The 112,855-nt window shown below is 39.2% G+C and overlaps 1 protein-coding gene across 2 annotated transcripts; it reads right to left on the bottom strand.

The window, feature by feature from the left end:
- Positions 1-51,669: 51,669 nt before the first annotated feature.
- On the bottom strand, positions 51,670-104,257 carry MYZAP (myocardial zonula adherens protein). Of its 2 annotated transcripts, XM_058846555.1 has the most exons (15): positions 104,089-104,256; positions 98,211-98,300; positions 89,140-89,298; positions 86,845-86,937; positions 84,372-84,485; positions 83,355-83,507; positions 81,028-81,153; positions 80,035-80,163; positions 78,210-78,295; positions 75,978-76,083; positions 65,529-65,612; positions 65,006-65,106; positions 56,495-57,190; positions 55,601-55,823; positions 51,670-54,906 (listed from the first exon to the last, which is right to left on the bottom strand). In XM_058846555.1, the coding sequence occupies exons 1-15, from the start codon at positions 104,170-104,172 to the stop codon at positions 54,769-54,771; spliced, it is 2,382 nt and encodes a 793-aa protein (XP_058702538.1). In that variant the 5' UTR covers positions 104,173-104,256; the 3' UTR covers positions 51,670-54,768. The 2 variants fall into 2 exon arrangements, with proteins under 2 accessions (XP_058702538.1, XP_058702537.1); XM_058846554.1 differs by lacking the exons at positions 51,670-54,906; positions 55,601-55,823; positions 56,495-57,190 and adding an exon at positions 60,876-63,557 and having other exon boundaries at positions 104,089-104,257.
- Between the last annotated feature and the right edge of the window lie 8,598 nt (positions 104,258-112,855).

The raw sequence follows: 112,855 nt of genomic DNA, 5'->3' as shown, positions 1-112,855 counted from the left end.
TTGTTTGTATTTGTATGTCAGTACGTATTATAGCAATTTATATCAGGGATATGATATATGCTTGACCAAAAAAGAATTAGCATCAATTCTGAGGACTCCTTGTAGTCACTTTTAAAATCATGACTTTTTCTCACAAGTTATTTATATCAAATTGAAATGTAATTGAGAGTTAAGTTTCTCTCAGGAGAACCCAGATACTGACGAAGTAAAATCATTAATAAAAAAAATTTCTTCCTTACTGCAATATACATGGGGTTTCAATTTAAGGAAGTGAATATTTTTGTATAGATTCCATTATGCTATTTGATGTTTGTACCATTTAGTGCAACTATGATTTTCATAAAAGGAAGGATCATGGTGTTAACATGAATATCAATGCTAATAATAATGTTGAGAAATGTTACTGGGCATGAAAGACAGAGCAGGATTTCTGTTCTCTCAGAAATCCTTGTCCCAGCCAATCTCGCCTTACCAAGTGACTGAACCCCCCCTTGGGACCTTTTCCTGGCAGTGCCCCCAAGATGTTGGCCTGCTCATCTTCCCTTCTCTCAAACTCTTTGTAGGGCATGAACTGCAGATTATCACTGTTTGCTGCCAGCTATCCTCATGTGAGCAGCACCTTATCCCACCCCAAGCCTTCAAAACAGAGTGTCGCTGTTGGACACGAAATAAGTCACACAGACGCAGCTCAAGGTATGATGAAGGAAAGAGAAACTTTATTTCTTCTCTCACAATTTATAGGTTTCTGACCACAGCCAGGGATTGGATAGCCAGGATAACACTTTCCCAACCGCACTGGCCGTGTGAGATGTCCATCAAAAGACGTGTCTCAGAAAGAATGCATACATATCTATGTTTACAGTTACTGTGCAGGGGAAGTGTTTAGAAACTATGTCAACAAGCTCAAAAAGCTGAGTTTTCAGGGTGACAACAGAGGAATGCACAGGATCAGTAGAAGAGGGGAAAAGGGGACAGAATCTATTTCCCCCTTCTACCATCTTCCCATTGTCAGAACATGGAGCCATAATCTCTTGGGCAGAGACAGCAGAGACACAAAGGAGCTTCACTTTGCTGAGCATCACCAGTCCAGGGCCTCACAGACACAGCACCTGGCTGGGCACAACACAAATATTGCAGAATCAGCACCAAGTAACACTTTTCCTTGGTTCTGCTTCTGTCAGGAATCACTACATTACCTGTGTGTCAGACTCAGCCATCATTTCTGCACTAGGAGCCAAAAGACAATGTTAACAATTTGCTGCTCAGAGAAATGATTTACAGGAAGATTGCAGTGACATAGAACACAAAGCTGCCAAAGTGTCAAACTGTCTCTAAGGTGCCATTACCATTGTCTGCATTTACAACCAGTGTAATGAAGTTTCTGCTTTTTATGAGAGACAACTGTATGCTACCATGTCCCTCCCAAATTACTGTTATTATTTACTTTGAAAATAAAAACATTGGTGTACTCCATTCAGTAGTTTAAAGCATTTCCTGTTTCATATCATGTTAGGGAAGCTTTTTCGATTTCTTGATTTCAGTATTTCCTACAACATATAATAATCCTTTTATTATGACAGAACTTATTGTACACAACTTGATTTCTTCCTAATAAATGTCACCTCTCCAGCTATACAGTCTCAGCTTCTAATTTCTCCCTGGTGTTTACCACATGCTCCTCCAGCTACCAACTGTCCACTGTCAAAACTGTCAGGGCATTGCTACAGGCTAGAGATCTTCCAACAGAGTTTCCTCAGAGCCAGATATCACCCCTAGCAAAATAAATTAAAGTACAATAAAATCTCACACAAACAATCTCTCTATTGTTTTAGTAAAACACAAACCCTAGCATAGTCCAACTGACTACTACATCACAACTTTACTTTTGGAGACATCTCCAGCAGCTCTTTTCCCTTCCTACCTAACAATTGTGAAGAAAAGTTACTGTTTTCTTTTTGATTATAAGTTACTTTTCCTATAACCTAGAAGTGAATAGAAGTGAGAGTCAGCGTATCTAATTCTGCTATAATGAAAATTTTACTCCACTTATTACCCATCTGATATCATACAACACCAACAACTAAATGTGGTGTTGTTCTTTTTTCCATTTCTTGTTTGTTTTGTAGCTAAACACTGATCTTTTCATCAAAATAGGCCATATAGAAATCTATTTAAAAGGTACACCCCAATTCCAGAGAGCACCTTAACCTTAAATAAAACCCAGTTTACGTGGATGTTAAGGTGCTTCTATTCAACAAGCTCCTTTCTAGAATGGAGGCTAAAATTTGAAGGCATAACTCATGCTCTAATAAACTTATCCAAAGGACTCATTCATTACTGCTACGTATAGAAATAATAGAAAATTATATGAAGAATTTCAACATGGTTAGTAGAACTAGAAACAGTGCATCCCAGAAATTTCTGTACAGAATACGTTTGCTGTAATACAAGTGATAAAACTTCTACCAACAGCCAAGTTTCCTTCCAACTTTTCATTTCTGAGTAATTTCTGCAATGAAGACAGAAGTGTAATAGACATGAAGGAATGTGGCAATCCATTTGTTTTATTTCTATGAAATTATTGCTGATTGCAGGTTTGGAGGATGTGTGGGTGAAGTTTGCTGATTTATTTCAGTTTGGTCAGGAATGCTTTTTTAAAACACCTTTAACCTTTTTCTTCCAAACAGTTAATTCGGGTCACTACTTTTGCACTGAAGCTTTGATTGTTAGAGGAAATACTTCTGCATACTTTTGCTCTGCTGTAAGAGAGGCAATATATTTTGGGCCATATGCCAACAGATTTTAACCACAAACTTAGGGAAAGGAGACAGATTAGGTTGTGGTGGTCTCATAATCAGGGTTTCTCTGTACTCTTTTCTTGCTAAGAGAAAGTATTCACCATTAAAGTGGTTCTATGTCATACAGATGGCATATCCATAGTAATAGGGCAAACTAAACCCACTCAGCTGCATTCCTCTAGCCTCTGATAACCATAGTTCTATAGTAATTTTATCACAGAACTTCTTTAAAGTGTCCAGCCAAATAATATACTTCAAGCTCTTCAGTGAATTCACAACTATTTTTCAGCATGCAAGAATCTTATCCAATAAAGGAAGGTATCAAAGACCTAGAGGTTTATGATAAGGAAAAGCCCAATTTCTATTCAAACATTTACAGACACTGTTCCTTTTAAAAGCTGGTGGTCAAGCAAAGAAAGAGAAAGATCTATTTGGTCACAGCATCTTTCAGCCTGCCATTCTACGTTTGCCTCCAGTAGCAAACTTTCTAATTGTTTGGGCAATCCAGACACATCAAATAGATGCCTCACCAGCCTTCTAGGGAGACTACTCAACTATTTAATAATTCTCCCTGATACTACAGTTTAAAGTCCTCCCTTTCTTAAAGCCTTCCTTTTCTGTGAAACAGTCAGTGATTGTGCGCTTTTAAGCTCTTGGTTCTTTTATTCCACATTTACTCCTGAGAAGCTGCTGGTGCCAGAGCAGGATGAGTTGATGTGGTGACACTCCCAGTTTGCACCTGGTCCAGTTCTGAGTGTGTGAATGCCCTAGTCAAGAAAATGTAGTAACATGGTGAATGTCTCAGGGAGTGGAAAATGAAAGGTAAGCTGGTGGTGGACACTCCAGAGGTTTTAAAATATGCAGCAGGTAAACCATATGCTGAGTTTTTGTGATAGAGCAGCTGGGGAGGGACATTTCTCTCCTATGTTGACACTATGACACAAACATACTGCAAACCTTGACTGCTCCGTATTCCATCTTTACTTGAAACACAAATGTGCAAGTGAAAACACAGACTCCTGTCACACTGCTGCAGTCAAGTGCAAAGCAAATTATTTCTTGGGCAATGCAATAGCCCACAGATGGAACATGGTCCCACAAAACTACTTTTAAAGAGACTTGGGTTTGTAATTTTTAATTGTTTAGAGGATCATAATGGAATGCACAGAAGCAGCAGCAGGCCAAAGGCTTTAATATTGAAATGAAACCTGGGCTCATGTCCATGTTTTCCAAATCCATGGTAGTGCAATGCTGGGCTTACACTAAAAATCTCTAAATTAAGCCTGAAACTGATTTGCAGAACAGGAACCCATGCAAAGTATTTTTTTATCTCAGATCTCATAAGCTCTTCAGTGCCTCTGCTGTGTAGAAGCCTTGTTATAAAGGGAAACTGCAGAAAGAACCTCTTCCTCCTGAAGAGCAATGATGAGCACCTACATGAGACAGTAACTTCAACTTTTGTTTAACATGCCTATAACAAATGCATACAGGACTGACTGAGGAGGCAGCTTGTGGCAGGGGGAGGCAGGAGGGAAGTGCAGAGCTAGCAAGACAAATAATTTAAATCAGCTTCCCACCTTAAAAAAAACCCCATCAAGCCACAATTGAAGTTTCTATGTGAAAAGCAGCCCTGTAAAGCTGCCACATGAAAAAGGTTGGTTGGAGAGTTTTGTCCTGCAAATGAAGTAATTTTCTACCCAATTCATAATCACAAGGGTAACCTCATGAACAGAAGAAAAGCAATGGCAGTTTCTTGTCCCAGGTATGAAGTTCTGAGAGGCAGTTCTCTTTCTCTAATAACTCCCATTCACATACCCTCATTTGATAATACAAATATATATAATACAAATGGGCATAGAAGTAATTCAAGTATAAATAAGCAGTCTCAAACTAATGAACGCAGTAGTAAATTAAAAGCATAGTCTCCTAAGAGCTACTACCATCACTAATGCATTTAGGTTGGCTTTAAGTATATGGAACTCAACTGAACACACTGCATCCCACAGGAAAAGGAAATCCCAGAGATCATCTTCCAATAGGATCAGACAAACTGCTTCACATTTAAATATTTCTATCCTGCCTTTGTTTACCTATCCTGGAAGTCACCCTTACATAGATTCTCTTCAGGAGAGGACACATGATGGAGAGACATCTCACCAAGGATTAAAGTAGAATTGTTACTCAGCTTTAAAAAGGTGGGAGATCAATCTGAATAGCTACAGATTAACAAGCCTTTCTTTATACTGAGCAAGGAATTTGACACTCTAAGAGGCAACAGAATGATACGGACAGATAAAAATTATAGAAAGGAGAACAAGCTGACTCTTGTAAATAGAAACCAAACCAAGAACTTTTCACAAGGCACTAGAAAATCCTCCTCAGGACTCTTGGCTGCCATGTAAAAAGAAAAGGGATCCTTTCTTTTAAAAAGGGAGAAAGCAAAAAGTACATATTAAAATGGTCATTTTGCACCACAAATTGCAGCAGAAGTTGGCCCCAAAGAGCTGGGACCATTGCATTCAACCTGCTCCCAAATGGAGCAGAGAAGGGCAAGAATATGCAGAATTCCACCTAAACAAAATGAAAAATAACTATGAAAACCTGTAAAAACCATTTTTAACATTACACTGAATTAAGAAAAAAAATAACAGAAGAAATTCAGTGTGGGTAAGTGCAAGGCAATGCAGAAAAACTAAACCCAACCTTAATTACACATGTAAATCAATAGCATCCATAATAGTTACTGCCTCTCTGTCACTCTGCCTCTCTACTGTCACAGTTTTTCAAAACCTGTTCATATCAAATCAATACTCAGCAAGAAATGGCTGAGAAGAAAGAAAGAAAAATGAGAGAAAGAAATGGATTGGTTATCAGGAACAAAAGAGAGTAAAAGAAGGATCAGTCATACCTCAGAAGATATTACATGTGTAGCCTAAATGGACAACCTTGGGAACAGTTATTAGTTACAGAGATTAGGGTAAAAACGTGCATTAACTTATTCTTATGAATATAACAGAGTATGACAGAAAAGACATAACTGGTCTGTAATAATGGAAATTATTCATGCTGGCAAAACAGCAGCTCTGACTGTTCTAGCACTTTCTCCTTTTAGGCACAACACTGTAACTTGTGGCAAACACAGTCCCTGCAAAGTTTAGAGTAACACTTTCACCCCAAATGAGAACTACTGCACAAACTTCTAAGCTTATTAAACCACTCAGAGCTAGATGTAATATGAAAAAAAAAAAAAAAATTGGTAAAACTACTGGATTCATTGTACTGAGTTCCAAAACAGGATAATTCCCATAATGATTTCAATGCAAAAATGAAGAACAATTTCTCTAGCCATTCTTGTCTGCTTATTTTACTGAACTGTGGTAGAGATATTAGAAAGTGTTAGTGGGGATGTGCTTTTCTGCAGTCATCACTATTTTGAATCTCCTACCCCTTAAGCAAAGATATAAATATATTTTCAGTTTCTTATTCCTTCCATCCCTTCCACAGATAATTTTTCCCTTGACAAAGCTTTACTGTGGACAAATGGTGCCTTTACAGACCTCCTCAGAACAGCAGTCTAAGTGAGTGTATTTTGCTATCAGTGTTTAGCATATTGATTAACTTGTTTTTAGATAAAAGCTGTGAAGGCGAAGATGCTTCTTTCTTCTGTTCCTCAGCAGGGATCTCAGCAGTTTCTCATCACCTCCAGACTACATGCTGAATAGAGGTGTGGGGCCAAGTTGTCTTCAAACAGCAACAGCTGTGTTTGGTGTAGCCAGCAGCCCAAGCACATGTCATCTCAGCACTGCCCTCCAGGTATGCTATTTACTTGAAGTGGGATAAACATCAGAAAAAAAGAAGCTTGTGGGAGAAGTTCTATACAACACAGTAGGAAATCTTACTGTATTCATTCACTGCTCTTCAGCTATCCTGTGAACTTGATACTAGTAATATTCCACCTAGATTATCCACCAAAAAGCATACAAAACCTACAAGGAGAAATGAGGTTTGACTTGTCATTCTTTGGTATGTGTGTAGGTTTTCAAGAGCCTTTTTAGAGAAATGCATAAATTTTACTCCTACCCTATTCTAAAGGCTCCTCAGAAAGAAATGGGAAATTCAGGATTCAGAATTATTCAAGATATCAGTCATGAATAGCATTTTCTAGTTTAATTTCTCATTTTGGTGATAGACATGGCCCTGCTTTCCAGTCTTTACCACAATTACAGTTCTGGTAACTATTCTTCGGCATCAAGCACTCACAATATTTTTCAAGCACTTTTAAAGTAAGACCTGAAAAAATCCTTTTTATCTGTGGAAAGACTCTCTACCCTGTTATTCACAAAAATCTTTGAAACAGTTTTGCAGAGTCATTTATTAGCTATGTGTGAGGTCAAAGAGCACACAGGTATTCACACAGCCACTGCTGGACCTCAAGATCACTCTGGATTCCTCTCCATCCTGTCCCAACCATGCCATGTCTGCCTTGCAGCGTGTGCCTTACAGCAGCGTGGGACTGCAGGCTGCAGAAACTTGCCAAGAGGAGCTCACATCAAACCAGTCTGGCACATCAGCAGGGAAAGCATGAGGAGACAGCCAGCAGCTTGGTGCTAGCTGGGGGCCCAGAGCATTGCACAAGCTTTCTCAGACTGGGCTGGAATTTTCATAGAGCTTCAGTTCATGCTATTGGCTATGACAGATCGTATCTTCTTGGGGGAAGATTGCAATGACAGGGGAAGATATACCAAAGAATGAATTACAGAAACTGCTGCTGATCGCTGCATTGTAAAAGCTCTCCTGCTGGCACTACAGCTACTATTGCTCACAGCTGGGAGCAAAGTGTTTCCAAACCCAGCTCTCCAGCTCTTCCCTGACACACTGAGATATGGCACTGTACAGTCTAATTGCATTATAAGAAGTAACGCAACAAAGCCAATCTTAGTTGTCTCCCCCAGTTCAAAGCCAGTGTTCATTTCATAACAGGATGCAAAACCAGAAGCACAGAGCTCTTTTTAAAGCTATGGTGTAGCTGAGCAGCACTTTCAGTGAAACTCAGGCTCTGTGGGAACAGTGCCATGAAGTACGGGATGCCAATCAATATGGCCTAACACTTTCATTTCTTCTCATGAAATAAGTTCCTTTTTAAATGGCATTAGAATAATGAACAATACTTTCAATTGCAGCATTGACAACTTCTCTTCAGCATCATGCTGCTTCTAAGTTAACATCTTTAGAAGAAATGCTGGCATAGTCATGTCCTCGACAGGCACATGAAAGAACATCACCAGAGACCCAGAAGTTCACTAGCGAAACACATGGTTCAGACACTGACCATTTGCTTGCAAGCATATGTAACATTTGTTTAAATTCCCATGCTATTGAGATGATTAACAAATAGCTTATTCACCCTGGGTTTTTTCCCATGTCCTAATAGCTCAGGTAATACATAATATTTTAAAAATTTTAACAAAAAAAATCCCCCAAGTATAAAGAAATCTTATAAAGAAAGAAATAAATCCAGGTAATTGGAGACTACTAATCTGCAGGGCATCATATCTAAACAGGAAAAGATGTATTCAATACAGTTACCTAAAAGGTGTAGGCCCAGCTATTTTGCAAACTAGTTCACATTTTTCTTCAGCTTTTTACATTGGGTGTCATAACGAAAATTTTTAAAAATCGACTCCATGTTGCCAGTCCTGAATGTAGTCAAGCAACATAGGAACAAAGAAAATGTCATCCAACCACACATTAGTAAAAGTTAAAACCAAATGTCTTGGTCTTCTAGTTTCCTCATATCCATTTTATCCGTGTTAACCATTGGAAAATACTGATGTACAATTTTTTCTCTTTGTCATTTCATATTCATAAATATTTTTGCAGTGTAGAAATGCAATCTACTAGAGATTCTTCCTCATTTGTCCATCAAAATACTAGTTCCATTATGTAGGAGAAGAAATCTATTACCATTACCATTTTAACAAAAATAAAAGAAACCCATGAAAACTGCAGCTGGCATCTGCACTCCAACCTGCTGCAGGCAAAACAGCAGTGTTTACCTACCCTCTATTTCAATTTTGCCTGTGTACATGCACCTGCATGAATTCTATCCATATTTACTAAGTTCTTTTTATGAAACTTTTGTTTCTCTTTTGCATTCTCTGTATGATCCAATCCAGATCATTCTGTCCCCAGAAATAACCTCAATGCTATTAATGAGGGTGTATCAGAATATTGGTGCTACAAGCAGGTTTTACAGCTATCAGTGCTCGGGGAAAGTGTGTTGTCTTTGGATCTGCCAGTGATCTGCTAAACCACAATAACCTTTAATCAAAAATATGAGAGGGAAAAGGCCTTCAAATGAAGTTGTTATTTTCCTTTGTCATTTAAGTGGCTTGTAAGTGGAATGTATGGATTAACTTGAGGCATTTCAAGTATACTAAGAAGCAACATCAATAAAGCTCCAGTAGGAGGAGTTCATGTTTTGATCAAAACCTATGTTCAGGTCAAGTTTTCAACCATAATCACAAAACCAAATCAGATTCTTAGGAAACATGCATTATACATTTTCTAAAAAGTAAGACCCTGCAAGATACTTTGAAATAGTCACTCAAGATCTGAAGCAGAGAAAGCCATAATAATTTCTGGAAGGCCTGACTGTGTGTTATCCCATCTGATGTGGAATCATAGGAGGACACAGAATAATTTGACATTCATTCTGGTCCCACGGAGCTTGAAAAGGTTTTAAAGGACATATCTAAAGACCAGTTAAAAAATGGATGAAAAAAATCCACAAAAAATATTTCAAATGGATTTTGAAATTTTCAAAATTATTGTGGTGTTAAAGAAAATAATTTCTTTTTAACAATTAATTTAAAATTTGTATTAAAAATATTCTGACATTTGGGGTTTTTACTCCTATTTCTCTTTCCTTTTTCTTCTCACTTTGGAAGAGAAAAGCAGAGAGGACAAAATGTAGAAAATGCTTTTCCCTGTTGGTATTGTTCTAATGCAGAGAAAATGCCTACATGGAATTCACTGAAAAAGAAAGTGAGAGAGGTGTGTATGCACACACCTGTCCTAACACTTTAAGTGTTTAAGTACTCTAAGTGTCCAGTTATCTGAGGATGGAAAATCTTTAGCCAAAACACTTGTACCTTATATTAGCTATGCAAATACTAATCCCATGTGATGAATGTATCTATTTATCTGTTGACTGAATCATAACCTTGCATTAGCATGCAATTAGAGGATGGGTATGGTACTTTGTGAAGGCAACAGCTTATGCAATTTACTTTCTGAAACATGAAACTATGTAGTACCCACATGTAATCTTAATATTGCTTGAGAAATTCTTATTCCCAAAGTAATTTATACTGATATCTCACTTCCTGTTAGAATGAGGAAGTACATAAAGGCAATTGTGGCTCTATACAATTTATGATCATCAGCATTGCTATGTCATTGCCAAAAGAAATTGTATGTTGAATAACACTTAAACATTACAGTCCCTTCATAAAAGTGCTCCTCATAACACTTCAAGCCTTTGAATTGTCCCAATAGCACTACTTGATCTCTCATGAGATTTTTTGTCTAGGAATAACTCTGCATTATATTTTTTTATGTGTCACAAGAAAACAGTTTCCTTAGGCTTATTTTTCTCATCAGTAATTTGGACCTTATCTTTCAAAGTCTTCCTCAGATATAGAAAACAGAGCAGATTCTGTCCAGAGAGACACTTGTCAACAGGGAATACTTGTGAGTAAAAGACCCCAACTCTTATTAAAGTCACCCAATTGAACACTTGATAGCTCAAGCACCAACCATATTTCATGTTTGAAATAAAAATCTGAAGGACAAAGGCACCTCTTTCTCAATAGTAACAGATTCTATCATCAGACAGGTCTGCTTGTGAAGAAACTGCAGAACCCAGCTCATGCCTTGCTGTCTAAGCCATTTGTTTTGTTAACTACCTGTCAATGTTGCAAAGTGATAACCTGGCTGAGGTACACAGATTCACAGCTTTCTTGAGTAAACACTGTACTTTCCCACCCTGAACTTCTAAAGACAGAGTTCAAAAGAGAAAGTCATGTTCATTTTCATATGCTGAAACAGGCAGAAACTAACAACACTTAGTTAAACAGAATAGGGCTTATTCCTTACTTGTCAGTTTACTTGTCAATATATTTGAGCAACTAAAAATATGAACTGATGTGTTGGTCCATAATACTAAATCTGAAACTCCACATTTAAACAGATGTTATGACTTTAAGCAGTATGTGGTGTGAAACACATTTCACCCCCACAATTTCTATTTTCCAAAGTGTTATTCAAAAAGGAAAGGTGTATCTACATACCAAAGAGCTAAGTTATTATAGTGGAGAACACAATCAATAAACCCAGTGTTTTGCTGAACCTTTAACAGATATTCTCATTTTATGCACTACTGTGGCACATTAACTAAGTCAAACAGCAGACTTTTCCTCCTTACTAGGTCTTGAGAAAGTAAAAGCATAACATCCTTGCATCAGCAAACCTGAGCCCAGAGGTAATGATCATTGTATCAAGCCTTCCAGCAGGCTCCTGGGAAATAGGATAATTTATAAATAGGATAATTTATAAATGCTTGCCTTTGCAAGCAGGCACAGTTTCTGTGATAAGATTGCCCAAGAACTAACACAAATTACTCCCAAAGTACTTTTCTGAGGCATATGTACTATCTTCTGGAATACTGCAGCCAGCAAGAAATATCTTGCAACCCCATCAAATTAGATACTATTTCAAACATTTCTGCTAACTGTGGTGAACAAGGCAACACTCCTGGAATGAAGTGATACCCTTTATCAGATGGGGTGATACAGCTGGGAAGGACAGACAAGATTTCAAGCATGAAGGTCAGTCTATTGATGTGGTATCTGACTGCCTCACTGATATTTTTCTGCAGAGTGCTAGTGGAACTAAATATCCCTTTTAGCTACAGAAAAGATGGTTCAAGAAATTTTCTATTTTTCCAAAAAGGGATGTCAAAAGCAAATATTTGAAACAAGATTAAGTTTTAACTTCTTGGTAAAGTGCATGCCATTTAGGTTCCTTGTCTGTCAGACAATTCTGACAGACAGAATTGCAATTCTGTTACTTTCTATATGATTAACCACTCTTTTCTCACTTCTCCATTTTTTCCCTCACATATCTTCACTGACCTATGTGGCAACTTCTTAGCATGAATACTATTCCTCATGTAGCCCCTTAAGGAATCAGAACTGTAGGCAATAACATTGCTTGCTGCTCCCAGCAAGGCAAAGCAAGTGTAGAAATGCAGTTTTAGGAGTAAGAATGCTATTCTTTACTCAAATGGCCTTGCAGGACATTTTGTATCTGATCTCACAGACATGATGAACAGGATGAGAGTTCAAGGGTGCAAAAAGTCAACATAAGTGCTATTATTCCAGTGCCAAGAGATACAGAAGTCAGCAGTCTTGTTCTGGCTACAGCTGATTCAAGTGAAGAGGTTACTGGTACCAGCTGCTTCACAGCTTATCCAAGATCACCGCACCACTACGTGTTTCTTAACCTAGTCCAGTTAAATGACTAGGTTAGATTAAACTCTTTAACAATATATGCATAATTGTTTTCTCAGACAGCCTACAGAACACACAATTATTGTGGCAGATCTCTAGAGAGTGGGAAAAGAAACAGAAGAGAGCCCTTGGGCAGTAACCTGTTCACCCTGCAAAGCTGCAGCCCGAAGACAATGTGTGACTTTATTGTATCTTCACATTATGGTTCCCTAGACAGAACTGAGTATTGTTTCCTTTATCCATAGAAACAATGGCATGCATAACTCCCCATGAAAAAGTTATTTGCAGAAATTGTCTGACAGTACCGTATTTATCTGACAGAGTTGGGGGTAGCAATTAAATTGTGGAAACAACAGAAAAGCACAATGGCTGCATGCAATGTACATAATGAAGAAAGTGGATATGACAGACAGATAAGGTCCAGTTGTAGTAGGTACCAAAGAACACCAGAGGCATTGTAATGGAGATTCTTCAGAGAGAACTGAGCTGGCATGACTCTGGCAACAGCTGGCAATTCCTTAAGAGAAGAACCTTGTGCAAGTCCACAAAGCTGGTGGGTCCTCTGGAAAGATGCACTTCTTGTAATCAGGAGGTTCACCACAATAGATATTTGGTTGATGCCACCAACATCTGCTTTCTGGATTAGATGGAATATGTTGAGAGAGAACGAAGACTATTTGTAGATAAAACAGCCTCTTGTTCAAAGAAATGTGGGAATAAAGAAACTGCAAAGCCTAAACACATAAATAAAGCTGAGGAAGAATTTAGGGAGCACTTTTCAGTGCAATAGTTCAAGTATTGAAGATCCTGCATCATTTGCACTGTATAAGTGATATCATCCATCCACATGCCAAGGGATGACAGTATCTGGTCTAGAAAGGGGCAGTGCTGTCATTCTGCCAAAGTGTTTCTGCTGTTAAAATTAGGAGTCTAAAGAAACCCTAGATTAAGTTCCTCTGTATAGTCAATACTGTGAAGTAAAACTTTAAAGCCCAAAAGACTACCTGCTGGGCAGTGCAAGACAGGTCTGCTGGAGAGGGCTCATACAGCAGAGCCTTTATTGAATCATCCTGGCCAGCACTACCTGTAGCAGTCCAGGATAAAAGATGCTCTGGAGGAAAGCTTTCTGTTCCAGTCTGCTGCCAGCTGATTAAAGAATCCATCATGACTGCTTTGAGCCCTCCTTTTTTTTTTTTTTCTGCTGTCCTCATTAGTAATTTCCCTTGAAAAGTAACAAATACTTTTTCTCCCCTTTTAAATTAAGAACAAAATAAAACAGCATACGAAAGTTAGAAATAAATTCTGACTTATTCTGTGACTGTAACCATACAAACTCTCTGTGGGATATTTAGTTACACAATAGCCTCAATCAACAAAAAATAACTTAGAGGCATTACATCATCTGATCAGACCCAAAGGCAACAGCATTGTTACCTAACAGCTTCAGACAGCTGATTAACCACTTTTTTGTAGGGTGTCAATTACACCACACCCTGCTTGTTCAGAACTATGCTGTTGACAGTACAACACAGAAAGAGAAAAGCAAACTGCCCCCCACATACACACCCCATGTACACACACTAACGCTACTGCCAGAATGACGTTCGTCATGAACTCAGCTACAAGTACTTAGAAACCTTCAGTAAATAAATAAAATAAAGAGGCACAGTCACATAATGGCAGATCTGAGCTTGTTACAAGATGGTATAGTGAAATTTTAAATTTCTTTATGTTATGCCATGTTTTCAGGGAGAGGGTTTTAGAGAAGGAGTAATGAAGGCCTTTAAGAAGGCAAGCATTCACCCTTGACAGTGCCAGTCTGAGAGTGAAAATCTCACTGTGGAAAAGGGTTTTTTCTTAAAAAAATAAAACCCAAACCAAAACTTGTTTTATTAAATTTCCTTCACATTCTTTCTGCTCATTTTTATGATACATTTCATCATTATGTACATTATGGGTGCTAAAGAAAATAAAGTCATCTTTTCAGTTGGACATGGAATGGATAATGCATACTTTCCTTATAACCGCTCCTTTCCATGTGCCTGCTGGAAATTGTTTTTCATTGTTCGTAAATCCAAGGTGTGTTTACACTGGAATACAGGAAAAGCTAAAGCAAAATGCTCGTGTGTAAGCCATAGTGGCTTTTTTTTTGGCTTTTGCTGTGAAGTGATAAATGATTCTTGGTCCCCCATGGGTTAGAGGGCACCAAACTTCAAATAACTACAACATCCGATAACAAAGTTTTTCTCCATCATTTGCAATCAAAACACCAAGAACACAGCCCTCTGGACCTCTCATCCTTCATGTTCAATTGTAAATCCTGATTAAATAGCTTGCAGGTGTCAGGATTAGAGTATATTCATTGGGAGCCTAAACACAGCACCAGCTGGGTTCCTCATTTGCCAGTTGTAGTTGCTTCTTTGTTTTGAAACTGTTGACAGTACAACTAAAAATATTCCTTTGGGTAGAGACGGCGTTAAATAACAAGCAGGATGAGTAAGAGAACAGCTGTAGATATTTTTCTGTGTTTAACATACCTGCCTTGTTGATTTATAGTAAGCCTTCCATATAATGTACATTCTGTGTAATCCAAAACATTTAACCTTTCGAGCTGGGGCTGTGATAAAGCTATCAAACACAGGAAAGGCTCTTGACAAGTCCTGTATTACCAGCTTTTTACTCAAAGGAAAAGTGAAATATAGTTTCACCTCCCTTTTAATATACAACAACAAACATTATTATGCTTTATCAGTTGCTACCAACTAAACTGTATGCCAGACATCCACATGAGCATCAGTGTGGAGATGGGAGAAGAAAACATGTAACTTCAGCAAGTTCTCAATATCTTCCTCTGGTGAAGGTCCAGTTGGTTTGAGCACGGCTTCCTTGAAGGGAAGCTCAGGTCTTCCTTTAAAAACAGAACCAAAGTAAGTGAGCTCCTCAAGAACAGAGAGGCCACTTTCACCATTAGTCCTTTGCACAAAAGCAAGCAGAATCTGCCAGCATTCAAGACCATCAGTTCAAATAAATCCCTTTTATTATGATTTTATAGTACATGGGTACTCCACCACCAATACTGTTGTTTTAAGATCTAACACTGGGGTTGCAGCTCATTTCTATCATTAAATAATTTGTTTTGTTTCTGCTATTTTGTCCAAAGCTGTGTTCTCTTTGGAATTAAGTTCTGGCTACTTAAAAATCCCTGAAGTTTTCAAATACTTATTCACTTTGACTTCCTGTCCCAAACTCTTGTGTAAAACATTACTGTGTTTTAATCCCAAAGGCCACTTCTTCTCAATGGGCAGTGAACCAAATCATACAGCGCAGATATAAAGAGACACACATATGTGTATGAAAGACATTATTACTTTCCCTGTAAAAGAACAGAGGGAAAAATCTGAAAAATTTAATAGTCTTTTTATTACATGGTACTGAAGCAAAAAAAAATTTGAGGTTTTCAGATAATCAGTCCAAGATAAGCTTAAACAAAATATTCACTACTTTACACATCTGCATTTATGGGGGGGAGGATCATGAGTAGACATGAGCCAAATGGTCCCAAAGCAATTTGCACAGTAGTGAGGCACTCACCTCACTCATGACTAATTGAACTCACTTTTCCCAACATCAGGTCTCAGGAGAAATTCAAAGCACACTATAGCATTTAATACTGAGATTTTAACAAGTTAGTTTGAAATGCTACTAGAGTTTTAAAGGCAAGTTCTTCCCAATAAATAATATAATGAGAAAACATCAGCACTTAAGAGGATGCCACAGGGTTAATACCAGGTTTTAAAAGACTTCAGAATGGATTTTACCCAGTTCACATGTCAGGAGGCACAGCACGGAATCAATTTACAGCAGGAGCCAAAGATCACAAATTTTAGGGGAGCCTGGGGACTGATTCCCCCAATCAGTGCCGTGGGGTGCACAGATGAAAGAGCAAACTTGTTTTTTTTCTTTAATGGTGACAGCGTATTCTGAAATTACGCACAGCAGGCAGGAGAAACCTGCATAGATTTCAAAAGATACTGCAGGTTTGTATACTGAAGCACACATTTAAGGTCCTAGTTAATGTGCTAGCCTTTCACCTCTGGAGGCCTGGGCTCAGATTTATCTGAGGTAAAATGAAGGAGAATTTGGGACTTCTATCTTCTTAACCCTTATTGGCCTTTCATCCACACCACACAAGTACAAACCAGTTACCAAACTTTGGATCAAACTCTACTTACTTTTATTACTCTTAAGTCAGCCTCAAGCAATTCTCCTAAACACTAATAGCAGCACAGTTTAGGGTTTCCACCAATTGAAACTTGATTGAAAAGCCAAATTCTGTTCTCATTTATATCAATGAAAACCTACACCTGTATCAGTATTCAAGGAATCCATGCAGAGAGAATTAAACATAAGACATGAGAGAACAAGACCCTACCAAGACTGGAAAGCAGGCTTTTTTCAGCTCCAGAGTATTTGCTCAGAGCCTATTTGAAAGATGTTCTGTTTTCTATATTTGGATTTTACTAATGCCGTTCTAGATATTCTCTATTAAAAAAAAACAAAAAAAACAAAAAAAAACCCTCTTTAAAACTTTAAACCCTTCAATGTCTCCAGCTTGGCAGAAAGAACTATGAATGATTGTTTTTAAAAAAATATCAAAATAGTTTCATTGAAACTGATCAGAGGGAAAGGGAAAATCTGAATTTCCTCTGCAACCATTATGGTTCAAGTCTCTCTGAAGTTTAAGCAATATATTTAACATTAAGTCTAAAAATACCTCAACAATATTCTTTCCACCTTGGCTGTAGGAATATTTTGTAGGAAAACATGGTAATCACAATTTCTGTTACACATCAGAGATGTTCCTCTTTTCCATGAAGAACATTAAAATAAATTCTGTTGATAATGAACTTCTGAGGCCCTCAGCAGGTTGAGAGAACATTGTTCGAATCAGAAGCCAAAAAACTTGCTGCATATACTCACTGTATCTTCCCTTCCCCCTTCACTCTTTCCAAGTTCATTCAGTAATCACAGGTCTAAACAAGCCTAGCACACACAGCTGTTTCAGTACTGCTGGCTAGCCAGTCTGACACAAATATACAAGTCTGAAGGCTGGCAGTCGTTTGCGTTGCACGCGTTGAACGATGTTTTGTCTGTACTTAGGTGACAAACTGGTTTCAGAAACAGGTTTAATGTGACAATACCAAGAGCAATGAAAAGGGACACTTCAGTAAGGTAAATGTCATACACATTATCAGATCTCACAGAAAAAAAGTCAAAACAGAATAATTAGACAATGGAAAGGAGTCAGTTATGCCAAATCACTTGTGCTAGTAGGAAAGGTGTGATACAATCACATAGAAGGAAACGTAACTGCAAAATATGACACATTACAAGTGGACACAGTAGACAAGCCTGTAATACAAAGAAATGAGTAGAAGCAAGTATACAAAAGGGCTGAACACAAAATGACAAATTACACCTTTGTGCTGGGAGAGGCAGTCATAAAGATTTATTTTGCTAAAATTCTTTCTTGCTCTGGCTCATTTTCATCATTAGATAAAAATATAGAAAAGTCTGTATCATCTCCTCTGAGATCTTCAAGTTTTTTCAAAACAGAACAGGTGAGTGAAGCAAGGAAAACAGCACAAACTTCCAGAGCTACAGCTTAGAAGGGGAGAGCCTGAGCCACACTGCATGGCAAATAGTGTGGTCAGAACACAAGGAAAACAGGTCTAGGGATGACCAACCAAATACCTGAATGTGATCCCCAGTGATCAGATACAATATATGCTCATTCATTCCCACAAAACTCAAGTGATGTATGTGAGGTGCTACTTTGTAAGCAGGGTGAAATAACCACAAGTTTTTCTCTATACAGTTTATATATATTCATGTATATTCATGTATATATATAAAGAAATACATTTCCCTGAATGGCAATATTGTCGTTTTGTTCTAATCCAATAACTGAGAATAGAAATGATGTGAAAATTATGAGTAAATCCCAAACATGTTTTAATTTTTCTTTTTGACATAGATTAAGTGTATTACATACACTTATATATAATACTTGCCTTGAAAGACAAGTAATCTGATCAGTTCTAATTGAACTGCATGAACTGCACAATATGTATACATGCAAGCTGTGAGTGTATATGTGTAAAAAGATATAAATTTTAAAATCGTATATGTTTTATAAGCAATTGGTTAAACATATTATTTACTGATTAGAAGTTTAGGTTTCATAACTAAAATACTGTCAATATCATGAAAGTCATTTCAGGCGGGTTAAATATCTTGGACAGTCTTGTGTCCAGAAATGTCAGGATTTTGTTTGTTACAAGTAACTTGGAATACATTATGATCAATCTATAGAGATAAGAACAGTGGTGTTCCAAGATAAATTATGGAACAGCCTTCCACTCAATTTATTTTAAAGGGAACATCCTTTGTTTCTAGCAGAGATTAGCCTGAAGCAAAATCACTGCAGCAGAGCATAAAGGCATCAACTTTAATACTTGAATCGGGCTTTTGAGATTCCTAATCAACCTGCTGCTCCCTTTCTACTGTTCATTTGGAAGATGCATTCATTTCTTTCATGAATGGCACTCTTAACATCAGTGACAGTATGTGAGCTCTACCACATGAGGTGTTAAAGCTGCATAGGGCACTGAGCAAGGTGCACCCTGCATTCCATGGCCCACACTTTGCACCTCACTTCAGTACCCAAACCCAACAGAGCTGCTTGCTGGAACTTAAGAATTATAGCAGGAAACAGCATCAACTAAAAAATACATCATAAAGTGGCCTGTATAGATACTGCCTGTAACTGTTAAGTTATCACTGATTTCTCTTGCCAGCTAAAGCAAAGAAACTGGAAAACTGAGAATTAGTTGATCATGGCAACCAGCACTCAACAGAGATCAAAATGTCTACTCAACAAGCATCTAAAAAAAGCTACCAGAAATTCCGATTTATACATTTTAGAAAATATTTGGCATGGCACAAACTGTTGTTTAATACTAACAAAACCACCATGTGGCATAAAAAGACTTTTCAGCATGCATTTTCTCAGAGCACATGAATTCCATAAACTTCAGCTCATTAGGTAAGTAAATTTGAGATTGATGCATGTAGGTTGAAATTAATACAACTACCTTTGTTACACAGTTTAGTGTTTTGTCTTAAATGGGAAAATTATGCCCAACCAGTACAGATAATTATTTTCTGAATGAGTTACTGATGTATGTTCTACAAATTCTCTTTCAGTACTTCTAAACATTGCCTAAAAGATGGATGGACTACTGCAAAGTCATCCTAGTTTTAAAAAAACAAACTTTCTATACAATCTCAAATATTTAAACCAGCAAGAGCTAATGGAATGATGCTTCACAGAACTTTATGCCTTATTATTATGTATTTTCATCAAATATGATTGCTAATTTTACTGTAAGTAATAAAAAAGCTCTTTCATGTAGTATAATTTAAAGTGACCATATTTTTCAGCAAATGAAATGACATGTCAATGAAATTTAAGCAACCTCAGGAGTACCATAGAGTTTTGACTAAATAATGATCAGATGAAAAATTAGTTGGTAAAGTCTTACCAAGGATGTCCACACATTAGAGTTAAAGTCTGCACTGAAATGCTACATAAACATATACTTCTTTAGGGTTTCTTTTTTTTGTTGTTTCTTTTTCTTTTTTTTTTTTTTTTTTGCAAAGTGAGTGTTTTTCATTTAGAGATTATATCATGAACAGATGTAGGATAATGTTAATAGTCCCTTCTGGAAACATTAATCACAAGGTTTTACTTATTATTTGGTGTCAGCATTTAAAAGTTAAAGCATTTCCAGAACTGTCACCATTGAAATATTCCTTTTGCTTAAAGCTAAATTACAAAACAGTAATTTATTTTACAGTCCCAGCATCTTTTTAAAAACATATATAAGAGGGAAAATGGCAGGCAATGCCTTGTTCTCATGGCAACAGTGTAGACTGACAGTAGTAAGTCTGTTTCTACTTTAGGAAGAGGACTGAAAATGCAACTCTACCAACTTTTTAAATGTTTGAGCAATTTTAAATCTCCACAGAAGAGATTTCAGTTGTCAGCATGATACTAACACGATGTTTTCAGAAGTGAACTTACCATTCCCAGCTCACTGAGCAAATATTAACCAGAATCAAAATAAAAGCAGGCTAAGGCCTTTTTACTGAAGAGATCTTAACCTCTCTTTCATACATATTCTCACACGTAGAATATTGGACAGGTGAAGCAAACTGCTACTACTTCAAAGTATTTGTCAATGTATCTGCAGAAATGTTCCACTAACTATATCCAAAACACTAAAGAAAGTAATCAAAACAAGTCCATATCCTTCTGTATTCCCAGGAGAGGATCTTACTGGTTACCTCAATGTCCTGGAACTCAGGAACTCTGCAGCATCTTCCAGTTCAAGATTTGTCTCCACCCTGGACAGATTCAGCAGAGCTTATATACACCTTCATATTTGGGCTGTTGTGGGGGGAAAAAAGTATAAATACAAGTCTGTCCTTAAAGCATCAGTGAAATTTAATGAAACAAAGCAGCACAGTCTCAACATCCCCCAAATCATCCTCCATTCACATCTGACCAAGGTAAAAGTTAATTGCTTCACATGAGATTTACCTGAGACTTTAAAGCAGATAAAAGACTATTCTCTTGTTTAATCAGTGCTATATTTAACATCCTTCATCACCTCTTGCCTTTTGGAATGGATGAATATCCAACAAACTCCTTGAAGATGCTCATCTCTCTCCACTAGCTCTAAAATTGAACCAGCTTCAACAAAGGACCAAGTTTTTGAAGTGTCCTAGGGATATGAATTGAATCCTAAAGACCATTCAGGTATTCTCACACCTTTAATTCTGAAATTTCAGTCTTAATCCTCCTCTATCTGTCTTAACTGGTACATTAGATCTTGGTTGGTATCTCTGGAGACCAACAGCAGAGGGCTAAAATAAAGATGGGAGTGCTTTGGCCTCTATGTTTACTAAGAGGCCGCATCTTGCAGTCAGTACTGAAAAGTGGCTTAAACCTGCTCCCTGGCAAACTGATTCTCTAGTTTCCACGGTATAATTTTCAAAAATGTCCATGTGAAAATGCAAGCACGTGCACTAAGGATTATTTTGACACATGGTATCCATCATTTGGATTTACTCATTTTCCAAAATAAACTGTTTTGTCAGTTTTCCTGTGCATGTGAATTTTTGAGTAAAGGCAATGTGTAATGTTACAAGACACATTCATGTGCTGACCTTTCACAAAACCAAAATTTGCATAAAGCTAGGGTGGTGGGAAGTGCTGCATTTTCATTTTGGCCACAGGACCAAGACACAAAGATTTGAAAAGAGAAGCTGAATGGTCCTAGCTTGTGGCATAATTCTGCTTCCTCACATGAACGATCTGATTGAGGATGTAGCATCAACAAAAGTTCCTTGCACGAAAAACGTTTATATAAATAGATCCTTTCAGAAAATTTATCTGCATATGACATGCACAAAACAGGCCTCTGCAAGTAACAGCAGCTACAATAACTGTAACTACAATAACTACTGGTTATTTCCAGAGGCTATACCTTCCTTTAGTTTGTCATGTGTATTTTGGCAGTACACAGTCACTGAACCAAGTTTTGTGTATTCCCTCTTATTCCTATAATCACAGTTAAACCCCTACTTTTACAAAACATCACTTAATACTTCCCATAATCAGGGTACTTACACATGCTCAGTTCTTCTTTACTTGATGAGATTTTTTATTTTAATGTTTTATATTTCCAGTTAAATGCTGGATTTGACTGTATTTAGGAACTAAAATTCCAGCCTTTATAGATAACGACCCAACATCTATGGAACTCTGTGCAACCTGGCCAGGAAAAGACAAGTTACCAACAGAAGTACCCTAAAGCTGCAGCTCCACTACCAAGCAGCAGAACAATGTAGCTACAATTCCTCATTTTCTTGAGTCTTCCTTCTGGAAAAGGTTTATATCACTGCAGTCTTCTTCAAGTGAATTTATATGGGATCAGTGTGGAAGCATCCTGGTTTGACCAAACCATGCTCATATTCTCACACTTTTCAGCACTAATGCATGTCATCTCATAAACTGACCTGTATTTGAAAGTGCTCACAAAACAGTCACAGTGAGTGAGCAGCCTTGAAAAAAGAATCTTACAGTCCTTGTGGCACAGCCTGGAGCTGCACTCATCCTCTCCTAGGAACCACTGTGGCTGCATGACCAGAGCTGTGCAGGGCCAGTACTGCTGGATATTTTCACTAATTCCATGCCTTCTTGCAGCTTCCAACTCCAATTATTTTGGAAGGTGTGAAGGAATACTTCTCCTTCCTGACTCACTTCTTGCAATAGCCCTATATAAAATTCCACATATTCAAAATCATAAAACAGTACACTTTTCATCCCCTTGAAGCACTGCTCCTACCTTGAAGAATATCCCCTAAAATCACTTCTGTAAAGGGGAATATCTGTTTATCTTCTGTAAGTATCTGCATAGAAAAATACTGAAACAATCCTTAAACTGTATAACCAGCCAGAAAGAAGTTAATTCTGGAAGGGCACAGAACTTCCCACCCACACAGCCCCAGAGTGTGCCCGTCAAGGCCCTCTGACTTTGTACCTATTGTGTTACATGAGGCAGGGATGGGGGTTAGTGTTTGCAATCTGCAGTTTCTGGCAGAATCCCCAAAGTAATTTTGAATTTAAAGGTTAAATGCTGGTACTTGTCAAATGTAAAGACATACAGTGCTATACCAATACAAAATAGCTTCCTACAATTAAACTAATATCATCAGGCATTTAAATAGGTGTTGCAAATATTATACCTTTGGGTAACTTGAAGAAATACCTAAATGAAGTGCAATCATTTCCTGTCATGACTATGTCTCAATACAAGAATACAAGCCTGGCTTTCAAATCCTTTGAACTGAATTATTCAAATACATGTAGGTCCAACAAATATTCATATATTTTTGTTTCCATTAATAAACATGGTTTTGTTAAATTAGCCATGTTGTTACAAAAATTAAGTTTTTCATTTCACTAGCATGTTATTTCCCTCTAAATATGTAAACTTGTGATAAATGAAGAAACCGTAATGCTTCCAGATAATCACAAAAAAAATAAATTACTGACTAAAAAGAGACAGTACTAAATAAATGACACCGTCTTAGCTTAACCTCCCACTAATCAAACTGTTAAATAGTATAACTATTTCTCTTTTTTAGGTCCATAGAAATAGAACACACCTGACACAAGGAAAACACAGTAAGTTACATATGACTTCTGGGAACTGAAGGCTCACTCTTAGCCACCAGAAACTCAAGACATCCATAAGCTTCAAGAATATATGACTGAGCCTCTAATTCTTATATCTAATTTGGTTGAGGAATGAGAATTATGAAAAATACAACAGTATATTTAGCTAGAATTTCAAAGCAGCCTGGACCTCCAGCTATGGCTCTGACCTGGATTCAGAGGATGAACTAACAAGACTTCCCTAAGTTTCCTTAGTTCTAATACTCTTGCTAGCACCTCCACATGTTTCCTTTTTCTCTGGTGTAAAGGGACAACAATGATGCTTACCCTAATTTGAAATGTTAGACTGCTGTTGAAAACAATTCACAGCTACTTTTAATTTAATTAATTTTCAAATCTGTTAAGTAAAATAATATTTTCAAATGCTGCTCCTGATACATTAGGAGGCCAGTGCAAAGATCCTGTGCCCGGATCATTGTCTGAAGTGTTGTGGGATTTTAAAAAATATATGCGATTAAAGCTTTGACTCATCAAAGTCATACAAATTAACACTTACAAATTATGTATATAATGGTCTTATCCTTGTGCTTAAAATTATGCATGTACACAACTTATGTGTTTAAATGCTTAAGTTCAGCTTGGCTGCAAGAAACATACTACACACAAAAACAATACAAGAATAAATCTTAATTTTCCTGTGCAGATGTAGGTGGCACTCCCTCCCCCCAGCCTTGTAACTTGTCCTTCATTCATCAGATGGTGTGTTTATTTTTGCTATATGTGATGTGACTAGCAGAACTTAGGCAATGAAAACTTCTTAATCAAGTGAAGATCTTTTGAAGAAAAAAGAGGACCTGCTCCACTTTTCAGAATGCAAGGTCAAGAGTTATATACACACAGTTAGAGTCCAGTTTCATTTAGGTAAGTTTACAACTAAGAAAAGGAAACATTTCCTCATACAACTTGTGAGTGAGAGTTACTGATATAAATAATGTTTTGGCAGTAACAGAAAGAGAACTAGATAAGTATATTACCATTAATAATCTACGTCCTTATGCAAATTATAGCTTTGTATCAGATCACACATCCCACATGAATAAATCAGAGAGAACTTAATTCCAGCTGCTGCACTGCTGGAATTCCAGCACTACTCTTACCCCAGAACAAAGCACTGCAGAAATGTGTCTGTATGCACTTGCCTACCACCAAGGTTTTCAACCAGTAGATATATGGGCAGCCCTATAGTCTATATTTCAGTACATTGAATATAGAATCTGAAATATCAGTTGTCCCTCCAGCTGCGCCCTGTAACACAGGGGTGCAGTAAAGACTAACAATAGCTTGGAGTGAAACACATCCATTGCGATGGTGAGAGGTGGAAAGGTAGCAGAGATTTTTTTTGAAGTTTTAGCTCAGTTCACCTCAATTTTATCAACTCAGCAAAGGGCATTATCTTACATTTGTTGCAGAAAAAAGAGGCAAGACTGAAGAGCCCTACCTCTGCAGAACACTTCCCTTGGGATATAGCCTTCTCAAAATCTCAGAGTTCTTTGTTTGTCCTCCCAGAAATCCCCCTGAGGAACCATGGGATATGTGGTCTTGACTTCAAAGTGCTATCAGCATTTATTAGTGGTGGAAATGAGAAGTTATTCTGCACACTAAAGAATAAATAGGAAAATATGGAGAAAGGAAAACCTACATTTTTGTTCCGTATTTGTTATCTATTTCTTTATTTCCCTTTAATTTTCTCTATAGAGGCAGAATGTTATTTGTTTTCCATTTTTTAGGCTTGGCTAAAGAAAGATAATCGGTTTACCTGTGGCTTTGAAGACAAACAAGTCATGGGAGAAGGAAGGAATGAAGCTCATGTCAGCAGAGGAGATGATACCTGAAACCTGAAGGAGACAGGGCAGAGAAACTGCCCGCATAAGTTCATCAGTGCAAGGCACAGCTGTAGACCAAACATGCTCTGTCTTTAAAATTATGAAAGGGAACAAGTCACACCTATAGGCAGCCTTTTCCATTCTGCCTCTATTACCTCCTACCTATGCCCAAGAATACTTTTTCCTTTTCTTAAGCAAAACCAAAAATCACAGCTAGGTTTGCTTCTCCCTTCCGCTGGAACATCTTGCATCTCCCCACTACCCTCGCTACACAACCAGTGCCTCTGCTTCCTTCTAGCCTCAAAATTCCTTGCAGGATGATGACTCTGTGTCAGCCATGGGCACATCCTTCAGCACTTGCCCAGGGAGGGCACTCTCTACATTGCTGCAGTTTGGCAGCCAGAGGTGGATTACAAAGTCGGTCAAACAGAAAGGTCCTGCATTGCTCACAGACTGCCATGTCAGCTGGAGCGACACATACCTCTCCTGTGTCTGTCACTCCACAGTAACTACTCCTGCAGGTGCTCCTACACATCACTGACTGCCTGACTTAACTTGGCCTTCACTTCTCTACCTGCAGCTGCATCACCAAGTTCCTCTTGCAGCACAGCCTGAGCAGTGACAAAGGTAGTTAATTCTGCATACATTACAGACTGTGTGTTCCCTTTGATTTGTACCTTATTTTTTACCCAGCTGTGAAGAACACCAGCAGTTGCCAAACTGAAGATAAAGCTATGTTTTCTTATATTGTTTTGTAAGACCATTCCATAACCAGAGAGAACACCACCTATGTCTGGAGAAAAGGCTAGGAAAAGAAGAAAGTAAATATGAGAAAATGAGGAAAAGTGGAAAAATAGGAACTGTTATAATCTCTGGGCATTGGGAGGTTGGGTCTGAGGAGAAAGAGAGGTGGGGGGGGGGGGGGGGAGAGAGAAAGAGAAGCTGAAACTTAGAAAAGTATGACCAGTTTAGCAACTGACATTTGTTAATTTGCAATATTTGACAAGACCAAAAACAAGACAGGGGAAAAAACACAAACCACCCCAAAAAGAGAAGGACTCAGTGAGGCAGTCTTTTGAGCTTAGTCAGGTAACTCAGAATTCTATGGATCAGATTTAGAGTTTTTGGATTAAAATAGTTTTATTGGAGTTCAGAGCAGAGTCAGCTTTTTAGCTCAGAAGGAAATTTTCAACCAGGAAATTTGTAATTGCGACCTTCAGTATCAGTCACGAGGAGGAGCTGGGATTGTTTTCATGTTTTCTAAATTGCACGGGAAGTCAGCAGAAGGAAGGGCTGACTGCTCCACCTGGGTAAAACTAGTGGAACCAGCAACACAGAAGACACAGGTAATGATGAGGTTCAAAACTGCTACATTCTTTATCACCTTTTTCTGTCATAGGATTACTGCACTAGAAAAGTAATTTTATGAGCTAGCCTGCAATTGCTTTATCAAGCCATGACAAATAATCCAGTTATTTCCAGGTTTCATATAGATGGCTGCAGCTTTCTTATTAAGATACAATCAACTTCTGTTAATTTAAAAAATAGTTTTAAAGTTATAGCCAGTTTTATCAAACCCTCTCTCTATTTTCACTTTATAGATTCCACTCACCTATTTTGTCAGGATCAGAAAATTTAGTTCCATATCCAGTCAAACTTGATTCGTTCTGAGAAGGCTAAGCAACTATATATTTAGCTCTCTGGTTTTATTTTGTCAGCACCTATGCTACTTACTTTTAATCCTTGTACTGCACTGTCCATTTTCCTAGAGAACTGAAATTCAGTGATTTTACCATTACCTTTAAGCACCAAAGGAAAAATGCTATTAAGCCCAAAAGAGGATGAAATACAGCCTTAGGGAAATCAGCAATATCAGATTTTAACTCAGCATGAGAAATTATATGGGTTCTGGTCTTTGCACCTTGACAAATAAATAGTAGAAATAGAGGATGTAGAGACAGAGCAGCTAATAGCTTGCAGCAGTTGACTTGCAAGCAGAGACCAAAAAGTCTAGGACTTACCTATCTGGACAGAAGATCAAGGGGGAAATACAATCAGGGTTCCCAAAATTATGGAAGAACTATGAAAAATGAACGTAGAAATTCTTTCACAAAACCCCTGCAATTTTCAGGACATTAGGAGGCACTAAATGAACGCAAATGAACACAAATGAAACACAAAACAAATAAAGTACTTAGCAGGCAGTACAATTCCTGACCTTGTCACCACACGAGATGGCAAGGTCAGAGCATAGGCTCAGAAAGGGATTATACACAGATAGTTCACAGACAAATGCATAGGTTTGCAAGTGGTTACTATCCAACAATTACTGGTAGGCTGCACACCAATATCCAAATATAACAAATGGAGGCGTGGGAGAGCGTAAGGAGAACGCATCACTGCAAATGTCTTGGCTCCTGTGCACTCACTATAGGGTGCCTCCTGTGGCAAGGGCTGGAGCCACAGAGCTCCTGTGATCCAGTAAGGCATTTCTGCTTATTTGGATGACCTTAAGAAGGAGTCATTTGATGTAACTATTCACTTAGGAAATGTTATATGACCTGTATGCCAAAAACTTCAAGACAGCTCCACAAAGGTCAGATTATTTGTGAAACATGCAGTCATATTAAGATGGTAGAGGAGAGATGTGTGAAAATATCTGAATGCATTAACCTGCATTTCATATAGAGTAGAAGCAGATAAATTTAAAACTCCCAGTGTTTATGGGATTATTATTATTGTTGTATGGGATATATATATGTTTATTATGGAATGTTCCATTTCATTTGGAAGAAGTGATCAACAGTGTTACTCATTTATCTGGATTACAGTCCAGTTAGCGTTGGTACATGAGCAGAGAGTTTTTTGCAGTTCAGGAATTCCTCCAGCTGCAGAAGTCATTGAAAAGAAGTGCTTCATATAGAAAGGCATTACTGTGTCAAAACAAGATGCAAACTTTGAGATCGAGGATTCTATGATATTATTTTTTTTTAGTCATAAACATTGAGAAAACCATCACCATCCTTCCAGTGAGTAATGAGCTTAGCAAGTTCCCTGTACAAAAGCCCTTCTTTCAAGAAAGGGTCTCCTAAAACCACAAGGAGCATAGCATCTAAAGTACTGCATCTTGAACTTTTCAAGATATATTACAAACACAGCTGCACAAACGCTAGTGCATGAAAAAGAATTTTACCCATTTAGCACACAAATAATCATTTAAAAGCCCCTTTGGTGTAATTTTTTGTTTCAGTCAGAACTTAAATTTCAGTTGCAACTACTCAGATACCTATTTTATGGCAATCCACTTTTCAAAGTTTGAATCTACTTTACTTCCATTGAAAAAGATGTTTTTAAAATGAAACATCTGGCTAAAAGAGGAGAAGTTTTGGCATTCCTGGGCTTTAAAAACCTTACATATATAAACCTATGGTGACACACACATCAAGAGAAAAAAAGAGGTAAGGAGAGAACTGTCATGGGCTTAATCCTGCCAGGGGGACAATTGTTTTTCTTCTGAAATAGAAGTATTACAGCAGCTTTTAGAAGCTTTCAAAGGTACAACTTGATCAGAGAACATAAAACCCTGATTGACATCTACATGAATTTCCATGCAGTGTATTTATTTTCCATACACTGCTGCATTCTATTGTTATGAATGGGAAATACTTACGAAAGATTCTTCTTTGAATACTATGTCGTTCTGATTAGACCATGAATATGTTGACAAGTTTATCAACAAGATTTTGTCTGTGTAAAAGTAAAGAGAGTTTTTTTCATGCACAGAAAATTACTCAGGTTTCATGATATCTTCTGTCCTTGGGTTCTCAGAGATAGAAGTAGAGAAGGGCCTTTAACAAAGGTACTTTAAGTAAGTTACAAACACAAGTTAAACTGGGAATTTAAAATATTTTCTTTATTGGAAAGTACAAACCTCTTGTCAATCTAAATGTGTTACGTGGAATAAGTATGCCATTTGTACTAATAATTGGTGTGAAAATGAGTGTTCTAGAAAGATAAATTATGACAATGAAATTTGGAATACATTATGACACTGTAAAGCAGCTTCAAGCTCTGCACACTGATTCACTAGTCTTCCAGCGGGATAATGACAGATGACTTTTAATGCAGCTTTAATGCCTTCACTTGCAAAACTATAAGGATTGGTAAATTTTGTGGCTTTCCAGAAAGGGTAGTTTTCCCTACAGCATGAAAATTCAACCTACTACAGTGAAAATATGTTAAGGCATCACCAATTTAATCACAATAAAAAATAAAATCTGCTGCAATTTCTACACACTCCTTACAAAACTGCCATTCAAGCACTGATCAAACAAGAATAACTTAGGATCAAGTAAAAAATTATGAAGCTTCTCCATAAGCTTCATTTGGGTCATACCATCAGCTTCAGCCACAGTAAAGTGAACTAATCCTCTACTAAAGGGATGGTGATCCATAGTAACACCTGTTAGTTGTTCTTGTTCCATGTCACTATTTGTTTCAGAATCTGGCTCTTCTGCTAGTTAGAAACCTAAACTGCAGCTCATATTTCCTCAAGAACAGTTTATATCAATTTGTTTGTCTTCAACTGTTGTCTTTTAAATAGCGCTGCTTTTCTGATATTTTCTCCCATGGATATAAATCACAGCTCAAATTTCATTTTGCTAGGCTAAATAAACTATGGCCAATTTAGTTTCCTCTTATAGAAAAGCTTATCATTCCCATGATCCCAGCAACTCTTTTGTGGACTTGTTGAATCTTAATTTCCCCTTTTTTCAACAAGGAAAATTGGAGTTATACATGGAATTCAGATACAGCTTCATCATGTCTTGTCAGGCAAAAATACTTACTGACTTCAGCTGGGAAGACCTGATCAATCACAAATTCCATTTGCCTTTTGTGCCTGAAACATAGTGCTGGCTACCAGCTATCCAGTGAACCCCTAATACTTAGGTATGTCCCTTCTTCCACTGTTTCCAACCACAAGCTCCTGTTTATATCAGAGCTTATCAGAGATCCCAAAGTGCATGATCTTGCACTTCAGTCCATGAACTTTCAGCCTGCTTCTATTAGTCCAAACTTTGAGGTCATTCATTTCCTCCTGTAATTCCTGCCCATTCTGCATCAGCAAAATCAGGTACCAACTGGATATCAAGAATAAATTTCCTCAATATCGTCTTTTTATGCCAAAGTCACTAATAAAAGTCTAAAATATATCTGGCACCCTGACTGATCACGACAGAGCTTTGTAACCTGCCTGCCCAGTAAATTCCCTCTCAACAGCACCCACTCTCCCCTTTGAGACACTTCCTTACCCACAGTGCCTGGATGAATCCCCACCTCCTGCAGCCTAACGCTGGGAGTCCCCTGTTGATCCTGACCAAATGTTTTGCTGCAAAATATCTAGAACAGAAATTCTTTTTCTAGATACATTATTGTTTTAAATATCACTTTACTAGGCTGTGATCTAACTTTGGTAAGCATATCTCACATGTCACTTTTTAAAATCTCAATCTATAATTATATTTTGTCTTGAACACTTGTTCTAAAGCCTTGAAAGCACATTATATCCAGTCATGGCTTTTTTTGTCAATGGAGTGGGGACAGAGTGCATTACACAGAGATTGTTTGGTACTTTCTAGTTGTAGATAATTTGTTTGATTGAAATCTTTCTAGAAAGAGATGAGAGATGTGAAAAAGTTTCTATGCAGTGAAAAATAATAAAATAACATTTTTCTCCCAAAATCAAGGAATGGTTTTGGCTTCTTTGCTGAGATCATTTTGTGTCTACATAGATAATAAATAAATACATTGTAATCACTGTGGATTTATAAGGTAACTAAAGTTATTTGGGCTTTTACAGAAAGCAAGTCTGGGAAAATAAGCTGGCAATTTTTTGATGTGTCACATTCCCAACTAAAACAAGCTTAAATATAATTTTCCTTATTCAGCGACACTTGGGGAGAGGAAAAAAAAGCACCAACCACAGCTGGCATTTAACCCATAGTCTGTGGGTAGCTATATTACATGCTCACTTTGCAGGCTTCAGACAGAGCACTCACAGGCTGGTTACAACAATGGCAAAGTAAATCCTACACCCTTGGCATTCAATTCTCTTCCTGCTTATTTTTCTGTCTTAAATTAATGTTCTAAATCCTACACCACTAGCAACAATTTGCTGATTTTGTGTCATATTTGTGAACACAATAAAATCATCAGAGAGTTTTTCCAGATGAGGCACCACAGAAATAAATCTCACATTTTATTTTGCTCAGTTTTTCCTGAAGAGAAAGGTTCTTGATGTGGCATCTTAATTTAGGTATCTATTGACTAGTGCAGCAAATGGTCTCTAATCCAAGATCCCAGCTATTTCCTCTATAGATATAAAAACTTTTCGGAGCTTCTAAAGAAAAAAACTAAAGTTCAAAATCTTAGGAAATAATACCATTATATTTCCTTGCATGGATCTTATGAGGTCAATTCAACCCTGGCACATCACCTTAAGAATGCTGTGTTTTACTGAAGTGATTTTAAAACTCCTGTTAAATTAAGTGTTGGTTTTTTTCCTCATCAAGGCTTTTCCCACCACAAGAACAGACTACTGTTCTACTAATGCTGTGAATTTAGTCCTAAGTCCGCACTTATCTACAGCTTTGGCTATAACAGAACAGAGGGACGTGTTTTAGGGCTCCTAGCAACTTACTATACAAAAAATATGTACCTCAGGCTTCATGCCATTTTATTGTCAGTGTTTTGTCATTTCATCTGTACATTTATTTAGGTAGACTTACTTGAATGAAATAGATACAATGTGTTCCTTTTCTATTTTTAAGTTCTCCAAAGGATGCTAGATCTCATCTTTGTACCTAAGCTATGCAGAGATAGAGGCACAAGGGAAGGAGACACAAGGAACCCCAGCCATTTCAGTTATGAATTCACAGCTTTTAAGTGTTCAATACATTAAATTTTACCTTCCTCCAAATATAACCTACTGAAAACAGCCAGACCTTTCACTTACAGTGAAAATAAATTTTTGGCTGACTTAGCAGGAAAAACTCAACAAATGGAGTGAGCAGAATAAAAACTTTTGTAACAATATTGGCAGCCTACACATTCAAAGCTGACAAAAAGATATTCTTAAGAGAGAAAAATTTTTCTATCTTCTGTAGGGATGGTAATACATTTTTAAGGGTAGCCAGGAACAGGGCCCAAAAAAGTAATCCTTATTTGCTTGCTGAACACAGCATTTCCCTGTTACTAATGTTACAATCAGAGATATCAGTTTGCTTAATAGACTTTAAATTATCTGAGTAATATAACTGAATAGAAGAACTACCACTTGAGGCCCACATGGGAGTAAGGATGTGGATCTTAATGTCTGAAGACCAAACAAGACAGGAGTCCTTCCTCCATGTACTGGCAAAGCCTGTGTGCACTGAAGCACTTCAGGTGACACTACAGGCAAAGGAAGGTAACACACAAATAAAAAGAAAGAGCAGCACAAGACCACTGCCAGTCCTAGTACTTCTACATTCTGTGTTTCAGTTCCATGGGTAAGGCAGCATGTCACTACCAGGAGCTTAGCAGATTTAGTGAACATGTGCTGCCTTTCATTTCCCATGCTTGCTAGGCAGAAGATGCAGAGCACTTAAAAATGCCCATTTGCCCAGCTATGAGATTTTGCAAGGTTTTAAGAGTCAGGAACAATATTGCGCAACAAGGACTACTCTGTGAAGCTCCCTGAAGTCTACAGCAAAATTCCCATTGACTCAAGCAGAGCCAAGACTTCCTATCAATTCCCCAGAGGTCAGCTGAGTTCTCAGTGTTGAGAACTGTGAACTGTGTGGACTGCAGACCAAGTAACACCAACCTTACAGCTTGCACTCGCTCTTCTTGTGATGGTTTTTGCATGTGGTGGTTTCAGCTTTGTATGCATTAGAGATCAAGAAACTACCACAGCATTCTGGGTTTGTTGTATTTATTTCATGTAATAACAAAGCATGGTTACTTTGTGTTTTCTAACCAAAAGTGCTGCAGGGGTGGAAATTAGATAAAACTTCATCATTTATCTGGTTTTCCATCACCTAGCTCTTTTTAAATACCCCTTTATTGCAGACCAGTTACTAAAACTTCCCTGCTTCAAAACAGGTTTCAAACCTTGTCTCTCTAGCTTCAGTTACACATTATCCACAGAGCTTAAACTATTCTTGCCTTTCTAGTACATGAATAGAATCTGAAGACAAACCTGGATTTGGATTAATTGTTGTCCCCATGGGGACAGTAGCTTACCATGGAAAGACACTGCAGTTCTTTGACAGTGCTGCTCCTGACAGCACCCACCATGAGAGCCTCCACAGCCACATGACAAAGAGGACACTAAAACAATTTTCATAAACAGAGACAGCCTGAGCTATGGGAAAGTTTGCAAGTTTGGTTTGTTCAGGTTCTTGTGAATTTTTCCTGCAATTTGCCTGTATTCTATGTGTGCTTTTACAACTCCTAAATTTCACTTTGAGTTTCAGGTTCAAACAACAATGTTAAAAGCTCAAATTGAAACACACTTGAAACCATCAGGTTTCACTTGCCAAACTGTAAGTGGGCTTCAACATTTCAAAGGTGCAAATTAAGGAATTCATGTGAAAATTGCAGCTGACAGCTTTATAGCTGAATGAAAGTAGTCAAGCTTTGCTTAGCTCTGTAAGAAACATTCCACGTAGCAGTATGCTGGGTTTTACTCTTACTGTATGGGCCCTTTACACTCACCTAAGATGTTGCAATACTTTAATATGCCAAATGACTTTTTCTTTAAACTGCTACTTAAAATCTCTCCTCCTTACTTTCTCTGGAGCTGAACCAGCCCCAAGACCTTTGGGCAATGAACTTTTATAATAATTCCCCCAAAATACCTTTCCCTGTTTCAGGACTAAGGGGATCCTTGCTCATGGTTATGCACCATCTGTCATTATCAACAAGGACTAAAATGCCAAGGATGGCCTTTGGCTGTCAGCTCTGCCCCTCTGAACAGGGTGTTACAGGATGTCTCGTTCAGCATTTGCAGTCACAGGAGAGGGGAGATTCTTTCGTTCAGAGCAGGGAATAGCCTCCACAGCTGCAGAGCACAGGAGACCCAGGGAACTTCCTAAGACCAGCAGCTGTGGAAGCAAATTTTGGCTGGATTGGTCCATTATTGTTGATGCACATAAGGCCTCAAAATCAGTGTCAGGAAATTGTGCACACGCAGAAAGGTCTTATTTTTCATGTTTGGTATGCAACTGTGTAATAGTTAAACCTTGCTTTGATGTTAAGTTCAGCATTGTTAGTATTAAAAAATTATGTGGGCTCTTCCAGTTAAGTCATATTTAAATAAAAACTCAGCCCCACCTCCCTTTTCATCTACCAGTCCACCAGTGCAGCAATCATGACTTGAAAAAGTTGTTACAAGCACGACGTTAAACTAAGTCAGCATCTCTTCTTTTATACTGCACTATTTATGAAGTTAGAAACATTCATTTTTTACTCGGTGACTTAAACACCAATTCTGTACAATCCCAAAATGCCCAGCAGTATCGCTGTGTGCCCAGTCCTTTTGCAAAAGTTCATTTCTTAGAAGTTTCCTAGGAGACCTACATGAAGACAATGAAAACTAACCCAGTGTTCAGCACTACACTTTATTTAGTACTTCTGGCTCTGTCATTATGCACAACCCTGAAGATGGGGAGATTTCCTGTCACTCAGCTGCCAAATTGCTTGAGCCTTTCTGTAAACTCTGAGATAACTCATATTATTTTTGTACCTTGACTTAAATCCCTGTAACACAGAGACAACTCTTGCCTAACTTTGCACAAGTGTGTGTTTAGTTCATGGCCCTGTGATATTCTCAGGTGCAAATTCACAACATAATTAACAATACAGTAACCCCAGCAAGGGCTAGGAAGACATTTTTGCATATCATTCACACAGACAATAGACACGATTTTTCTGTTTTCTTCCAGTTTCAATCTGAGGTGAAGTGGCAAAGGCTGACTCTCCAAATCTAATGTTCTCAAAGCAGCAGCAGCAGATTCAGCATTCCCTACTTCATGCCCTGCAGAGCAAGCCAAAGCCTAAGAAACAGACTTGCTCAACAGCTGAACAACGGAGGCAGAAACAGATCCATTCAGCAAGGAGAGCCAAAGGAGTCAGAGAGAGAGCCAAAGCCACCAGCTTCCTCCTGCTGGCTATGCAACTAAGAAAGAGCCCCAGAACAATGGAGAGAGCAGAACAGCATTACACTGGGGTCATTTGGTTTAGTTCCCAAATCGCTGCTAACAGATGCCTTGAGGGAAATTTCTGTGCATTGCTGCTGCCTCATCACCCTGGAGCCATGTACCCTATGCTCAGTTTGGCAAACTGCTTCTCCTTGTCTGCTTCATCTACCCAGGCTGAGATCCAGACATCAATGGGCCCACGTGGGGGGCCAAAACTCCACTGGCTCCCCTGTGTTTTGGATCCATCCCTAGAACTAGTAATTATTCCTTTGGCAGTGCTGGCCTGCCAGAGAGCATCTCCCAGCCCACTCCAGTGAGGTCATGAAAAAAGTGCAGTTATGAAAATGTTTGATACAGAATGGATCAACTGACAAGCAGAAAATTATCAAAGTCCACTTGATAAGGCCAGGAATGGAAGGTTGTGAGGTGGGAGAGGTCATTAAAGAAAAGAACACCAAAAGGAACAGATCATGGGAAAGGACAGATAGTTTGGGGAACAATATAAAGGAAACAGTATAATATAGTGGCCTCCAACCTACAGATTGAAGGCAATGCACAGTAAAGCTGCATGTGACAGAGGAAATGAAAAGTTTCTGAAGATGGTTTGGAAAACAAATTACCATGTTGCTAAGAGTGTGGTAATTGCAAGTGTTGTTGACAATAACCCAGATTGGGGAGCACAGCTCTTTATCTCCCTTTACGAAATTAAAATCACTCCACCTGATTCCCCTCCAAATTTGGTGGTGTGGAAATAAGTATCTCTGGTTAGAGAAGTTTGGCTCTGGAGTTGGCCAGCTCTAGCTGGGTACAGCATATGTGGGCACATCCTGCAGTCTAGATAAAACAGTCACAGCCTATTTTCCTAGAGACAAGCAAATGCCACACAAAATGTCCCCAGCACTGCTTGTGACTGAATTGGCCTCTAATTCTTAGTGCTGCTCATTTTGGTGCTCTTACAAATAAGATGGTGACAGACATGGGAAAGTGGCCAATGCCACTTTCTGGGCTGATCCTGTCTCAGAGTATGATCTTCCAAAAGTACAATTCTGCCACACTTGACAAGTACCCAGTATACCACAAAAAACCTTAAAGATTCCTGCTGGAGATCAGATGAAAGAAAATACCCCTCCTGTGAAAATCAGAAGATAATGAAATTTCTTCATTTCTAACCAAATAAACACTGGATTGTTTATCTTCTTGTCCCCATTTCATGTACATGGCGATTTTGAAATATTTCTGTTTATTTTATAATATGCAGCAAAATGAACGTTCCTTATACATTGAAATAAACAACCCTTTTCTCTGTCTGCCACACACACACACAAAATTCTACATACAAAAAACTTCCTTCCACATCCTTCCTTTGTGGTTGTGAACTCCTCTGGGGCTGACAACTCCCAGCAGATCCAACAGAACACTTGCCATTGCTTTCAGTCAGAATATGATTGCACCCTTTTCTTATAGCAGGCAGAGAGTTAATTGAACAGAGTTGAAGATGTATTGTAGGAGACAGGAGTAAATCAAATTATATGAAAACATTCCCACGGTTTTGATTTACTTCACAGAAAGAAGCAAAATATTAGACATCTTATATTTCTTCACATTTGCCTGGAGGGCAAATGTGAGGTAAATGTTCAGAAAATTCTAAAAATGTAGCAATAAGCCCCTTCTAAGTTGTCTATATATACATATATATATATATATACTGAAAATACATTATTATTCTAAGATGCTAAACAGAAGTCTCTAAACCCAATTCAGAGGGCAACAGTTTCCACTGGTTTAGATGGGATATTCCTTTGAATCCTTTGAATCTGAAATTGTGAACTAATAAAAATTGTAAACAGAAGGGCTCTCAAAGCCGTGAACTGGGCAAGTTTGTAGTGCTGCTGACATCTACTGAGAGAAAGACAAATTGCACATTTTGCACAGGGATGAGCCTCCCTTGGCCCTTATTTGTTGTTTGCTCTTCTAGTTTTCAGACGCATTTCATGCCTGCTTGCATATTTATTAATAATCTTGAATCAATACTCACTTGCTTCATTTAAGGTCAGTGAGTTAACAGATATATTTTAGGAAATGCCAGGGAGGAAATCAAAGGGGCCTTCAGGAGATGGCTGTATCCCTTATATAAATGCTGCAGATTCGTTCTTCTAGTTGCAAATCTGAAGGCTCAGATTGACACACAGAGTCTGGTGCATCAGGATGCACGTCTAGCTCATACTGACGGCACGTAAAGCCCTCACACTGGGGCAGCTGAAGCCAAAATCCACACAGTACAAAACACCGGATTTAAGACACCATGCTCCAAAAGTAATATTGAAAATATAGTATATTTTTTTTCCTATAGGAAGTGAATCATTTATCTAAACTATGGCAGGAATAAAAATATCACCACTATGAGAACTGTACTCAAAAAACCAAGTCAGAAATACTTTCTGATGTGTGTGTCTGTGTCACAGTGACATATGGCAGTGACACTATTCAGCCAATTCAAGAAAAAATTTTGCCGGTATCTTATGGATTATAAAGCATATTCTTCCCCCCTGCTGAACAAAGAATTCATAGCCATCCATAGAGCCAGAGGACAATAACCATTATTACAGGTCTCATGTCTAGAGAATCCCTTCTACAACAGGAAAGGTATGTCTATCTCAGCTTGGGTAACAGCAGTTTGGGGGTTGGGGGGGAAGAAACAACATAAAATTCAAATAAAGTTATTAGAGTGAGTCAAGGTGATAATAACTGAGGGTATGTGTTTATCCACTTCTGGGGCAATTTTCTCATCACTGATGTTACATTGAACTTACAGGATTATAAATACAAACTAATTTGGCAAATAAATATCTGTAACACAGGGCAACATGATAAAGCAGCATAATTAATTTTACTTCTACAAGAGAAACCTCCACAGTCAAAATTAAATATCACATTACAAGATTTGATCTAACTTGTTGTAAAATACTCCTGTGACCTTGACAGGGCCAGGATTTCAGTGTCTGCAAGAGCTTTTCACAGTTGTTTTCTGCAGATTCTGAAACAGATATAAACATGAGACCTTTGGTTCGTGTATCTATTGTATAAAATATCTCCATCACTAATTTTTGGTCACACGGGACTAAATTCCAACTTTTTTAGGTGAGTAGGTTCAATGGATAAAGCTGCTACATGCTCAGCTCCAACTTAGGTTCTACTCTGAAAATCACACATAGGTTAAAAACTGCAGCACAGGGTTGAAAACCCTTTCCTGACTGTTCTCTCACTGAAGGATCTAATGCTTCCGTTATCACCTTGAATTTTTCTTCATACCTAAAGCTTGGCTTCTACATACATTCTGACATGTCACATGGGAGGGCTATAGAGCCCAGCCCAGGATTCCTGCAGTCATCACTAGTGTCTGATCCAGAATACATTCCTATTGCTCACACCGGCCTCCTCAGAAAATGTACCTGCAGCCTTGTCTGTCTTCCTAGAGCAGGAAAAGGTGAGTTACACTGCTTCTCCACCAAAGTAATGCTTTCAAGAGCAACTGGAACCTGATCTTTCTCTTCAACGTGTCAGATAGGTTTGAACGCTGAGGTTTGCTAGAGTGGGTAACAGCTTTCCCTGAGGACATCAGCCTACGCCAGTACAGAACAGTTTGTGGGCCCCTGGCTAATGAATTTTTCCAAGACATTCAATGAACAGACTTGAAGGGAACGGGCTCTGCAATAACAGGATTTAATCCCAGCTGAATTCTACAGACACCTAATCATTTGATGGTGTGATTTCAGAGAAATGACAGTCACTTAGCTTCTGAAAATAAATACCCAAGAACCTTATTTCTTGTAAGACTGCTAATCCAGAGCACCCGAAGGTACTTCCTTACTATTTCTCCTTTTGCCTTCTGGTGTGACCTGGACTTTACACAGAACGTTCAGAGGGGCTTCTCACATATTTTATAAGAAGCCCTGGCACTCAAGTCATGGCTGTGCCTTTCACTCTGTACTCAGAACTCTAAAAACTGCACAGCATAGTGCTCAACACTGTTACCTCTTGAGTCTCAGAAAACCCCTTAATGAAATGCCATTTATACACTCATATCAATGCTCTTACAATGACCATTTAGTAGGGTTAAGGATCTAGTGAAGCAAAATCCCACAGCTTGGTACTTGGATGGAGTTCTAACACACCGTTATGCTTAAAAATACACAGATCAGAAATAAAGATGAGGGAGCAGACATATTTGAACAACTGTTCCTGAACAGAAATAATTCCCTTATTCTATTACAAATCTATTTCTGATTACCTAAAAAGAATGTTGAAATACATGACTTTCTAGAAAGCACTTGGTTCCAAAGATGAGTCTCTGAAAAGGCTCATTCTGGCTTGCACTCATCGAAAACCAAGGCACTCAATATCAACATTTTGGCAATTCTAATAACAAAGACTGCCAAAAATATGTTGTCTATCAAACATACATGGAAGAAAGATGTTAGAATATTAAGAACAGATGTCACAGATATCTTTGCAAATACTCATGCTCCCCACGTACTCTGCAAGGCAATATGTACAAAACCACATTGAAAGATTAAATTAATGCATCTTGTTCAAATGCTTCCAAGTGTCATATATGTATGTAAACTTATGTATGTAAACTTATAAAATATGTACCTTTAAAGATGTTAGAAAGGAGGATTGTGTTATAATTTGATAATGGCCTTGTATCTTAAAACTTGAGCTTTAACAATTCAATAATGAAGTAAAAACTACTTTTTTATAGGATCTTATTTTAAAAAATTTTGTTGTGTGTGCATAAAGTATTCCAGTTATTGAATATTCATTTATTTACATTTTCATTATTATTCTACTGACAAATAAAATTTATCAAGAAATTCCTTTTAGAAAAATATCTAAACAACTTAATGAAAATAATCTTTATATAAGAATAGCTTGTTGTTTAAAATTAAAAGGCCACTTAGAAAACAAAAATATATTAAAAGTTCATTTGAGCAGGCACAGAACATGTTTTCTTCTGCTGTATTTATTTTCAGTCTTAACAATTCTAAACAGTAAAAACTAAGCAAATTTCCAAACAGAAAATAATGGGAATTGGCTGATTTATTTATTTATTTGTAAACATAGAAAGCATTGGATTCTTTATAACTGACAGAATTAAGAAAATATTTTACCTTTAGGGCTGATGTTCCAGATTTCAGGCATAGAAACTCACCTCATACAACTGAAGCCAAGATTTTCATGTATGATTGTTTCAGGTGATAGAGTATTAAAGAAAAACAACAACAACAACAACAAAACAAACAAAAATGCCCCCAAACGCCACTGAATATTTTGATGTTCACAATAAACTAATGGGCAGTGACACCATTGTGCTTCTAACAGGATGACATTTTCAAGTAACAGCCAAGAAAGCAGAACATCAGTTTGAACTAATGATTCTGACGTTCTAAATTTTCCTACTGAAATGAGAATTTCAGTAGGAAGAAGTGGATCATGGCTCTCCAAGACAGGCCACCACAGACTGGCACTCGTGAGCGCACGCAGAGCCAAACCAGGCTTGTCTTAAGTTTAAACCTGCCTCCATGTTAAACTCAACTGAAGATTTTGTGAGGTAAAAGATTTGTTATTTGTCTTAAAATTACTGTACTGAATTCAGAGATGTCATGTTGTGCATAAGAGTAACATAATAATGTTCTAGGAAGACAATACACTCTTAAAATGCAATAGTAGCAACAGCACTGTCGCTTGCTGTCTTTTAAATTTTTTAAAATAGGGCTCATTTCTTCACACTGTACATTGCAGACGGGATAACAGCAGCTCAGCGCTGAGAATACAATAACGCTTTCCCGGCCAAGGGCGGGCCGGGCTCCCTCAGCGCTCGCAGGGCCGGGCTGCGGAGCCCAGGCCGCGGGGGCCAGGCCGGCGCTGCTCCCGCAGCACGGCCCGGAACTCCCGCCGTCTTTCCATGGCCACCGGCTTGTGTGAGGCCTTCATGGAACACAGGCGCAGTTAACCCTCTTTTCCAGAGCACACAGTCACAGCCTTTGCCGAACCAGGCTCTAAAACACGATTTCTTTTTTAAAATCACTCCCTTACAATTAACAGATGTGCAGGCAAACTTGGCGTGTACAGATGGCTTAATTTTTTTTTTCCCTTTGACTAACCTGGTTATATCCAGTTTCCGCAGCAATTGTAAGAGTGTTTACATTGCGGGTTTGGTTTTTTTTGTTTTGTTTTTTTTTCATTTCCCCCTTTTAATAATAGAAAGCAGACGCGGCTGCCCGGTGCCCTCGGGAGGCCGCGCAGAGGAGGGCGCTGCCGGCTCCGCGCGGCCGCTCCGCGCGTGAGGGGCGCTGCGCGGGGTTATTTATTTTGTTCCGATCTGCAGAGCCCTTAGGGCCCCATTCCGCCCTCCCTGGCTGCGCTCCAGGCCCAGGCTGTCGGCCAGGGAGAGTACAATACCTCCAGGCTATGGCCCATTTAAAGTTTTTCCTCAGCTCTCACAGAACTGCTCGCAGCTCAGCGGAGGCCACGCCATCCCCTCCCGCCTGGAGCGCTCCGGTTCCCCTCAGCCCGGCTGGGCCGCCCCTCACAAACACAATCCCCGAGCTCGGCTGCTCTCCACAGCCCAGGGCAGGCCCGCAAAGCGCAGCCCTCCCACTTTGTGTGTTTCCCCTCTTCTGAAGCTCTTTAAGGAGGTCTGCTGTTTAATTAAAGTATCATGAAAAAAACTAGATCCTTATTACATGATTATATAAGCTTGAATGAACATCATAAATCCACAGAAAATTGTGTTAGATTTGGAGTTAGGCCGTTAGTCAGAAGCTATAAACAGGCCAGCTATATTCCTCAAGCAATGGGAACAGAAATAGGATCAGGCAAGGTTGCAGATACCTGTATTTTCAATAAAATATAAAAAGATATTTTCAAACCCTCTTAATATCCAAACTTTATCATGGTTGGTTACTCTACTGACATGAGGTTACTCTACCTAGCACAACATTGTTCATTAGCAAGGCTTCATTAACCCAGGCAGAGTTTGGTTCTAATGAGATTCCATTGCTTCCATCGCCCTGTAGAGCCAGGCCGGGTTCTGGGGTGCTGCCTGGTGCCACACGGCATTATACTAGGAGTGCATTAATTATACAAAACACTAGTTACAATTTTCAAATCCTCAAACAAGTCCCATACAAGGCCATTTATGTGGGGAGAAAAAAATATTTGTTTCTTCTCTACCTTAGGTTTTAAAATTACTGTGGCAGCCTTGAAACATTGGCACAATGACAAAAGCCACAAAATGCCTTGTACGGCACAGCTCTGCAGTGGGGAACAGGGTGATCACAGAGGGGACATCGAATCTTCAGACAGAAGCATAAATTGGGACTTTCCTGAGGACATGGCTCAATTAGACATCACCTGGGTTTAAGCACCTAGTCTTAACCAAGAGAAACAAATAGCAACACTGATTCAGACTGATCACATGAATTTCAGTTGCTTCAGCTGTTCTGAAAAACACTCTTCCCCTGGCAGGCTGTGTGCCAGATGAAGTATTGTCCTTACACAGCTGGCAAAGAATCATAAAGGCAGCATAACCATCACTCTGGGACTGCTCCAGCTAAATAGAAAACAGGAGTAAGCTGTGTATCCACATAGCATCCTGGTTTAACTAGTACTGTTGGGTGATCCTGTACTATACAGCACCAGCATTAATAACAGTAATACCATAACCTGGGAAAAAACATTTCCTGCTGCAGTGGCAGGCTGTAAGTGGGTGTCCTGGTTCTCCATGGGCTAGACATGGCCCCGTGGTCCTTGATCAAAGCCCATGTACAATGTATTTAAATGCTGTTTGATCCAGGGCAGCCCTGTAACATATAGCACTCCTACAAATATCCTCTTACATTACTACCACAGATATCCATCTCACTGCACTGTCCAGGCAACAAAGTATGGATTTCATATCAAGTTCTGTGATAAAGTGTAATCTGACTCTCATGTCTCCTCTACTCCACCAGTAAAGCTATTTACTTAGACATCAATTTAGCAGGGAACATAAGTATAGGCTAGGTTCAAGAATGAGTGTCATGCTGTCCTTCCTTACACATCTGGAAAAGGCGTACTGGGTTTACATCCTAATCTCTACATCACTGATTCTTAGAGCTTCCAAATATTTTGGAACTATCCTTTCTTACATACTAAAGCACAAAAAAGAGCACACCAAATCCTCTGGAGCACTTCCCTCCAAAGCTGTGGCAGAGAGTTATGGACCACATACACAAGTTAGACAGATGGGACACAGACTGAAATACAAACTGCTGCTCCTCCAGACCTATGAAACCTTATCTCTCATCTCCCTGTTTTTAAAAGATAGGAAGAGTGCAGTTTGGGTGACTCCCACAGACTCATTCCACTAGTAAAAGCACAGTCTGATCTCTGTGGAGAGAAGAGGGAGCACCTATTTTAGGAAAAAGTGTGTGATACTTCATAAGACAGGCATAATGGATGAAATATTACATAGTACTTTGCCAGTTACCTTTATGCTAAAAGCCAAATGCAATTGATAACCCTGAGAACTGCTTGCAAGATAGAGAACAGAGCTCTTCTCAACATCTGTCTAATATACCTGTCTGTCTAATATACCTGACCAGTACTTTTTTCTGCAGGAGTATTCTGATAACCTAATAACAATTATATGCTCTTTGCTAGGTTGCTTTTGGTTTCAGTCGTGGGGTTTGGTTGGGGTTTTTTTGATTGTTCGTTTGTTTTAACAAAGTGCTATTTATAAGGAAAGTGAAAGCTTTACCATCTAATGAAATATTTACTTGATTAACATTTTTTTTTCTAGATCTTGCTCTTTTAATTTTTCAGTTTTCTCTGCATATAAGTATGTGGCACATGAGCACAAAAGTCAGCTTGTAATGTATGTACTACCTAGAAGTTTTTATCTTTGGATCTCTACAAAACTTAATAATCATTTAGGAAATGAAAGTACCAAAATAGAGAAATGAGTTAACAATTTAAATGTACATATGTCAAGTGTCTCAACAGCCATTAAGTACAAACCCATAAACTTCATTTCCGCTCTACTGTGTGGTAATTTGAGTCAAATGAAGGGTCAAGACAGACCTTGAGCTCTTTTGCCTTTAGACAAAGCAAAAAAGAACACATAAAGAGAATTTTCATCTGCTACAAATGATTTGACACTAATTTTATTACTGTTTTTTATCAGCATTTTTCCATCTTGAAAAAAAAGTTATGTTGGAATGGGGCAGAGCTGATAAGCAAAGCATTTACCCATACTGCCCCATCCTTTCAGCAAGATCAGAAAACAAAACTGCAGGAGGAAATCAGAACTGTCAATGTATTTCAGATTCAAGATCTGATGAGCAATTTCCCTTAAATCCCATGAGAGTTAAGGTATCCAAACCACACCCACAGGTTTTAACCACGAATACAACTGGAAAGGCTGCCCTGTAATAGAGGGGAATGCTGCATTCACGGCAGGAGCAGCACATACAAAGCAACATCCCCACATCCCGATTATCCATTTACCTCTTCAGTGCAGAGCTGTTCTCTGCAGTCAGTGCTCTGTGAGCACCTGCAATGAGAACTGAACACTTTCCCATGGGGGATCATTCAACAGATAATTCCTCTGTTACAAGAGCTGCTTAATATTCACAGCCTACATTTTCCCCTTAGATTTATCCATTCTGCTTTACTCTCTGTCTTTCCTCAAGTGCACCTCTCTGAGTAATAAACCTCTGAATAATTTGTCTTCCTCCTCTGTGTTCCTATAACAATGAATAAATTGCACTGCCTGAACTATAACACTACAAATTTCCGGTGCATAGTTTTAGCAATAAAGAATTAGGTATTCTAATAAATACAAGGATAAAACTAAGGAAAATTAATTACTAAGCTACAGATCAATGGACAAGAGGTGAAACTGCCAAAGAGATGCTCTTATTAGATTATCAAACTCAAGGCTGATTTATAGCTTTCACTGTGCTTCCTTATCCATCATTTTTATAGTATGTAGAAAGGGTTACAAAGCACAAATTGCCTTGTTTTAATTAACAGTGAAGTTTTGGATAGCATGGCTATCCTGATCTGAATCTAGGTTGCTTTTTTGTTTCAAAATATGAAAGCAGAAAACATACTTTATTAATCTGAGAGAGCTGTGACAGAACTGAATCCAATACACTTGTCAGCCTACAACATCCTGACAAGCTTGCCTATGATTTGCCCAGAAATGACAAGCCATAAGGAGCAGCCCTGCAGACAAAGCCTTGAGGGTCTTGATAAAGAGCAAGCTGCTTGAGCCAGCAGTGTACCTGTTCAGCTTGGAGAAGCGGAGACCTCAGGGGGATTGAACAGCATCCTCCAGAACCTATAAGGGCATCATCAAAAGACAGAGCCAGGCATAAGCTGAAACAAGAGAGGCTTCATCCCTGGCCTCACAGGAGGACAGTCATACTTGGGAACAGGTTACCCTGAGAGGTTGTATGGTCTCCTTCCTTGGAGGTTTCCAAGAGCAGTCTGGATTAAGGCCCTAAGCAATGTCACCTGGCCTCAGAACTGACTGCTTTGTGCAGGAGCCTGGCCAGGAGCTGTCCTGAGGTCCCTTCAAACCCCAACTGCCACATGAGCCCAGCCTGATGCAGGAACAACTTTGTCAGGCAGCGCAAGAGACTTTCTGAATTGTACTCAGCTCGTGTCTACCTCTCCCACCTCTGAAAGGATGATGACCTGTAGGCCAGACTAACACAGCAGTCCCCCAAAACTTTCTTAATGCCAGTGGTATAGCACAATTCAGCCAGTGACTCAGTAACATTGGCAGCCAGTTTACACTTGTGCTCCTGCCAGTGACAGCCAGGGTAGGGAACTGCAGAAATGTGCTGATGTTGACAGGCTGGGCTGTGGGGAAGCATAAATTAAACTGAAAGTGGGAACTGAAGATTACTAAATCCTGAGTACACTTCAGAAGAATTCTTCATTTTTTGTTGTGGCCCCCAGCAACAAAGATACAGATCATCCTAGAATAGTAAAAGTAGTAATAATAATAGTAATAATAAATAGAGTAATTTTAATATAATGTGGAAATAACTCTTCAACCTCAGAGGCATGATTCATTCCTCCTGAAATAAGTGGAATTTTGCAGTTAGAGCCCACAGTAGAGGCTTCTCTAAAGAATAGAGAGAAAACCCAAAAATTTAGCTTGCTTTTGCTAGCCATTGGCTCCTCACAGTTGTAATACAAGATCAGATCTGGGCTGCAACCAGTATTTCATTCAGCCTTGTAGCTTCATTACTACCTTTTTAAAATACCTTGGTAGATATAAACATCTCTTCGCTGTTTGTAAGGGATACCACATTCTTAGCACTATCACATTACCAAAAGTAAAAAAGATAAAGAAAGTATCTTCTAAATATTGAGAATAACTTTTAAAAACGGATTATTTATAATTTTCTTTTCAGCACAATTTAAGTGGTTACCATAGCTGGAATGAAGTAGAGTGCACTGCCAGGAATTTCAGAAAAGGCCCTTCCAGCCCAGGAAAAGTTCAGTTGCATTCTACTTTAATGGCTTCTGGCAAGCTTGCATTATTGTTTTTGTACAAACAGAAGTAAGTTTGATACAAATAAAAAATGGAGCTTTACGTGAATGAAGCAAACATCAAATTCCTTAATCTTCAAAAGAAACTGTATCCCTGAATAATTAACTATGATATATTTATAAAACTAGAATAATTGAAAACAGAAATCTAAGTTGATTCATGTGGACTGCGCTGAAATATTTATTATTGCAAGTCCAGAAGATCTGTCTGGGTTTTGTCACTGGAAATGTCTAAACTCAGTGTCCAGATGTTTATTTAAGTTGCTCCCACATAGTTCTAATGTCAATTACCAGGGGTTATCAGAGAGCATCACTGTGTATCTTCCTTGACTAATATTCTCATTTCTTCTGCATCTTTGATGTTTTCTTTCATTAAAATTCCTGGCTCACAGCCACAAAAATCTGCTGTGCAGGCAAAAAAACTGGTCTGCAGACATGACACATGATGATGCCCAATGTCTGTGCACGGATAATATTTATCATCAACTATCATTTAAGCAGTACTGTAATCAGTACAATGCCAACTTAAAGCAGTTCTGAGAAAGACACGTGAAGCCAAGGATTAGGAACTTCTAATCAATATGAAATAACCTGGGTCAGTAAAGAAAATAATATTACATATAAGAAAGGTTTTGTGAATCTATGTGGCTTGGGTTTGGTGTTTTTTCCCCCCCTAAGGAAAAAAACAGGGAGAAAGTAAATGAAAAATAATATCACACATAATTACAAATGGAATTGATGGATCTGTAGCTCTGGAAACCAGAATTACACCAAGACTTTTATAGTAACCAGGAGACAACACAGACCACTTGTAACAGTGACTTAAACAGAAAGGGCTTATCTCACAGTCTCTAAAGGTTTCTTACATTGAAATACAAATAATAGCCAGATAACCCAGCTCATGTTTATATATTTATATACATATATATATATATTTATATATATTAGCTGTTACCCAAAATCAGGGGGTTAATTTCATTTTAGGCAAGTTCTGGAAGATTAATTTTTAAAGATTTCTAAGTAAACAGAAGAAAATCAATGTTAATTCAATATAAGTGGAACTATAGCTATAAGATGGCTGAAGAAAAGAATGCCAATGCCATTTCATATTTTCAAGTTAGTACCCAGGTACTAATACCAGGTTCCTCTCCTGAGGAATTTTAGTTCTCTTTGATCTATAAGAGACAGGCACCTTGCAACTTCAATGGAAAACTGCTTAAATGACTTGGGAATGTAAATCTCATTGACTGTGTGATTTACTCTCCCTACAGTGTCAGATTGGGAGGGTGTATTCACCTACCAGGGAAGGCCCTAAGAGCTGAGCACTCAGCCTTGCAGATTCATTCTCCCTCACCAACATCTCCTACAAATGGTGTCTTTGCACCTCCAGATTCAGTTGTGATTCTGCAGCACAAGGTTTGTCACAGTATTTGGGCCCAGTGCAGCACAGGTCAGGCAGTGCTGAAAACAGCTTCAACTCAGAAATGTGTGCTGGAGATCCTGTGCTGCTACAGCCAGAGCTGCAGCACTCCCACCACTGTCTGACTACTCTCTGAGTAAATGTAATGTGTATGTTACTGTCATGAAGTAACAATTGAGAAAACATTTTTTCAGGAATAAAAAAAGAAAGAAAAAATGTACAGAAATTTTACAATTGAAATTTCTATTCAGAAGTGTGTAGAGAATATCTCCTATCAAGTACTCAGCTTCAGACTCAGCAAACCTTGGACTGCAACCACTTGCCACATTATATCACTGTCTTGATCTAATAAGCAAGTACATTAATACCAGCTGTGTGGAGAGAGGGAGGAAATAGGAATATGTTCATTAAGCATTATGGCTCCACTTATATCCCTCATGAATTCAGTGGAGATCTGCCAATTCATGCATGACACAATTATGGTCCCCATATAAACCTGAAAGAAAAGCATTGAGAGTGTCAATACAAATTCTTACAAATTTTCCTGTCAAGAAACCCGTCTTAAACTTACTGCTGGAAGACACATTCACTCATATTTAGGTGATAGAAATTAGGTGATTAGATATGCTTAGTTCAATGATTCTAGCAAGTTGGAAATCAATTTGCTTCCCACACGCATTTCACTGGGCTCATTTGTGTCTCCTCACATCCAGTAACTGGTTCACAACTCTTATTCACAAATTGCCTTGCACATAGAGATTAAACAAAACACAGAGCAAATATCCCAGTTCAACAGAGCACTTGCACATAAATGTTCCTAGAGGAATCAAGCTTTTACTTCAATTCAGTATTACAGTGAAGCTTTCATGCTTCACCAAATCAAGGGGCAATTTAGAAAAAGCTTAATAACCAAGTGATCAGAACACTTGTTTTAAACAAGAGATGAACAAATGCTTCTAAAACTTTGCATACATAATAATAATAATAATAATAATTACAGTATGAATTTACAAAGGAGTCAAATGTAATTGTGCATCCATATCCCATGAAAAGCCAGTGTGTTGGAAAATGTTTGGAAAATGTTTGGGCTGCAGTCAGCTAACATTTGCCCACCACAGTGGCAGCAGTGACATAGCACTGCAGAGAATGAGAAGAAAATACAATCATTAGCTGACTGAGAAACAAACAATACCACAACAAAATAAATGTTTTTGCACAGCTGTCTTTTCTACTTCCTTTTCCCTCCCAGAACGTGGGAGTTCACAACCTAAACACAAACATTAGGAGACCAGGAAATCTCAATGGTGATCTCCACACATACCACCCTAAAAGCAGTGAATTTGCAAAAAAACATGTAAACCACAAACTAAGGGAAAAATACAGGTCAGTTAGCACCTCCCTGGAACCTACATCCTGAAAAATGTGCCCTTCCAAAATACTTTGGAGAAATTATGCTTCTTTCTTATCCTGTTCTGAAAAAGCAGGGCTGGGAAAGCTGAGAAAGCTGAGAAAAGCTGCCTTTCCCTACAGTAGAGGCCAAAGGGTAGGACACAGCTTCTTCCAACACAGTACCCCCTCAGCTTGTCCTCTTTATGCCATTCATTTCCATTTGTAATAAAAGGCCAGTTGCAATTCCCCTGGCCCAAGTACACTCCTTGAAGGCACTAACTTGCTAAAGGCAGAGGATGCTCCAGACACCAACCGTGCCAGACCTGGGTGCTACTACAGGTCATTTTCACTGGCAAACCCCAGCATGCACATGACTGAGGTTCCAGCTCCTGGGTGCAGGCAGCTGGCTCTGCAATGGAGCTGCACAAAGGAACAGACCAGCTGCCACATCCACACCTACAGTTCAGGCTGCTCAGCTCCGAGGCCAGGAGGCTGCTAAAGGCTGCCAGCTTGTGGTGTGTCTGCGAGCTCCACACACAAACCCCCAAAACTACTGCCTGGGGCTGCTCATGGACCACGAGCAGCTTTTGCTGTGGCTTCCCACTCAGCTTTTGATTCATCCATCAGTAGTGTCTTGGTATTGTTTTCCCTGACTCCTGATACTGTGGCAGGTTCAGAAATTCCACGGCACAGAGCCACGGTTTCCAAGTTCTCTCAATTTACCAGCCCCATTTCCTCCACACAGGAGCTCACAGCTCACTGTCACTGACTTTTTTTCATCACGTAGCCCTTAGAAGTAGTTCACAAGCCAGACAGAACACTATCAACAGAACTCTATAAAACATGAAAAGCAGCTGTGTCTTTTCTACCCTTAGTTATTCTCGAAGTCTGCCAAAAATAAAGTCCAGCAGCACTTAGGTTTTTCTTCAGATGTTATTTCCTAAATACTTTGAATAAATTTTTAGATGGCTAAATCCTCCAGATGATGTTATCACCATAGCAGGCAAACCAGATTACACGTTCTCTCCCTCAGGAAAGGCTAAAGCTGCTGCACAGACAATCTGCTACAAGGCTTTTCTTCTGAGCAGTTTGGGAATCAGGTACTCCCAGCAATGCAGAAATCAGGTGAGTACAGCTGGTGCTGCACAGATCCCTGCCTCACATGCTACAGCTCTCTGGCTCACAGGTCACATTTAAGCTGTGTCTCTGTGTCGTCTCTCAGACCTGCAGGATTGGACAGCTTTAGGTCTCACAGGTCTTTTCTCATCCATTTGCATTCCTATATAGTGTTCCTGTTTTCCTATATAGCAATCATTTCCTAGCTCCATCTCCATATTTTCCTTGTAAAGCACTAAAGCAAAACAGTTGCAATTCTATTCTAAATTTTACATGGTCAAAACAAAACATTATTCACATGAACGACTTCAAAAATATATTATCCATTCTTTATTTTTACTGTGTTAACAGCCCCTTCAGTCATTCTTAAAACAGAGAACAAGCTCCTCAGCTCCCAATATACATTTTGAAATGATCTGGAACTGGCAAACAATGAAATACATAACAGCAATACCATACTCAATCAGAAATATTTTTCAATGTGACTAAACCATTTATTCATCCTTTTATTATCCAACAAATCCTTTCATGATCCTCTTGTACTCTAACCCTTCACAGACTTCAAGATTGCGCATCCTCTCTTAAAACAGGACTCTTTTTAAACCTGATTTTGCTTTCTTATCATTCACAGAATCTTAATGCAAAGTGCACACCTCTGCTCAGAAGCAACAGCGCCAAGGAAAGCTTCTAGGTTTTACAAAATTTTAAAATAATAACTTAAAATTCCTATCTTTAACTTGGTTTTGTATTCACACAAAACTCTCCTCCACAAGAGCTCCCCAAAACTGCACTGAACAGCTATAAATTGTTTAACAAATACATAATGCTCTTTACCTGTTACCACAGTGATTTCCACCCCATGCTACCTCCTCTTAAGGGTGAAGTTTGACCATTCAGGAATCATTTTGGGAAAGGCCCAACATGTTGAATGCTATCAAGATAAAGATCAAGAAAATTGCCTATGCTTTTCAAAGTTTAGAGAGCAAAAGTAAGTGTTAATTGCACAAGGAAAAGAGTTGGTTTAGTTGGCAGAAGTGTGTGGTCAGCAGAAGCCTAGGTAGAGGTAAATTTCAGTACTCTAGAAAACAAGTGCCTGTGTAGCTTTGTGTGAATTCCTTTAGCACAGAAAAGCCAGCACAGAGAAAAACACAGCCAGCATCTTACAGAGGTGTGACAGCACAGTCAGTACAGGACAAGGGCAATGATGCTAACCAGGGGAAGAGATGCAAACAGCCTGGAAGCGGTAATTTATGCTTCATGAAACAGCAAAGGGAAAGCCAATACAATTCTGAGGCTGCTTGTCCTTGAGCAGTAGAGACTGCAATAATGGAAGGGCTGATGACAAGATGCAGCTGGACAAGCAGGTGGCAGCATGGAAAGCATTGATCTGAGAGATGAGCTGCATCCACAGGAGAAGATCACTCCTCTGGCCCGTGAGTCAGAGCCACGTGCTGGACAGAAATAGATACAACTGAGATCCACTGGGTCATCAACACGGATGCTGAGGGATGAATGTGAATTGCTGAAAACAAGCCAAAGAATTGTGCTGACAAGTGATGGTGAGAGGCTGGGAGGATGAAGAAGGAGCACAGACAAGAGAGGAGGGAAAACCCAAGTATGAAAAGAAGGAAGAAAGGTGAGAAGACCTGGAAATGACAAACACCTGCAGAGTCTGAAACCAAAACAGGAAATAAGGAAAGCCTCAGGAGAGCAGTCATGGGGAAAACACAAAGATATTGAGGTCTCTGTGAGGTATTCGAGGGACTGAGGCATGTAGGAGGTGCCAGGTAGACAGCTGGTATTTAGATGGAGTTCCAGAAAGCAAGATAAGATAGCAGTGGCAGGAGGAGGCATGACACATGGCAGGAGTCAAACACAGACACACGCAGCAGTATGTCACAGGAAAGGAATGGGTGGTGCAGGGATGCAGAATATGGATTGGGCTTAGTGGCAGCAGGTAAGCCTAATGAGAAAAAGGGAAGAGCAGCTGAGGAGAAGGCAATGATCATTGAGAACAAGAAGGTTGCAAGAGGAAAGGGTTCAGGAAAGAGCAGGAGATGATCTAGTCAAAAAATATCACAATTCACTTAGCAGCAGTTCCATCTGTCCAACTGCAGTGCCAGGGTATGGACTCTGCCACAGGGACTGACTGCCCAGGAGGGCTTGTGGAGCACTTGGGAGAGATTTACTGCCTGCTAGGAAAGCGCTGTCTGCGCTCAAGGAGTGGCTGACACCTTCCTCCCACATTTTCATCCTGAGCTTTTTAAGTGACTTGCAGCTGGAGCAGCCTTGGTTTCCACATTCAGGGACAGCCCTGCACACACAGCTGTGGCAACATCTTGGAAAACAAGTGTTGCCAGGCTATACAAGGAATTTCTGAGGTTTGCTTTTAAGAACTGAACTCAAACTAGGCTCAGAAAAATCTTAATCCACAGTTAAAATACCATTGTGAGATACTTGTCAGGTATGTTCCTTATATTTCAAAATTCAAATTATTATTTATGGTCTTGTAAGGAAGGTTGTTTTTTGTCTTCAAATAAGAACCAAAACTTAAAAATACACACAACACTTTATCCAAGTAATCCAGAGAGTTGACCTCTTAATTTAAAGTATTGGACTATGAAAAAATAGTACCTCCAAAGTATGAAAGCAGTCTACAAAAATACAGAAAAACATAAAAATCTTTAATAAAAATAGTAAAGTCTTCGGATTAACTTGATCTCTTGATGTGCTTTGCCATAATAACCAAAAATCAAACTGCAGAGTCCCTTAAAGCCCAAACAGAATCTGAGTTACAAAATAACTTTCAATTCTTACCAATTTGCAACATGAGGGCAAGTGTTATTTTTTAAGGTGCAGGCACAGAAACAAGTTCTCATGTGATAAGAAGTTACCTTCCAGCCTAAAGATCAGGTATTTATTGCAAGTCTTTGGGCAGGCATTTTCACCCTACCATAAAAACAAGGCAATATTAAATAGGTAAAAGAAGCAGCTCACATTTATATGAGACAAGAGCTTCCATATATGTGAGCAGTTCACAGGCACCTCAGCTTCCTTTGTGGACATGCTTCATGCCAAAGCCCTTTGCAATCACATTTGAAGAAACCTTCTCTTGTAGCTGACCCATCATAGATTGCAAAATTGTATTAGAGAGTTCACTTTGCAAAAGCTGAGAACTGTGGGACATTCCACAAGGATTAATTGCCACAAGTGCTCAAAACACAGTCCCCAAAGAAGACTGAGTAATTGAACCATGCACATTTATGATGCCTATGCTGAACCTTTCCTGGAGGTGTCAGTGAAAATTTTAAGAAAAAACTGACTAGATGAAGCATTCTCAATATTCAGGTTTGGGTTTTAAGAAGTACTGCATAAAGTTACATGGCTCATCCACAGACATCCTTTAATGTAATTTTTCAGTCTTCTCCTGAAAAATAATCTTCATCTCTCACTTCTCTGTACTGCATTGAGGCCTCCCCCTCTGGTTCAAACCTGAGCATTTTTATATTCAGTCTCTCTGCAAGCTTCTGTGCTGCAAGCTTGGCTTGCATTTCCTATGTCAGAAAAAAAAAAAGGACACAGATTAGAAAATGTGTTCATTTGTCATTCTCATTAATAAATGAATACACTAAAGTATAAAACTAACATCATGGTATCAGTAATTCCAGTGTGGGCTTAATTATAGTAACTAGCAAAGAAATTTCAGTTTTCTTTTCACACTTATACATAACTATGCTATTAATATTTGACTCTTTTTAATAAGGGTTTAAATTCTCCATCTGGCAGCCCCCACCTGTGATAGAGTAATGCCAGTTTTAAAAAAACACTTCTACAATAGTGTCTAATTTAAACATTAGCCTAACATTACCTGGAAAGTCAAAATCCATTATAACAGAATTTGAAGAACTTCAGAACCTGGATTCTTCAGGCACAGCATAAATAAAGGCAAATGTAGAACTTGGATATTTTAACAATAACAAATACTGCTAGGCCTTTATTTATGCAAGGGACAAAAACTCTTTCATGAAGAGTAAATAAGTGCAATAAGGTCAGCATGTCAACACACAGAGGTTGTGTTTAACGTAGGACTAATGCTTTCAGAGGCCAATATATTATTGAAAGAACAAGACAAAGTGCCTTTCCTCAAAATCTGCCCATCTCAATTCACCATCATGAAAAGATCCCTTTACTTCTTTTTTGGGAGTGATCCTGATTACATAGTTTTCAGACCAAATTGTAAATTCATACCTCATAAGCTTCTTTTTGCTGTATCTGAATTGCTATGGATTCCTCTATGGATAACAGCTTAGCAGGGGAGTGGTGAAGTGGTGGCAGTCGAGCTGCTGTGATGTCATCCAAATGTTTCTTATCTCTGAGTCGTCTCTCTTCTGGAGGAACTGGGGAGCCAAATCCCCCGGGTGATCGACTGGATGAGGAACCATGAGATGATCCACTCTGCTCTCCTGATAGTCTGGAAGACACAAAACACCTATGCTGTGACCCAAATTTGCATCACAAGGTTGAACAACTCCAGTTTCAAAACTTATTTTTAATATGTAAGAGCTGAAAATAAATCTGAAGTACTATGAAAACACAGACAAATAAAAAATTAAACATCACTCAGAAAAAACAGAACTACTTCTCCACAGAGAGACAATATCACAAGTTACTCCTGACTGAACCAAACTGGTTTCCTGATTTATTAGCAAACTGAAATAGCAATGTTTTGGGAGTCACACAAGGTACAGACTACTACCAGAACAGACAACATAAACTGTAATTTTCCTAAAAGTGCAGAAAAAGCAAAAGGCTTCAAGCTATTAAAGCTCTAGATGTTCTAGAACTGGCCCAAAAGTTTTGCCAATTCTTTAGTAGTTTTGCACCTTATGCTATGAAATTCTATGATGATTCATGACAATTGTTTCAAACAGGTAGAATTAAACCACTGCTTTGATTAAACCAGTACTGAGATTCTGTGGCATTTAAAGCTAAAGAGCCAATACATGAACCTTGTGTGTCATGAGACTTTACATCTCTTTAACCATCACTAGAAAATAAAGCCATCATGCTTGTTTGGTACCATTTGCAATTTTATGCACATCAAGCATCTCACAAAAGGTTTTTCTGTGTCATGATACTTACGCATTTGTTTTAAATTTGGGTTTTTTTATGACTGGATTCTTGGCTCTGGCCTCTAGAACTTCAATATAATGTGGTGTCTTGGGATGCTGGCTTCCAAATACATTGCCCTTATGTTTTGCCACATCCTGCTCTTTTTCCGATATTTTTTCACTATTTTCCCCATCTGCAATTGTAACTCTTTGAAAGGCATCAACCAAGGCTTCTTTACTATTGTCCAAAGCAGCTGTACTTTCTGTACCACCCTCAGTATTGCTCTGGGAGACTTGGTGATCATTGTCCAGGTGATTGCTTGTGGCTGACTTGGAGACAACTTCACAGAAACTATTCTGATCCTTTGTAGCAGTCTTTACTTTATTATTTTTCCTCTGAGTCCTTTGATTTTCCAAAGCTGTATTTGTGGCATCTTCTTCAATACATTCTGCCTCCTGCCTTTCAGCAGAAATGTCAGAAATGTCTTTAATATCAGAGTTTTCATTAAGGACTGAGGAATCTGTACTGTTCACTGCATTCTCAGTTAGGACAACTTCCTGTTTGCTTGCATTAATCTCCTCCTGTTTTGCCTGAAACTCCAACCTGACAGCAGATAACAGCTCAGTTGTCCTGGCTACCTCTTCTTCTTGGAAAATGGCAAGCTTCAGCTTTTCAGCAAAATCAGAGATCTTCTTACCCTTATCTGGAAGCCTAGCAATGAACTTCCTAAAACAAACAAAGAAACAAACAAAGATTATTATTATAAGCAATCCTATTTCAACCTGAGATACAGAAGTTTTATTAGAACAGGTAACGGGACAGGTTTCACACTGCAACATCAGCTGCCTATTTACATACTAAACTTCTCAAACACGGTGAGATGCAAAGCGCTTGCAGCACAGCACTAACTGCGTGCTGCCAGTGAAATATACGAGTCATTGAATGGCTCGAGTGGCAACTGACCTTAGAGATCACCTCGTTCCAGCCCCTGCCACGGGCGGGGCCGCCTTGCTGAGCCCCATCCAACCCTGAGCACTGCCAGGCATGGGGCAGCCACAGCTTCTGTCCCAGCGCCTCACCACCCTCACAGGGAACAATTTCTTCTTTCTGTATCTAATCTAAACCCACCCTTTTTCACTTTGAACCCGTTCCCTCCTCGTCCGTCACTGCATACTCTTGCAAATACTTTTGCCCCACCGTTCCTGTAAGTTCCCCTCAGGTTCTGGAAGGCCACAGTTAGGTTACCCCAAACCCTCCTCTGTTCCAGGCTGAACAATCCCAATTCTCTCACGCTTTCCTCACAGGACGGGTGTCCATCCCTGTGCCCGAGGCAGCAGAGCCACACGGACACGTACAGCCCGAGCGCTGTCCCGCATCCCCGGCCGCTGGAGCCCGGGGGGACCCGCGCCCTCGCCGGCCCCGCAGGCGCTGAACGGGAGCGAGCGGTTCGTCCTCAGCCGCCTGCGCGGGGACGGGCGAAGCCAGCAGGAAGCCCGGCCCGCTCCTCGGCACCCGCGCTCCTCACCGGTCGGCCAGCAGCCGCTCCTGCCGCCTCAGCATCTCGCGGAGCTCGGGCAGCGCCCGCCCGCGCAGCCCCGGAGCCGCCGCCATGGGCACCCGGCAGCGCCCCGCGCGCCGCCATCTTGCCGGAAGCGACGGCGCGGCGGCTGGGCCCGACTTGCTCAAATGGCGAACGGCGGCGCGGATCCCACACGGATCGGCGGCGGGACGGCCCTGAGGGACACAGGGCTGCGGGACGGGGCCCGCTCAGCCCCGCGCTGGGGACTCGCCTTCATCGTACGAGAATTGCAACAACAGCTGGGAAAGCTGCGGCTTGTGCCCTGTACGGCACCCGCGACACGTGTGGAGCAGCGCTGAACGGCTGTGGGTTTGAAATTTGACGCCTTGTAGCAATTTTTTGGGTCAGCTCTTCAGCATACTCTGACTTTTCCCCCTCCCCAGATACCAATCTAGTATTCTGTCTAAGTTTTTCGACATCTTTTGTCTGTAGAAATTATTAAGCAAAGTCTGAAAACCATTTTTTTCCCTCAAAATTCAGGGATTTTCTGCTATCATTTTTGGCCAATGCATAACTTCAAAATCCAGGGGTTCATCTTTTCTTGCCTATGGTTATAGTTTCCTATATATAGTTTCCTTTCCTGTAGTTATGCTACATTTACTATACTTTATTTTAAAATCCAAGTTCTCTTTCTTGTGAAATACGAATGTTTCAATGGATATGCTCCAGCCACATTCTTTTAAGTGAACAATCAGGAAAATTTCACTGCAGGGTCCCAGGTGCCTGACGCGGTGCGCGGGCGGGCCGGGCTGCGGGAGGCTCCCGGGAGGCCGCGGCCTGCCAGAAACAATTGCAAAGTGCCCAGGGCTGAGGGACAGCGCTGACTCCAGAGCTCCTGAGCTGCACACGCACCCGCAGGGAACCTCTCCGGGCAGCAGCAGTGGGTCGTTAGTGAATGGCGATTCCCAGGTGGCAGCTTTTTTAAGCTGATCCCGGTGGAGGTTTGTGGATCCGAGCAGAAGTGAGAGGCAGTTTGTCAGGGACTGTTAAAGGCGTTGTTCTACGAGCAGGACGAAGGCAGGGCCGAGCCGGAGGAACTGGAGAAGGAAGCGCTCTGAAATATCCGCCTGCCTTTGTTTGCGCAGCTGGAAGGCCGAGGGAAAGGCTGAGGGCCGGGGGAAATGAGATTAATCAAGTAGGCAGCTACGCATGGAAAAAATACCACAGTCAGGGTGAGAAAACCCGTCCAGTGACTACTTGAAGAGACCATTTCGCTGTCTGTTATGCACTACCTGGATCATGTATGGAAAATCCCTTGGGGGAGTTTTGCCGAAGAATTCAGGGAAATCAGTTGAGTTGTTTTTTTTTGCCGGGAGATCCCCGCTGTTACAGGACACAAGTTCTTTGAATTGCTGCCTCTTTTATGCAGGCGTAAGTCATGCATTTATGTCACATTTCCACATCTTGCAAGGAGGAACACTTGGTCCTGCAGATAGGAGTGGGAGCACTGGACATGGAAACCACTGCTGCCAGCAGGGAAATGAGAATCTATAAAGAATAATACCATGTTCTCACAGAATGTTCAGCTGCTTTATGACGTGTACAGAAAAGCAATGCCAGTATTTACAGTGGGTTTAATTTATGTGTTAAACTGCATAAACACAGAAAAAAGTAGAGCAAAAAATGAAGAGAATGGCTTCTGAGAATCACAATTGATCATTCTGTACCTTGGAATACTGTTCACTAGGTCTGTATCTGTCCAAGTTCACTGGGAAGGAATATTGGGAATGTTAAATTTTGGAGTAACATTGTCTGTTTACAGGTAACCCACAGTCCCGGAATGATGAACATAGAACTGAAATTTGGAAGGTGATGGAACAAATATATTCTTGGTTATGAACTGGTGGGCAGCATCTAGATACAATGCAACTGAGCATCAACTTTGGTACAAATTTGAAGAAGGAAATATAGATTTAGTAATTTAGTATTATTTCTGTAAGAAAAGTTGTTTTCTGCTTTCTTAAACTTTATATAATGTTACTTCTTTTCACTAGGAAAAGGAGCAAAAGAAACTAATTTAGATTGTAGGGTTTTTTTGGGGGGGGGAACTACCTTTACAGTTTCTCTGCTCAGAAATACTGAGGAGCAGGAGTAGAGGAAACAAGCTACACATACAATGTAAATCACCCCCAAAATAACAAGAAAAAATTGTATGATTATTTGGAATTGAAGAACTTTTATTTCATTTAGGAAAAAAACTGCTTTCTTACCAGCATAATGCGCCTTTGTAATAGTCAATTTTATTTTCCTTATAGAAACAACTCCTCTCCTTAACCTTATTTCTCAAAAAAAAAAGCCCTAAACACTTTAAAAGCCAATCTGTATGTATTTATACCTATCATGACAAACCAGTGACACTGTGATTGTCATGTCTGCATGACCTCTTCTTAGTTGACACATAGATTGCTTTATTTGTATGGTCTTAAAAATAAATCTCTATTTGATTTTTAGTAAACTTTTATAGTAAGTGGATATAAACTGTAAATAAAGATGGGCCACAGCTATCCCAGTCTCATCCCGCTGAAGCCTGGAGAGCATCGTCCCAGATGGATTCAGATGTTATCTGGAGGATCTGAAGCTGTTGGGGTTTTTTCCAAGAGTTGTGCTGCCCAGTTTTTGTTTATCCTGTGCAAGTCAATAGTTTTTTATTTCATGAAAGAGTTCATCTACTTTTGTGACTTGGCTTTGAGAAAGTCTTTAGCCAGGGAGTGCCTTCCTGTTCTCAAGAGCCCGTCTGCCAAAGGAAACACCGACGAGAACATCGAGGCACTGCAGGAGCTGCTTCCCATTCCCACATGTTTGGAACAAACAAGGTTATGAACAGCAAGAGTCTGCAACGTTTTAAGGTAGGTTTATTTCTAAAAGACTGTTGACACAACAGAACAACAAGTTTAAATACAGTGTTTATTGCAATTTATCCTTTTCATGTCCTGCATACCGGATGTATTAAAAGCATACAATGTAATACATTATTTGTACAGCATATATGAAAAGTGTATCCCAAAATACTTTCCAGAGTATCTGGAATAAATCACAAAAGAATACTTATCATGGTACAAATGTAGTCATACAATTGACTTACATTTAGTGTACTTTCAGGGACCTTCCTATATGGCTTTTATTGCTGTTTACAGAAATTTTACTAGTTTCTAATGTGATAGTACTAATTAACTTAGTCTCAAATTGAGAAAATTTATACAGAAGTGTTACAGTCTGTTCAGTCAGGTTTGTTATTATCTATGCTAATTTACATTACTGCTCATTTGACTGGAAAGCTCTACATTTTCATGTAACACAATGATATAAATACAGTTCCTCTCCTGTTCTTTACAGTTACCACATTTAGACCAGTAGTCCAATTAAGTGATGGTCACCAGCTCACTGCATGTCCAAATGCTCTTAAAATACAGCTTCAACTCCAGTCCTTACTTGGTTTAGAAAAAAATACTGTATTTCATCAAACATTCAAGACAAAATTTACACAAAACACCCTTACAGTAAAAACTTAAGGCCTTGCTGCATTCCTGGTAAAGTCTTGAGCAGATTATCATCATGTTGCAAGTCTCAGAGTTAAAACAGCTTGCAGCATTTTCAGGAGATCCTCAGGACTATATTAAAAGTAGAATGAACTTCCTTTGAGTCTGTGTCAAAACAGCATTTTGATACTTACCCTACCCTCTACTACCATTCATTGAGCACCTCACAGTCATCAGGTTCTGTTTTCTGAATTCTGACCAAAATCAGAGGGGTAAAGGATTTTCACTTTTTGAAACTTGCCAGTTAATGTCTTTTACAACAACATGCATTTCCTTTTATCTAAAAATACCACCTTCATCCCATTCATCTTAAGTTTGAAGGTGATTTTCAGAAACCATGGCTCAGAATTCAAGTCCTGAATTACAAAGGGACTGTTTGGGCACAGAAATACTAAAAGACATCCTGTATGACCTAAAGCTGCATCTCTAATGGACATTAATATACCTGCTGGGATTGGTTTTTAGTGTCTTTCTGTTCAAAAACAGACACTGTCCAAATATTTGCTGTTATCAGCCACTAGATGGAGATAAGATTTCACAGGTACAAAGCTTATCCCTGAAATCAGTTATCACTCATCTTCTTGTGCATCCAATATGAGGTCAGCATTATTATTTTAAATACAACTTTAGTAAGTGTACTTGATTTGAATAGACTGGACTGAATTGCATTAGGCTGGAGATAAAAGCAATCCCTTTTTGAAGCTCTGTGGCAAGGTGAGCACCTCCTGGGATTGACATTGCATACAAGAACAATATTGATCATACAGAACCTAAGGTGTTTGTTTTCTGTTGCAGCTACTGTAATTAAAAAAAGTCCTTCATTCATGTTAATAGAATTAAAATAAAATACTTCTAATTAATTTTAAATTCACTGAGAGTGGAAGATCAAAACAAGATGTAAAGAATACCCTATATATATATAAATATATATATTTAAATTAGTTCAGTACTAGATACAGTCATTCCTGCTGCTACTTTGAAGCCAAAGGTAAGATTTTAAGTGCTTTGGAGAAAAAATAATAGTACTCAAAACCCCAAATCCTGATTCAGGATTGCTATTGCTGTTGGAATTCCAAGGACTGCTGCAGGTTGCAGTAAGCAAAATTTTGTTTAATGAAAACTCCTTCCTCAAATGGAAAAATAAATAAATAAAGTGTCAGAGATTTTCCTACACAATTGCTACTGAATGTGTCAACCATGGTCACTCCGTCTCATGACTGAGGAAGTGCAAACCAGTGCCTCAGCCCAACAAATTCCATTATAAGCTGCTCTATCCTTTACTGTTCTGAGCAGCAAACACAATATTCATCTGCCATGTGTTGAGGGAATTGTTTTCAACAGCCAGGTTCAGCTCTCCCTCCCAGACCAAGAGTGCTGGGTACAAGAGCTGCTCACAGGTGAAGAGAGCCCTCAACTGCACCAGGTCTCTGGGACAGGTGTGAGCCACCCTCAGTTTGGGCAGATTCGGAGCTTCCACACTAATTCCCTCTGCCAGCACAGCTCTGGTAGTATTGACAACAGAATATATTAGAGCTTCATCACACAAACAGAATTACAAAACAGTTGAAGAAAAAAACCAACTGTACAGCTATAAAAGTCCCTCTACAGGCATTTGAAATGACACATTGCACTAGACAGCTTCTAAAGAAGCAATATTGCCTAAATGCTTCTTCACTCACCCCTGCTTCCCTATCCCCTCACAGTTAACATCAGTAGTAACTTCAGGTATAAAGTTACTGAAGAACTGCTTTCAGGATAAATTTAGCAAGACTCCATGCTGCTGCTCTTCTCTATGAATTGATAAAAATTTATCTAACGAAGCTGCAAAGGCGCAAGATATCTGCTCATATTTAGAAAGCTTGATGAGTTGAATGCTCAGGATGTACTGCTCTTTGTGCTAAATTCCAGCACTCTCTTGAACGGGGTGTACGTCCTCACCGGCCTCGGACTTTCAGGAGATCTGTTCTCAGTGCTTGTGCTGTTCAGGAGACAAGAGAAAGCTTAAAGAGTTAAGGTCAGATTATCACACAGCTGGGCTTGTAATGCCATGGCAATGAACTTGTGCCCTTGTGTTTGTATTGACAGGCTAAAATAAAACTTATCAGTGCATTTGCTATGTTCCATATTTCTTTCCTATAATGCCACAGAGAATATTTGATAAAAACCGTGGCAGATACTGACATGTTTACAGACCAGCATTTGCTGGTGCTCACAGTGGAATGCCCAGCAATAAAATTATTAGGACTGAGAGTCCCGCAACAAAAAAAGATAGCAATATTGCATTTAAGAACACAATTAATCATTAGGAGTAATTCCATGAAATCTAAACTGCACAGAGGTGCATTCCTGCATAGAGATAAATCTCAAAAGGAGGAAAAATATCAGATAAGTAGGGGCTGTGCTTACATACAGAGAGGCCCAAGAGAGGGCAATAAAGATAGGTTTCTGTTGAGAACCTGAGTGAAAAAACATGGTATTTAAGGTTCCAGAACACATGCCATTAAAATATGCTCCAGGCTGAACTGCAAAACGAGTGTATTTTCAAATTATGAAGGAAATTTTAGCTTGCTTGCTGATTTTGTATGCTAATTCACATTCCTCAAACTAAACCATTCAGTTTGCAAGGTGGTTACAATGACTAAATTTACTTGTTGGTAATAAAAGTAATGCAAAATGATCCTCCTTATTTTACTGGTTTGTTTCCTGTTTTGCCCTTCCCTATGGAGACTTGTAGGGAAAACTGAAGTGCAAGTGCAGAGCCCTGCTCCCAGGGCTCAGTGCCCTGCTGCAGGCTCAGGGCAGAGAAAGGAGGGGAGAAGGGGAGGCACTACACCCGAGCTTCCCAAAGCCAGGCTCCAGAGCCACTGGCACCACACCCCAGCTTCCCAAAGCCAGGCTCCAGAGCCACTGGCACCACAGAGCAGCAGCAGTGTGTCACAGCACTGCTTACCTGGCAGTCCTCCAGCTCTGGGCCAGGAGATGTCCAGAATTACTGCAGGCCTCCCCCGTTGGTGTTATCTGCTCTCCAGTGGTTCTGCTCACGCCTCAGGCACAGAGGGTGAATGTGCCCGAAGCCAGCACTGAGCATCCTTGGGCAGATCTGTCCTGTGTCTGTTGTGCTGCCAGCAGCCACTCTGCACCAGAACTTCCCACACCTCACAGTCCCCTCTCTGACTTCTCGACTTAAACTGCAGTATTGGCAGTAACTACTCCCCAAGAGTTTGCTCTATTTTTGCATCTTCAAGAAAAGAATAAATCCTAAACCATTGAACAAAATCATTGAAGTAAACTGCACCTAGGAGTGAAGTGCTCTTTTAAACTCCACAGTCCACTCAAACTGTTCATTAGCAAAATGGTTTACTAATACAGCACTGATAAGGGACATTATGAAGAATTTTCCTACAAACAAGCAGAAAAAGTAAATACCTGTATGGAAGATCACATTCTACACCAGTATCCTTGGTTTCTATATTGGTCTTTGGTTGGTTTTCCATTAAGTAGTCCAGTTTATCTTGTAATTCTTTATTCTGGGAAACAGTAATTTTCATCACAAATTTATTTTATTCATGGTAATTAAACAAGGAAATAGAACTGCACAATGCCCTCTCCCTACAAGAAGCAGTGTAAAAATGTTTACTGAGAAAATAAAGAAATCCTTAATTCTGGAAAGAATATGAATTAAACCAACAGTATTATTCAGAAGCTTCTGGTTTAAGTCATTATTAAACCATTATAAAATTGTAGGTTAAGAAACTTAGTGTGAATATTGAGACTTTATTTCATACATTCCTGACTGTATGATTGGTGTCATAAGTTTCATTTCCATTTGAAGAACAGCAAATACATATAGCAGTTATACATCCAGATAGCACTGGATGACATTGGTTCAAATTTAATTTGGTTTCATAAAATAATCACAATAATGTAAACTCAGAAGGTAATGCCTTACCTCACATTCTAAGAAAGAGATTTTGTCTAAAAGCTGTATTATAAATAATTCCTTTTCTTTCACTTTCTTCCTTAGCATTTCAATCTATGAAGAAAAACAAAGCCATTTAGTCAGATGGGTTTGGGAAAAGGAAGGAAACAATCTAGGTATCACAGGACGAAAATGTGTTTAATATTATTGTTCAGAGAAAACGAAATACCTGTAAGTATTCACAAACTGCTTTTATCCCTGGATCCAAATTGAGTGGACTTTTACTAAAGTGAATTCATTTTGCAGAACAGCTAAACTGAAATCAGGGAACCCCCAGAACACATTCATTTTTTTTCTGGCAGTCATTTCAAGAATGACCATTTATAAATACTTTGGTCAAACTTTCCATGCATTCTCACCAGTCACTTTTTAACTCTGTATATGAAAATCAAAACTGTGAAAAAACATTAACATCCCCTTCAAAACCACCAGTGTAAAATTTTTCTGGAAACAGTGATTAGTAGAAATATCCCGTCCTGCTAAAAGAGAAAGATAAAATACTCAAGGCGCAATAAAGAAAAAAACAGCAGTACTATCACCCTCGTAAAATTTACTGCTAGATATTATAAAATATTTTTTAAAACCCATAAGAACTTTGAAAAAAAAAAATGAAGCAAAACAAATACACATATTGAACTGAAAAATGAAAAGTTGTAACACCAACTGAACTGTAATTTAGTCTCCATGACTTTCAGGTATCACATGTCACTGACACAATGATCAGCTGTTACTTGGAAAAGCTAAAACGTAAGTGCCATACAGTATTTTCAGCTGAACAGTTACAGAATACAGGAGTGCTATCATCATCCATCTCAAAATCAGGTATTTCCTTTTTTTCCTCTTTTAAAGTCCATGTAAAAACTACCCATGTCATCTAAAGCTATTATCATTTAGTTTTCAACTCACAGAAGCACAAAGCTTGTAGCATTTTCAGAAAATCTTAGAACATACCTTGATCTTCATATTTAATTACAACTTTGTTTAACAGTATGACTGAATTAAGTCAGTTACGTCTTCCCTGGTTCAATAGCTTCAGTCTTGCCAATAAACTCCACTTTAGAAAAGATAAACTGTTCTCTTGGGACTTTCAAGTAGATCTTTTCTATTAATATTCTGTTCTCCTACTATGCATATAAGGAAATAAATAATCAGTGCCACACAAAGAAGCCCAAAGCCAAGCACAGCTGTGTGATCAGACTGACACACAGCCATTCTTCCTTGTTATTAAAAATAATCAACTCTATCAGATGCCTAGGCTGGTTTTTACATCAAACACAAAATATTTCTGTTTCCAAATAAGTGATCAAATAATCTGTCATCCAAAAGCAGGACCAAACTCTTGTGTTTCACAGGCATTTTCCTTAACTTATATTCAATCTATAATAAAAAAGATCCTACGACATGAAATAAATTTACAGTATCCATTATGTTCACCAAATATCATTACAAATAGATTTTGTGTGAGTTAAAGTTCTGCTTGTTTTTCACATTGACTACAGAAAGACAGCTCTCTGCAGATGTTTTTATTTTAATTAGAATAGTTTGAAGGTGAAGATGAGCATGGACACCTTAAAATCTAACAGAGAATGCAGAAAGGAAGACTTTGACAAGCAGCTTCCTCCCCTTCCCAAACACAGAACATTTTGTATTTTATTGAGGATGCTCTAGGGAGCAGCGGACTGAAGCATACACAGCAATACCTCCAGCCTCTCTGTAACATGTTTACATAGTACCAGTCAGAACCCATTAAAACCATGCCCTTGCCTCAGAATTACACCAGATTTTTAAATCCTGCCTTCTTTTCTGCAGAGAATATGGTACTATATCATCACAAGCTCCGTGTCCCAGTCCAGCAGTCAAACAGAATGGTGTGGTTAGACCATGCAGGTTACAGACTGATCAGGCTGGGAATTGTGTAACCTATATAAAACCTTTTGGTGGATCTTTAAACATTAGGAGCTCACACACAGCCACACACCCCAAATACATTTCAGGAGAAATAAATGCAGCAGTGTGGCTGCATTTGAGGTGATAAAATGAGAGGCTCTTTCAGCATCAGGAAAACCATCCTGCAGTCCTGTCCCTGGGTGCAGCAGAGCACCCTGTGAGGCCACTGCAGAAAGAAGTGCAGTGAAGGAAAGCAGGGTCAGAATGGAGCAGGAATGCTGTACCCCCAGACACACGGCCAAACAGCTGCCTCAGCAGCTACTGCAGTCCAAGGGTGGAACAAGTGGCCTGACACAGATAACACAGCGCAGCACAGTAATTTACTGTAAAAATAGGTTTATTTACTGAATAAGGACTGGAGTATGTCATCTTATGCCATTAGCACCAGTAATGAAGAACCTGATTCAACTAATCCTTGAGAGGGTATGTCACAGGAAACCAGCAAAACCAGGAATAACTCTAAGAGATTATATTAATATATTACTATATTAAATTTTAAAAAGCCCAAAACCCACAAATCCACATCTTGAGACTTTGTTACTAGAAGCTGCATAAAGCAAGAGAACAACTAGCAGGTGACAGAGCAATAGATTTTGACTTTGGGTTGAATACAATGTAAGGAGGAGAAGAGGAGAAGTGAGATGGGTCAAACACAATATTCAACTCCAGGCCTGAGTGGTGGCCAGAATGGTCTGGTCAGAATGGTCAGAAACAAATCAGTGCAAGCCAAAAATTCAAATTCCAGGGACTGACTCTTGTATCCAAGCAATTTCTGGACTGACTCCAGAATAAAACGATCATCAGGATGTTCCTGTGTTTTCTTTGGTCAATGCCAATGGCCCATAATCCACCTCATCCTTGCTGTGTCTGCAGACCTCAGAATTTCTGCTCACTGAACTCAGCAACTTGCTCCCAAACCTGGCTTCTGCACAACTACCTTCTCAGATTTCTTCATAATTTTCTGCAAGCACTATTCAGGTACATCCTTCAGGCTCTCCCTTCCAACCTTCTCCACAAATGTCCAGACAGACTTTGCCTAGCACTTAATTCTTGACCTGATTTACATTGTTAAGACTCCACATTTCTACCTGTATTTCTATAACCTTCACGTCCACATTAAGCACTCAAACAAAACTGGCAAGCTACTTAGACGTATCAGTTACATTAATGACCCACTCATTCTTTCAAAGTAATAACAGTAACAGCAGTAATAATGTGACTTCATCAACCCTGGGCCAGACAGTCACCCTTCTTCCTACCACTTCCTTCTCTCTTACCTCCCCCAACCCACTGTATCCATCATTCCTGCTTTCCCTTCTCCAGCTGGGAGATATCTGACTATTCCAAAACTGGGAGGAGAAAAGCTACAAGGCCCAAGCTCCAGTTTGTAATTTATCTGGTGTGCCAGCAACTGAGGGGCATCATGTGCTCTCAGCCCTTCAGCAACCCCACCTCAATCCCTGGCATTTCCCTGCCAGGCACAGAAAGGGCACCTAATCTCTTCCCATCCTGGCAAGGTCCATGAAGTTCCCTGCCAATGGTGCTGCGTGTGCAGCTTGCATTTCACATACCCATTGCAATTTCTAATGATCTGAATCAGCACATAAGGTCCAACACGCAACATGAATCATCCTGAATTTATCCACTGACTCAGGATTAATATGGTTATGCACTTCTTTTTAAGATGTCCTTGTTTCTGCCCTACTGCTGTTACCACCTCTATACTTTTGCCTCCTTGTGAAACCTTGAGGTCATTTCTCAAACTGCCTCAATCTCCAGATTGTCACTTTATCTTGCTCCATCTCCCAGAAAATTCAATTCTTCTTGTCCATCCCATCAATGAAGATCTCTTTCTTTCGCACTGCACCTTATAGATTCTCCAAATACCAAACAATTGTCATGGTACTTGAATGGGCTGTGTAAATACTTTCTAGGAGGAGCTCCATTTCTGACTTTCGCCTGCACTACCAAGCAACTAAACTTTGCTTCCCTGAGATGGAAAGTGAGATGTAAGAGTCAACAGCATTAAACTGATCTCATGGACAGAATACCTAAGAACAGTCAAGAGGAGAATCGGAGAATTGCAAGACCTAAAAGGAAGAGTCTCTAAAGAAATGCTGGAAATGTGACTAATGGTATTCGAATGAAAAGTCAACAGAATTACAGAGCTATTAAAGCAGAAGGAAAAGGCATCTGGAGAGAAAAGTAAAATTATATTTAAATGTAGAGCCTTAATAGAGAAAGCCTAAAATAGGAAAGTTAATTTTATTTTGAGTACTCAGACATGGATTTGGAGGCATTAAACTATATCTCCTGGATTGGAACAGATCCAGCTATTAGGTAAACTCAGTCACCATTTACCACTTAACAGTACTATCCATTAGTTCAAAATATTTACCAGAACATAGTTTTAATATACTTAAGTATCATATTATTTAAGTACACTTGTATTTTCCTTACTCATCTACAATTAATGGACTAGGCATTAGCAACACTGATACAGAGACATGAACAAACTGATCAGAAATATGACTAAACAGGACAAACAGATGCTACACAGCATGCACAAAACAAGACAGACAAAACATCGGCCAGAGCTCTCAGAGGTAATTGCTGTACATGGACAACAAGATTTTACTCAGTCCTGTATTTCACTGGACTAAGGTCCTGGTCCTGGTATTTGTGAGAGGCTACACAAGAGCTGAAACTTTTTCAGGGAGCATAATACAGTGAGTAGGAATGAGCACCTTTGCATTTTAATCCTCTTTAAATCACATCAGCAACTTATCCATACTTTTTGTATTTTAAAGCTCACATTGCATTTACAGAACAAGTAACAACCAACTGATTTAGGTTAATGCACCAACGTAGAGACCTTCCTAAATGATTGAGCTCTATGAACACATTATCCAGTGGTTGATGTCCATGTATTGCTAAGGCAGGGGCTGACATGTCCTAATGAGTTATAGACATTGACTCATTGTCTGCACATCAACGCACCTCGTTAAGCACTACCTTAGTAATGGGCAAGTTTCTAATTAATGACTTGGCCTGGCAATTCCCAGTTGAAAGTGCTGATGTTATGCATATATAAACCCTCTCACCAAACACCAGCAGTGATTCTACTTCTGCCAACAGATAAGCAATGTACTGCTTGCTTGAGTCCACTGAGGAGTGCCAAACACTTCTACTGGGAAGGGGGGGAAGGAGGGTGTGCCAAGTTATTCATGTTCTGTCCTTTATCTTCTTCTTCCAAACTCCCAAGGTGGGTTTCTCTTTCTAAATTTCTGTTTCGTTTTTATGGTAGGTACTATGCAATGCAGATTTTGGTTAAAGAAGTTTGGCATCTGTTGTTGGTAATTCCAACATCTTCTCCTCCTCTGTGCATCTGTGTGGCTTCTTGTACTTGACCTTGAAACTGTTCTTCCATATTAAAAGAGGGAAATTTTGCTATATATCTGAAGTTGGAATGTCTTGATACAGGTGTTTTCAGATGTTTAAGTCTTTTTTTGAAAAATTTCTTCTTTTTATACCCCATTTGTGCAATACAAAGTGTCTTCTGTGTTTGGGATACCATTTGCTCATTAGCACTTTGTTCTTTCATGCAAGTATCTTCCCCGACAGAACAGGAGACAGCTTCTCCCAGGTGTCTGGTCACCATTTATTATCCAACGAATCTGAGACTAAAGCTGGAGAACAGCTCATGGGCCATGACCTAGAGACAGTTCAATTCAGTAGTTAGGGGAATTTCACATGAAATCTGAGTTCTGTAGACAATGTCTTGGCATGAAATATATCCTATCATATATCCTTTTTTCTTCAGACCCCTTCAGAATAGCTCCCTGTATCTGCATCAACCCCCCTGCCTTGCTTACAAAATGTAAATGCTGATATGCTGATTTCTTTCCCTCTCCTGCTTCTCAACAAAGAAACATTACATATAAAATGAGCTTACTGTGCAATGAAATTGCAATCCATTTCAAAGTGAATTGCATAAATCTCAGTATTAAACCTCTCTTAAATCTCTCCAGGTTTGAAATTAAGATCAAGCCATAAAATAATTATTTTGCTAATTTAAAATCTATGTTTTGTATTTCATTTACCTTACATGAAATTTCCTACAGTGGCACAGACAGGATGAACTGGTTGACCCATGAGATAATTCTTAGAAGAGAAGCTTTTATCCCTCTCAGAGAACAAGAGCAATTTCAACCCTGAAGGGAACAATGTGGTGGTAGCAGCTTCCCATGCCCTCCCGTGGTGCCTCTGTGCCTGCATCTGCCTGCCCAGTCCCATCCCTGAAGGGGAAACTCCTTAGTGGAAGGGCCTGAAGTCTGTGTGCCTCTGCCTCTCACCTGTGAGTCTCCCTGCAAATTCTTCCTCTCATCAAACTGTCTTTTCCCTGGACTGCCTTTGCAAGTCTCTCTCTGCCCAGCTATACTTTAAGGTAGCTACAAAGGCAAGGGCTTTGTATCTGAGCTTTGGGCCATCTGTCTCTCCTCCCTCATTTTTTGAAAGCCTGCAATGAAGAAACAGTATGAGAAAAGGGCTGGGTTTCTAAACACTTGCCAAATGCAAGTCCTGCACTTTTAACTGCCAGCACTGCATTTAAAACCTTCTACACTAAGCTGTGAACAAATAGATTTGTTTAACCAACAAGTTCAACACAGGGATAAATCTGTCAGCCGTAAATCATCTGCAATCTCTCTCTAATGAGAACATGAGGCTTTAAGACTATTCAGGATAACTTTCTGCTCAGCTGGTACACTAATGAGCAGCAATTTTTGCTCTCACAGAAAAGAATCCCTATGAGGATGAAAAATGTGTGTGCATGAGCTAAAACACAGAGATATTGAAGGTCACCAACTTCAGAAAACTTCCATTTTATTTCTTTGATTTTTTTTTTCTTCTGAAAGTTATTTTCTGTGCTTCTATTTAATTTATGACTTGTTTGACTAAATCAAGTTGAAAAAGGTTCTATTTATGTTTGAGATGGAAGGATTTCTTTTCAGAGGAAAAAAATCAGAAGCAATTGTATTTTTTTCTAAGGAGTATAAGCACACTGAAATGTGAGTGTCCTTCTCTGCCTGGGTTCAATTCCCTAGATCACATAACCATTGCATTCAGTACCAACATGATAAGATCAATGAAGAGGAAGGTGTTAATACTTTTTACCTCCATGGCCTCCTACATTTGGTGCTTCTCTGCCAGCATCCCCTTTCATGCCTAAATTAGGACTAACCACCACCTCCTAACACATTTTTAAATGCCATCAAAATAGCACCAGAGGTGTTAGAATGGCCTGCTGCATCACAAAACTCCACTATAAAGCTTCTCTTTCACTTCCTCCTGGCTGCTTGCTGTTCTTTTACAAAATGCCCTGCATCTGTCACTTGCAAACGATCCGTCATCTTTCCCAAAAAGGGATTAAGAGCAATCTATTTTGTCATTTTTTTCAGCCAGAAGATTCATCTCAGTACTTGTCCAATTTTGACAGTTCTCCATATGACTTTGAAGTACATCTTGTTTGTTCAGCATCCCTTTGAAGTGATGTTCATTTCTCCAATTTCTCTGAGATGTTACCATTTGGAGATGGTAACAGCATAAACTCGCAATTTACACTGGCAGAGTAAACCCCTTATTTATACTTCAGATCTGTGTCCAATATACAAAGATTAATACTAAACAAAGCTCATCTTGCAGTCAAGCAAGTTTAGGCTTTCTCACCTAGCAGCTCATACAGTAGCTCTGTTTCAGCTTCAAACATAAGCACTGCTGATAATTTTGACTACTTACTTTCACCTCTCTCCTGAGTTTCCCAGGCTAGCCTGTTCTCACTCTATTGAATGCCACAGAGAAGCTGTGCTTCAGAAAGCTAGATTTCTAGCATTTCAATTATTTATTTTTTCTCAATTATTTAAATGCAAATTATCAATATCATTATAATACCCTCATAAACCCTAAGATGGCATGTTATTTTACAGATACCAGCCATGAAAATACTGCAGTAGTGAGTAATAGGGCAGGTTTTCATTACACTTTTCTTGATATTCCTTGCCATTACATTCTGTAATCAGTTAAATTTAGTATAGGGAGGATGTGTGTTTAAATATACCCTGATGAACATGGCTTCCGGGACTTAAATAGTAGTGCAATCTTCCCTATTTACTCTAGCAGATATTTTTAGTGCTGCTGCTCACTAGTTTTTAACCTAACTTCAGAACAGAGTCTTCAGATAGCATTCCTTCTCAGTATTTTTGTTGCAAATTTTTCAGCTTCTATGGCATAGTTAGCAAGTATTTGCTTAAAATGAGCCAAAAAATACTTATCTAATGTTACATAGAGAAAAGCACCACATGCTTGGACAGTTGAGGACATACATATCCTGCAATGCTTTTTCTCCTGCCCTGTGGTGAACAGCTACTCTTCTCTACATTATTAAAGTTGCTATTTTTAAGTCTTTAATTAACAGTCCATTTTAAAACAGGGTGTGCCAACTAGATTATGGATATTTTCTCAAGCACAGTACAAACACAAGCAACAAATAGCACAAAATTGAGAAACAAAGCCCCAAACATTAAATGCCTGATGAATTTGGTACCACCTGATCTGATCAAACCTCTGGTACAGGAGTCTTTAGCTAGCTCACTAGTGAAAATACAGATGTAGCTACACAGGTGTTCATGCAGTTCTCAAGGAAGCTGAATTAAAATAAAAATTAAAACACACAGGGACTAAAGGAGAAAGCAAAAATATCTACCCTATGGCTATATGGCAGTCAAGACTGATAGAGGCTTAACAGAATCTGAAAAGCAAGCAGTCAGAAGCAGTTAGAAGCAGACATGTTTGACAATTAAGTAGTGACTTGGTCACCTAACACTAGTTAAATAGGATAACCAGATGGTCTAGAAGGGCTTTCTGTGTATATGAAGGGACCAGAAAGATGCATTACAAGGAATTAGCAAGCTAAACTGACCTATGAAATCTAATATTAATGAAACCATAATTATTGCCTCAGGCTTTATATGTGGTTTTATTCCAAAACAAAATATGGAGCTGAAAGGACTTGTTATACCAATGCAGCCCACTAGAGGTCAAGTTACAACCAGGAGTTTAAAATATATTTAGTAATAAAGGACAAAACTTAGGCCACTGTCCTCATGTATTATAGATTCATTCAGGGTGCCACATGTATCACAAATCCTTTAGATCTTTTGTTTAGAACCAACAGAAAAAACTCTTAATACAATGTCTGGTGTACAGAGATACAAAACAGATTAAGTAATTGTTCCCATAATCCATTAATTAGATGGATTGGATTATTGGACTGGAGAAATTTTCCTTCATAAAATAACATGGTATAAAGACTGTAAATTCAGGTTTAGAGCAGTTATGATGCTTAAAAACAGTGATAATGGCAATCTAAACTAAAACCAAAACCTCAAGACTTGATATGTCTGATACAACAGAAGAACTTTAATCCCACTGTATAAAAGACACTTAGTATCACACATCTGATCACACAGAACAACTGTATCATAATCTTATAAAACAAAGCATATGTAAATACATATAAATACAAACTTGACAAAAATGGAACATCTCCATGCCTAATCAGAAATCCTGTAATAGCACACTGTGAATGCAGAAAGAATGCTTTAGATTTGAGTGGTTTCTAAATATTTGATATCTTGAGTGTATGATGTCCAGATACAAATCAAAGGTATCTCATGAACGCCCATCCTCTGTGCAGTAGGAAGCTCATCTAATAGAGCTGTCAGTCAGCTTTGTAAAGCTCCAATCTAAACTTATCCATTTTCCATGTCATTCTTTCCACTTGGAGAAACAGAAATGTTTGCAATTACAGCCTTCTGACTGCAGAACAGTTTCCTGACACATAGGTAGCCTCTAACTTAAAGCATCTATCCAGTAAAATTCCACTGAAAATTTTACAGGAAATGGCAGCAGCTAAAATGATGTCTCCAGACCAGGGTAAGAAGAGATGAGCAGTGAAAAACTGTGCTTGCTCACCTATTTCTGTGAAGAATCACATTAAACAAACAAAAAGAACCCCAAACAAAATCTCCCAAAACCACAAGAACAAAACAATAAAGGTCAGCTTTTGCCTTCCACTTCTGTACAGGAAGGAGACCGTTAATGATTAGACTGCATCATATCAGAGGTGCCCTCTGAATGATTCAAATTGAGCTGGAAGTTGTCACATTTTCTGAATACCCATGAAGAGATACAGAATCAGTGTCAGCCTAAAGATCACAGTATATAACCCACAGCCACTGGATTAAACTGCTTTCATCTACTCTTTCTGCTTCACTGGCTCCAGATGCTGAACTCAACTTCCACAGTAACAAAGGTGGCATAAGGCAACTGCACAAAGAACACGGTTATCTTTGGATTATGTACTAAAAGAATCAGTGCTCCCCAAAGACTCCAAGTTGTTTTACTACATCTCACCTCCTCAACCATATGCTTGACTTTCTTCTGCTGGCAGTGGACCATGTCATCCAGATGCTTGATCCGCTCTCTTAGGCTGGCTGCTACCTCCTCCAAATGCTGTGACCTGGCAAAACATGCAAGAATCAAGCCTGTAAGTGGGGAGCTATGCAGTATTAGCAGAACAAGAACAACCCCCACAATCCACCATAAATCAGGACAGGCAAGTCAAATTGCACTGACAGATGTCAAATTGTCCAAAGTACATTTTAATGTGATCTTAGTCCAAGTGGCTGTCTCCACCCAAGTTATCTCACCTTTGTCTTGCATACTGACATGCTTACTCAGAGCCTGAAGTGCTGACAATTAAACAATGTGACAAAACCCATCGCAGTGAAAGGCTTTTAGACAACTAGATCTTTAGCTTCAGAGAGACACATTTATCCTGACATACTACTACCTGCAAATATCTTGGAAATGTATGCTAAACAAAAGCCAAGAAGCAGGTCTGCTTTCAAAGCTGTCTTACTGCAGGGGAGCCTTGAGTCAAGAATTTGGCAGAGATGCCAACAGCAGTAGAATGCTAACTGGAATAGTATTAACTCCTCAACAGTCAGCAGGAATGCTATGAATGGTTTAAATTTGTGCATACAACCCTTCAGATAGATTCTGCATTTCTTCAAATCTGTTTAATCCAGAAAGTAAACTCCCACAGAACTCCTGACACAAGTTGGTTTGGCAGCTTGTCCGAAAAGTAGCTGCAGAATATGCAAGGAAACAGGAGTGAAGCTTTTCCATAAGTTTTTGTTGCTTTGGACATGGGAGTCTCCATTGTTATCTGAATGTCCAATTCTTAAAATTTGTCAAAGAAAGCAGTCGCTTGCTTACAAAATAAACTGCTGTACTCCTAGGTTCAGGATTGGACAGAATTTGAGAATGGGAGGAGGGGAATCAAAAACAAAAAGGCTTTTTTCATCTTGGTCTGTGCACAGCAGAAAAAAAACTGTAAAAGCTGCAAATAGAAAAACCATCCTAAGACAAAGCAGCAGATGGCAAACTGTAAGACATGATTCCAGTGAATGACTGAATTGTATGCTGCTTCTCCCCAAAAGAGTCTCTATTAACAGTGAAGTACTCTGCAGAAATGTAACTGCAGCACTTTGACAAGGACTCAAGAAATTCAAAGCATTGCTGCAGGTTTTTCAGTTGTGCACATTAAAGTCTTACAAAACTTTTATTTATATTTTGATTACAATTGTAGCACGTATTTTGTAGCTCATTGGAAGCTTCAGGATCTTAAACATTGATATCATTGGAGAAATTAAACAGACCTTCCTAAGGTGGAGCTCGTGTCTGATAAGGTACAGACAGGCAAGGACAACTTAAGAATAAACCAGCATCATCTAAACACAGATTCATTGCTTGCATGGCATAGATCGCAACTCTAAGTTTGCTTGCATTGCACAAATTTCTGCTTGAACACTGCCTTTACCCTTTTACTGCAGTGTAACTTTTCACACTGAAAAGGATTCACTGAAGCAAGAAGAGTCTGTGTTATTCAGAGGTAAAGGAAAACAGCAATTATCTTTCATCTCCATATTCTATGTTGTATGCGAGCGACATCTGTTCACTTGAAGTTATTATTTTAACAAGCTGCTGTGAAAAGCCATTCTTACCCTGAAACCAGAGAAGCTGGTCACAGATCAATACAAGGCACTGAGAAGTTCTCAGCAGGGACCTCCTTTTATGTTTGTGCCTCTCAAAGAACAGCAGGATGCCCAAAACCTTAAAACTCAATTTCTGGGTGCCACAGAAACATAAGTAGTAATCAAGTACTATTATTCAGTCTGTGGTTATAATTCATCTTTACCCACTCAAGCAGTGTCATATAAACCTTTGAGTTTAGATAGTGAAAGTATTCATAGTCAGGATCATAATACTCTGAATTTGGGAATGCAGATTTAAGAAAAATGCATGCCACAGATATGTCACAGCTTGTTATGTCTACAATGGACTTGGCACATTTGCAAACAACTTTTCTGAAAAGATGCATGAAGGTTGTCATTGTTGCAAAATATAATTGTCTCAATATTTTACACATAAATAAACCTACATTCAGATGAACAATCCCTACCAGACTGCAGTTTTAACATTAGAAACGGCAAAATTCAGATGAATTGAAAAGACAAAAACAAAAAACCCCCTGAAATTTCCTAGCAATAGAAGAAGTTCCACAGGCAAGTCATATCTCACCTTTCACTGTTGGAGTTGTTTTCAGATTTTGCTCCAGATATTTGTCGTTCATTTAATTCAAGTTGTTTTTGCAGCTGGTGACGTTCCTAAACAAGAAAAGTTATCTTTCAGCTCTCCATGTATCAGAATGTAAAGGCTTCACAAAGTGTATTTCATAGCAATTCAAAACAAGACTTGTGAAATTAAAATGGAAACTGATTAAACAAAATTAATGCATTTTCTATAGCCAAGGAACACAGAATACATAATAATAAAATAAATTTCCCAGCTATGCATGGACACAAGATCAGTTTTCAATTTCCTATATGAAGATGTAGTTGTACTTGAAACTGAATTTTTTTTAATAAAAAGATGAGTCATCAAAACCTTTACATAAATGTCAAATTGCCCACATTATCATTCCAAACATCCAAGACTGAGATAAAAGGTATTTCTGCATTTTCTTCACCCCTGTTTATTTTTAAGTGCTTGTAAAGATCTATGAGGACTTGGGGTCTGAGTCAAACAAGTTAACAGAGAAGCATAAGTGTGTTATCCACCTTGATGGCAATTTAAGAGGCATTCAGTCTCACTGGGTGAGTATCAGCCAGATAAGAGCAGATTAAAGAACTAATGTGAAGGAACTCATTTGTACTTGTGAACTGCACTGCAATCCTACATTCAGTGCATAATACTTAAAACTTGTAGGCTGAAGCCCAGATTAAGTTAATGGAGCCACTGCAGGGGCACATTAAGCCGAGTAATTTCTCAGTGTAATCATTAAGCCTACTAATGGATTTGCAAGCATTAGACAAAAGGGGCTCAATGCACACTGGACTAACCAGTCAAGCCAACAAGACTGGCTTATAAAAATGTATTTCTCAGCAGATACTGATAATAAATATGTATTACAATAAAGTGAAATTGGTGAACAAAACCACTTCATTTGAAAGAGCAGAAGACTCCCTCCACTGACTAAAACACTCTCTGCTCCTGTACTCAAGATAGTGAGGCACGAATCTTTAAAGATAATGAGATGCCTGCCATTTAATGAAATGAGAAATGCCAAAGTACATCCAAGACCATTTCATAGTCACTGCAGCCAAGGCTGCCCTTGAGCTTCACATTCCCCAGCTCCTCCTTGTTGGTGAGAACAAGGTCCAGAACAACACCTCTCCTCATTGGCTCCTCTATCAGCTGGAGAAGGAAGTTATCATGAACACATTCCAGGAACCTGGATTGCTTATGCTCTGCTGTGTTGTCCCTCCAAATGATGTCAGGGTGGTTGAAAATCCCCATGAGGACCAGGCTTTGTGAACAAGAGTCTGCTCCCATTGTCTGTAAAGGGCCTCAGCCTTTCAGTCTTCCTGGCTGAGCAGCCCCCACTCCAATGTCACCTGTCCCTGCTCTCCCTTTAATCCTGACCCTGTAGGTTCTCCACCAGTTCCTTACCCATCCCCAGACAGAGCTCTGTGCACTCTGTGGACCTATCACAACAACATCTCTAAGAGACTCTAGGTCATTTATGTTTATTACTTGATTAGGCTTAGGACACCCTGCACCCTGAAGGGACACTGAATGTTTTTTAAAGTCTCTTTTTAAAATAATGGTTCATTTCCTAAATAAATGCTGCCTTGTAAGGACCACCCGGAAGAGAGAACCACCTCCTCATCACAGGGTCTCTATGGCAGTCCAGGTGCATTTACTGATATAAATACAGTAACTGAGATGTAAAAACAGCAGTGGTATGTCACTGAGCAGGGAATTGAGCAGCAGAACAATAACACGTGAAATTTCCTCCATGCACGTGTGCATTTCTTCTCAAGGCAGCAATCAGCTCTCATACCTCTTCCATGCGTTCAATCAGCCGGTCCAGCTCACCAATTCTCTGGTCTTTCTCCTGTATGCTTGTTTCTGTAATCTGCATCTTCTTATTTGCCTCCTCAATAGCCTTCAGAAGCCGATTTGTTTCCTCCTACAAACAAGAACATTTACAGTCCCATTATATAATAGTTATATATATTAACAAGGAATATTTCTTCTTCTTTTCAGCTATAGAGCCATGCTAATAGCTCTTAAGGAGATCAAAGCTTTTCACACCTGCTCAGAAATCTGGAGGAGTTATGACCCTAAAAATGAATTATATAGAGCAAAAGATTGGGGGTACTTTGAAATACACAGGCATTAGTAAAACATCATTATGACAATCCAAGAGAAACTTTTACTCATTTCTTAGATAGCTGATTTCCCTTCCTTTTCCCTGAGGATGCTGTTAAATAACAGCATGAGAAAACTATGATGCTGCAAAAGACAGCTTTCTGAACACCATAGTTGGCCACATTCAGCTTTGTACTTTCCTTACATGTAAAGCATTATGAATAAAAAGGGGCATCTATCTTCAATCTCCATCATTATCTATCTCTATAATTTAAAAAAATACAACAACTGACTGCTCATAGAAACGTTTAACTTGAGGGGGAGGGAAACTGGGGCACAGGGGAGTTCTTGCTCCAGCAGCATCCAGTGAAGTTGTTCCCTTTCTCCTTCTTAAATTCACTTAAAATTGGACATTGTGTTTTCCTTTTATAGAGAATCAGAAGTCTAGAAAAACCTAATTACCCTATTTCAGATTTTGAAATCTAGATTATCATTGATATTACTATGTTTGAACACATATTTTTCTTATTCCTACAACCCCAAAAGTTTGGAAAGCTTAGTAACTATGGCATGATTAATCACAGACACAGAAGCAAAGGAACACACGTCAACTCCAGAGAATGAAGAGATTGAGAAACTACATCCAAGCTAAGTACTGCTCTTACAGACTGGCTGTACATACCAGGAGCATTTCTTTCTCAGCCTTGTGTTTCTGTTCCTCTTCTCGCATTTTTTCCTCATACTGACTATACAGCTTTCTGGTCATCTCTCTCATGACTTCAGCATTGGCTTCCTGCGCTGATTCCACCTATGAGAGAGGAAGGTTGCCCACAGAAGGAAGAGAGCTCACGTGATGAGAAAATAAAGAGTTTGGTTAAGCTCCCCCTTGTTAAAAATCTGACATTGCAAAAGTAGATTTCCATTTGCATCAAGGCCATTTGCAGCATTCTGCCAGTTTTCACATAATGTGAATCTGTAGAAGTTACTGTTCCATCAAGTTCCATGTTGTCTGAATTAAGTGCATTTAGTCATTGCTTATCCAAGATCAGGCCATGCCTCTTTGCTGAACCTTTCCATAACAGCCTCCTAGTCACTTGGCTTGTTTCCCCATTGAAACAATACTGTCTCCCCCCACTCTACTGAAGCACGGACTAGAGATGGACTACACTCAACTCCTGTTTTTAAATGACCCTGAACACTCAAAGCAATATTTTATTGCAGTACCCTCCCTGCTCTCTCTTGGTTTCATTCTTTGGAAAGGGATGAACCCTGAAGGACTCCACTTTTACTGCAATTGTCCCCTTTGTGATCTCACCTAGGCCAGCCCTGGGGCACAGGTAGTGACCTGTACTTTATGAGAGGGGGTGGAGTTTAATGAACCTTCCAAATTTCAGGAAGCCCAAAAGAATAGTATCATTTAGAGAAAGACAATTATTAAACCACAGATTCCTTAAGATACACTGAACTGAAATAGGATCTCTGGCCTTTTATTTCCATCATTCCTTTCCTTATACCTTGAGCAATGAGGATAATAAAAGCAAGCATTAAAAAGTGGATGTATCAGGGCATCTGTAATAATACACTTAAGCAACATCTCTACTCATAAGTTATTACACATTTATGAATAAACCAAACCTCCTTAATAAGCCCCACAGGTGTGTTGTGTTCTCCACCCAGAATGTAATCACGGTACACAGTAGTTACACCAGCCTCCCAGATCCCTCACCATCCTCTTACATTCACTCCTAGAATGAATTCCTATTCCTAGATGTCTTGGTACTTTTTGAAACACTATTTTATATTTAACTGTCAAAGAGTAATGAGGTAGATTATTCACCAACTTGGTACTAAAACTGAAAATGTGAGGGCAGAATTTACACTTCTGCTGTGTAAATGCAGGGCATGTATTCTGCAGAGCTTGACACGCTTGAAGATAAACAAATCCTTACACACTCAGTTGAACTGAGACTTAAGCTGCAGTTCCCTACTCTGAGAAGCAGGCATACCTCTTTCCCTGACTTGTTGGGGCATGTCCTTAACATCATAGTGAAGCCCAGATTTCTGTTTTAGAATTTTAATTGCATCATCTTTGCTTCTGTTACTTGGTTTTTCCCTCTTTTTATTTTCTGCTGACAATAGCAGGTGCAAAATACAGCTACTTTTATAGCCTGTAGAGCTTCACTGTGAGAGGAAAGCAGAACATGAAGGGCACTTACATTTTCCTATTTAACCATTCATCATTAAGCATGAGTTCTAGTCACAAGCAAAACAGCCAGAAAGAAACATCTTCTCTGACAAAATTAAACATGAATATAGCTGCAGTCACCTCAACTTCAGAAACTTTACCAGAAATAATAACAATTTTCAAAATTTGACAAATTCTGATTTAGTACTATATGCAAATTGGTCTACTTTGAGCCATGTTAACAGAGACAAAGGTTTCTGGTTTGTTTTATTTGCGTTTTTTTGAGATTAAAGGAATACATTTGGCTGATGAGGGGAGAACATGGTCAAGCTTTCTGTCATATTAAACCTTGCAGTTTGTGTTCCATTCCCTTGAATTTCTTTGAAAGAAATAGCTTAACTCTCTTTTGAAGATGCTTGCTGTTACCTGCTGACCACAAGCTCATAAGACTCAACAGACTACCTATTAAAAATGGTGCAATACCAAAGAAACTCAACACCAAGAAATTCATGTAGCAATGTGTAGAGTTGTAATATTCCTTCAATTAATAGGAATGGATGCTAATAACCACTTAATGGTTTGAATTTTCACCTGTCAACATCTTTGACTCTTATGTTATGTCCCATGTTATGGGAAGACTGCCTGTCGCCAGCTCAGATTCTTCCTTATTAAACCAGTATTGAATCACAGGAATAAGTGAGCTTGAGGGCATGACGAGGGCATGAAGAATGAAGAACCCTTTACAGATAAAGCCAAGGAATTCATTTAACATCCACCTAATGCCTTTACTGTGCAGTATTTTTAGGGGAGTTTATATACCACACCTTTAATTTCAGTAACTGATTTTCAATTTGTGCCGTTTCCAGTTGCTTTTGCTTTTCTCTCAGCTTTTCCATAGATTGCTCATGTGTATGTTTTAAATTCCTTATTTGTTCCCTTATGTCAGTGTTCTCCAATGTAACATCCACTAGAGTTTTCTAGAAGAAAGAGGAAAAACACATATTAAAAATCAGAAGTAATTTGATGAATTAATATAGGCAAGAGATTATGAAACAGACAGCACATTTAATGAGCTTCCTGACATATTAATGCAGCGTGAACAGTTTTGCAAGTTTTAACATTTAAAATTATGTCTTTTGTTGTTGCTAGAAGGTATTTCCATGAGGAGTATACTCAGTGAAATCAACTCCTGGAACACTATTAAAAAACAAAAAGGAACACAGATAGTTTTCAGTATGAATAATCTTCCCTTCTCTCCAAGGGCCATGCCATATATACAAAATGCAGTGGACTGAAAACAGAAAAGTAATGTACAAAAATGTAACATTCTTGTTACATAGAAGAAAGCAGGGACATTAAGTAGTTCAGTTCACATAAATGAGAATTTTGAAGTCTTTAAAAAAGAAAATTCCCACCTTGTCCCTCCCCCTGCATTTCACAGGTATATAAAATCTCACAAGTGTCTCCAAACATGCCACTTAATTTCTGTTACCAGCTGAAGGTGGAACTAAGTCAGTAAATGCACCATTTTGCACTACACAGACCAAATCACATCTTCACCTTAGATCCTTCATAGAGACATGACTTGTGGTATTAGTCTGCTGCATATCAGTATCTCTTTATATCTCTTTACAGTACACTATTTTTAATGTTTTTTTTTTAAACACAAGAACTTCTGGAACATTTTTGTTTCCTAAATCAGGTGCTTTAGATATCCACGACAGTACTTCATGGTGTTGCTTAGTGTTAGAATCTGTATCTGTCATCCATGTTTTCTGTATGCTTTGAAATCCATATTAGAAAAGGCAGCTATGAGCTGGGAAGCAGCTATGAAGATGTACCTGCAAGTCTATTGATGCTGATGTCAAGGAGCTGTTCATTTCGCTAAAGCTATCTAAGGCTGCAGCCTGCACTCGCACATGATTCTCTAAGGATTCCTGATGAGCATTTGTCACCTGAGCAGGGGGAAAAAAAAAAAAAAAAAAAGTTTTATATAGAATAATGAGCAAGTTTACCTATTCTTTCCAAGAGAGCTACAGAAGAGAAAGACACCAAGGTCGTTTTCATGGTACTAGGATGCTCAAAATATACAGGCTTCAAAGTATATTCTTACAAACAAAGAAACAAAACTTATAATTCAAATAATCTAACAGAAATTGGGCATGAGTATCTAAATTTATTGTTAGTCTGCAACCATTCTATAAGCTGTTCTTCTTGAAAGGACAAGAGGACAATTGGCAGTTGTCCATTCAGAAATATTATATACATAGAGTGGGCAGATTGTAAAAATTAAGAGCGAAAAGCAGAAGAATGCAAGAAATAAGGAAGCCTAGAACTGTGAATTGTAGAAAAGCCTTAATTAAGAAGGAACTGACTAATCAGGTACATAAAGAAGCAACATCAAGAAGACGTAAGGATGAAACAGTACAAAGCAGGGAGGGGAAGCCAGAGGGCTTTGTGGTGTGAAAATTAGTCATTTTCTGATATGTACACACACACATGCTTAAAAACTGAGGGGAGGAGGGGCGGTGAAGACACAAAATGACATCATTCAAGAAGAGACCAAAACCCAAACAGTGTAAATAATTACAAATGATCCAATAATAAGGAGGAAAGGAGTGTTACTAATGGAAGCCAGCCCAGCTCACATTCTTAGATGGATCAGATTTGTTTCTTGATAAAACAGAAGAGCACCAGGGACTGATACAGGGGACAAGTGTGTAGTAACCAAGCCATACACAGATTAGGTCAGCATAGGGAGCAGAGGCCAAGTAGTCACCGTTAAACTTCTATAAACGTGTGCTCATGTAAAACAAATGAAAGCAGATATGCTTTGGATGGATTAAGAAGGTTACAAGGTAAGAACTTGTGTGAAGAAGCCCAGGGCAGGATATTGGAAGAACAAATTTCAAACAAACTTTACGAACAAAAAGTTGTCCTGGAAATAGGTAAGATAAAAGCACAGTGACTGAAAGCTGAAGAAAAGAGTATAGAAAGGATTATAAACAGGAGTCTCAAATAGCACAAAAGACAACAGTAGTCATATAAAACCATAATCAGCTCCCAAATAACTAACCAAACAAAAAGTTCATGTTATTAGGAAGAACAACACTTGTGCTTCCTTTCAGGCAGTCTAAAGTATTAAAAAAAAAGGGAAGGATGTTTCCTAATGTGCCATTTAAGTCAGAAGGAAGCTTCATGAACTGCAAATTTTCTGCAGAACTAGATATTCTGACAGAGCTGGTCAGAAACCCTTAATTAAGGAAGCATTTCTGACTCATGCAGGATTTCTACTGGTCTGACAGAAGTTCTGGAAGTGCAGGATATCATCACTGCTATTCAGTGAAGATCAGCAGCAAAAGCAACAAAGCTGCACCTGAATCAGCATTTACTACATGCATGCTGGGAAGAGAGTGACTCTTGTTGGTAGCATTATGACTATTTAACTCGATTTCTGCAAACTGTGTTTTCTCTCTTCCTCTCAAGTCAGGGGGATTTTTTTTTCCTCTTTTTTGAGACCAGTTGCACAGAATGAAAGTAACAGTTTACAGCACATTCTGATTTTTGTACCTAATACAGCATGCAGGGAACTGACAACCTCCAAATGAGAATGGCAGAAGGGCACAAGTCAAGGTCACAGTCCCTTGAAGTCAGAATACTTTTAATTGCCAAAGCTTCCTCTGAATCAGGGATGTGAAAATCAATGCTAAACATAAATTCAAAGCAAATTTTCAGGGAGATTTTTTGGATCAAACAACTCAGCAGTTTAATATGAAGGCTATTTTTGCAGAGTGCAAAACCTTTTATTGCTAAAGCAGCATGTCAGAAGAAAGGTCATTGAATGACCATTGAAATGTTCCATTAAAAACCAAAAGGTAAGTAATTCTTAGCACTTTAATACTAATGAATATTGCTACTTCTTTTACTTAGTGTTTAAGCAATAGATTCAGTAAAACAGAGCAAAGTGTCGAAATGACTCAAAGTTATCTGGTTTTCCTAATTATCAATATTATTTATTTGGTTCACCTGGAAGCTGTTACATCCATCTCCACTAATTACCAATACACACAGGCAATGGTATCAGGATCATTATTTTATTTCCAAGAATTTCCAGCCAGTTACTAATTTCACATGCAAAAGCATCCCTATCCTGCTTGGATGGAAAAATAAAGAAAAGAAATTACAGATGTCATAAAACAGTGAACTGGAGTGGTTTGGGAGATGAGTTCTGTTCTGCTAAAGCAGAAGTAATTTCTAGACAACACTGGGACAGTTATTCACATTTGCTTTCCCTGCAAATGAATGGATACTTACTTTCAGTTCATTTGTAAGCTGCTGTATTTTTCGTTTCATTTCATCATATTCACCATACATTTTCTTTCTTACTTTTTCCAGAGTTGCTCTCACCTGGTGTCAGAAAAATCAAACACCTTTATCAAAAATTTGGATTATACCATTTATTCAGTAGGACATGATTTTTTTCTCTATGCTCTTCATTGTCACTCTCTGTAATTTCCATTGTTAATCTATCTCTGCGTAACAGCAATTTATTCTCAAGAAAAAGACAAAAACTTAAATCTCAAGACTTGTCTACATAGTCATGATACAAATAACTGTCACTATGAGTAATTCTAAACTTCTCTATACATGCTTAAACACTTGTAAATTAATAATTTAAATAAATTAATTTAAATTAAATATCCATAAGTCATTCTAACTTGATTACTAAATTAATTAAGATTAATTTGACCATATATTGTTTTATTTCTGAAAATAAGGCACAGACTTAATATATGTCCATACTTTTAAAAGCGGTATTTTAAAATACCCCTGGGTATCCATTGCAGATAAACATTTTTAATTTCAGTCTTTTAGACTTGTATCTAACTAAACAACAAATTAGCTTACATTTACCAATGCAATTTCAAATCTGAAGAACAGAGAACTCAATTTGATTTCAAGAACTATGGATGCAAATTATTCCTTGCCTTTCAAACCTTCAAAACCCCCAAGCTGGCTTCCAGTTTGGCTTTACATGCCACTGCAATTATGTTTCCCTACAGCCCACGTAATTCAACTTCTTTTTTTTCCCGTCCTCACCTCTTACCAAACACAGGCTGGTTGCAGATCATGTAGGGCAGTGAGTTTACTGTGTCTGCACAGTGGGGCGAGGTAAATTTCAGCAGGGGATGTTTTTAGCAGCTCTGCACAGAATCCCCCCCACTGTCTCCCAGAAAGAGGGGCACTGGCCACCAAACGATCCCAAACCACCCTTTGGGATGAGGAAGAGAGAAGGGAGCTGACTCCTGCCTGGCACATCAGGAAAGAAGCACTCACCCTGTGCCTCCCCATGCACAGGCACACTCTCTTGCAAGATGCAAATTTGACTCAGGCAGAGGAAGCTGTCAGCAGCTCTGACATGGCCCATCATTTTTGGTCTATTTGAGTCAGCACATACACGGCACAAGCTGAGGACTCTTGTTTAGGATTCTGCTTTTAAAGACAACACTACTCTGGCAGACCAAAGATCACAAATTAGCAAAGCTGAACACAGCTTTCCAGAAGATGGAAGAGCAAAAGACAGCATGGTTCTTCCCATGTCTTTCCCACTTTTTCCTGAAAGCATCAGTACCCTGAATGCACAAGCTGTTCACCTGGTCTGACGTGTCCCTCCATAAGGGACAGACAAGGGCAGGGTCTCAGCCCAAGCAATCCCCAGGTACTACAGACAGGGCAGTGCCAATTCACCTGCCCCTTGAACCACCCCAGCAGGGCAGAGAAACTACCCAGGCAGGAAAACAGCAGCCAAAGCAGCTTGTGTGCCTCACCAGCACTGCAGCACGGGCAGACCCTGCCAGTCCCTAACCTCAGCAGCTTTAGAGTGGTGAACTCTGCCAGGCAGATGTAAGGAGCACACATGATTACAGTGCTTTACACTGCTCGATTGACTCAGGGTTCCTCCCTTGTCTATCAACCCAGTTTGCACTTGAATCAGTGTAACACGATAAGCACTGACCAACAGCCTCCTGGGTGGTGATGGTGGATGGAAAGAGGTCAGATGATTTGCCCTGAGGTAATTAGGGTGTTACTGCCACAGTCTGAGAACCGATGGGCAAAGAGATGCTGAGTTTCAAGAACAGAAAAATTTCAAGCAGGATCAGAAATGCAGCTTTTGTTTTTCAGGAGATCTTCTGCCAACTGTGATAAATGAGCAGACACAGAGAAAGTAGTACAAAGACATCCTTATTAGGCTGACTATTTTAAGGCTGCCCCAAAATATACCCGAGTGATTTTACTATGTCACCTAATTTAGAAGCCTTTTCAAAGCTGGGGGGTTTGGGGACGGGGGAAGCAGAGGAAGAGAGAGACTTTACCCTTTCAGGTGTCTGCTTACATAGTTTCTTCCATCAGCAAGCACAGTTCCCAGATATAGAGCATGCTTTTTTCCCAACTCAGATACTACCAAGGCCAGCATCTAGCTTCAGAGTAAGTTCCCAGTTCAAACTGAGCTGTTGGTCTAGACATCTGTCATCCCATTATACTCTCACAGCTTTACATGGATATATGGAAAGGGTATTTGACAAATTTTGAGGTGAAAATGTAACTCACTTCTTTAATGTAATTCATCTCCTCTTTCAGCTGGTCAGCTGACCAGCCATAAACCACCATTTCTCTCTTATGGTTGTTGTCTGTTCGGTGCACAACACCATACACCATCCCATGAGAGAGCTTCCCTGGAGACATCCCATTTGGTACGTGGTAGAGCTCCTAAAAAAAAAAAAAAAAAAGTCAGTACTAGATTAAAAATAAACTGAATAAAACCACAGTAATTTAGGGCCAGGAGAGACACCAATTGTAGTGAAAGCACAGCAATACATATGAACACTAACTCCCAAACATTTTGGAGCCAACCTATCAGCCTTCGTGTTTTTGGAAAGAACAGCGACCAACTTATAATTGATAAAGAAAACAGAGATGTCTGATTACCACTGCCTTCAATGGAAGTCACATAGGCACAGCTAGAGACAACCAGCTGGATTTGTACAAGGAGAGGGAGAGGAATGTAAGAAAAGGTTAACCTGGCTTATTTTGATTCAATGATGGTACTTTTCTGCATTCTTGAAGAACACTCAGGTCTCTAGTTCCCTCTAAACTCTTGCAACCACAGAATTATCCCTCATTTCCCAAACTCCCTGCTGCAGGAAACAAAAATTCACAAGTTTACTCAAAAAACATAGAAAGCACTAAGAAACTGAAATTAAAACCTTTTAGGCAGTGTTTTTTAAAAGAGAAAGTATCTGTTTCTCTTGAAGATAAACAAAGCAGAATTTCAGTTTGCATTTAAAGTTAATTAAGAACCTCCAAAGCAATCAAACTCATTTCAGGTCTCCATTTCTTTTACAGATGTTGCAGAACTGACATTGCAAGAGCTACAGCAAAGCTATGAAATAGCATTTATGTGGGTGTTCCTGTGTTATTAAGTACCGTAGAAGGATGAACCTTCTAAATCAGGTCTTGCTATGTAAACAGAGGTTGTTTTAAAAAGCCAACATTTTTTATTTGAATGATCTGCAGAAATTTGTGAAATGTAATAATTGCATGTCTTGCTTCAAGCCACCCTTCACAGACTTCTCTTGTTCATCTCATCAATACACTTCATAAGGAAAATATTCATGCAAACAGTAGGAATCATTTCCCTCAGCATGTAAATGAATATCCACAAGGTCAGATCATCACCTGACCTAGCTACTCACCTCTCCTCCCTCCTAATCAGCCCAGGGAAACATCCTTCTGTCTCAAGCACCTGAAATGAGTCAGGCCTCAGAACTACTCATTTCTCTTCTTGATTACAAGGAATTTAAACAACTACCTCAGATGAAGACATCCACATTATGACTTTTTTTAAAAAGGGGAAAATATTCTTACTGAATGTGAAATATTTGCAAGCTAGGAACCTAAAAATAATCAGTGATTTCTGAATGGAAAGTTAGAATGAAAATTTGGAAACACAGCTGTTACTGATAAGCTTTGCACATTGTTTTTTAAAGGTCAGCTCTAGAAAAAAATCAGGTAGAGATGGTTTTACTGATCTTTCTTATGCTGGATATACCAGGTACAGGAACACTTGAGGACATTTACTACATTGACTTTAGAATATGTTTAGGTTTGGGATTTTTTGTTCTAGGCACTGTCTAAACTCTCTGACAGCAAACAGAGGCTTAAAGAGACAAAGCTCAGCATGGTATATCCATCTGCAGCTGCATCCTAGAGATCCCCAGTCCTTACCATGACGGTGAAGAGAGGACACCATCTGCAGCCTAAAGCAGCAGCACTCTCAGTTTTTAGGATCCAAACCGACACAACTATGCTAGCAATATAAGAATAAATTCTTCTTTAGGCAAGGGGAAAATGAACAGGAAAATTTACTTGTATTAAGAAAAATGATAGAGACAGACATTTGGTTTATATTGTGTCCTTCCCACATGGCACTGACAGATTTTCCTCAACACTGTAAATCCCACATGCTCTGCCTTTATCACATCATTAATAGTATAACCACGTTGCTGCAACTCTGGGGGTGTGTGCGTGCAGGGCTGCGAAGAGAACAATCACAAAGCAGACACCTGGTAAAGAACATTTTAGGCACAGAACAACAAAGCTGTAAGCCATTATGAAAAGTGAAAAGAAAGCTCTAAAACCACTTAATGAAGAAAACATTGGGTAACTAGCCCTACCTATACATGATATAATTTTGCACTTTGAAAACATTTTATGCAAAGCTTCATATCCTCAAAATGAGATGTTTCATAATTATGTATTATTGGGGGTTTTGTTTTGCTGTTTCGATGTGCAAAAACAAAAGGCCTACACTTTATACTTAGATAACAGAAACCAGATAGGGACATGACTCAAAATTTTTTTGTGTTTGTTTGCTTCCAGGGTTGTACAGTTTCTTTCATAGTTCATTGCAGCTCCTCCCCTGCATCTGGAAAAAGGGATTACACACAAGTTTCCATCTTCCTGATAACAGAATGAATAATCACTTTGATTGTTTAGAGGTTACCAAGGCACCAGACACTGAATTCATAAATCCATGCCCTTTGCCCATGATCACTCATTTTTAATGAGGTGAATAGCTGAATACCCGCAATACCAAGGTCTTTGTGCCTCTGAAACATTAGCAGAATTGTCCAAAGTGCTGTTTGCAGAGTTCTAGCATAAAAATTCTTACCAAGTTCCTTATTTTTAGAATGTTATGAACACATTCCTAAGGAATGCTTTGAAGGATTCCCTCACCCCTCTCCCCAGAAAGACCTACAAATTCAGACCAATGGGTTTGCAGTTAGAGAATCACCCATGGCACTTACATATGTATTTCAGAGATGAACAGACTTAAATTTACATTATAATGGACAGTACATGCAGGATTAGGTACTGCACAAAGGCAGACTGGTTACACATCTCTTGCAACAATGCTAAACTTGCCTGTTATCTGTATTTGCACAAGCCTCCTAAGATGCCTTTGTTACTTCTCTTTCAGAAGATTAAAAGGCTCTCCATCATCTGCTGACTGTTCCAGTTCTATGTGCTACTTAAAATACAGGATATTGTTTTTACCCTCTCCTTATTCTTCCACTCTATCAGAACCCCCAGGCAAGTGCCTGTTAAAATTTCAGTTCTTGTTTGTTTTAAAGATGTGTGAGCCAACACCTACCCAAGTAACTGTTCTCATGTTTCCTTAACCTTTTTCATTGCTGCTCTATTCCAGACATGCTTATCTTCTACTCACCCTTTTCTGTTTAGTAACTTTTCATTTCTTCTCGTGACCACTAGTTTCAGGGTTCTGGATAAATAACCAAAGAAGACCTGATGCAGTCTTCTCTTAGAAGACTCTTCTGAATGCAGAGATTTGAGATTTGATACTTCCACCTTTTTCTGTTTTTCTCCCTTCACTTTTTTCCATTTCTGCCTCGTAGTCTGTTCTCCCCCTGACACATCCTCTCTCCCATGCTTCCTCTTCCACAAATCCTGGATTTTCTACATCCTCAAGAACTACAGAACAGTTTTTTTAAAGTCAAATACTTCTCATTATTTTCCTCTATGTCCCATACATACCCACTCTCAGAACTCGTATTTTTCCAAGCAGATCCTTCCTCAATGGTCTCTGCTCTGATCTACACTGAGGCATCTCAGTGAAGGTAACAGCAAATACAATTGCAAGTAAATACTGTAAAGCTAACTGGAATAGTGCTTTAAGATGGAAAGGTTTGTTAGATTAATCAACCATTGTTGTTTAAGGTCAAAATATCAGCCAAATCCTAATGTGAGGTAATGATCTGAAAAGGCAGTTAGATTATCAGTTTGTGAATATTTCTTTGTACCTACAGTCAGTTCTAAAGACAGCCCAAGGTGACAGCAAGGACACATCGTGTGGATGCTCACACATCCTGGATCAGCCTCCAGGAACACGTCCTGTCTGTGCTGCAGCAACAGACAGCTGCGCTTGGTGTGATCACACAAAATGTACCAAAGGAGCACAGACTGTGTTTACCTAACTAATAAATATTTAAAACAGAAGCCTACACCCCAAGGTTGCAAAAGTCTTGATAATTACCATGCATCCTGTTTATGTCTCTGTCCAGGGAGGCAGCACAAGTAGCATGAAACAGGTGAAGACATTACAAAACCAAACCATAAATTTAAGTTTTTAGCTGTTTTTTCTATAGCCCATGGTTTTATCTGCATTATGTAAATAACACTGAGGGATGATCTGCTTCTAAAGCTACCAGTTTTATAAATGAAAGTCAGATAGGCTCATATTTTATACTTCTCCCTGCCCCAAAATTGAAAGTAAAAGCACTGAAGACACATCTTTTTTGAGAAAAAAGGACATGTAATGTACTGCTTAACACAATTCTGTGTTAAGTATCCCTTTGGCCTTGAAATTTTCCTGACTCATGATCTTCTGTTTACCTACACCATCAAAAAACTTTTAACAAGAATTATATCAGTTAAAGGAGGCTTTATCTTTTCCTTAATAGCCACATTCCAGGCATTTCTAAAATAACCAGTTATCTTTTACCTGTTCACTAGTTACACAAGGAACAAAAATATTCGTGCTGTTACTGAGGTTACATATTGTCTATTCAGTAAAATTACACATTTATAACATTGAGCTCACCAAGAAAACTTACTATGAAACTTACCAAGAAAACTCTGACAAAAGGTAGTTCTGTTTTTATATCTTTTCATATTCCTCTACAGCCCATGAAAATCATGTTATATGTAGGAATGTTTTACATTAAAATAGTGTAACAATAGGGAAAATATGCCACAACAGACATGAGTGTTCTTAAATCATGAAGAATGCAAGAAGCATCACTGTTCCAACTTTGAAGCTCCTTGGGTGTTGAATTTAGATGTCCATCTCAAAAGAGAAGTGCCAGACATTATACAAAGTCTTATCTAACCCATGAAATCTGTACACAGAATGCCAGTGCTTACACATTGGGGAACTAAGATACAGCAAATACAGCAGTAACCTCAGGAGTCAGTGGAATTCTTTCTGTACTTTTATGAAGTGCTGGTTTTAACAAAGGTATTGCTTAATTAGTACATGGCAAAAATCAAGTGACCAGTGCTGAGAGACTGAGAAACAGAAACATCACCTGTAGCCGATAAAGCACATTTTTTCAGGCACAAGGTCTGCTCTGCTGACAGGAGTGGGCTGGCAGCAGCAGAGAAAATAGGCACTGTCCTAGATTCCATCTGCACCACAGCCCCACATTCACTGCACTCATATTCTTCAACCAGGCCTGACACAAGTTTCTGCTTGATTCTCACCATGATGTACAGAAGCAAATTCCCCTTCTGGCTTCTTTACAGCCTACTTTTTTTTTTGCTGGGGAAAAAAAAAAAATGTTTGCTATGCTTCTGTATTCTTGCTTAGGAAGTAAAAATAATTTCACTTCTTAGTTGTGATGCTTAAAATCCAAGAAAATTGAAGTGTTTGAGGATATATGCAGCCAAAGTATCAAACTGAGTTTAAGACTAAACACTGCTCAAACTTGGCTGAAAGCCACAGACAGTAAAGTGACACAAATTTCCAGAGTGTTATCTCATTTTCATTCTCTTGTCTATATATCCAAATGAAAAAGAAACGTCTGTCTATACATATCTTCACATTCTGCCCTCAAAAGCTTAGCTGTAGCTTCCAATGACACTTCCAAATTTAACCATGACAGCGAAGAAAAGAGACTGATGGATAAAAATAAGCCAAATCCCAAACAGGGACATTACAATTGTCTGATAGCCCTTTATTAAGCAAGACAAGAGAGGCTTCAGGATATGCAGATTTTGCACACAATCTGACAAGCACAATATTCCTTTGTACTTCATGGTGAAATAAACAGCCTCACACTGTCACCCATTGTCTATGATGGACAGAAATCATGGAACAGAATCAGAATAGTTTGTGATTCTCTCTACCTAAAGTACTAACAATTCAAACAACCCAACCAACTAGTCTCTACCTGTGAGTTAAGTTCTCATATGCTTTTTTCAGGGTATCATATCCTAAATATGAGTATAAAACAGCCAACCTGACACAAACTCACTCCCCCTTCAGTTTTTGAGTTCAGTCTCTAACTCTGTACCATCTGCCAGCCTTTCACAAAAGACAGGGGGAGCCCACCCAGTACAGTATTGCCTGCAGCAATTCTGTTGCACCCACATCCATCACTTCATTTTAATCTCTTACACTGGTTCATTTTTATTTCATGGATGCATAGCAGTAAAAAAGTTAATCTATAAATTTACTGCACTGATACTGATTGAACAAAATAAAGCACAAATTTCATGAGAAGTCTGGACTCCAGTGAAAAAGGCTATGGCAAGAGCCACCAACATAACTGATAAAGAACCACTTCTGGTCTGACATCAAGCAGTAAAACAAGTTATGGGGAGGATCAGCCCCGGAAAGAGCTGATATGTGGTTCATTAGCTGATTCTGCAACTGAAGCACCTCTAAATGGTACTGAGCCTGGGACACGCAGAAAAGCAACAAACACAGCGAGCAGTCACCGTGTCTCATTAGGGCAGCTCAAAATCACCTCCTTCTAGTGAAAGATTTGAAAGAGCAGATTACAACCAAATGTCACACCATGGTGTATTTATAGTTTTCTGGCATTCCCTCTGACACTGCAAGGTCTTTTCTCTCCTCCCTCAGCAGCAGAGGCAGAGACTTGTCCTGCCCAAACAGGAGAGCACCTGCAGCCAGGCTGACTGCCTGACTTGGTTGAGCAATCCAGCAAAAACTGTGCAATCCCAGACATTACCCCTGCAGTTCATTTCTGTAAATCACATTAATGTACTTTAAATACCAAAAGCATTTTTCCCATCTTCCATTCCCATTCCCATTTTCTTAGGAGTCAGCAATTAAAGTCAGCATAGGACTCTAGATTCCAACAAGGGCTGTGATGTTAAATTTGATTATTTTTGCTGAAGATGGATTTTTGACCTTAAATTGTAAAGTTCAAGGTAGAAAAAAAGCAGTTCCCTAATTTCAATTATCCCTATTTCCAAAAACGGGGCACAGTTCTCACAGGCCAGTGTGAGAATTATCTAACATTTGTAAAATTTGTTCTCAAAGTGCTTTAAGAAATTTCATTAACCTGAAGTCAACTGAACACAGATGATTAGCAGACACCTGAACATTGTTTTTAGATTTTTTTTTTTTTAAATTAACCTGTTCAGTAAAAGGATCACAGCATGACTAGTCATGAGGCATGTGTGCACTGTAAGTTAGTGTAAAATGAATTTGACTAAAGCAATCAATAACACAGACAATAAAAATCTACAGGTAATTCATTGCTGTCTGGCTTAAGAGACGTGAGGAAAAAACAGTTCATGAGCAGTGATTTTTTTGTTGCTATTTCCATACACTATGGCTATACTATCTGTGGGGTATTTTTTTTAATCACAGAGAAACTGTAAAATACAAGTAGTTGGCACAATTCCTCAGTGTTTTTTCATTGCTATGAAATTGGCTGAGTAGATCCCATCTAGATCTGAATTTATAAGTCTTTCAATTGTCTAAAAGTACTGAACTTTAGAAACTTCTCAGAACATACAATATTTAAATTGCATATATTTTTTTCTAGTCTCAGCTAATAAGGACCCATCTCTTACACATCATTGGTTTGCACACTGAGCCAAATAATGTATTTATTATCTTCATATCCTTAACATTCTTTGATATAAAGCCCACTTATCTTTACTTGTACTATGGGGGAAATAACAGCTCATTAAATATGAGGTCCCACAGAGAAAAAAATTGGTCATGTAAGAAAGTAACTACAAATTGTCCAATGCTAATCCTTAACAATTCTTTCTCATTATCACATTACTCAGAACCATAAAGTGAGTAAGGCATGAGTAAATATCTATCCTCCTCATAAGCAAACTCAGATTCCTCCTAGGGCAATGGGCCCATAAGCTTAAGCCAGTCTGAGGGTTGCTGCAATCAAATCCAAGCTGACAAGAGACTGAGAGAGAAGCTACTCTAAGTGCTACAACTAAACACCTCTGTACAAAAGGAATTATTACTATTTAATGGTGGGCCCAATTCAGTTTGCATGAAAGTCTATTTAATCTATTCTGTAACATTTCTAGATCCTGAAGAACCAAGTACTCTGCCAGACAGTGTGTGAAAACCTGAGTGTATAAAAGATTCCAGGACAAAAAAACTACTGATAAGGACTCCTTATCTTGAGCATTTTACTTTGCATTCTTTAGAATGTTTGCCTTTCTCAGTAATTTTACAGTTATTTTTGCCTTTAAGTATCACTAAGAAATACTATTGTTTCTCTTCCTATTGTCATACTGCTATTCAGACATTGAGCCTGGCAAACTTCACCAACTTTTTTGACTTTGGTTTATCAAAGTATAAATGTGGTGAAGTTGTGGAGCCTGTCCAGCTTCTCTTTTTAGTCTTCATCCTTAAGACTAATGAAACATCATCTCTTGCAGTGAAACAGCTCTTATAGAACAAGTTCTGCACCAAAGCAGATTGTAAATTTTTTTCTGTGTGCACACTATTCACTTCTGCAAAGCAAATGCCCTTCTGAACCCTTCTAAGCACATAACCTTCAAATCTCTTTCATTTCAGAACAATCTTAAATTCTTTATTTGATATTTTTTATTTGTACATCACCCTTTACCAAAATTAGCTGACACACACAAATATCAATGTCCCCAGCACACCAACTACATTAGTACTCAAATCTTGCACACTGTTACACCTACATGAAATATAAAACCCTCTTTTAGGATCAAGAGGATCCTGATCAAGATACTGTTTAATACAGGACCCTGTTCCCAGTAACAGTTTCCTGCTCTTTGATATATAAATATGAAATAATCAAGTTTTAAAGGTACCTCAGTCATAAATCACCTACAATGTCTGTTTTTTCTTTACCACTGTCCTATTTTACATGCAGTTTTGTCATCACTTACTCCAAGGCTTAGACTCAAAGTTCACACCCAACTTGAAGACCTTCCACATGTTCTTAAATCTTCTAAGATGATTGGGCTTTGGGCTGCCAAAACAACAAATATCAACATCTGTGTAGGGAAATGCTTATTTCTTATTTATAGAGAATATGATTCCTAAAACTTACACTTTTCTTTCTCTCAGTTTCCTTTGGTCCCTGCTCAGGCTGTGACACTTCATCAGGTGGCACTGTTAAGCGTAGCCTGCACACATTCATCTGAAAGAAGAACAAGATTTAGGTGTTACAAAAATGATTTTAATAATTTACTTTACAGAATGAACTGTACTGACATTCAACTTTGAACTTACTTATTTCTGTTTTCTACTGCACAGCTGTCAAAATATTCTTTTTAAAGGCTAAAGGGGTTTCTAGATGGCAAAAAATAATTTAAGGGCATCCCCATAATTACATACCTGAAATAGTGAAAATCCATTTCAATCAACAAATTGTTCTTAGGTACTCATAAATGACATTGAGAGCTGAGATAACAGAACAATGAACATAATTTTCTACTTTCTGCATTTTGTTTGCTGAGTTGGCATACTTTTATTCTTCAAAAGGGATTATTTAGAAACACAGAGTGTATTTTAGAGTAAATGCTTCTCTTCAGCATATAGCCAAGTACATGCCTCAATACTGCAACTCCACTACACGTGAAATAGGAGTATTACTGAAATCTGATATGTACCAATGGTTTGTAAAGCTTCAAAACACTTCAGAAAATAAGTTAAGAGGTGGTGTTTCCTAACTGATTTTAGAGCAGCCACTCTTGCCAGCAGTCATGATACCTTTCTGCAGCTGCAGTTTGCCTTGTTTTGGGCTGAGACATCTTCAGTTTAATGGTGTTTTCCAAGCAATACATTTCATACAAGAAACTTGTTGAAAACATTCAGTCTTGGTCCTATTCATGAGACATTTTTGTGGAAAACAACTCTAATTCCTAAGCAGAGCATAGCAAATGATGCTGTCCAAATTCAAAGCTGCACAATACCTTCCTATAAAATCCAGCTGTCTGCTGGCAACAAAGAGAGCTCTTAAAGCTCTTCCTGAAAACCTCTGAAGCATCTCTTTCATGATTACTGTGGGCCATCATCACTATTGTTCTACAGCCCAGCATCTCATCTGATCTAGATCTCTGCAGTTTCTCCTGAAGTCACAATGTGTGTCTCTCTCACACCCACCTTCCCACTGCACTTGTCCCAGCTAACAGCTCGTATCTTGGTCATTACAGCACCTCTTTTTGCCTTGAAAATGGCAATTATGTTCTGCTGACTGCATTCACAGCACTGCAGGAAAGCCCTTCCAATACACCCCAAATGTTACTAATTTACAATTAATTTCTTCCAACTGTCTTTTAAGTCATTTAAGCTTCCTTGACTGCATTTTCAAGCCTCTTTACAATACAACTTCCTCAGAGACCATTATTCAGCACCACAACAAGGATCCCTAGTTTCTGTTTCCAGACAAAAGACCATTTTCAACTTTTCAAACAGGCTTTAACCTTTTCTTCTTCCCAAGCAAAAACAAATGGAAGAACTATCTGCAACGTCACTATTTTTCTTCTGGCACTTCTTTAAATCTGTTGAGAGAACAAATCAATAGCATTTAGACTACTGGCATGTTGTCAGCTGTGTTTTAGAAATGGTATGTACTGTCTTCCTTCTTCCTCTCAGTTTGGTCTTTCATGTCCACAAGGCCAGTAAGAAACGGTGTCCTGATATAGATAAAATTCTTATAAAATATGGGAGATGTGTCTGTATTATAAAGAATAAAAAGGGGGGAAAAGCCTATAAGAAGATCAAGGTGAAATATAACCTATTCTGTAGACATATCTGTGAAAGCAATGTTTTGTGCAGTGGCCTCCTCCCTGTTAATTTATCATTCATCCATATGCTAGAAAACCTAGAACAAGAAGCCACAAAGTGACATGAAGCCCCCAAAAACTAAAAGCAGTTTACACTTTCATATTTGCTAAAGAATACTGAAACAATTAAATGCATTTTAAAATTATGAAACCTTGTACATTGGCTTTTGATACTGATTGGCTACTACGTTTGTTCTAAGAACACCAGACTGTCTCCATTCACTACAGAAGCTGGTAGTACTTCCTACTTACAGATTAGTTATCCAGATACATTAATAATAAATTTATCATCTTTGGAACTCATTAATTCATAAGATAATTAACATCACCTTTCCTCATCTATTTCCTTGTGCCCTTTCTTCCCATTAGCTTATTAGGGCTCTTTCCTCTTAAAACATTCCTGTTTACAACAAGAAAGGAAACACAGACTGGCATTCCTCCATGTAGGCAAACAAAGACCAGAGCCATAAATAGGAAATATAAGTGAATTTGTGCTGTGCAGGAAGTGATAGATGAGGCCAACCTTTCTTACAGTGATTTCAAACAAAGGAAAACTGGACACAAAGGAATAAATATGTTCCTAGGACAAAGCATTAAAAATGCCTGAAATAACTAGAAATAGATAATGACTGGCAACTCAAAGTTAGGAGAAATGAGGTTGTGTATGATTCTCTGAAGCTAATAACTTGCCTATTAATCAGTACGAGGCTAATTATAGCCAACAGAGATTCACAGTGCAGTGACTGTAACTTATTTACAGTCACTGCACTGTGAATCTCCCTGTATTATCTGCAATTATCCCTGTACCTGTACACCAGTGAGTGAACCACGGCTGCCCTTCACATCACAGGTGCTACAGGGCTACTTTGAAGGAAGTCACAGAATAGATGGCAGTCAAGTCATCACATCTATGCTGGAAATGCAAATTAACATTTGTTGAGACTAAAACCACTGCACAATCAAAAGGTTGTCATCATTTAAGCTGTTTTTCTTGCCCTTTTCACCTTGCCTTATCTATTACCCCCAAATCACTTACCCCACCCCACCCCACCCCAATTGGCAATCATAAGGATTCTTATGCCTTGAAGTTGTGCCCAGTAAGGCTCGTAATAGCAATGGCAAAGTACCACCCAGCTTGTTGCTAGAACAAACTTACACAGGCTGTACTCTGCTGTTGCTTACAACAATAGGACTTCCTCAGCCTCCCTGGGGAAACAGCAGCAAATGTATAAAGTAGCCATGCAGTCCTGCTCCTTCTAGGCACCAGATGATGCATTCTACCTAAGGACAGCACTACAGACCCATCTGCTAAACTTCAGAAACACTACGGAGATTGGAAAGGAAAAACAACAGGCACTGCTTTTTCCTCCAGCCCCCAGAAGCAGTTCTGAACACTGCACAGGCACCATTCTTGCTCTGCAGGGCTTCCTGAAGGAACAACACACTGTGCCATTTGTCGGTGAGTTTACTTGACCAAATCAATAAGCAGGCTCACTTGGAAATCACAGCAAGCCCTCCTCCCACAGCAAACACTGCTGTAGTGATGCCTTAAAATGGAAGTGATATCCTAACAGGAAGAGCCTCGACTCAATGCCAAACAGTGGCAGGATAATGTGCAACTGAGGAAAAAAGTAATTTCCAGAAACAAACTGGGTAATGCAAAGAGAAAATGGGGAGGAGAATGAGAACTAACAGGGAAAGAGCTGCAATTAAATTTCCTTCATCTGCTTACTGACAGTAAGAACAAGTGAGAAAACACAGGGACAGAGATGACTTCCACCTTACCTCTATGTCATTGACATTGTAACTTTGTAAGCCTAACTTTTAAAAATAAATACTGGGTAGAAGAAGAACCAGGTACCTTTCTAACAATCCTACAAGACTGTCTAACTTTTGTTTAATTTACAGCATCTGTGGATTTGGCAAGTCAGCATTATAAATAATCTCAATTGTGCCAACATTTTATGCTCACTCCTGGCTTTTTGACACCAACAACCCATAAGTGGCATTTCCAAAGCTCATCTGACATCATTTGTGAAACAAAGGCACAGACAGGAAAACAAAGACTGAACAGGTTCCCCACAACACAACACCAGACAGCAGAAGTTTCCTGACTGCAATGAAAACTAATAGGTGAAAACACTCTTTTTTACCCAATTTCTAGGAGGCTAGTGGGACAGCATAGAGGAGAACTACTGCAATATGGCAGTTAAGAAAAAAAATAAAATCTAGCTTCGTTTAAAGTGTTGAGAATCCATGGCCCAGATCCACAATCCACATGTATGTTTACCAACCTACTCAAATCACTAGGGTGCAACTTAAAACAAATACAGATGACAGATTCAATTTAAGTAATGCTCTTCAGCCTCTTCTTCCCCTGTTCCAAAAAACAAAGCACCTAAAAAGGCATAAATCAGAATCAATTATGGGCTGAAATAATTACAGATTTTTTCATTACAATCAATTGTTAAATTAATGAGCAATGCTCTTATAGAATAACCAAAGTTATTAGTAGAGCAACAGAAAAATACAGGCTGTTCTACCAGCAACCAGCCTCTAAGCATATTACAGGAGCCCCACAGGAAAATGGTTCCGTATTGATCTAACTTCAAAGCAGCCCTGGAGTTCAACATCACCAGAATTTAATATTGTTGATACTGACAAAAGAAATGGGGATAACACTTTTGTAGAGTAACTATCTACTACCCTATCAGCTCAATGGCCAAAAGTCACTCTCTTTGCCTAAAGACCAGCGTTGGCTTTAGACCTTTGAAGGTGAAAGCAGAAAAACAGTGCATGTTTCGTTTCAGTCCTAAAAAGCAGAGAAGAAAGTACTTTCCTTGGTCATTTATCTGTTGAGTAGCCTGCTCCATTTATGAAATCTCTGCCATGAGATTCTACACACAATTAAAGGGCACTTCCCCTGTGACCGCAGGCACACAGGAATGTGACACACATCTTTCATTTATTCAGCAGTTATTCTGTCTCTCTCCCCTCCTCTGACAACTCGTGATAAGAGAGCCACACTTCACTAAAAAAAGGGACAAGTTTCCAGTGGGTTGTAGTCACAAATTAAATTTTTACCAGTCTTCTTAAAAGAATGTATCAAATACAGTTCATCATTCCCAAGAAATCAATCAAGGGGATTAAAATAAGAAGCTTATCACTTAAACAGAAGTTCCCTTACTGTAACTTCTTTAAGAAATGCAAGAAGAGGGAAACTCAATGGGAACACAGAAGACATATAGGGAACATAACTATGATTTTCAAGTCACCATAATTTTTCTTATGCATGAACAATTTCATTTTTTATGGAGACCAGGGATCTTTTTGTCAGGAAGGCCATTCTGACCTTCTTACTATCATGTAAAATCAGAGCAACACAACATTCTTCAGTTTTTAAATTAAGAACTCATATTTTTGAAGCATCAAAACAATAACTGCATTCAAGAAACAGCATGGTCACATGGGTGTATTTTTGGTAAGGGTAAGATTATCACTTATTTTGATTTCTTTCTTCACATGTGGAATCAACATTCACAATGATAACAGTGTAGTTAACAGCAGCAAGAAAAGGGTTATTTAAAGCTGGGCAGCTGTAGAGGCATTCCTGTCATATCTGCCTGAGTTTTAACAACTTTTTACAAGCCTAACAGATTAATACATGGTTATTACTTACTGCATTTATGATTTTTTAAAAAAAATCAGAAAATTACATATCTGCATTTGAGGAACTGATTATACAATTAAATTACCATTGCCATCTAAATCATTACGGTGAGCTTTCTCATGATAGGATAGGCGAGTTTGCAATTGTAAATATCCAGGCACGTTTCAAGGATGCGGGGGAAGTCTCCAACACAAGTACACCTCCCTCGCAGGTTTACAGAACAGGCCAGGTCTAGAACTACAAAAGCCTTGCGGAACTCCCCAAAAGCCCCTCCTTTCCCCTCACCTACAAAGAACGCAAAAAAAGATGCTCTCGCACACCGCAAGCTTCACCTGAAAACACCGAAAGTACGGAAAGGGGGGAGGTGGGGAAGAGAAAGGCGCTCCGCAGGTAACTACACGAGGGGGGATGTCAAACCTCTGCTTTGCCCCGCGACCCCTCCCCGCCTCCCCCCGCGCTGCCCCGCGCACCTTCCGCCGGGAGCGGCCACCGTCGCCCGGCGGCCTCCGGGGGGTGGTGGCGGTGACCGTGAGCCCGGAGCTGTAGCGCAGCATCCCCGCGGGCCGCCGGGCCAGCGCTCTCTGCGGCTCCTGGGGCCGGCGCCGCCGCTCCGCTCCGCCCCGCGCACTTGGCCGCGGGCGGCCGCAGGGGCCGGGCGGGGGCGGGCCGGGGCTCCGCTTCCCCCTCCGCCCTCAGAACTCGCGGCCCCGCGCCGGCTCTCGGGCCACCGGAGCGCCCGGTCTCCTCGCGGAGATCGTGGGGCGACACTGCGCAAAGTCCCTGTGGGACGCTGAGGTGCCGGTGAGGGGGGGCATTCCCTCTGCTCACGGAAATATTGGGTGTCGGGAGAGGAGCTTCGAGGGGAGACCCAGAAAGGTCCTTCTGTCACACAGCCACCTCCCGGCACTGGGAAACGGGGTTAGGGCTCGCAGGAGCCACGGGCGGCCGCTCAGCCCCGTTCTCTGGCACCCACCTCTGAGCGCTGTAGGAGAGTGCTGTGTGAAAGCTGGACACTGTCTTCCCTTTCTTCCCACAGCGATTCTTGAGCCGGCCAGGACTGTCAGTTGTTGTCCGTGCTCCAGGAATGTGTACCAGGCTGACCAGAAATCACGCAGATCTCTGCCAGCCTCGGGGCTCACAGGCACGAAGCCGGTGCGGCTCAGTGCATGAATGACAGCATCAGCCCCAGTGCCAAAGGTCCAACAAGGTGAGTGTGGTCTGCCCGAGCCGGCTGGCCCCGAGCCAGATTGCAGGTGTGGACTTCAGCATTTCAGCTGCTCAGTTCTTCCGGATCTGTGCTGAGGGAACGCTATAACCCTACACCACCCTACACGGCCTAAGCACACATCTCCATCTGCAGCCTTGGGCATCTGTCACGAGCACTACATTCCTCAGTAATCAAGGAAGTTATAAGCCAAAAAGATGCTTTTGTTTGAAAGAAATGACTGAACAAATAACTTAATCAGCATTTTAAAAATAATTTATGTCCTGTCTCCAAGTAATGAAGACCACAAGAAAACAGAGTTATGGCTACACAATGTCCTTACCCCTTAAGATGTTAGAGACCAGAGAGTTGAAGAGAGGAAATCTGCATTGGAATAATGGAAACTGCACTGAACTATGGGTGTCTCACCCTCTGTGTGCAAAATGCCTCTGTTTGCTTCTGCCTCTCAGCTCTCTGTCAGCAGGGCAGGATATTGAGCTGTGGAGCTATCAGCATGACAAGGACCTGAGGAAGAGAGAAAGAAATCATTGCCCAGCACTGAGGAATGAATGGAAGGTCTGCATTTAATATTCAGCATCTTTTTTGTTTTTCTCCTAATTACTGTCCTCTTCTCCTCCTGGGGAGGGTAATATAGCCCGAGGCAAATTAATTAGAACATCCACTTGTATTTGGATTTCTCTTAAGGCAAGATTGAGTGTTACATGATTCTTTTTGTGGCAAGGTGTCTTGTTCCTACAAACAATTGCATTTCCATATGAATCACCCCCCATCTTAAGTCCTGGTTGTAATGCTGCTTTTGTGGGTTTGCAGGTGGATAATAGGTGTGTCATCATCAACAGGAACAAGTTCCTTCACAAGTATGTTGTCTGCCCATGGGGCTTCCCTTAGCACTTGCTCCTGGTCATTCTGGTCAGTCTATTTAAGTTCTGGTATGCAGACAGCTCTGTGGTTTCAGCTGAGAAGTTGTTCACAGACCTGTGAGATTGCCCTGGTTAGTTACAAGTTGTTTTGGACTGTATTTCCCTCTAGAACAAGGTGTGTTTGTGGGGCTGCCCAGTCACTGCAAGAGAGAAACACAACTGCTTTTCTGAGAACAGGAACAGAGACTAAATCTGTACTACACTGTGGAAAAGGATCTCCCTTCCTCTATAAGAGTGTGGCACAGTAATCATTGGCATGAGAGAGCACGGCACAATGATCACAACTCTGGGAAAACTTGCAAGGTCTGCATCAACTTTGACAATATTGATAATTTTTATGGAAACCTCATAAGCACAGATGAGCAAAAGACTTGTACATGGATAATAGGCAATAAAAATATGGTTTTCTCAGTTATGTCTATTTTAGTTGCAGCTCTCCCCATTTCTTGGAAAATAGCAGAAAGACACGTTTATTTGATTTACCAATATTTGTTTGAAAAGGAGCATCTTCCATTTAATCCTCAAAATTAATATCCTCCAAGAAAAAATAACCTACATGCATGGTGAGTAGTCTCCCTATTTTGGATACTCAGAATCTCCTTCCCTTCCCCCACCAACAAGATGCACAACTGTAATAATGAGAATAATTTGTTTGCTGCCTTGCTACTTGACCATGCTACAATTTGCAGTCTCTTCACCCTTTGTTTGGCCTGTGTGACCCTTCTTTGAATGAAATCAACATTTGGAACAACTGTTTCTTCATCCCCAAAGCTCTGCCTACACTACAGGGATTATTAAACCAAGCACTTGTATGGAGTGAACATCTGGTACTCCCCAGGTGGCAAAAAGAAAGCTCAAGAGAAGCTGTTGAAGCAATATGAGACACACACAGCAGAGCTGAAAAAAAGAACTCTAGAATTATTTTTTAGATTAAGAAAGGATAATCAAATTTGTGATCTTTGACTTGGACAAAAGACAGTGTCAGGGAATGGGTGATAGAGGCACAGAAGATCATGACTGGTATGCAGAAGTGAACAGGGAATAGCTGTTCATTATTTCCTACCCTTGAGAACAGTGGATTTGAAGAAAACTAGGCACCACATTTCTGTGTGAAAATTTGTCAGAAGAATTACTGATCCTGAAGAGTATAAATGCTCCCAAAAAGTAGCTGGGTAAGCTCATGGAAAACAAGCTACAAGGGCTATGAAACATGAAGACATGCCTACAACTATTAGACTAAACTACAACAATTAGACTCAGGAGGTCCCTGAAATGTGGATTTGCTTTGTTGATAAATCCCCAGTCAAAGGACACTCCCTTGTCCTCCTGGGCAGGATTGACTCTTCACCAACAGTACTAGAGGTGCCAGGCTTCTAGCAAGCAACGAGTCTCCTCTGCTCTGGAAGGTGCTCCCATGCCCAGCTGTGCCTTGCCTTGGGCACACTCTGCACATATTCATGGCTGCAGCTCATTATTCCACATTTTCCATTCTCTCTCACCCCCAGTGGAGGTTTAATACAGTCACTCTTTCTCCACAATGTCCCTCTTTCACTCCCTGACACCCCAGGGAGAAGTCTCTACTTGGTTTCAGTTTGTCCCTGCTTGCCAGGCCCCATGACCTTACCTCCTTGGTTCTGATAATCTGAAGTAAATTTGCCACAGTTTACAGCTCTTTTTTCCTGCAAGAGTCATTGTACACTGCTGTGAGCATTTCATACTGTGCTTGGAACATGACACTAGTTTACAGAAAGAAGATGGAGGAATAGAAAGTAAATCACTACTTGGGAATTAGTTTGACTAAAATAACCCTGTTCTGCTGATTTTTACAGCTGGACAGACTGCCCAAAAGGTATACATAATTGTACAGATTGCTCATAGACAATATACAATATGGTGGCAGAACATAATCTGACCAGGATGCTGAGTTTTTAGTTCAAAACCTGCTAGTGCTTTGTGACTGCAGTGGTCCAAAGGCATAGCAGGTTAATTAGACGATGACACTACAGAATGAACATCTGAAGCAATAGTTATTGTGAAAAAGCTAATATAATTACATAGAAACAGCAATAAATTTAAAGTGTAGGCACCTTTTTTGGTTTTTGTAACTATTCTGTTTCCCATTACCAACATTACTGACATATTTTTTTCTCAGGAGGCCCAAAGACCATTATGCTGTGGGAGAAATTAAATGGGATGGCACAGAATCAACAGGCCTTTCTATGAAAAGCCCTTGATCACAAGATGGACACAGAGCATACAGTATATGGAGGAGGAAGAAGGTTTGCCCTCCTAGAACAGCAGGAGTGGGTAGCCTGGTCTTACCATAACAAATTACCTAAATGTAGACATGATAAAAGGCTGATTTTTTTTTTTTTCCCTGTCAAAATCTCCTGTCCATCTTCAGGCTAACTGCTGACACAATCCAGAGGAAAAAGAAAAGTTCCTGTAACACATGATCAACTGGAATATTGATCCTATGAGATTTGGGAATAATTGAAGTCACAAATTGTACAAGAACTCACACCTGTGGTCATTAAGGTTATAAAGTCCCATTCATATTGCTACAAAAATGAGGTTATAATTAACTTTTAATAGCCTTCACTTTCCAGGGGGATTAAGATCTATTCTACCTTCCTCATCCCTAAGGCATGAAACCCATTTATAGCAGAGATTATCAAATGGACAGATGCATGTAAAATATTTCAGAACCTGACTTAGTAAGAACTGGAGGTTTGATCAATGATGTTTCCTCAGAGCTGTTTCTTTTTTCTGGCAGCTCTCACTGTTGTATTCTACAAACACACATTTAGCATCATGAACTGTCAGGCTCTCTTTTTTGGGTATTACAGCTCATGTGACAATTTTAGCCTGCTAATGGTAATAAAACATATACCAGAAACTAAGCCCCCAAAGTCAGTTGTCATAGGTCCTCTTGTATGCAATATACAAACCAATATATAATACTGCCGTTTTTCTCTTGAGTAGTATTTTTGTCTATACATCTTTGCTGCATTTGCAGCTGTTACCCTTTTGATTTGACATAATACATAGAGCTATCTGAATGTCCAGCTTGATTTAGCTACAAGCATCAAATCACTTCTCAGACCTATTGATATAATTGTTTGCTCTCACTTAACACTCTTGATACATGGCTAATTCAAGATTACTGCAAAAACTCAGAGCCTTTCCTGCTGATCTTACACACACAAATCAATAATTAGGAATTCCCACATCAAGTTGAAATGCAGAATACACATTTTATTGGTGCAAAGCCCTCAGTATGCATTTTATGTAATTATTTCAGTTATGGTTGAATTGAATAAAAAAATCCTGGAGTTACCTGCAATAATACCTTGCTTCCATCTTTACTGATAATGTAAAGTCACAGACTGCATTTACAGAAAAATGCTTCTTTTAATATCTTCTGCATTTAATTGTTATCCTTGCTACTTTCTACTTAAAGTCCATGTTCTTGCTGAGTTCTCCAAGTACTTTTTAACTATACAGCAACAAAGTGAAAAAAAAAAAGCTAGATAGCGCAATAAGTAATACAATGCCATGTGCACAGTAATTTCCCCTGGCACAGACAGAAAGGACAAAAAGGAATGGGTTAGTCAGGAAAAGCTGTTTCTGGGCATGAACACAGAGCAAGTCCATTGAAGCCAAGCAGGTAATGACAATAGTACCAGGATTCTCCCACATACCTTTATGCATTCCACACAGTTTGTACCCCGAGCAGTGGGAAAAATGAGAATTATGCCTGGTAGATGTGATCTATAGAGCCCGACTGTTAAAAGCAGTTTATAGAGAAAAAAAATTACTACTGCTAAGATTTTAAAAAAGGCTGCAAAACCCTAGAAGGGCATGTTTTTCAATAAAAAGTTATTTTCACCTTTATTTGGGAGGGCTTTTCATTAAGCATGTATATAAATAATAATTTTACACTTCTATATAATGTCTTTTGTTTTATTAAAATAAAAAAGACTGGAATTTAAAATCGACCAAGAAATATGAAATATATTGAGACAAATACAGGACAGTTTAATTTATTGTATGTGTCTATATTGAAATGAAAAGATAGCACTTTAATTTTTCAGTTACAAATTCTAAGGGATCTAGATAGCATCACTTCAGATGTTGCTGAAGCATATAGGGCATCAATACAGTCCTGATTCAGCAGAAAAAGTACCACCCCCTCATTCATCTTCACCATTTCCTTTTTCATGTGGGTCTCCCATTCAGTTCCCAACTGGGTCACAGCCCATGGCACTGTGGCTTGAGATACACGTGAAATGCTGGAAGCCTGTCACTCACTCTCCAGCAGCAGGTTTGGTTTAATCAGTCATGCAAGCAGTAGAGTTCAGCATAGATGTCATATAAAAATAATGCAGCACAGGAGCAGCAGCATTGTTCACACAGGGGTGTGGCTTGGCAGGTCACACAATGGAACTGGTTAAGGTAGGTAGGAGAGCGGAAAACAGGCACACCCACCATTGGCACCACAGTTATATTGACAGGTAGCTGCATTTAAAATCATGTTCCACTCCCTAGAGATAGTAGCAAATGATAGATCTCTTCTGATTCCAGCATTGTCACTGTGGCATGAAATAAGGAAATTTTAGAGGCAGAAATAAAGTGTGGAGTGCAAGTTCTTCTGTAAGTGTAAGGAATGGACCTATTTCAGGGAGTGGGAGCTCTAAGGACAGGGAATCACTACATGTATTTGACTGACTTCTTTTAGTTTACAAAGGGGAAGATCAGACATTTCATCCTTGCTTCCCCACAGGCAAGGAAACATAGAAGAGTAGGAAGGGCAAAAACAATATTCTGCTTCAGCTCTATCTTATGATAGAAGACCAGAATAGCAAGTGGTTGACTTCAGCCCTGCTTCAGGACAGAGGATGATGGAAACCAGGCATTTGTCTAGAACATCTGCACAGATGCTACAGAAGTTCTCAGCTGTTTGGTTTCTCTCTTGTTTTCAGATCTGGTTTAAGACCTCCATGTTCTCCCATCTCAGAATGATGTACATGGGAATTTGGCAGCTCTAAATGGACTCTCACAGCCCATTGCCTGTTCACACAGCCTGGGACAGGGAGCTGTCCATGAAAGTTTAGTGTAAGTGAAAGATCTTCTATTTGTTTTATTACTTATTTCCTTTCTACATACTAAGGAAAAGTTCGTTAGAAGTCATATAAAAAGAAAATAAGGTGGAAGAGAAGGAAGGGGAGGTATTTTAACCATAATATATCAGGTCATACTGACTCCTGAAATCAGGGGACCTTCATCAGGAAACTGTGGTCCCTCAGTCTCGAAAATCATTCTAGCAGACATATCTTTATCTACAGTATAGTGAAATTTTCTTATCCTGTCACCAAGAACTGTCTCATTTCCTCTGTGCCTAAGTCGTCATAATAATAGAAGAAAGTAAAGTCACAATCAATACAGAAGATAATATTTGGTCTAGCTGGAATAAAGTTATTAGGAGGGAATGTAGGAAGGACTAAATAGTTAAGGTACTTAATAACAGCTGAGCCACAATGACTAAATATTACTTAGGGGACTTCCCCTCTAATGTTGGTCCTAGGAAGGAAATGGATTTACACACCTAACCACTTATATATTTGGTCACACACTGTATCTGTGAATCTGGATGGCCACTCCCCAGATTTCCCGTGTGTCATCCTTCAGGATGCTGCAGCCCAGCAGTAGAAAAAGACTTCTGGCATTAGCATTAACTTGAAAATTGCATTTCCCTGAACAATTAGCTGCTATTCTTTTCCTCATAACCTTACCATGCTTAGGCATTTTGCTGCACTTCTGGCCTACCTAGGTTACTTCTTTGAGAAGTTTATTATAGGATAATAGAGTACCATTCCCACCTCAGGAAATCTTTGAGAGGAGTTACTGAAGGACTGAAAAGCTACCTGAGTGGCTGGACTGACTAACACATAGAACTCTATTGAGCTTCCTTGAGTTGGCCTGATAGGGCACATTTTCCTATACTTCTTACTGGGGAAGAATTGTCTCACCTTGTAGGGGTAAACAGAAATGGCATATCAAGAGGTGTGTTTAAATTCTTCTCTGTTGCAGCTTTTCATGCAATGGAAACATTACAGGGCTGCTGTATTTGTTTCAAAATGCAGCTTCTGCAAGGGGTATTCTTTTCCCATTAGCTTTGTCTAAGAACTCACAAAGCTTTTTAAAATTCACATATACACGGTCACATGCATGACAGTTTGGATGTAAGCACAGAAAACAGATACAAGAGGGGTATGGATAGCAATGAATGCTTAGAACAGAACTGTCTGAAACACCAGTTCTCCTTGGTGCAGAACAAGAACAGAAAGACACCAAAAATCATGATAAGAAAATTGCCCTACTTGTGCTCTCATTTTTTACTAGCATCTGTCTGATAATAACTGAGAAGTAAACGGAGATGCTCTGGGTATTAATGTGGGTTAATAGAATTAAAGTGGCACAAAGGAAATATCTTATTGCCCTTTATAATTAACCTGGAGATCCATTGCTGCCACAGGTCACAGAGCGAAGAAGCCCTGAAGGAGGAGGTTGATATGTGGTTGTGGGTGGGGTTTACAGGCTCAGCTTTAGGTCAGGCAGAATGGTGAGCTGGCTGGCATGAAATCAGCCTGAGTTATCAGCCAGATTTACCTGAGAGAGACTGACAGTAGTCTCTGACAAACTGACTCGGGGGGAAGGAAAGGAGGGGATCTGCCTTCCTATGGGGCCCTGGGAATTGGCTGCTGTTGAAAACAGGATGTTAGACCATCAATGTGCCCCTGGAAATTTTTATATTCCTACCTTTTAGAGAAACATTTACCCAATGATTAATATAGTAACACAAAATCCAGTCCTCCTCCCTCTACAATCAATAGCCAAATTCCCAGTAATTTCTACTTATATAGAACAGAGGTTATAATATATTAATAGTATGCACTGGATACATTGAAAACACCTGATGGTTGTTCATTTTCGAGCTTGTTTTTAGTACACCATTTGGAGGAGTAACAAATACTTTCAAAATCTTAATCCACTGTCCTGTGTTCTATCACTTCTCATCATATGACTGAA

This window comes from Poecile atricapillus, chromosome 11 (genome assembly GCF_030490865.1).
Source record: "Poecile atricapillus isolate bPoeAtr1 chromosome 11, bPoeAtr1.hap1, whole genome shotgun sequence".
NCBI classification, from domain to species: domain Eukaryota; kingdom Metazoa; phylum Chordata; class Aves; order Passeriformes; family Paridae; genus Poecile; species Poecile atricapillus.
This window is presented reverse-complemented; position numbering and strand designations above follow the sequence as displayed.

Excerpts from the sequence above, each read along its gene's own strand:
- MYZAP (XM_058846555.1), bottom strand. The coding sequence starts at position 104,172 with ATGCTGCGCTACAGCTCCGGGCTCACGGTCACCGCCACCACCCCCCGG. Across the intron at positions 89,299-98,210 it reads AAACTGAGAGAAAGAAAAGT|GAGCTCTACCACGTACCAAA; the intron begins GTAAGTTTTAGG and ends TTTTTTTTTTAG. Across the intron at positions 65,613-75,977 it reads TCAAGCATATGGTTGAGGAG|ATTGAAATGCTAAGGAAGAA; the intron begins GTGAGATGTAGT and ends TTTTCTTCATAG.